At 36.4% G+C, this 144,179-nt stretch overlaps 1 long non-coding RNA gene and 1 other non-coding gene across 5 annotated transcripts; one reads left to right on the forward strand and one right to left on the reverse strand.

Annotated features, from left to right (window-relative positions):
• Nucleotides 1-18,138: 18,138 nt before the first annotated feature.
• On the reverse strand, nucleotides 18,139-82,947 carry LOC123617229 (uncharacterized). 4 transcript variants are annotated; one of them, XR_012505552.1, is made up of 5 exons: nucleotides 82,488-82,946; nucleotides 63,991-64,210; nucleotides 57,794-58,071; nucleotides 51,890-52,042; nucleotides 18,139-20,497 (listed from the first exon to the last, which is right to left on the reverse strand). It is a non-coding gene; the product is annotated as an uncharacterized LOC123617229 (long non-coding RNA). The 4 variants fall into 4 exon arrangements; XR_012505551.1 differs by lacking the exon at nucleotides 18,139-20,497 and adding an exon at nucleotides 24,751-27,722; XR_006725364.2 differs by lacking the exon at nucleotides 18,139-20,497 and having other exon boundaries at nucleotides 50,995-52,042; nucleotides 82,488-82,940.
• Nucleotides 51,882-52,045, forward strand: LOC123617231 (U1 spliceosomal RNA). Its single transcript, XR_006725366.2, has one exon. It is a non-coding gene; the product is annotated as a U1 spliceosomal RNA (small nuclear RNA).
• Nucleotides 82,948-144,179: the final 61,232 nt, after the last annotated feature.

Here is a 144,179-nt window from a genome sequence, read left to right on the forward strand (position 1 = left end):
TTAAGGAGAATTTTTTGCAGAGGAAGATGCTTTTATATTATCAAGGAAATGTGAATGACTTTAATTTCTTCTTACTCAATATGAAACTGAATATGACATATCAGTTCTGTTAAATCCAGTTTAACAAATAACTTACTGTTGCTACAATTCCAGAGGAGCTTTGTGAGGCGTTATGCAGAATGCAGAGATAACACATGATCTCTGAGTTTGAGGACAGTACCCTCTCCTCCCAAGTTAACTCAATAACTCCTTTTACTCTTTCAAAGTCTTTTTAGACCATAATCTTCTGTGGTTTGGTTAGACTTACCCTGGGGATTGTGTTGGCATCATTAAGTACCACTTCACTTGTGTATCTCTGAAGTGGGGTTACAGTGTTTTTAAGTATTTGAAAAACTTTTTTTTTTTTTTTAATGCCTCCTACCAGATTGCTAAGGGAAGAGGCTTTGGTGACAAGGGGTAGAAATAATCTTTCTTTTTTTTTTTTCTTTATGTTTAAATTTTTTTTTGTCCAACTATTTAATTTTATTTTTTTGGGGGGGTAATTAGGTTTGTTTGTTTGTTTCTTTCTTTCTTTAATGGAGGTACTGTATGCTAAGTACACAGTCTACTACTGAGCTATACGTACCCACCCCTGCCTGCCCCTGAAAAACATTTCTTTTTGATGCTGTGTCTAAGTTATTCTCTGCCTGGACATGTAGTCCATACAGAGAAGTGAAGATGCTGTTTGTTGCTAGGGGAACTTTAAGAGGGAAACACAGGTTGCAAAGTCAATTTCTGGCTTAAAAGTCATGCTAAATATTTTTACCACACACACACACACAGTCAGAGCAGTGTCCTGAGTTAGTGCCACGTGCTGAACTGTGGTTGAGCCAATCAAGCGGGACTTCAGGAAGGAAAAGAGAATTTAGATGCCACTTACGACATCTCCTTTAAGGAGTTTCCAGGGAATATTGCGAAGGGGATTGTGTAATTGAAGTACCCTGGGAGATGAGTGATGTAGTAGATAAAACTTTGTAAACGTCTTTACTAATAAGCCCGTTTCTCTGCTGCCATAAGGCTTTTCCATGTGGAACGAGCTGAGAAAAGAGAAATGACAACATAGATGAAATCACTGTTAGAGAAGAGGTAAGATAAAAGTCTGCTCCCCCTGGCCCCAGGGAATTATGGGAACCAAATGGAGCCGAGGTGAGACACAGTGCTTGAGGTGTGTGAGTCCCAGTGTGGTCCCTCTAAAATGAAATCCTGGCGCAGAAGGTACTTCAGATGTCAGAGGGGGACACTGAAGCAGGAGCCATTTTGGCTCCTCTTCCCATGCGGGACTCTTGTAGGGGCCACAGGGAGTAAGTTGTGGTCTGGAATTTGCCCTTGGCCGTCCTGTAGGAAACTAAGTGCGGCTGTCATTGGCGATTGCCTAGTCAGCATTCATGAGTGAGCCTCGGCTCTTTTTGGTTCAAAGGCACCAGAGTTTCCTCTTTGTCCCACATCGGGGGGAATATTAGAGGCAACTGAGGGTCTGTGGGCATGCCTTGGTCTCACTAAGGCCCAAGCAGATTGCTAGAGACATAAAAGACAAGCTACTCCAGGCAGAAGTTGAGCAGGAGGAACCCTCATGTTGCCCAAGGATGGAAAGTATTGCAGCGATGGCTCAGAAACCCTGACCAGCACAGGGAAGGATGTTTCCTTCCTACTAATGCTGTGAAGTCAAATAAACTACCTTTAACAAACTAGATGCCTTCTGAGAGTGGAGCAAATGTAGAATTTGGAGTATTATTTAGACAGACAAGAGGCTGTGTATTAAAAGAGACTGTTAGAAACATTTTACTATGTTGGACAAGTTTAATATTTATGTTTACTGCACTACTTAGAAAGTAGGATCAGTAACAGATAAAAGAAGATATATTTTCTGTGGACATTTAAGTGCAGTGTAAATAAATTTGTAACCCCATTAGAATTACATTATAGCTCTCTGTCATCAATTCTGTATATACTAATGGGATGTAAGTGACTTGAGGGCAGAAAGCTATCATATTCTTCTTTAGTATTTGTTGTGAAGAGAATAATGTTTGGCATACAGAGAAGGCTAAAACAATGTTTGTTAGATTAAAATGATTTTTTGTCACCAAGGGCATTTGCTTTGAAATCAAGGATCCCTTGTGCTTGGGCTGAATAACCCTAGGCTAGAATTCCATTATTTTCCAAGTGGTTCTGAATCCTAAAGGGTTGGTTCAAAGGCAGCCTAAGCAGAGGTATTAGCATGAGCAGAGACAGAGATAAGAAACACAAGTATGTTTGCAGAATGATGGGTTTGCCAATTTGGCTGATTAGGAATTATTGTCAGGATTAAATTCCATTAATAATATCAACAGTTACAATTTAGTGAGCACTTTTGCCATTAGCATGTTACCGTGCTTTGGAATTTATATCCCTCATTTCAATTAACACTCCTGTGGCAATTGGTAATACTCATGTATTAGTGGAGTTCCAATTAGAAGACAGAAATCACACAGTGATTTAAACAAGGGAAGCTAAATATAAAGAATTATTGACTATAACATGGGATTGGCTAGTAAAGGGAAGAGAAAACTAAAGAATTTTACAATAGCAAATACAGGGAGAAGCCTCTATTCCTAGCTAGGGCTGACACCCAAGAAAGAGGCAATTTTAGATGATTTCTTCCTGGGAGACTAGTGGACTAAAATCCAGACATTGTTGGAAAAGATGCATTCATGGTTCACTGGACAGCACAGCTGGCTGAGGTGTCACAAGCAGGAATAACTGGGAACTGTCCTTTGGGGTGATGTTGAAATTGTGCGTGGGGAAGGGCTGAGACTCTGAACTCCAAGTAAAGCCAAAGGGAAAGCTGTTTACGGGGGAGTGCGGGTGATCACACCTTCTGCAAAGCTGCTTGAGGAGGTGCCAAAGGAGTCTCCTCAGGGAGACGTGCTGAGTGCTGCTTACCAAAATGTGCTGCTGTCTGTCATACGAAGCAGGAACTGAGCATCCAAGCCCTGTGTGCTGCAGGAACCTGGGGGAGAGGAACATCAGAACCTGGAGAAAAACCTACCACCTCAAGTGTCCCTCTAGCGCCCCCACAGATTAAATTTGACATGCCTGCTGGCAAAGGTCCAGTAGCAGGCATTAAATTGATGACTAAAAGAAGCATCTTGTTTGCATTTCATAGATAAGGAAATTGAATGTCAGGTTTTTGTGACTTACCTAGTCACGTAAGTGATCAAAAAATCTTGGAATTTAAATAATTGTGCATTTAATTTTCACGACAGTTTGCTGTTCTAGAAGATTAATCTGGTGCCAGTGTATAGATAAATTTTTGTAGAAGTGAGGCAGGGGTAGGAATAACTGATAATTTGTTATAGTAAGCCATGTAGGAAAAAATCAGGCCTTCTGAAATCTCTAACTACATGGACATTTCTGGTGTAACCTCTGAATTTTTTTTAAAATCTCAGTTAAGCTGTTAATAAGTATAAGGATTCACAGTTGTTCAAGTGTCACATGGTGAAAGTAGTTGACCAGAAAATGCCCACAGACTCATGTAGAAGATATATTTGTGCATGTATACAAAGGATACAATGTACTATGTTTAGATAGTTTTGAAATGCAGAAGACTGGAGAATAATCTCTCTCTTAGAGAGACAAACTCCTCCTGGTTTTCAAAGTCCCCAAAGACTGCCTGGTCCAGATAATACCATCTGATGGGGTGAAGATCTCAACAGGGTTTTCAACATCCATTTACCTTGAGAGATTTTTGGATCCTTCTTACCTCTTCCTGATTGCTTGGGCGTCTCTGGCTGTGTGGCTGCCTGCTTCCTGGGAAGAAGTCCCTGTGGGCACCCCCAGCACTGTCCTGAGTACCAAACAGGCAGGTTCCCAAGATGAATATTTCAGGTGTGTCAAACCCTCATGAGCCCATATTCTAGATCTGTCTGAGATACATCTAAGCAACTGTACATTACCTTTGTCCATAAATTATATGGACTTATAAAGAGAACTCTTCTAGAATCCCGATTCTGACTTGGAAAAAATGTGCAAGGATTTACAGAATCTGTGTTATACTGGATTTAGTACTGCTCTATATCCTCTTTACTACACTCAATCTTAGTCGCAGGACTGCTCTTTCTGGTTCTTCTTCAACCTTTCCCTTTGCTTTGGACTAATGGATAGTATAGTGCAGTGTTCAAGGATACACTGGTGGTTCTGAGAAGCTGCCTTGCAGACCTGCAGCTGCAGGGAGCATAACTGACCGCGGCCGTAGATGCTGCGCTCTAAACCCAGAACCTGCTTGCTCTGAGGCACACTTCCCCTGGCTGCTCCTGGTCAGTGACTGAGCACAGCAGGGAGACAGGGGACTCCTCTGATGGCAACTTTGGCCTCAGACAGCCCTGCCAAGCCTTCCTTGGACTGTTCTGTGTCTACGTAAGTTCCACCTAACTCATTTCCTCTTTTTAGCACTTCTCTAATGGTCTGTACAGTGATCTGATAGCTTTCCCATCCTTTCCTGACTTTTTCTCCATTTCTCCCTAGGTATTTCCCCAATAAAATCTTTGCACTTTTAATCCTATTTTGGTTCTGCTTCTGGGAGCTCTTGAACTAACTCAGCTAAGGATTCAAAGAAGCTGGTTCAAACCCGGTCTTGGCCATTTACTGGGCTACATGGCCTGTGTCAGTTACTTAAGCACTACGTTCTGCAGTTGAGTCATACATAGTAAGGAATAATAATAGTTACTTACTACACAGGGTTATAAGTGTGAACCAAAATACTGCAATGTGAATGAAAATACTGCAACCATATCAGTAAGCAAAGAATGCTGAAACCAAGTCAGCAGCGGCTGCTGCCACCCCCCAGTGAGGACAGTCCTGCAGCCCAGCCTCTGCAGCCACTCACAACGGTGCACTCTGAGTGGACTCAGAATAAGAAAGGACAGGATACTGGCCCTAGATAGCTAGGTGCTTGTCAAAGGAATGAATTCAGTGAGCCCAAATGTTTGCTTCCTCTCATACATAGAAAAGCACTAAATTCTTTAACTTGAGATGCCTGTTTTTCTTTAGATAACAAGCAATCTTTTATTGTTCCAACTACCTGATCTTTGTTGTAAAGCTCCTATATATCCTAGCTCCTCCCCTACCTCTTAGGAGCAGTCCCTCAGAGCCATCTGAGAGGCTGTCATCCCGGCTCGAGTCCTCCTGCCAAATAAAACATAACTCTTAACTTTTAGGCTGTGCATTTGTAAAATAAAAATACGTGCTAGCTGACCATGCTCTTGTGTTCATCACACAGTTTACTCGGTGGAAATCTAGGTGAGAAAATTCTGTATGACCTGTCAAAGAGGTTGTTTAGCCCATCTGTTGAACTCAGACAATGTAAAAAAGTAAAAAAATTACTGTATCTAAGAAAGTTGAGGAGTGAAAGCAGAAAATAGGGGCAATATTCATGCTTTCCATAGATTGTCAACACAGTAATTAACATAGCAAAAAGGCCCACATGCACAATTTAAAAGACCTCATTTTGCTGTATTTAACCCCCTCACATGAATAACAAGAGGCAATAAATTACAGAAATTAATGGGACATCATTGGAGGCTGGGGATACCCTGCATGTAAATGATATATGTGAAGGGTGAGAGGAAACAATAAGCAGGTGTCTGATAAAGGGTAACCAGCTTCTTGTGCATCATCACTTTGGTAAGTGATATTCACCAAACGTATTTGCAAAAATTTAATTTTTAGAATTATTTTCTCAATGGAATTTTCATGTAGATGCAATATGTTGGAACAACTATCCTGGCATACTATCACATGATCCTACTCTATATTATACTCCATGCTTTTTTTTTTAAGCATTTTCTTACAAATTTTCTTAATTCTCACAATCACTTAGGAGGTAATAGAACAAATATTAACAATTCTGTTTTATATCAGGGTAAACAGACAGATGAGCCTATAATGACCCTGAGGGAGCAATTTCTTCATTCGTCATTTATAGTTTAGTGGGATTCTAGGTCTGGTTAAGAGTTGGGTAAGTTCAGTCTCATTCAGAATTTCTAGGTCCATTTCTAGCTCTTCAATACCACATCAATCAGATCTTATACAGAAATCTTTCTCTGAGACTTTCAAAGTTGTTGTGGAACAGAAATTACCTGGGCTTTTCCACCATAATTGGACTCTGTAAGCTGGGTGTTTTCTGGGGCATTTGTCTGAAGATATTTGATGCAGTAACAGATAGGGTTTCCAAGCAGTTACTCAGATCTCATTCAACCAGCCTTCCTCAAATCTATATAGTTGCTGGGTCTGTCACATGGTTCCCATCAGGAGTCTGTCCAAGAACAAGCAGTAAGTGAGTTGGATGGATTTTACTCTCCCAACCCGACCCCGAAGTCAGTGACAATGTGTTTGATTACGCAGCTGCGGGTTTCTGGAGAGGCAGGCTAGCACGTGTGTAACAACAGATGCGAGCTCCTGCTGGACCCTGCCTTGAAAATGGGATGCCCTGGGCGTTTATTTACGTAAGATCACCTGCTTCCCTGGTCTTTGTGACTCACAAGCAAAATTTCTCTAAGGCTTTTGAAGTAAACTCATGCTCTTTTTTAATCTTCCTATTCTGTGACTTTTGATGAAATAAAGAGATTAAATAAGATCAGGATTACTACCTGAGGGAAAAAAGAGGAACATCACTGAAGTACAAGCCATTTATTTGCTTTTTAATTATATTGTTTCATTTTCTGTTACACTTAACGATACCCATCTTCTACGCTGGCCGACCAGCTGTGGAGGGAAGCTATAAAGAAGAGTTAGCAGTTCAGAACCGAGTGGTATTTTCTTGAACTCACCCTGCAGATTGATAACTGTTGTTTACTCTTTCTGCTTCTGAAAGATACTGATCCAGTAGCTGATCAAAGAAAGCAGTTTAGGTAATTAACCTGGCCTGCCCCTAGGCTCTATTTCTCCTAACAGAAGAAACTTTAGGGTGTATAAGGAAGACAGAAGATTCTTGGAAAAATTCCCATTTTCAAAGATCCGAATGCCTAGGTCCCATCTCCAGAAAATTTGGTTTAGTGTGTTCTGGCAGCACGCAAAAATCTTCATGTATTAAGGATCATAGGTATCTCTGATGCCAGATATCTGGGTCACACTTTGAGAAAAACTGTTCTGACGGGTGGCTTTTGTTTGTTTGTTTGTTTGTTTGTTTTTTCTGATCACAATTGTGCAACTGAATCATCTCTCCCAAAGGCCTTGCTTTGGCTCTAGGTTTATAGCCAGTTGAAGGTTTGGTAAGAACAGCTGAGGCATCCTGAGTAGTGTTTAATTGCAGGAAAGCTAATTAGCCTCTCAGGACAGATCATAAATTATGAATTATGACTGACTTTAATCGCCACATGTCAAATGGACAGCACGATGAGGTGTGAGCATTTAACTTGAATAACATACTTCAGGACCCATCAAATCTCTCATTTTTCTTACCCATTCCATTCCTTCCTCCTTCATCTTGATTTTCTCTTTTTAAGGTTTTTAAATCTTTTTTTCAGTGGATTATCTCTGTATGTTTCTTCCTTATATTTTCTCTCATTTTATGTTGAACTCCCCAACCTTTCTTCCACTTCTGTGAAGTTACTTTTACACCCCATTCAAGACTATGCCTGTTTCCTTTTCTTCCCTCCTTCCTCCCCGTCCTTAGGTCTTACAACTCTATATCTACATTGTCTACTGAAACATCCTCTTCCTGATGACATTCCAACTGAGTAATTATTGATGATCAGATGAGCCAATTTCTATGGAAGTACTTTGAAAATTAGTGAATGTGTATTAAGCTAAAACGGAATTTATTTAGGGTTAAAAATGTAGCCAGAATGATATTTGGGAACACATTCAAGATTGCTTTTACAAAGAGTGAGAATGCCCATGTGATGAGGATATAATGAAGTGGGGTTCTCTGTGTTCCTTCTGGAGGAACATCAAAGTTGGAGAGTCAGCGTGCACATGTGGGGGATGAGGGAAGCAGTGGCCAGAGGAGCTGAGAGCTCTTACACTATCAAAAGGAGTTGGGAAGAACACATCAGTGCTCAGAAAAAATGAAGAAAATTTGTGATCGTATAAATTCTGCCTAAGAGATTGCAAGAAAATTCCTTTTCTTACATCTTTACATACTATTTGTATTCTATTTACTGCAACAATATTGGTTTACAGAAGCTCTGATCTAACTGAAGTCTCCATAGATTAGGCTGTTCTGTCTTGTACTGTCTGCTTACCCTAAAGATAATTCACGAAATAGAAGCTGGATAATGCTGAATTGTTCCCTCTACTGATTTTCAGAACAATGAGTGAGTATTCTAGTTACCTCCAAAGATAACCTATATGTTTTAAAATACCATTATGAATTTATGAAACTTCATTTGACATAGTTCTGTATATTATTATCATTATTTTTTTTCTTTTTTTTGCTAAGGTAACTCCATCTTTTAATAGTGAGAGCCTGTCTTCAGGTTGGTTCCTGTGTCTTTTGACAAAATAGTCTTTGTTTTCTGTCAAAATAGGATATTCCAGACACCTTTTATATATTACCTGATCCAGCTGAAGTCACTTAATTGCCTGAGAAGCCTTGGTTCCTTTCAGTAAGGAAAGTACACAAAGTCCATAATCTGGAGGTTTCCTGGGATCTTAACCTTTATTACAAGTCAAAAGAATAACTGAGAAAAGGGGGCAATATGATCAGAGGACAGTAGTTTGTGTAAATTCTTTAGGAAAGCAACAAAGCTTGAGACCTCAATTTTAAACAATTTATCTGTAAATTAACTTTAATCTTTTATTCTAACTTGACTTTTTTGCTTGTATTTTGATTTGACATTTCCCCTTGTTTTGCAGACATTAATCTACTTATTGTGTATTTTTCTTGTTAGATCTTCTAGGTATCAGCTTTATTAACTGAAAAATAAAATGACCAACATAAGTGAATTGGACACACATTCTCAACCTGTGTTTCCTTCTTGTTTATCATTTTGCTGAGCAACATGGGAACATATATTTAGGCTGAAGACCTGGCTCATTAATCATCAGATACTATAGTCTCCCTTCTAAGTAGTAAAGCTCTTGTTAATGAAACTGCTGGGTAGTGAAAAAACATCCAGTGAGTCCTTCAATTTTGCATTAGTGTGTTAGACGGCACAGAGGGGTGTAGAGAACTAGGTGTTTTAGAGCTATGAGACCTGAAAGAAATTCCTATCTTCTGTCTTAAAGAAATGGAAGTCCAAAGAGATCAGGTAATTTTTTCTCAGTGTCACATAGTGAGTAAGGAAAAATTGTTAAAAATCTGACCTTCAATGAAATGCATTTTCTCCCTTTTATAACAAAGTTTACTTTGGGGAAAAACATGAGTATTCAACTTTATTTTAAAATATGCTTAAGTAGAAGTAAAACAAGTATATAAGCATTTAGTTGAAGCAAGTAATGTTATCTGCAGGGAAACAAAACATACTTTAATTATGTAGTATTTTCATCAGGGAATTCCACTTTGGAGGAATATTTAGAGAAGGGCAATATAGTTGAAAAAGTGTTCATGTGATAGTAGAAAATATATCTATTCTCAAGTGAGAGTTTATAAGTCAGTTTTTCATTTTTTTGGAAGGTTTATTTTACATTATATATCCCGTCTGAAGGTGATTTATAAGTTTCCTTATAGTGCAATTCCATTTGTTGTACAAAATTCAAATTAGGAAAGAAAAAAAAAATCTAAATCATAGATTGTTTTAAAAGAAATTTAGCTATATTTTTTCCCAAGGACATATAACCCACATTGCTATTAGCATAAAGGAGACTGAGTGTGTTAGAAAGGCTTGTAATTTTCATACCTTGTGCTTAATCACCAATAGATGTTTCTCCAATTCTTAAAAACATGTTGCTGCCTTAAACATTTGCATAGACATCTCATTATTATCCTTTTACTAAGCGATAATACCAGGGTAATCCTTATATTTTGTAGAATAAATATTAAGTAAAAGATATCCAACAAGTACTGTGCCAAATAATGCAGAAGATACCATGGAAATAAAGTCATGACCTTGAAGACTGTTAAGAATAAAAGCATCTAATATGAGGTGTGTGGTAGAAATGGGGCCTCCCATTCTTTGCATTAATGTGGAGACTGTTTCTTCAATGATTGGAAACCGACCCTATGAATTTCTTGGACCAATAGAATGAGATGAAAGTGACATTATGCAGCTTCTGCCTTTGTGCTCTTGGAATGTTGCCCTGAGACCATCATGTGGAGAAGCTGTTACTACCCACTGGAGGATGAGATGCAGGGAACCAAGGTGCCCCAGCTGATGGGCAGCACAAACTGCCAGACATGAGCTGAAAATAAGTGCTACTGTAACAAAACCCTAAATGGGGTTTAGTTTTGGGGACCAGGTGGCAGATAGAGGCAAGGGGACTCTAGGTAGAGGCTAGGAAAATGGAGAAGGAACTGTTGGAAGCTATGTCACATGTGGCTGGACAGTTGTCAAAACACTGACCTGCTATAATTCAAAGATAGACATTGTACTAAATACCCATATGGGTCTGATGAAGAACATCTCTAGACAAACAGTGAAGGTGCCCATTAGCTTTTCCTGGCTGTGAATAATTTAGCATGGGGAACTAGTGGTGCACTAAAGAAGGAACTGTTTGATTTGAAAGGAAATTTTAGAAGAAGAATAGAAGATCCTAGCATTGCTAGATTAAAGAATGTTGGTATTAACTTGTAAAAAGACTACCAACTTGGACTTACCCTTTAGGGGCAGAGGCATTTAAAAAAGAAGAGAGGCCTCTGGACAGAAAGTAGGCTGTGAGAACTGCTTAAACACGGGCTATGGAAAAGACAAGCACCTTTGGGAGCAGACCCGGGGATTTACGAGACAGCGACTTAGGGAACCACTCTCAGCACATAAGGGCCAAGATCAGGAAACATCCTGTACCTGCAGAATTAGGTGCCTGGCCATAAGTTGCGAGCCAGATTTCAGAATGACTCTGAGACGCCACTTACTTCTGTGTGTTCCCATTCTTTCGTTGAGGTTTTGTGTTGACATTGCTTCTATTGAGATGATTCTGTCCCCGTCTTACCAATGTCTATTAGATGAGTGAATGGGTGTGTGTGGTGGTACATCACTTTCATTTTAGCATGATTAGATAGCAGATTTTGAGCACAATGCTACGTAGGGGTAAGACTTCTAGGGTCCTTGAAAAAAGGTAAATGTGTTTTGCTTGTGTTACGATTGTAAATAGTTATGATCAGACAATGGGTTGTGATAGATTTAATACAGCCTTAAGTTCTTTGTAGCTTCTCCCATCAATAAGTAGCATCTCTTGTACCACTCCTTGACTCACAGCTGGCTTTGTGACTCACTGAGCCTAGGAAAATGTAGATGGAATGACGTGTGATCTCCAAAGTCCAGGACTCAGGAGACCTTGCAGCTTCCTCCCTTGCCCTCTTAGAACTCTGCTCCCAGACCATGATATCACTAAGTCAGTCTTGCTACAGCAGGATGAAAGGACACATTGAAGAAAACAAAGGCACCCCAGCTGGCGGCAGCAGCACAAGCTGCCAGACGTGGGTGAGGCCGTGTGAGAACTTCCTGCCGAGGGCAGACCAGTAAGTGAGGACGGGAGAACTCAGCACAGGGACCTCCCCGCCGATGCTCAGAAACACGGGAAATAATAAATCGCTGTTGTTGCCGTTATCCACTAAGATCTGAGTGTTGTTTGTCACAAAGTGGTATTGAATGGGAATGAGACACAATGTTCCTTGAAAAAGAAGAGAGATTTTATGTAAGGAAAGACCACATTCAGTTAAGGAGAAAGAATTAAATGTTCATGAAGAATGTGTTATCGGAGACTTGAACTGAAAGACATGTCTGAGTGATGAATTGAGGATGTGTTGTAAACAAACTTGAGAGCGCAGATGTGGGAAACTCTGAAGGCATGAGAAGGCGGTGGTGTTTGCTGAGGTGAGTAGTACAAACCCATTGCCTTGCTAGTAACCGGAACTAGAACATGCAGTGACTGTTGAATGTATGACTAGAATTACTATTAAAAAAAATCTGTTGGATGTTACAATCCAGTGCCATCCCATTTAGTGTCAGTTTATTCTACTGTGAGAAAGTGTCAGATGGGTCAGGGAAAAAACACTTTCATGTGTCAAAGGGCCTGAGAACAGAAGTGAATAAAATGTCTTAATACAGTGCCGACTCTGTTGGCCTGCTGTGGACCTATGTGGACACCTACGGGTATGTTTTGGACAGATAAGGCTTTGGGAAAAGTCTGCAGTAAGAGTCAACAAAATGACCTTTCTGGCAAAGTCTGCCACTATTTTATGCATGGTCACAAGATCCTTTATGACACAAAGCGGACATGCAGAACACATCTGCCTTCCTTGGTCATTTGTATTAATTCATACCATAAACACAGCTTTTACCATCCTGTTCCCAGATTCATGGGGCTGATCCATGGCAGTGTTTAGGCCTTTATTTGTCCTCTTCACCTTCCCTGAGGGCATCTTCCTGTGTCAACCATACTGATTGACTGCCCCCTCCCAGTGACTGACCTTGCTGAGCGAGTGTGCGGACAGCTTTATGGCTCATGGAACTCTGGGAACATTTCCAACTGCTTTCACTTTGTTTCCCCTTGTTTTTTTGCTTGCTTTCAAAGAGAGAAGGTTGAACTTACTTTCTTGCTTTGACTTTGATAGAGTAACCACTCTTGAGTCTCGATTTCAGACGCTACATCCTTGTCTTGACTGTTTGACTGTGGCGGGCAGCAGGCACTTGGCGGGAGCTGACTGGTGCCGTTACCTGTCTGTTGGCTGTGTCTCCTGCCTCTGCCTGTGGGTCATTGTCTTAACTTCACCACACACTCGTGCGTATGAGAAAGGTTCAGTACGTTTTTGGTCTTGTTGATGGTACACTGTTATGAGTATATCAGTATTGTAATTTGTTGCTCTTGAGGCACATGCTGCGTGAATTTGCTGAAGTGTCCGTGATGATTTTCACCGTTTAGCTTACTCAATTCCTTGTGCTTGATTCTGTTCTCTAAGCTACTGCTGTTGGAAACTGCCCTGCTCATGCCTAGTGCCATGTCCCCTGCTAATCACAGACACAATAGGTGTTTTTCCCGTCACTAGGCTGGAAGTAGAGCACGTCAGTTAGGGGTAGCCTGGAACAAGGAGCAAAAGCTTCTGGCCTGAACTAAGTCCCAGCAGCGTAACTGCTGACATTCAAGTTTTTTTTTCCACTCTTCCCTCCCTCCCATTTGTCTTCCTTTCTTCCTTTTCCTCTTCCCTTTTTCTTTCTAAAATAATGTTGTTTAATTCTGGCTTGTCCACTGATGAACATTTAGAGAAATAATAAAAAGTATGGAGAAAAAAAGGTCGGGTCATTTTCCTATCCTGAGGGACCACCAAACTCTGCTTTTTTTTGTAGAGTCCCTCTGCCTGGAACCAAATAATGAGACAGTGTCTCTTGTTTAGTCAGGGTGCCCACCAGTTGGCTCTGCCCTATAAAGGTGATGATGACAGTGATGATGATGATGATGATGATAGTGGTGCCAATACTCACTGTGCTCTTATCATGGATAATCTTACTTAATCCTTATTTCCATCTGTGCTGGATAATTGCACAGCCACCACCTCCTTCTAAGGTCCTCTCTGCAGTACAGAAAAGCCAAAGGCTTCATTTTTCAGAATTCCTCTCCCTTGCAGGTTGTCCAGTGCCAACAAGAAGCATTTTGGTTTGGTTAGAAAGGCGGAAGGAATGATAGGTATTTTCAGCCAGATGTGCGGATGAGAGAGTCACACTGGCTTCCCTGGCATCTTGTAAGAAACACTCCCTTACCTGCTGAAATACAAACCACCTTTTACTCTCAGGGTCCTGCCCTAGGTCCTGAATTTGGGGGGTAAGAAGTGTCTCTTTTTACTGCATTCTGAAGATAAAGATGCTTCGCTCCTCTCTTCTGGCCCCTAAAGCTTTTACAGGGCGTGAAGACTCTGTCTTTTCTTGTAAGGGAGCTGCCTTTACCTCAAACCTCGTGATTGACGGTGGGGAACAGGGTGATTAGTTATTTCTACAATTGTCACATTTCCCTGTCTGCAGGATTCCTTGGCTTGGTATTCAGTACGTCAATTTCATCCTCCTGTTTCTGTGCCTTTTCCCCCTTTAAATAAAGGGTGAACATCTGAGACCAGTTTGTGTTTCTTATTTTACAGAGTCTTTTATGACTTCATTCTCTTCTGTGTCTCTTTACTAAAGCTCATTGATCTTCTGGACTGATGAGATACTTATGGAGATTTTTTTCCATATCTACATATGATAACAACTTCAAAATATAAGAATTTTTTTGGGGAATTTCATCTTGTGAATTTCTGTGTTACTAATTATTCATGGTAAGGAGTTGGAGCATTTACAATGAGCATTTTAACTATCACATAAATCTGGCATCATGTTAATTTTAGAAGTAAAACATCGAAGTTATCCAATTTTTCTTGTCAAAGATTTAAATTATATGTCAGTTAACTTAAAATTAATTGCAAAATATATCAGTAACTTCATTTTTCTTTAAAGATAAGTGATTTGTGAAAAACTGTGGAATAGGATTTCAGAATGTCTTTATTTCATGAAGATTTCCAATTAAATGAATGCTTTTGCTGTAACTTATTATGGGAAGATAAATTAAATCCTCTTAATTAAGCAGTCACTTCTGAAATTTTCAGGCCTAATTTTGACCCATCCTAATATCAATTTAGCATCTTTTCAAAGGGAGGTCAGTGATTCACCTAAGGATTTTTGTTCATCAGTGTGAATTAATGAACTCATTTGACTTACGTCAAGAAGAGCTAAGAGAGATTTTGAAATGCAAAAGTCATACGTTTTGATGGACTATGATAATCTTTAACTTATCTGTATTCTCTTTCTACTGCTACAGAAAGATACAAATGCTTTTGTCTATTGGCCTCTTTTGAATTCTGTTTTGACACCTGCCAAGGCAGCAAGTTATATATAGACTATAAGGAAAAACTGCACTCAATTTCATTCTATGGACGTACTGACTTTGAGTCACCCATCAGATTATCCTCTCTGTCTTCTCACCTCATTTATGCACTCATCCCAGACCCTGACTGAATCCGTTTTAGGTGCTAGGTCTGTCCCACCCATTGACAACAACAAGGATTTAAATATGATCCTTGACATCAGAGATTCAGAATCAAGAGCGGGACACACATGTAAAGTAGTAAATTCTAATCCAAAGTAGAAAACGTTGGAAAAGAAATATGACTAAATGGGGTTACTCTGGAAGAGGAGTTGACAGAATTTGTTTAAATTATCTAGAAAAGCCGCACCTGTAGACTGATGGCTGAGACCTAAGGTGTGTAAGCACGGGAGTTCTTCAGGCAAAAACGTTGGCGAGAGGAAAGATTGAGAATGTAGCAGAGAATCCCAAAGGAAGGAACAGTGTACGTATTTTCTCAGGGATAAGAATAATAACAGAAATATGACAGTTACCATTTTTGTATTTACTGCTTGTAGTTAGGTTTAATTTAAAACTCTATCCATTTTATGTCTCCTCTCTTATAATAGACACACGGTAATAGTTTGTCATGTACTCCATGGCACATAAGTGCAGCTTTGGCATTTTCTCAGTTGTTGCATGACCCCAAATGCTGTAATTTAAGCTCAAGTAAGGAAGGATTGCATTGAGAACCCAGTATTTTTAGTTACTATGGGTTAAATTTGGACACAATGTCCTCTCCAAACTGATCTTAATCAATGCTGCTTTCTAAGAGTTAGAAAGAACATGAAAACCTCTAGCTCAGGGTGATTCTAGAAGTTGTTACTCCTAAAAAATAATATTATCCTCAAAGATCGGACAGCCGGTTTATTTGATTTATGGGGTTGGAAGGGGGCCATATTACTTGAGAAGGGAGTGTGCATCGGTAAATTCTTCAGGTGCCTTGCTCCACTCTGACCTAGTCTTTCTGGTATACGAAGCCCCTGGGAGATCACGGGCTGAGGAAGCTTCCTTATCTAACGATAAACCCAGGAGGACTTAGAATTTGTAGGTTCCATGATTAATTGTGGCCCTTTGTAGCAACATGGTCCTGAATAATATACTTCACTTCTTGGATGTGCAGCAGTTTCCCTGCCTGTTAGAGTCCATCCTGTGGAGATGCAAAAATAAAATGATGTGTAGAGGAAAGAGTGGTATAAACTCCGAAGCATTTTTCAGCTCCTTAAACATCACCAGATACTCTTGACTCACAAGTAAGCGCAACGTGGGAGGTGCCCTTCCAGGGCGGGTGAAGGAACCGTGTGATGCATGGAGTTGTGCAGACCATGCCAGGGCAGGACAAGAATCCTGTCTGATGTCTCTTCAGGGTTTGTTCCGCTGTAGCGTACTGCATTTCTCTGTGGGTTTGTGTTGGAGAAACGGACTTAGAATATTGCTGTGTTAGCAGTTTTGCCACCAAAAATGACCACTTAGGAAAAGCACACTTGTGGTCCATCTGCTTGTGTTGAAGCGGCTGTAAATGGAGAAGGCACTACATGACTTCCCATTAATCTGTGCCTAAGAGTGCAGTTCTTTTAAAATTCCTCCAAGTACCCATCATTTCATACTTCATACTATACTAATTCACATTAATGACTTGAGAATTCCCAAGAGATGACTAAACTGTGCAAATGAGTAGCAGTGAACATTAAAAGGCAACGTTATAAAATCAGGAATGTAGAATCCTGAGATGTACTTGCTTTATTTATTTTGACAAGGGTAGTTTACTTTTAGTAATTCAGAATAAAGTACTCCTATAGAATAGTAAATGTACTCAGATTGTTTTATTAAAGTGATAAAGCCTGAATGGGAGCCCTTACCAATGCCCATGGCCATTAAATTGTTAGTAAATATTGAATTAAAGATGTCCGGTTATTGTGCTTTTTAATTTTCTGTATAAAATTCTCTTTCGAATGGTGGAACTTCCAGAAAACATAAGGAATTTGATGGCTGTTCTGCCTTCCCATACTTGTCTTTGGAAGGAAAACATTTTTCTGATTATCTGATCAATTCTAAGCATTCCTTCCCAATTATGTGGAACATGACCAGTAAGACTCTAACCACATTCATAGAAAAGCTCTGTGCTGAGGGAAAATGTGCTTGGCCATCACTGACCGCACTTTTGCAAACACAAAGCAGAGGCACAACAGTGAGGTGAGTGAGTGGCTTCAAGGAGGCACACCCAGACTGTATACACATGCTGGCCACTGAGCTCTTTCTGCTTGATCTTGCCCACTCATGGGGTTCACGGCCATTCACTCAGCTTTGGTGTGGTCATCGGTTTCTCAGAGTCAGACACCAAACCTTTTGCCTCTTCTGAGTCCTCTCAGGGTCCGTGATACATATAGATACTTAATGCATGTTGTTGACCGTAAGAAGCTTGATCGATTTTATTTATCATGGCTAAGGAGAAGGGGAACAATATTTTTTACTTCATTTGTAACTTTTTTTTTTTCATTCTGTAAATTTTAGCATCAGATAATTCCAGGAAGCCATAGTGAGAGAGAGAGAGGAAGAATCAATGGTAGTAGTACCTGGGGAAAACACATGGACTCAGCATTCTTGCTTATATTTTTAATAAAGCACCACATGAATGAGTTTGAAAGGCTTAGTAAAACCCATCACTACTTCTGGAAAAGTTACTTAAAGAGCTACCGACTGGCTGGTGTCTCCTTTGTTCTGGATGATCAATAACTCCCTTTGTTAATAGTGTGAAACTGGGGGCTATACGTCAGTGCTTTCTATGCTCTGTTCGTACACTAGTCTTCCTTAAATTCATGCTAAGCTTAATTCTGTTCTACCGTTTTTCACTGACTGAAAACCCAGTGTGTGTAAATAGGATTATTGGTAGTTATTCAAAACTTCTAATAGGCTATAACCCATAAAAACAAATGACGAAAATAGCAAGTTCATGATGTATTTTCTCCTTTTGTTCCATTTTCTTTGTTGGCATGGTGTGTGGTGAAATAGTAATATATGGTTTATGTATGGTACTTGTTTTGGTAGTAATTTTTATTTAATCTATTTTTATTAAATTGAATGTATTTACCAACTGCCACTTACGGTTCACCAGGTTACAAATAAATGAGTTTCTAACATAAAAGTACAACAAGGAAGCATGAAACAGAGTGAAATCATACTGTATTCTTCCTTCATCTTCTGCTTTCCCTTGGCTTCTCTCCTCTCTCTGGACCCCTCTGGCTCATTGTGTGTTATGAATTAAGGATGGCCAAGGTATTTCTAACATAAAAGCAGCATTTCAAGGTGAGCTCAGGGTTAAAATACAAAGGATAAGGATGGTGCATTCTTGCGGGTAGTAATTTTTTGGTTTCTCACAGTTCAGATTTGTCTGAAGTGTGCCAGGCTTTTCTCTCTGCAAATGTTCTGTTTCAAGGTTTCCACCCTTCGTTATCATAGGCATGCAGCTCCACGAATTCATATTTTAGCTTCATCAATTGCTAATTATATGACTTTGGATGTATTAATTAACCTTTTTGAGCCTCAGTTTCCAAATGACTTTCATGGAATTATAATTGTTCTTTCATCTTGGCAATGTAGTATGGTATAATTCTGGTGATGTTTGAAACTTAGATCCTGCCATATTTTAAGTGTTTATTAATAAATCCATATATTGAAGGGGAAATTTACTCTTCATTCATCTAGCCCCTTATCCAACTGATCAACCATCTTGGGAGAGTCTATGTTGTCGTCAGGTCATACAGTGGGTAAGAGAGAGAGAAATTTGGGCTGGTGCTTGTCACTGCCCTAGTGAAGCTTGATGGGTAACAGGGGAGACAGATGCGTAAACTACCTATTGTAATACAATGAATGATACAGGTGCTATGGGATGCATATGAAATGCTGGTGTGGCCACAGGGAGACGAAAATGTCAGCTGAAGTATAAATGAGGAATACAGAAAACCTTGGAAAGATGTTCCTGAGTCTAGACCATTGATAAGGAATAAATCAGGTGAACAGGGGGTTGGGTTACCCTGGTCATTCCTTGTAAATAACAAAATGTCAAATGCCCCGATACCTAAAATTGAATTGAGCTTGGAGAATGCTCAGCACTCTCCACATGGCTGCAAGGAACCTCTGTTGGACAGGAATAACTTTAAAAATAGAAAATGAGTGTTGTTTTCAATATTTAACAAGATTTAAGTAAACAGCAAAGAAATCATTGTATCTCAAATTTATAACCTGGGCCACTTCTTAGCTGGTATGGAGATGTTTATTCCTTCTGCCTGTGAAGAAGTGCACAGAGGTCGTACAAACTGCTGCAATTGTTTTATCTTGTTTTATGTAAATAAAAATGTGTACTGCTTGTCCCCCAGGGTGGGCGTGGTGTTTCAGTAAGCTAATATTTAGTGAATACATTCTGTCTTTGGCTATGGCAATAAAAAATTTGTTGGCAGAAGTCATGGTTTCTATCTCTGATCATAAACTTTACAGAATAAATTTCTTTTATTAACTTACTATGGAGTTTTCACAAAGGAATTTATATAAACTGTATTTTTAATTTAAAAAAAGTTATCTTGTATCCCACCCTGAGGAGGTAAGTCCAGTAAATCTATTAATTGCTGCATAAAGTGGTAAGGACTTTCCTATGTTTGTCTCTTTCAAATGTCAAGGGGGTGCCTCCTACTTAAAATTTTACTAAGGCTGTAATTAAATAAACAAGAAATAGGAATATGTTAAATCATATTGCTATCAGTGTGAATTTCTGGGCTCTGAGGATTTTATATCTTCATCTTGTGTTCCCTTTGTACTTGATGGACTTTCTCTAGCTTCTTTATCTGACATTTCAGATTAGTAACTCAGAACTGCCAGTGGAGTTTCTGAAAAGAGAGTACTTTGGTTTGGGACCTTGGAAAAAAATTATATTTCCTACTTTGTTCCAATAGCTTTTTAATGATATGCAGTGTTTCAATGGTAAATATTTGTTCAAGCTACATTTAATTTTAAAATATTTTCCTTGTGGAGTGGAGGTGGGTCTTTCTGGGACTAATTCTCTATCTTCAGGGGTTATAAAAAGGGGAGAAAGTAAGAGGTCCAAGATGGTCTCTTTCATGGAATTGATTAAATAAAACATACTTATGATAAAAAAAAAGAAACACTTTTCTTTAAAACCAGGTATGTGTGCTCTGAAGACTCTGCACTATAATTATGAGTTTATATCATACCATCACATATTTTCATGAAATTTCTTGTTGGAAGTGAATTTTCTCAATATTTCTTTAATAACTGTCAACATATTGAAACAAATGTTTTTTAGAAAACTAAATTTAAAAGGCATGTTTCCGTTTCATTGCAATTTTCACGCCCTATTTCACTAACATTTGAATTTATAAAATTAAAATACTCCAGATGATCTTGAGGTTCTCAAAGACAACTTCTCTTCTCTCTTCCATGTGTGTCTCTGTGTGAGCAAGAGAGGAAGTATTTTATCTCACTAACCTGTTTTTACAAAATTTAAACACTTTCTCATAAACATACACAACCAAAGATTCTCTTAAAAGTATACAATAAAAATTCCAGTTCTACGTGTTATTAAGAATTTAGAATTGAATAATCTAGTGTGACATATGAAGAACCACTATGTAAAATTGTAGCTGCTACTGATTCCCTGAGTAAAGCAAATGCAAATGATCCAAATTCTTAATTTTTTAAATTAGTCTTTGAAATAAGTTTTAACCTGATCTATCAGAACACCTTATGTAGAACAATTGTTTGGATTCTGTTAAGAAAGACATAGTCTAAATGAAACTTAAATTATGGTCCTTGGAACAGTAACGTCACCATCTCCTGAGAGTGTTTTAGAAATGTGAAACCATACGCATCGCACCTGAACTGCTTACATTCTGCTTTTTAACAAGATCCCCAGGTGATTCATTGTACATGAAAGTTTGAGAAGCACTGCTCTTACTGCACTATTATTAATGAAAGATTATATGTAGCAGATAGTTGAAATTTTCCTGATGAAATGCAGAGTCCTTTTACCAGTCTTTTGCTGATACATTAAAGTTTCAAAGGACTTTTAGAGAATTCCTTTGGTCTTTGAAACAGTTTATAAAATCTACAATGGTAAAGTAGTATTTTGAGATATTAAACCATTTCTTTTTTTTATTTTTTCCCCTGTATTTTCTCCTTTTTCATCACTCCCCTTCCAACAGTATGGACACTATGTTCCCTTCCTTAAGAGAGCAGTGTGATATGGTACAAAGCAGAAACTGTGTGCCCGATCATGGTTTTCCAAAGGCTAATTAAGCCCTTAGATCAGAAACCTCAAAATTATGATCTGCAAACTAGAATCACACCACAGATGTGTTTGATTTCTTAGTAAAGTGTTTGCCTACCTTAGTTATTAATTAAGAAGTATGTGGGCAAAGGGACCCACTATGCCTGTTTCCAGTACCATGGCATCAGGACTGAGGACTCCTTCAAAGGCCAAAGTTAAACTTCCCCACTAAACTAGTTGGATGGAAACCAAAATTAAAGTTAAGTTATTTTAAAAAATCAATAGTTAACACAAATATGCACTAGGCAAGGTTCTAAGTAGGCCTTGTTGAGGGAGTTAGCCATGCAGATGTCTGGGGAGGAGTGCTCTGGGTTGAGGGAAGGGCCACTTCAGAGCCAGTGGACAGCCTCCAACCTGGCAGCGTGCCTGCCCTGGGTCACCCAGTAGCCTTTGTGGCTGGGACAGAGTGTGCCAAGAGAGCAAAAGAAGATCATGATGAAGGGGTGACAAGGGCCTTCTTTACTTTAGGGCCTTGATGGCCGTTGTAAGGCCTTGAAGGCTGTAACTTTGAGCTGCAAGTGAAGCAGGAGCCATTTCTGGGCTGGCTTTTACATCCACACTGGGTTTGCTCCTTACATCATTCAGTTGTTAGGCCTGATTTCGTTTCTTCAGAAAGACCCCACCACTGCCAGTCCAACTGCCTTTCTATCCTGATCTCTACCCAGGTACCTCGGTTTGAATTTTTAATATGCTTGTTGCTAACTGAAATAGTTTTCTGTATTTGTTTACCCTTTCTCTGCCTCTTCTTTTTATGATTTCACTCACTAGAAGGAGAAAGCCAGCAGGACTTAGCTTTTGTCTTGTTCACTTTTTTATCTCCGAAGACTAGAGCAGTGTCTGGCATATAGTAGGCATTCAGTAAATATTTGCTAAATTGACAGATGTATTTAAATGGTAAATAACCAGTACATGCATGTTTTATTCAGCAACATTCAACTGCTCAGAATCAGTCTTGGAAGAGTAAGAAAATTGATCTCATGCAGGTTTGCAGTTTGTGTATGAAAGAGTGGAGGATATTTTAGAATGATTTTAATAGCATACATGTATGTGTGTGTATATAATACATGTGTGTGTTTATATATACAAATGTATGTAAATATATATATATATTGATTTATTCATGGCTTTGAGGAATCAAAGCATTGGCTGTAGGAATAATACTAAAGGAGGAAGTCAGGGAGCCCAGTTATGATATTCAAAGAGTGAGGAATTAGGAAATCAGAGACAGCCCAGTCATAAGTAAGTGCAGACCTTGGACTTGCATAGCTGAGGATACAAAATTTTGGAGATGAAGCGTTCAAAAGTCCAGAAGCTCAGGGTATTGTATGAATCATTTTCCTGATGCTGAGTTTCCCAAATTGAGCGGTGATGGAGAGGATGATAGTAAATCAGTGCCTAAATTCTATATGAGTGGGGGTTGGTGATCATATCCAAGGCTGTTGGTGCACTGCCTTAATTTATACCTTCGTCATTACTCTCTTGTTAACTGTAACGATTCTTTGAATGGTCTCCCTGCCTTACATCTTTCTCTCGCTCCGTTCTGTCCATTGTACCCCAGAGTGTTTTACCGTTCTAAAATGCAGCTGTGGTAACCATCAACCCCCTTTTGAATTCCTTTAATACGTCCTTGCTGTTAGATGCTTTGCGGTCTGCAGAGTGAATTTCCCTATTCCCTGTCCCACTTTTGCATCTCCTTTATTTTTCATTTATTTACCAGGCATATTGCTGTACTTGGTCTTCTTCCCCAATGAGACAGTAATCTTGGGAGAATCCTGACACATAACATGCCTTCCATAAATATTTCTTTACTGAATGAATGAGTGAATAAGGGGGTGACTGAATTAACAACCTTGTCAAGTCAGTTAATGATGATTGTTAAAGACGAATCTTTTATTTAAGCGTAGCCCAGAGGCAGTAGGTATCCCACCGTAAACTTGCTATTGATGGGGCTTTGTTGCTTCCTGCTGCCTAAACAAGAGCCTTTCTGACATTTCTTTGGAATGTACTGTAAAGGAATGTGACTATAAGCCATTGCCACAAAATGTCTTTTATCTTCCTGTCTTTGCTCATTTCTTTCAGCTAGAGTTATCCTAAAACCTCTGACACTAAAAAGAAACTTTGTTGGAACATAGTTTCATAGAATGGAAGCAAAAAGTTTGATCAAGGACAACGCATAATATAAATAACAAAACCATTTGAAACTGTTGAGTAGTCAGCTAAAAAGTTGCTTAAGAAACTAGGCATACTACAGAAAGGCAAGATTGGGAAGGCGTACCTTTTTAAAAAGTTTAAAATGATTAACACATGCAAGTTACATGGTAGAAGTTATGACTGATTAGTAAAGATTTTTTACATTTTGTGAAGGAGCTGCTTTAAAAGTGTTTAGTTTATATTTCATTAGTATTTTTTGATGTTAGATAGAATTAAAAGAATAAAGATATACTTCCAGAATGTCTGCTAAATTATGGCTGTGTGTTTATGTCAGAAAAAGACTGCAGGAAGATGTGTGTAAAAGCAAAGAAAACCTTTATATAATGTAACAAATCCGTATGTTTTAAACGATGCCAAAGGACTCAGGCAAGGAGGGCACGTTTTTGATACGATAGCAGGTGTTGGTGTCCATAAGATCACCTTGCTCAGCATATTTAAGTCATATTTCTCGTGGAGAAAACCGCACAAATAGTGCGAAAATAGTCTCTCTACTGAAGTGGAATTTCTCAGAAAATCTGTTTTTTGCTCAATGAGATGTGAACCACACTCTCTCTTTTTTTGTGGTTGTTTTGGTTTTGTTTTGCTTGTTTCTATTTTTTGGCAGTTTTTATGTATTTATGGGAGGAGGGAATTAGGCTTATGTATTTATTTATTTTAATGGACATACTGGGGATTGAACCCAGGACCTCGTGCATGCTAAGACGTGCTCTACCACTGAGCTATACCCTCCCCTCCCTCCCTGACATTCTCTCTTTCTTCCACGTCTCCTCCTCGTTTTCCTGCACTGGCGTTGAGGCTTTCTGTCAGGCACCATGGCCTGAGCCATCTAAGAAGAAAAACTTTTTAAAAAGTTTAACTAATGGAAATTAAAACAGGTTTACTCCTTTTTTTCTCTTGTAACAACTATTATGTTTTACTTTTACTTCTAAAGAGTAAAAGAGTTACCCAGCTTTCTTGAATAAAAATTGTTTTTGAATTGGGATACTGAAAGCTGAGACTCAATGTAGAAAGGAGTATAAAGTAATATACCACTTTCTTCAAGCTCAACTCTGGCCAACTCAATGAGAGAAGCACAGGTATTTATAATTTGTTAAAGATAATTTTATTTTCATAATTTTTAAATTATGAGAATGATTAACAACATTGGAAAAAAGATTGGCTCACAAATATACTCCATTTCTTATTCATCAAGATTGAGTATTAAGGTGCTCAATTCACTTTATAAGAGTGAACAAAAATTATAAAGGAGAATAAAGAAAACATAACGTAAGGAGGATAGGGAAATAGAACTTTAAGACCGTGGGTAAGTATGTTTTTTTCCCCCAGTTTAATGTTCCTGATAAATGACACAATGTATGCACTTTATCTTGTTAATGTTTATTCAAGTAAAATTATATTTAAGGGATTTACCATGCTTATTTATAAATTTTACTATAGTGTCATCAGAATACTAGAATTAACATTTTTTAAACAACAGTGCTGTAAGTAGTAAGGTAATATTTGCAATTACCCTAAGTTTCTTGAAAATCAACTTTTCAGGAGGAAGTTTTCTTTTACAGAATGGAGTTAGCGGTATCAAGTTGAGTATGCATGGGGTAGATATTGGCCAGTTTTTAATCTTTTTAAAATACTACTTGCATTGTAGAGCCGTGTACTAGACACTGTGTACTTGCCACACCAGCATCTCTTCCATGAGGAGAGCCTCTCTTTCCTACTCCAGGGTGGTTTTTCAATCTATCAGCCCCAGTGCTCCCACCCTCCAAGGATGAGAGGATAGCCTGTAATAGCATCAGCTCCACCCTCCAAAGGCAGCAATCTGAAGGGACGGTCTGAATTTCTGCTGCTGTATTTGCTCTGGTTCCTGCTTCCTGTGCCCTGATGTTTCAGCTCTTCTCTGATTCCGTGAATTAGTCTGTGTTCTTAAATATTCCTTCAGTTCCTCTAGTTTTTAAATCGTCCTACCCCTGGAAAATTAATGAGGTCCTGAATACCCCAAGGTAGCTACGGCTGATGGAGAAGGAGGCCAGGACTTGGGGGAGGAGGAGAGGTTGCCTAGGACACAGAAGCTCACATGTAACTTTGCTGAAGGCTCTTCCAAGCCATGTTGGGATTTGCTGTCTGAGCTGCTGGTGCCTAGTTTATAGAGCCATCAGGACATCTTGGCTTACTTGCTTCTGAGGACACACAAAGATAATTTTTTTTCTCCTTACAAAGAATTAGATTTCTATATTAAAGCATTGGGTTGTCATGCTGAAGGAACATTTTTACCCAAATATCTATAATTAGCTATCATGAGTTTTATAAAAATAGTGGATAAAGAAACCTACTCCAAGATCTAAAGTTTACAGTTTTGCTAGATACCATCCATGTCTTTGCTGGCTTTGCCTCCAGTGTATTTTAAGTGGGATTTAGAAATCAAACATCTTGAAGAAGAAAAACTTGGTTTAATGTCTCCCAATTCAACCATGGTTCAACTGTATCATGGACACTGTATCTTCTTGTATAAAAATCACCTAAGTATAGACTCTGTGGTTTTACCATCAGCTTTTGACTGTAAGAGGCAAGAATTGTTCATGGGTCAGGCTGTATAATTTCAATATTGATCCCTAACTCTTAAGGCTTTCTTCAGACCTTTTGTTAAGATACTTGTACAAGAGTTAGAATGGTCAGAAATTACTTTCTGAGAGCAAACATTTATTTTGAGTCCAAATTGAAGAAAAAAAAAAAAGACTGTGTCCTAACCACTCTCCTTTTTCACTTTTACTGGTGCAATTTATTATAGCTTTTAGAAATTTTCTTGTCTTGGTAAATACTAAGGTAAACATCTTTTTAGATGCTGTCCTCATGGGCACTGGGAATAAGTTGAAAAGAGAAAGGAAGCTATCTATAACCTGCTGTCAAGGACTATAATCTCAGATTTGACTGTCTAGACATGATCTGACTCCTCTGGGCTGGAATGCTGACACAGGAAACTTCAAAAAAAGAAAGCAGCTACACAGTGTGATTCTTAAATTTGTCATCTCTGGGTCAAGATAAGTAAACTCTTAGGAAGCCCACTGCTTTCTCTCTCTCCATTAATATCTACTGTGCTAAGAGAATTACAAACCTGTCCTTTACATATATATTTTTCAAATTCCTTTTTTGAAAAAATGAGGCTCCAGACCCTGGACTCAACAAGGCAGACATCCAAGGGCTACTGGCACGGGGACTGTGAGACTTCGAGGTGATACATAGGACAGGGAGCCTGTTCGGCAAGCAGCATTGGAAACTGAACTCATATTGAAAGCCAGGGAATAGTGCAGTTAAAGTATCTTTCTGAATGTCACAGACACTGATGTATATCCTGTGCTAAGGTAATGGAATCTGGAGAAACAATAACAGAACTATCGATGGGACACTGGAGGCAGAGAATGGGCAGATCCCCTGAAGCACTGGAGCCTAGACGTAGGTGATTGTCACAGGGAGCAGTACACTGGCTTTTGATCGGGGACGGAGTTGATAAAGAACATGTTCCACAGTCTTGTCTTGTAAGTTTAGAGCTTCATCATTTCAACTCTCAGATAATATGTTCAGGATCATTCTAGGGCTAGCAGTTAGATTACCATTACTGTTGACTGCTCCAGGCAAACCCTTCCTAGTGGACCAGGTGCTGGAACTGATCCTGCCATGTTATTACATGGCACTGCTACTCTGTGGTTTCAACTTTCCTTGTAAGATAATCTAGTTCCAATGCATGACATTAGGGCAGGGCTTTCAGAAACAGAGCAGAAGATAGGTTTTCAGTGGCCTAAGGATAGTAGAGAGGAATAAAATATGAACACCTGGATGGATTCATATGAATGGTGGCAATTAGAAACACAAATTCATCAGACTGAGGACTTCCACCACTTTTAAGGGCTTTGTATACTTAACCTCCAGCTTCTAGCATGAGTGAGTGATGCATATGTTAGAAGGGGAATTACCCGGTGTTCCTTGCTCATGTATCCTCTGCCTGGACTTGAGGTATACAAGGATCTCGATTCTTTCCAGCAGTAGTCTGTGAAGTCAGTCTGTGTGGTCCACGTCTGATTTTTAGAATAGTGTTGGGTAAGATGGGTAGGGTAAGCAGGTCATGAGAACGGGAACCATAGTTTCTCTTGGGGAAAAAAAAAAAACACAGTGAGATGTGCAACACTAATTCTGCTGTGGTATTGCACGAAAACTAGCTAGTCTGTCAATCAGACACAGATGTAGCCTATCTATAAAGAACTCACCACATTCTTTGAGGAGTATTATTTACCTAATTTTTCTCTTGTTGGGAAACAAACTGAACAATAATTTTTAGTTAAAGATACAAGATCTACCAGTTCCAGCTATTTTTATGGAAATGCTTGGATAGATTGGACATAGGAGCCAAATTGCTTTTTAAACTGATAGAAACTCTATCCCAGAAAAAGAACTTAAATATAAATATATAGACATAGTTAAATTTATCAGTCTAATTATAAATATATTCAGTTATCAACTTTAAATGTTCTGTCATGGATTTATGATATATACTTTATTCTTTCAATAAGGACATGGTGAGAAACTTCAGCCTTTCTGACTAAGAGATTTGGTTTCCTCTCTGCTTGGGTTTTTAATGAGTTCTAATGTGACTTATGGTCTTCACTGCATGTGATCTGATTGGGAAGTGTCAGTTTCAGCAGATGACAAATACTATGTGTCTAGCAGGCATGAGCACTGTGGAAGGTATTGGAAGCCTAAGTGAAGGGAAAAAAGTAACCACAGTCCCTGCCCTCGTGGAACTTGAAACTCAATTTGGAACATAAGACATCCTTCAAATCATCTTGAAACAAAGGTGAAATCGCTATCGTGAATGAAGGTGGGTGGGTCATGAGAGCTTAGAAAAAGATGATTTGGCTTCGGTAAAGGCATCAGGTTGAGGCCTCCTTGAGGAAATGGTCTGGTCCACTCATGTGTGAAAGAGGATCATCAGATGAGGGGAGAATATTCCAGGTCATGGGAACAAATGATCTGAAGAAATGAGAACGGCTGAGGTGGTGGCAGTGGAGTCAGCGAGGAGAATACAGTGAGGCAAGGCTGGAATGGGTGGTGATGGGTTAGGGCAGAACCGTTCTGGACCTTTTTGGCCATGGTCAAGAATGCTGTCTTTATTCCAAGAATATTGGATGTCCATCAAGAGAATTCAGAAGCAGAAAGATGAAATGATCGGATTGTTTCTTTTGAAAAGATGCTCTAGCTTCCGGTTGGAGAACTGTTTGGAAGTGGAGACCAAACTTGTCTTTTTTTATTTGAAGAAATACCTTAGTTTTTGTATTTACAACTATTGCAAGTTTCCCTTAGCACACTTTTTATTTGGGTTGTTTTGAAGATGTCTCTCCTTCAGTATTCTCTGCAAAATGTGTGGTCCTAACTACTCATTAGAGGAAAATGTTCTCTGTTTTTGTGATGCTATGGCTTTGAAACCGAGCCTGCTTACCTGCATGTGTGTTGAGTGTTGAAGTAAGCATTGTGCTCCCTACTGTGGTCAAAACAAAATAAACCTTTCCGCTGCTGCTGCTTGAGCAATTATAAAATAAACCATAAGATGAGGGTTGTGAGGGCCGATGTCCTGGAATCACTCCCCTGACATTTGGACAAATCTCCTAACCAGTTGGTTAAGCCAGATCCTGTCAATGTCCTCTCTATAATCATGTTGTGTTTTGAAAGTGAATTTGTAAACTTGTTCCTTAAAATCCGGAACTGATTTTTCTGTAGAAGTAAGCTTTCCAAACGGAAGTAACAGTTAACATAACAGGGTGGGCCACAAAGTTAAAGGGAAAAAAAGGAGGAAAAAATGTCCTCAAATGTTACGTGGCAGTGCTACTGTGTGTTTGACACATGGCTTTTTTCTCATTTAACCCCCGCAATCAGATGAGAAGTATTATTAGAATCCTTGTACTGTAGCTCAGAAGATGGATTTATTATTTTATGTATTTTCCACATTTCAGTGCTTTTTACAGCTTAATACCATCCAGATTCCATATAACAATCTAGGCATGCATCTTTCCTTCTTTAGCTGTAACAATGAGGTTAGTAGTAAGTGTTTATCTTTTAGAGAGAGAGGTTGGTGAGTCTTTTTTCTCCTAATAACTGGTGATGGCTGAACTAGGGAAGGGGGGTTCAGGCAGAATGGGTGTAGGGAACAGTTTTTCAAGAGATGAAAGCCATCATTATCACCTCACAACCACCACCTCTGCCATCACCATTACCTTCCCAGCTGCCACTGTAGTTGCCCTCATCATTGCAATTACAGCCACTCACTGTTGCTCATAACATCAACATAGCTATCATCACAGCTCTCACCAGAAGCACCACCACTGTTGCTGCTGCCTCACTCTTATTATCTCAGCCATCCTCCCGATAGTACCACCAATTCCTCTACTGTTTACCATCACCATCATCCTCTTGATGATGCTTCGTGTAGCTCAGCTTCTCATTTCTCTTAAAAATGTGCCTGGACTTAACCACAGAGGATTCTGATGACATTTTTATAGTTCTCTGCAGTTTACCTCCAGCCCCTCAAATTAGGGAAGAAAACCAAGGGTAGATGAAAAACCTATATTTCTAGGGTAAAGCACTTAACCATGGAAAGGATAAAGAGGCACGTATTAGAGAGATAATATGAACTGAAGGAGAACAGGCTGCCTCAGAAGAGAGTAAACACCAAGTCAGTTAAGACCATCAAAAGAGGCCGAGACTGAAAACTACAGAGACTGAAGGAGAACTTAATGAGAGCTTGGAGTTAACTGAAAGGGCAGGAAAGATGTAGACCATGACTCTATATTAAAAGCTCTTTCTCTCCACTGTAGGTAAATCATTACTTACCAAATATTGGGGAACAGAGAGCAGCAGAAGTCATCATTTCGTTTTTACCTGAGTAATAGGTACCTATGAGCTGATCTAGATAATGATCATTCAGAACAAAATATAAAATTAAAAATGAACAGGGACAGATATAAAAACTATAGTGGTAATAGATAATCTCATAGGATACTCTCCTCATTTTCTGTTGATTTATAACAATATTGGTCAAAACCCATAAATTTTGCCTATTTATTTTCCCTCCTGTAGCTGGTAGGGAAGAGAGGAAAAATTCCTAAATTCTTTGGATTGGTCATTTCTATTTGAAATGAAGCTTCAGCAGCTCACCCTTAATTGGGAAACAAAGTAGAACCTGAGGGCATCCACAGAAGGAGTGCACTCCAGCCAGTTCCCATAACAAAATAAGGGAAACAGAAATTTCAGACCGAATCCACAATCATGACTACTTAAACCCCTAGGCTCAACAGGGAAAAAAATCCTATCGAAACCTATAAAATGAAGCCTTGTGACTGCAGCTCTGAGGAAAATTTTCAAACAGGGTCCAAAGAAGTTAGAATCAGGGAGATTCTACCCACAACATACTTGTTCAAATTAAGGTCAGGATAGCTTTCTCTGCCAAAAAGATGTAAGATAAAATGAAAATGCTTGGTGACCTTGAAAAATTACAACAGAAATGTAAGCAGCCAAACAAAAATAATCATAGCAACAATAAACAAAATCAGATTTTCCTAATAGTCCAAATTATAAATGCAAATGTATTAAATTCTCCCTGAAATTACAAGATTTTTAATTACCAAAAAAAAAAGCCATCTGGCTTTGGGCTGCTTGCAAGTGATACAGCAAAAATGAAAATAAAAGAATACACAAAATGACACAAGGAGTATATTAAAAAAAGGAGTAGAAATTTTTAAATAGTAGAATTTAAACTAAAAAGCATTAATAGAAAATAGAGTACATGATTAAAGTTGAACTTTTCTGAAAACAATTTTTTTTTTTTGTGAGCATTTAACTTGCATTAACCTAGCCAGGAGATAAGTAAATCCATATACAAAGAGATCTCTGGGAAGATAAGATGTCTGATTCAGCCTACTTCTCACTGAATTGTAGGCAACTGTAGGACAGGGTCTACAGCCTGGCTAACATGAATCCTGGAGGCGTCAGGGAAACAGACCTCTGTTTCTACTACATAGCACTAAGCTCTAGGAGTACTTGGATCAGGCCATGATGGTCTGCAGAGGTTGAGTGTGAATAACAAAATATTTAATTTTTTGTTTTTGTTTTTGGGGAAGTTTTTTTTTTTTAAAGAAAATTAACTATTTATTTATTTTTGCTTAGTTTAGGGGTTACTATTTCCCAGCATCATAGAATGCATTTCTCATCTGTCTCTGAAATTCCTAAGATGTACTGGTTCAGGTGAGAGGTCAGCAAGCAGCACAGATCTGTGCTAAGGCAACATGTTGTGGAACTGCTCTGTTAGAGCTGGAGGGGAGACCGTTGCTCTCTCAGTGGTCTCACATGACACATACTCAGATGTTGCCTTGCTGGTGAGTGAGGAGCAGTAGACTGGTATTAATTGGATCCAAGGCTTGATTTCTTTGGTCGGTTTTGGAAAATTCCTTGCCATTATCCCTTTAAATATTACATTGACCCATTTTTCTTTTCTCTCATTCTGGGATGTCAATTACACATATGTTGAATTTTTTTATTACATCACATATATTTCTTGTATTATTTTACATATTTTTCTATCCTTGTCCTCTGTCTTTTGATATTTTAGTCCGGAAATTTAATTTGAACTATTTTCAAGATCAGTAGTTCCACTCTTCAGCCATGTCTCTTCTCTTAAACACATCTCCTGAGTTCTTAAGTTCTTCATTTCCACTTGATTTTTATTAAATATAGTTTTTAGTTGTCTGTCTTAATTCTACATTTTATTTTTATTCTTGAATAAAATAATTATAGTTAGTTTAAAGCCTGTGTCTGATCAACTTAATATCCAGCTCTCCTGTGAATCTGTTTTTATTATTTTTCTCTTGCTTTTTGAGTAATTCTTGTCCTTTTTTCATAACTGACCATTTCTTTATTTGAATACTGGACATTATAGATGAAAAACTATAAAGTTAATTTTGTGGCCCAGGATGATGTTATTCATTGGTGATTATTTATTTTTGCTTTTGTCAGGTAGTTAAAGAGTAAAGAGATCACCTTTATTTGGTTCAATTAGTCCTTGTAACAGTTGAACTGTTTCTGATTCACCACTCTCCTTCAAGTTTAGCTCTTCAGGATCCTTACTATCTCAAAAAAGAAAGCAAACGATAGACAAACACCTGCCAAGGTCCCCTTCTCCCTGGCAGGCTCCACGCTGTGGTGCTGGCCCACCACCCTGTTAAGACTGGCAGAAGTTATGCTCAGCTTATCACCCACCCCGCCTCCACCATCGCAGTCATCTCTAGTAAACCTTGCTAAATTTATTCTAGTGATAGCAGTCTCTGGTGTTCTCAACTATTTTTACCTGTAATACAGTTAACTTTTTTCACCTCTTTTTAAGATTTAAAATTCTCTTGTTTTCTTGGAGTTTTTAAATTTCATCAGAAATGTGTGTATTTTTAAGAAAAATAAATAGTCCTGATTGATTCTTGGAGGGCTCATTACATGAAAAATTTGGGAATTTTCTTGAGCAATGACAAATTTTGTTTTGTTATATTTGAGTATTCCATTCCTTTTATCCTTTCTAGAGGTTCTAATAAATAGATTTTAGATTTCTCTGTTTTCTGTTTCTTTTAAAAGAGGCAAAATAGTGAAGTAGTTAAAAAGGTAATCTTTGGAGTAGCAACATTGTTAAATTTCAAATCCTCATTTTACCACTTAGTTAAATGGGTGACTTTAGGTAAGTTTAACAAAATAACTATCTTTGCCTAAGTTTCTTATTTAGGATAGAGTATTAATAAATTATCCATTTCATAAATTATTGTGAGGAAAAAAATCAAATAAAACATGTAATTATGCGTTTGTCCAATAGTTCATTTTTCCTTTAACTTCCAGATTATTAAAGTATTCTTTACTCATGCCCATTTTATTGCATTTTTTTACCTTACGCAATCAGATTTAAAATATCCAATATCTCTAAGTTAGTTATATAATTATTCCTTTTTGGAGATTGCCTTACTGACAATACAGATTTGCATTTTATATTATTTCTGTTTCTTTTAAGTTTATCTCAGCCCCCTTTTATTATGTTGTTAGATCTGTACTCTAAATACTTGATAATTTTTGATTACTCATTTATATTTTTATGTAAAGGCTAGAGGGATGATTGTGGGCTGTTGGTTTGTCCTTTGTAATTCATCAGTTAGTTTCCACAATTAGCCTCTTTTGAACAAAAGAGCTGAGTGTGGGCTCTGGGTCAATGAAAAAGACATGTCAAGGTAGTTTTTTTATTTTATTTTTTTTAATTTTTAATTAAGGTAAAGTTGATGTATGCTATTACATAAGTTACAATATAGTGGGTCACAATTTTGAAGATTATACTGCATTTATAGTTATTATAAAATATTGGCTATACTCCCTGTATTATACACTATATACTTATAGCTTATTTTATACATAACAGTTTGTACCTCTAATTCCTTTCCCCCATATTGGCCCTCCCTCATACCCTCTCCCCAGTAGTAACCACTAATTTGTTCCCTATACCTGTGAATCTGTTTCTTTTTTGTTATATTCACTAGTTTGTTGTATTTTTTAGATTCCACATATAAGCAATACCATACATTGTTTGTCCAAATTATTGACTTAGCATAGTACCCTCCAAGACCATATATATTGTTGCAAATGGCATTATTTCATTCTTTTTTATGGCTGAGTAATATTCCATCACACATACACATATAGCATGTCTTTGCCCATTCATGTGTTGATGGACACTCAGGTTACTTTCATATCTTGCCTATTGCAAATAATACTTCTAGGAATATTGGGGTGCATATGTCTTTTCGAATTAGTGTCTTTGCTTCTTTCAGATATATATGCATAATAGAATTGCTGGGTCATATGGTAGTTTTATTTTTAGTTTTTTGAGAAACCTCCATGTTTTCCACAGTGGCTTCACCAATTTATGTTCCCACCAACATTGTACAAGGGTTCCCTTTTCTCCATATCCTCACCAACATTTGTTACTTGTGTTCTTTCTGATGACAGCCATTCTGACAGGTGTGAGGTGATAACTCATTGCAGTTGTGATCTGCTTTTCTCTGATACTTAATGATGTTGAGCATTTTTTCGTGTGGCCTTTGCCCATCTGTATGTCTTCTTTGGGAAAATTTCAATCCAGGTCTTCTGCCCATTTTTAAATCAGACAGTTGTTTTGTTGTTAGTTTTGACTTTTAGATGCAGTGGTGTAAAGCTGGCCCTCAATCTGGGATCACTGCCAAATGAAATTTGGGAATGTAGAGGAGTTAAGTGTATGTTCAAAGTGTGGCATTTTGAACTAAAAATCTTTTAACTTTTAAAATGTAATTAATAAGGATATTAGAAATGGATTTTAAAAAAACTCCTCTTGTCACCCGTTCCACATTATTAGGTTTTGAATTCTCTATTTAGAGATACCTGTCTATGAATTAAGATTCATATGTATTCAGGGAGTAATTTATCCTTTATGGGAACTATGGTAAGGTTATATTACACAACATATTTTCTTTTCCAATCAAAAATAAAACATTTTGTTACAGTTCTCGTTCAGGTGTGGCATCAAGCTGTTGGTGTGTGATTCCAGGAACTTCCTGGATGAAATTAGAAACCAGCCCCCATACACTGGAGGGCAAGGAGAGACTGCAGAAAGAGACAGGGTGCTCCAGATTGGTAAGTGGCAGGTTTAATAGGCCAAGGAACTTAGACATGAGGCTTGTCTTAAGTGACTGCAAGATGAGTACATCTTCTTGCTGCCCCTCAGAATCTCTAAAGTATCTATAGAGGCCTTACCTGGGTTCAGTCACATATCTCATCCAGATGGTCTCAACAACACATGACTCTCTCAAGGCAATGTCCTTGGGGCAGCTTCTAGCGTGGGGAGGCCAAGCAGAATGCACATTTCAAGGATGGGGTCGGGTGAGGAGCCTCTGACTGCCCGGGTCTAGCTCATGGGTCAGCCAGCAGTCACATCCTCCTGATGACCTCCTCCAGCACAGGCTCACTACTTTTCTCAAGTGCGTGTATTTTTTTCCTTCCACTTATAATTTATTCTCTGGCCGAATCTTTCTAATACTTTCTGTCAATTCATACATGTATAAAGGGAGGCTATGTCAGAATTCATTTAGCAAATTTCAGCTGTATTTTGAAAAGTTTTGAGGAAAAGAGTATGTATGGCTTGGAATACCAATGTCAAATCTACTACTTTCTGCAATTTTCATAGGTTTTAATGAACTTTTATTGGAAGATATAAAAAGACAGTAAAAGATAAAATTAAATTTTCTGCACTTCTTGAAATTTTCCCAAGCATATAGAACCTTCATACATTTTCTCAAAATGCTTATAAAAAAGTCAACACAACTTCTAAATAGTCATGATATATTCAGCATGTGAAACTAAGTTGATTATATCACAAACATCAGTTTATTTCTTTAATATTTGTCAGTTTGTGATAACAGATAGAACTATCATCTTCCCCTCACCACCCCAAAAAGATGAGGGATTTGTGAAATATTCACAGCTTAATCATTTCATGTTGTAGTAAAAAGATCAGGTGCTCAATAGAATAGTAACAATGATGATAATGATGATAGTAAGGTTTTCTTATAATTTATGTGCTGTTAATAGTGTATGATTCCCAGATAATTTTAAATGTTCTGTCGTATTAATATATTCATAGTAAATGTATATGCATGACTGTTTACAGACACCTAATTACAGTGCTTATAAAATTCTGTCTGTTAAAGTCTAATTGCATAGATTATATCCCATTTAATTCCCTGATTTTTCTTATTCTCTTCCTTTGAAAATGGGTGAGCCAAATAAGAAGCAGTCTAAGTGTGCAGGAAACCTCATTTTTCTTGAGGTAAAGTCTACTTGAATTTTGATTAAAAGGAATATATATATATATTTTTTCCAGTGGAGGTGTTTACTCAAATATGTATGTCAGGGCAGCAGAAAAACATATTTAAAATAAACCGTCACAAAAAAATGTGAGGGAGGGAAGAAGAGGGACAGGAAGGAAAGAAAAAGAAAACCTTGTCTTGGACAAAATCATCTTGTTATTTCACAGAATATTCCTATTTTACTTTACTGATGAGTGTATTAATATGGCAGGTCATTTAAAATTTTTTCCAGTCTTATTGGACTACCCTAAATATGTACAAAATAATTAAGATAAAGTTTATTATTTTTTTCTAGCTACTAAAAAGTTCAGTTTCTCAATTTAAATAAAGAAAAAAAAAGTCAGCTTCTCAAAAGTGGAGCAGAATTAAAGAAATGGAAAAATCGGTTAAAATTAATCATTTATCCACATACAAACAAATGCTGAGTGATATAACAAGTGTTGTGGAGTATCTATGACAACTCAGTATTTTTTCCCACATTAACATGCTCATCAGTTATTGGTGTTAAATATTAATATAGGATGCAAGATTGTAAGTACCTGCGTGAAAACAGAAAAATTAGCTGTCTGTGTGACACAACAAACCTGGAATTGTAGGTATAAATTCATCTGAACAACTGCCTTTTTAGCAGTTGCTACTTTTAATAGTATTGCTTTCAATGTTTTAATTTACATAAACCATTGAATTATACTCTTTTTTTTACTGTTGATATGTATAAACATATACACATATATGTATATAAACACATATATGTATTCATGTGCAAATTTTGCAGTTTCAGTTATCCCTGGATAACATTTATTGATGATTTTAATAGTCTTTTATGCTTTCCTCCCTAAATTTCAAGTATTCTGTAATTACCTTGAATTAAGAATCAAATATTATAAAACTGATTTTTTTAAAATGAGGGGATTTAGCGATCAAAGAATAATTTTTAAAAATTCAAAAGGAAAAAGACACATTTAAAAAGGTATAATAGCAAAGATGATAGGGAAGGTTTTATCTGATCACTCAGCCAGTATTTATTAAATACAACTCTGAGTCAAACATTGTGTTAAATGCTAAAAGACAGTGTGAAGTGTTCATAGAAATCAGCAAAGAAAAGGTGAAGAGCCCTGGGGATGCTGGGGCTTTGGTCTGCTTCACTTAACACATTTTGCCCAAGGCCTTACGAAGAGTAGCTATTTAACAAGGAAACCCAAGTGACTAGTGATAGACAAACGTACAATATTGCTGGTAATAAAAAATGCAAACTAAAGCCACATGATTTTTTATCTAGCAAGTGTTTGAAGATTTAAATGCAGCATTGTGCGAAGTATCTGCTTTTGCACTTTTGGGGAAATAGAAGTTTGTACAACCTTAATGGAAGGCAGTTTAGCTTTCCTAAAAAAAATTTTGAAAGCCTTCATCTGCTTTGAACTGCAGTTTTTGTTCTGATAGTGTATCTTCAAGAATGATGGAAAAAAAAATAAATTACTTATGCAGAAAAATTTTTATTCTAATGCTTTTCATAATAAAAGCATAGAATCAATCTAATTGTCCACTAATATGACATCAGTATAAGGTAACATTGAACAGTCACTTAAAACATTCACAAAAAGTTTTAATATTGTGGTAAAAGGAATATGTTTTGGTATTTAATTAATAGAATATATTGAACATGTACTAAGCGTGAAACACTGTTCCAAAGTTTTAAATGTGTTTATTTTTCTGATTCTCATATCAACAGAATATGGTGAATACTATTGTTATTCCTGTTTTACAGTGAATAACACTGAGACAGAGAGATGTTAGCTAAACTCCTTGAGCTTACATCGTTAGAATGTGACAGAATCAGAATTTGAACTCAGGCAGTTTGTACATCTTACATGCTTGTTAGTCTGTTTTTCAGTTTTAAAAAAGGACATAAAATATGCATATAAGAGCACACATGTTTTCCACACTAGCACACACATACATACATGAATTTAAAAGATGAATTCATATGTATAAATCTTTGAATGGTAGAATGATAGGTGACTGTTTTTTGTTTCTGTTTCTCTGTATTGAACATATTTTGCCACGATAAATTTGTTCCAGCTTTAAAATGAGATAAAAGTATATATTTGAGGACAAATGTCAAGCTTTGCCATTAGCTTTATCACTGACTTAAAGTTTGACTTTCCAATTTGCGTGTAAGGTCCACAAGCCCAGGGATTTGGTGTATTCACTACTGTGTCTCTGAAATGCAGGGTAGGAACTGCATATAATGGGGCCTCAAAAAGTAGTTGCTGAAAAATTGAATGAATGAGTGAAATGGCTAAGTCATATGACTTGGATTAAGTTAGGAAGCAACTTTGTTTGTTTGTGTGAACTTTGAAGTTGATTTATTGACGTTCACATACATGTACATATATAGGGATGAACTGGCTATTCCAGAAGTTTTTTAAAATTATATCACTCCAACAGCATTTTCAGTGTGTCCTATAGACTATCAGTGATGCAAGATGATAATTTAAAAGCAGGCCCTATTATCAAACACATTTTGGAAATGCTATATATCACATCTCCCTCTTATAGATTTAAAATGCTTGCTGCTCTATTGATATTTGAAGGAGGAAGTCTCATGGTAAATAAAAATTTTATTTCATTGTTTGATCATAAACTCCTTTTAAGAAGTAATTGTTAACATCCTGTGTTACTGGTACTCTGGAACACCATGGAGCACTTTTTGGTTAATGCTGCCATAGGTGATACTGGCGCCAGTTAAGATGCTTACCATGATAGAATCTCTCATCATTTTAGGGTATAGTTTGATTACACAGGAATGGCTTTTCAGGTAAAGTGTCCAGTAATTCAGGCATCTACTCTGACCATAGTTTCATATTTGAATTTTAGAGGTATATATAATTTATCAACAGTATAAAATGACGTAATTTATGTTCCTGGACAATAAGCCTATGTTTAGACAGCATTTGCGGCAAGAAATAAAGAGATATAAGAGTTTAGTCTTCTTTGTAATTCTATGGCTTTCTAAATATTCTTTCAAAATAATTTTACTGAATTTCTCTCCTATTTATGGTGCTGCTTACAGAAGATCATCTTTTTTTTTTTTTTGACTGTAAATTTTGTAGGAATATCTGTTCAGGCCAATGGTTTTGTTTGTGCTTCAATAGTGTTGTTATAAAAGTATGTATCTTCATTAGTTAAAAAAAAGTCAAGTAGCTCAAAAGAAGATATTATAAACCATCTAGAATTATACCCTCTAGAAATAACCACTAGTAAAATTTTGGTGAACAAGCTCCAAAATATATATGTACGTGTATAAATCCATATAGATACTGGTGTACTGTTTTCCATAAATGGTATTTTATCCTACATGATTGTTGTATAACCTATCTACCTCAGCAGCTCACACTTACACTCCCCTCTCTCTTGGCCATCTGCTCTAGCCATGACAGTTTTCTAGTGGTACCTTGTACAGCTATGTTATCTTACAAGAATATCTGCCTGGGGTGTTTTCCCCTGTATTCTTCCCCCAGTTAACACATAGGATACCTTCAGATCTCAGTTAAATTGTTATTTTCTCAGAGAAACCTTTCCAATTCTCCCTTTCTAGACAAATTCCCAGTACTATATGGTCTTACAGCACACTACCTTTCATTCATGGCAGCTGTAACAGATGTAATATTACATTTTTCTCAGATAAACTGGTCATCGTACTTTCCCCCCACCAGAAGAGTAAGCTTTCTATAAGGGCCTGGCTCAAAATCTTTTCTTGACATTTGTGGAATATTTATTAGTATCCCTATTCCATGCTCCTGTGTTGTCTTTACCACAAGGCTTGGAAATCTGAACATTACATTTTCTAAACTTTCTTGCAATTGAGTCTTTCATGGGCTCCACCAATAGGTGTCCTTGAACAGAGGTAAGATGTCTGGTGGGAGGGAGGTGCACTGTTGCCTCTGGCTCTGACATTAGCACTGATAGTAATCACAGGTGATTATGGGTCCCAGACAGCAGCTTTAGTAGTTTCAGTGATGGAAAGCCAAGCACTGCTTAGTGGAAGTAGCCCCCTGAAGAAGCACCAACAGTAGATTTGAACTCACGGGGTCCAGCCCAGGTGGTAGCAACTCCTGATCTCTGGATAATAGCATCTTCTTTCTCCCTTGTGCTCGTTCAGACGTTCCATCACCTTTGCAACGAATTTCTTGAATTGGAACCCTCCTTTCCTTTCATAGATTGGATTCTGATTTCCTAAGTGGATCCTGACCATTAAACCTAGTTCATACAGTTTTTCCGAATGAATGGCACCTGTTTTCCAACTCATTAATAGGCCATAGATATATTTTATGTAAATAAATACAGATCTACATAAGCATTGATTTTCCAAGTCTATTTAAATTACTTTCTCTTAGTTAAGCTGTAAAATGGGAGTAAGATCTGTTAAAAACCTTCTCTTAGTTGAAGCTAGATTGAATTTTTAACATTCTATTATTCCATCAGGCTTGAGCCTCAAATGATGAGGAGCTGTAAGTAGGACTCTGGAATCATGAATTTTTATAGCATGCATGAGGTTCTAATGAAGTGCAATTTTCACTAATAATTTAGAAACAAGAAAACTAGTTTGTTTATACTGATAAAAAAGTACCTTTCAAAAAGCACTTTAATATATTCTATTAAATGAAAAGATGATTAGAAAATAAACTGGTCATAAACAATAGCTGTACTTGACATTTTATTTGATTGAAATTTTCTTGAATTGTGACAGTACTAGGGAAAACAAGTCTTCCAGAGTTTTATATCGTCCTCATGACATTTCTAAAGCCTTAAGAGAGGAGGAGAAAGTTTCAGGCTTGAAGAACAATCACCATATAATTGAACAGATCTTTGTTCACTCTAACTTTAAATAATTTGGAAGCAGAATAATACATTGTTTGAAAAGAAAATAATAAATTAAAAATGTCAATCTCCCTTTCAATTTAAAAGTAGTTCTAATTAGAGGGAGACCATGGAACAATCTCTTTGTACTACAAAACCATTTGTTGTATTATAAAAATGTCTCGGTCTGTATGGAAAAGAAAACATTTGAACTAAACAAAGAGCTGATTAATTTTCAATTGATTAATCAAAATTGAATGAAGTGTCCTAGGAAGTTTGACTATCTCCTGTTCTCTAGTAAAAATGACAGATTTTTCTGTTGTGTGTTCTTACCACACAATATAAAGAATTAAGGACTCTTGTCAAATATTTTTCATGGCAGAGTCTGTTTCTACATATCTAAATTTTAAAATTTGTATTTGAATAGGAGTTAGTGAAGCATGTTTTAAATAATTGAAACATGACTTTGGAAGGAGATGAACTTATTTTTAAAGTAATTATTACTTAGACTGAGTTTTTAGAAATTCTTTCCCCATCACTCTGGGCCTGCAATTTCTAAGAATTATAAAAGGCTGGATTAGCTCTTAGTTTGTGGGATATATATTAAAATTTGATACTTCTAATCTGAAGACATTTATGACAAGCTGTCATTAAAAAAAAATTCTTCAGAGAATGTTTAAACTTAACTATAGACACTGAGGATCTTAGTTCACGTACTATTTCAGTATCTGGCCCATGGCTTAAGAGAAGCAGATGTTTCCTCTGTAGTTGTGAAATCTTACTATCATTTCTTTTTAAGTGTTGAAATTTTTCAAAAGATGAGAGTAACAGTACCCCCACCTCCTCCTCTCCAAGATTGTGTGCCATATAGAGGAAACAGTGAAAAGGATTAAAATATATCTGCAAGGCTCTCCCAATGGGCCATCCAGGAAGAGAAGAAAACAAGAATAAGGAGGAGAAAATATACAACAATAATTAGATAAGATTTCCCCTAAATTTTCCCTAGTTGCTGAGCAGGAACAATACACACAAACACACATTCAAAACACAGTTATACTTTGGCATTAAACATTTTTTGAGGTACTTATAAATTCACGGAAAGTCTCAAAAGTAGCACAGATTCTGTATATCAGGACCACACTGCTACAGTGCCTTCTGACGCCATAGTGGTACCCACACCCTGATGTAGTCTCTTTATACACTGACTCTGGGCTTGTTTTTGTGGCTTGCTTAGGTCAAATGAACATGAAAAACATGATTCAGCTAGAAGCCTGGTAACTTAGTCACCCTGTCAAGAAGTCTGGGACATTCTGCTGGAAAAGTTCTGTGGAAGAGAGCAGAAGCACCTGGGTCAAGAGTCCTAGTTGAGTTCACAAACAAGGAAAGCCCCTGGGGCTTGCTGACCCTGAATTAACTTACCAGCCGACAGTCAGTGCATGAGTAAGCCTGTCCGTAGCACACAGAACTGAGATGAGCCCTCGCACAGGACTGTCCAAATGGCCAACACGTAGAATTTGGGCAAAGAAATGGTGGTGGTTTTAAGGCAATACATTCTGAGGCAGTTAGTTTTACAGCATAGATAACTGAAACAACAGCTTTTAAAATTTTTCTGTAGCACCACTGACCACCCATCTGAGTGCTACCTCCAGTCACTGTAGATGTCTCATTTTGGAGAATGCCTATGCTTTCCTTAATGAAATATTTCAAGGGGCTATTCAGAAAGAGAAGGTAGAAAACAAAGGGTGCCGGAAACATACAACTCTCCACACGTTCATTCAAAGAACCCTGTATGTCTAACAGCTTGTGAAATGCTGTGGACCCAGTTGCCTGTTCATGTTCTTTAAGTAGGGAACACAATGTCTGCATTATCTCTGGGTGTGATTACCCGGATGTACTTTTGCCCTTCTTAGTCCCTCCACCTATATGATCATTTGGGAAGAAGTGGCAGGAACTCTTTCTGATTATCAAATTATGCATGCATATCCACCTGTATTTCTTCTTTCCCTTATGTGATACTGGGAAGAATGGCAAGTCATTAGGCATGTATGTCAGATAGGTTCATAGCAGCCCTCCTGTCCACTAAACTCTGCAAATACTAACAATGTTTGTCCTACATTGACAAGTAAGAGCTAAACAAAAATTTTCAATTAACCTGCAGCTCCTTTCACAGTATAGTTTGTCATTTTCATAGCCAAGTAACTGTCATTTTTAAGGAAGTCCATTTGTCTTTTTTTGTCATTAGCTTTTTATCTATGCTTGTTTTAATTTCATTCTAATATTGGGAAGTTCAGTTCTTACAGTGGATAAGTATTGAACTCATGTTTAAAATAACATTTCTGAGGCATGATTATATTAAAATAATAGGCTAGGCACCATGGGAGATACAAAAATATATAACAAATTATCCTTCACTGATACTGAATTAGAGTCAAGTTAATAAAATGTTTTATATATCCTATTTTGGCTGAGATATGTGAGAGGAGTTGGCATTTTAAGACTCTGAGAATAAAGGAATCGTTTTTTAAAAATCACTGTATTTTAGATTATTTACTTAGACTTTGTGTGTGTATAAATAAATCCATAGATTGCACAAAAGAGAGATGGAGGCCTATGAGAGTCATCAGAATGAGAGAGAAAGCAAAAACAGGGAGATGATCCACATCATAATATAAATCTATCTTGCTTACATCTCTACTTAAACTTAGATTCTAAACATTTGCCTGTGAATCCGATAGGCTTCAAAAATTTTATTTCTGGTGACTGGATAGCATTTTATTTTGTGGATACAACATAAAATATTTAACTATTCAGCTACTGTTAAATCCACTCCTGTGTTTTACGACATATCTAATGTTCTAGCATACTGAAATGCTTTTAGTTTCTTTAATGGAAAAAATTTTTTTGAATCATTGTAGGCCATTATAATATGCTGTTTTTAATTTCTTAAATACATTGCTTCTTCCATATGCCACACTCTATTTACTGAGTTAACTTTTACTGATTGAACTCCTGTCCAAGATCTAATATGTGCAATCAAGAACGTTGGTACCATTGGAGGCCCCATATAGTAGTCTCAATATTTAAAAGGTATAAACCAAGCTAACACATGGTAGATAGAACATGTTCTTTTTACTAACCCACACAGATATACTTTCAAAAATAAAAACTTTTTCAAAGCATGATTTTTCTACTATTGAATGATGGCAAGATATCAGGATCAAAGATAATTCAGTCCAATTAATATTGCCCTTGTCTGGCATTCTTTGATAAACCAATGCTATCTGGATGAAACACGTCCTTTATAAATTATTGATTTATACAATTTATTATATTTCCTTCATTTCAACAAGCTCACTGCTTGTGTTATTATAATGATATTCTCACATAATTTGTATTCCAAACTGATGAACTTCTCTTTGAATCTTAGGAATTTAAATTTGAATATAGTTATTTTGCCAAGGTAATAGCAAATTTCTTAAAGCAATACCTAGACTGTTAAAAAATATATTTTTTTGTATATTATGTTCAGATATAATAATGGGGTTACATCTGATAAATTATCAGAAAATAGTTCAACATATTTTAGCATCATATAAATGTGTTTAACAACATATTTAACATTGTATAAATTAGCATTATTTATAATCACAATGCCCTACTCTCTTTTAGCAACATGTAGATCTACATAGGGTTTCTACTTTCAAATATTTTAATGCTAAAATGTTTATAAAAACACCAACTTTAAAAAAAAGTACTATGTTTTTCAATTTGCTCATCTCTCTGTTTAATGAAAGCTATATGTTAGTCTATAATCACTAGAAAACAGAGTTTGTATTAAGTAGTTCACTGTATTCGTATGTGAATCTTTTTCTTCAGGGAAACGTTTTTATTTCTGTGTTGTGTTTTATTGGTTTGCCACCTTTTTGCAAGTGTCACATGCCATTTCTTTTAGTAGAAAAAATTATAAATATTTTAACCCTTTAAAAAATAAAATACTTTAAAATTTGTTTAGTTCTTTAAGGTTTTTTTTAACCATCATTAATTGCAGACAAAAACTTTCATCAAGTAGCTGTAGATGTACTCCAATTCAAAATTAATTTCTATGTTGCTAGGCTACACTTCATTCTTTACTGGAGGATATTTGGTTGTTTCCCTTAACTCTTCTGGTATATTATATCTCGGTTGAATTAGATCTGATTGCTTTAACAGCATGTTATATTCCCACTATGTGTTTGAGAGAGGTTGCTGGGTCAAATATTTATTATGTTTTTCATTTAATATGATATATTGGACAGACTGAGAAAATGTCATATATAATATCTAATTGTTCCAAAGAATGTCATCAGTCTTGGTGTGCTTGAGACCCCTTCTCCCAGTAATGTATACCAACACTGGCAAAAAATTCTTACGGATTTATCAGCCAAAATTCTGGCTCATCCACTTTTTTCTTCACCGTCTGTATCAGCAATATCATCAAAGACTTACTGTCACTATTTTATTTTATTTAAAACATTTTTATTGAAGTATAGTTCATTTGAGTTATACAACATAGTGATTCAGTATTTTTATAGATTACATTCAATTTAAAGTTATTACAAAATAATGGCTATATTTCCCTATGCTGTACAATACATCCTTGTTGCTTGTTTATTTTATATATTGCTGTTGGTATCTCTTAATTCCCTACTCCTATCTTACCCCTCCCCCTTTCCTTCTGCATACTGGTAACCACTAGTTTGTTCTCTGTATCTGTAAGTCTGTTTCTGTTTTATTATATACATTTGTTTCTTTTGTTTTTTAAATTCCACATGTAAGTGATAAAATAGAGTATTCGTCTCTCTCTGGTTGACTTATTTCACTAAGCATAATACCCTCTAGGTCCATCCACATTGTTGTAAATGGCACAGTTTCATTCTTTCTTATGACTTAGTAATATTCCAATGTCTGTATATGTACCATGACTTCTTTATCCAGTCATCTGTTGATGGACAGTTAGTTGCTTCCATATCTGGGCTATTGTAAATAATGCTGCTATGAACATTGGGGTGCATATATCTTTTCAAATTAGTGTTTTCATTTTCTTTGGATATATACACAGATGTGGAATTGCTGGATCATATAGTATTTCTATTTGTAGTTTTATGAGGATACTTCATACTGTTTTCCATAGTGGCTGCACCAACTTATATTCTCACCAATAGTAGATAAGGGTTCTCTTATCTCCACATCTTAGCAACATTTCTTATTTGTAGACTTTTTGATGATAACATCTCATCTGTCAGAATGTTTATCTAATTGTTGTTTTGATTTGCATTTTCCTGATAATTAGCAATGTTAAGCTTTTTTTCATGTGCCTTTTGGCCATCTGTATGTTTTCTTTGGACAAATGTCTATTCAGGTCTTCTCATTTTTTAATTGAGTTGTTGGTTTTTTTGATACTGAGTTGTATAGGCTGTTTTATATATTTTGAGCCAATTTAATGTAATAAGCATGCATGATAATATGTATTTTATTGTACTTCTTACTCCTCTACCCATTATATTTTTACTTTTTACCAATTTGATAGAAGAAGTATTTTAAATTGTAGTTTTAGTTGCATCCATTTGACATAAAGTTGAACATTTTCTACATGGCTATGCTACATATTTTACTTACATTTTTACATTCTCTATATTCTCTCTCTACTTCTGTTGTGCTGCTTTTCTTAGACATAATACATAAATAGCTTATGAGCATTCTTTATGTGCTACAGATAATAAGTAATGATTTCCTGTCAGAGACTGAAAATATTTTTCCTATCTTGCTTTTTCAAAATTTGCTTTTCAAAATTTTGCTTTTGAGCTTTTGATGACAAGAAATTTTAAAATATGAAAGAAAATACTACAGTATTTTCCTTCATGGTTTTAAATAGAGTGTTACATATAGATTTATGCAACTGAGTAATAGAAAAATAATCTATATTTTTTCCAGTATTTTGGGGGTATTTTTTGCTATGTTTAACTTTTAATTCCATATTGAATTTATTTTCTAGTACCCTGTGAGAAAATGGTCTAGTGTTTTCTGTTTTTCTTCAAAGAGTCATACAATTTCTCAGCACTGATTATGGACTAATTCTTCCTTTTAACCCTATATTTACCTACGAATGTGGCTTATAGGAAAGTTAGACTCAAACTCAGTGTTTTAAATTATGTATTTTCTAGGATTATTGTAACCTTTTAATAAATAATTTATTTTAATCTCATCCTGGAACATTTTTAAATGAAAGCATACACACATGGAGACAATTGAATTATACAGTGAATGTTTAGGAATGCACATGAGAGTAACCCAACACTCAAGTCAATGTAGACTATTCCTAGTGCTCTAGAAGAACTCCTTGCCTCATCTAGTCAATACTTCCTTCTCACAGGAAATAATTCTTCTTACCACAATCACCAGAGTTCAGCTTTCCATGTTTTAGAACTTTTTGGAACTACGCAGCGTACTATGTTGTGTCAGGGTTCTGCAGCCCAGTTTTACATCTATGAGATCCAAGGTTGTCTTTTTTCCATTGTTATTCCACTGTATGAATGTACCACAGTCTACGTAATTCATTTTATTCTTTATAGACTTTTAGGTTGCTTTGGGTTTTAAGGTCTTATAAATAACTCTGATACAAACTTACACATGCATGGCTTTTAGTCAATATGTGCCCTTAATTCCTTTGAGTGCATACCTATACCTAGCAGTAGCATTGCCAGTAACAGGGTACATATATGTTTAACTTCAGTAGAAGCTGCCGGATAGTTTCCCATAGCATTTGAACCAGTTTACACCCATACCAGCAGTATATGAGAATAACTGCTGTCTCTTCCCTTTGTGTGTATTTCTTTTAAGGTAAAAAGACAGTTTCTTTATAGCTTTCAGTTGGAGTCACCTATTCACTTTTTCTTTTTAATAGAATTTCAGGGAAGTTAAGGTTGGGCTTCTTAGGAGAAACTAAGGAAAATGGCTAAAACTCTTAACTTTGAAGTTACACGACACTCAGTTTCTAATTTGAGCTCTTTCACCTGCTTTGCATGTGACGTCGTATGAAATACTTAAATTACTGGTGTTAGTTTCCTCCACAGTTAGTGAGTATGCTAGAAAATATTCATTGAATAATATTTTTAAGTTCTAATGAAAAGTCAGATACCATAGTAGATTCATAGTACATCTTACTATTAGTGTTGTCCTTCCTTTTTAACCCTACAATTGAAATATTTAAGTATAATGTGGTCTCTAAAACCAATGGAATTTAAAATGAGTTTTCCTTGGTTCTAAGTTATTCAAACTGTTTACATAAGCATTTAAGTGCTATTTAGTTAGAGGAGACTCATGAAGAATTTATTACATTTAAAATAGTAGCCCAAGAGATCTTGAAAACACTGTTTGTAAACATTATCAATTTTGAGTATTTTATCTAAAAAGAAATGTGACTAAATGTTTAAATTTTGTCTAATTATTATGTTAAATCGAATAGAAAGTGTCAATAGAACTTCAGCACACAAAGGGGCTGTGAGTGGAGATGGATCTCAAGGGCAGAAGCAGAATACAAAACCAAGGCAGATGAAGCCAACCACAATATTGAATCAGGATTAGGTAAGGATGTTGTGCAAATCAAGGAAGGACATAGATTTCAGAGATCCCTCCAAAGCAAACTGCAGTAGTCAAGAACCAAAAAGCGTATTGAAGTCAGTTACCATGCCGTGAATTCAAAATCCAAGCAAGAAGTTAAGAGTCAAGGAGGATACTAAAGCTACTCGCAGGTGACAGAAAGGATAAGACAGAAATTTCTTGATTCCTGCAGGAACAAGATCCAAAAACTCTTGCCCAGGATCAGAGATTAAAAGAAAATAATAATAACAAGAGAGAGAGTTTATGGTGGGATATGTGCCTGACAATCAACGTAGACACACTTCACAAGAAAAATCGTACATGAGTCTTTCTTTCCTCTTCCCCTGCTCATTTTTGATGTACAGCTAAATCAAACCAAACTTTTCCTTGAAAATGTCCTCTTATGTAATACTGGTGAGTTTGATAGATATCATCAATGCATTTTATCCAACTAGTCAAAGTCCCCTTTATTTTGGCAAACATTTCTGGTTGGAGTAAGAGGAGTCGTATTTGACTCAGTTTCCTTAGGTACTAGGCACAAAATGAGAAGACAGTTTTTTAAATCAGTGATTCTGGAGTATGTCTCCCTTACTTTCATCAGTGTCTGATCTACCTCTGCATGGGTCTCTTTGAATTAGGGGGGAAAAAATGAACCCTTCCCCACAAATTACTAGAAGTTAATTTTAGAACTTTTAGAACTCACTTCTCCAGTTACACCTCCACTCCTACACCCTCCAATTCTTGTATTGTTTTCCTTCTTGTTAAGAGACAGACTTAATAAGTGAATAATGAAAGTAGTTCCCTCTAAAGAATAGTTAGTTTATATCAATATGCTTATTCACTTTGTTGCTAGACAACCAGCCAAGCTCTATGCTTCTGGTAAGCACGTCACAAATTTACTGTCACCGTTGGGTCTGAAATGTAACAAAATTGATTCCTTTATTTTTAACACCAAGGTTATCCATGTGAAGGCATACATAAAGATTAAATGACAGCAGGGGTAAGGCCGTTGTCTTTTGTATCTTGGTCTATTGCTCTGCTGGCTTTTTTTTTTTTTTTTTTTTGAGAAAATCTTATTACTTTGCAACATTAATTGATTCTTTTGAAGTTGATGCCTTATAAATAAGGGTCCTGGATGAATTTTATTTCTAATGTTACTGCAGTTTGAGCAGCAATATGCAGCCACTTTGTTCTTTGGAAAAAGAATAACATGGCAAAGTGAAATTATGGGCAGGGTGTATTGGGAAGAGCTGGAAACCAGGAAACCAGAAATCAATCCTACTGGTTAGAGAACCTTGGGTAAATCATTTAACCTCCCTGGGTTTCAGATTTGTTACTTATCAGAGAAGAAATTTGTGTTAGATGACCTCTGGACTCTTCAAAGTGGAAATTAAGTTCTTTTATTATTACTCGTTTACAAGTCTCTTCAATCAATACTTTCCTTAAGAATGGAAACAAAAAAATAATGGCATTTAGTTTTAAGTGATTGTTTTGTTTTCCCTACTTACTCCTTTATTGTGGCATAAATAAGCACTTTAATTCTCAACAGGTGAATAGCAGGGGAAACAGAGAAGTATGAAAGTGAATAATTCTTAAATTGGAAAATATGAACTTATTATAAGAAAATTGTTCTGTTTCTGGCCTCAGCTGATTTCATTCTAAAATAAACAGTGCAAAATTCATGTATAATACCTCTCTGTGTTTATAGCTGGAAGAGCATCTCTAAGATTTTGAAAAAATATTCACACAGAGAAATACATTTATTTTGTCTTCCTGCATTGTCTCCCTCTTCCAAATGGATCACATGCGTGACATCTGAAGGGTATTCATTCAAGCTACATTTTGGTGGTGTATGCTGGTTTTTGTTTATACCTTTTGACATTGTTTTGGGAGAAGAATAGATTATTTTTGTACTTATTTGCAAATCACTTACTGTAGTGGAAAAGGATAAAAATATAGCAGAAAGATGTATTTACAGTTATTTACCGTATTGAGATTTATTGTATCCTACTTTCAAAGTAATTAAAACTTCCTATGTATGACTTAAAAAGACCCACCACCAGTAATGTAGATAAATAATAAATGTGACAGAAATAAAAGAGGAATAAAGAAATCACAAATACATGCATTTTATCCCAGTGTAACATAGCAGTAATTTTGGAAGAGTAACTGTACCAGATGAACTTTGGGTGAGAGGAGTTGTCCACACAGGTCTGGGTGTTCTGGTCTCTGTCCCTTCCCAGGGCCATCTCACTGGCCTCTCCACCTGCCCCTTCCATTTGTGCAGCCCAGAGACATTCTAAGTCTCTTGAATATACATGATCCTTCCTACTTCAAACTTTCTCCCCACGCTTTATACTCTTCTTGTAATCATCTTCTGTTCACTGTTGGCACTAACAATTCCTTCTATGCTGTTAAAAGTTTTACAAGGAAATGTTTGTGCCCTCTTCTCTCCTATCCTCTCCTAAGTCTAAAGAAATTTCCCTCTACACAATCTCATATTCTCCTGGATCCATTTCTTTCAATTATGAAATGTGAGTAGTTAAGTAATCAATCATTTAGTATCTACTTTATCTGCTTGGCTGTAAGCTCTGAAAGGGCAGAGGCTTCCTCTTAGTTCTCTCTCAATTTCCAGTACCTAATACAGCAGCAGCATCTTATATCTAATAGATATTCAATAAATATTTACTGAATGAATGAAATCTTAACTCCCTACCATATTGAAAAAGTAATCATGAGCCCATGTATTTGAATTTATGAGGTGATTCTCATTTCAAGGGAAAAACAAAGCAGAACTGTATCTTAAAGTTCCAATATATAAGATCAATTTAAATTCAAGTCCCATACTTACCTGGCAGGGGAGATACCATGATCACAAAGGTGGTTTTCCCAGGGCAAGGCTTATCCATTGCACTCCGCATGTGCTGACTCCTGCAGTTTTCCCAAATGTGGGAAATTCGGCTGCACAATTCGTGGTAGTGGGGGACTGCGTCCATGCTTTCCCCTTAAAAAAAAAAAAAAAAAGAGTAAGTAAATAAATAAATTCATGTCCCTTACAGGGCCTTAACAATTCATTTCTAATTTAAAGGTGTATTTAAGTATTCTCTTTAAAAAATATTAAATTAGAAATTGTACAGTTCTTTGAATTCAACTTTTCACTTTCTGAATATCAGGCTAATATTTGTCATACAAAATTTATTCAAATTATCTACTTAAAATTTTCCTTGAGTTAAAGTATTTGTATTTAATTTTAATTATTAAAATTGGTGACACTTTTAGCTGAGTAAAGATGATCATGTCTCCAATTTTACATATTCTAATTTTATCATACCTTTATTTGTTATAATTTATCAACTCTGACATATGCCTTGAGCTCTAAATTAAAATATCACTAGGAAAGATTTTTTTAAAAGGCTTTTTAACCTCAAACAAGATGAATTAACACTTACTCTGAGCCCTATCTTATTTTCTAACTATTTATAAAGGACTTTTCAAATTCATTAGTTACAATGCTATAGACAGAAGAGTTAAAATGAAAAGTACAAAAGAGAACATAATTGGCACTAGAATTAAACGTAGTTCTATAATATCCACACCCATGAGACTGGATACAGAAGGAGTGTAGAGTATCTCAGATAAAGATAAGTATTTCATGGCAGGGAAAATACAGCTCAGTGGTAGAGTGTGTGCCTAGCATGCATGTCTGGATTCAATCCCCCGTACTTCCATTAGATAAACAAACAAACAAACAAACAAACCTAATTACCTCCCGCAATTAAAAACATTTTTTAAAAAAGATAAGTATTTCACTACCTGCTCAGGTATCTCCTTAGATTTGGGGGCATTCAATATTAGAGAGTTTACCTTGATAGAAAATACTTCATGTTATAACTTCCACACATAACTGTCTTTCATTTTGAATACACACAAAACATAACATGTTTAGTCTTTATTGAAAAGTTGGAAAACATATCTTCACTGTTTGACCAGGATCACCATTGGTAGCTCAGGAATCTCCTCTGAAGTTGATCTCAGTGCTCTAAAGGGAGTTAATTTAGACAAAGAAGCTTGATCTCATGGGTAAAGCTTAGATTTTCTCTTCCTGTTCTCTTCACTGTCTTTGTCTTCAGTTTGCTCTTGTCTTGGTTTGCCATGTAGGCTGCCATGTATAAAGATTATTCTCTTTGATAGAGAAAATTGAAGCAAAATGGAAAGACAAGTGATACCTCAGTGTTGTTTATTACTGTGGTGGTAGTGACGTAGTGGCTGTGCTCTGGGAGGAAGGAATATGTGAAAAAGTCCAGGCTGGCAGGCAGCATCCTTCTCAGGAAATAGTAGGTCTGTGTTACCCTCCCTCTCCTGTGTTAAATGTCCCTTTCTGTTGCCCTTATTATTAACCACCAGTCTAAGTTTACTAAAAATCATCCTTGATACTAGTGATGTACTTAAAAAAATCAGGCCACCTTTAAAATTTCTTCTCGATTATGCATCTTATTGAAAACTGACAGGAACAATTTGAACAAGCACAGCTATCAGATTCTCTTTGTGGGAAAAATAACTGAATTCCAATAATTGGAGGTAGAAGAGGCTATTGTTGTCATGCTTACAACCCAGATGAAACTGACACACATTCTGCTGTTCACTAGCACGTAGACACAGTGATGTGACCTTTGTGAGCTGGGTGACTTCTGATGCTCTTTGCTTTCAGTGCTCATATAACATCTGGCTTGTAGACTCCAGATTAATGGAACATCGTTTTAGCAGCAAGATTTGACTGTACAAACTCAGATAACAAATAATCTTCTGGATCAGCATAAAGACACAGGTACAGTTAAAAATCAAGGATAAAGTAAATGAATGGTGGGAACTATGTTTCTTACCATTGGAGTGGGAGGTTCTGGTTAATGAGGCAAAAGGATAGAATGACCCGTGTGGTACTGGATTAGCCTTGAAGACATCAACATGAACTAGTGTTTAACTTCATACCGATACTGACACATAAATAACTCTAGACATGTCTGTTTACACAGGTTAGGATGTACATAGGTTATTATTAGCCCTGTGTGCTGAGGGGGACCTGGAACCAATGATATTCCTGGAGCAGGGAGCACTCAGTGATCACGTCTTAGTTTCTGGTGACATTCTCTAATAAAAGAACCAATGCTTCTCAGAGAAATGACTGGTTTTAGGACTGAGGAAGAAAATATATAAATCAGCCTGGAGCAGCTTTTAGAGCTAGAAAGTATCCCAAAACCAAACAGTGGGGTATGTCACAGAGATGCAGGAGCCAACTCAAAGAACTTCCAATGGTCAAAGTTGGAACAGTTTGGGAAACAAAATGAATAACATAAAAATGGATTATAATTCAAAATTATATACTAAATACTCATGAGTCCTTAGTGACATAACTAACTAATTGTATAAAACCCAAAAGTGATGAGTAAGACACAAATTTCCCCTATAGAATAATTCCAAATAATTTATTTAGATAGACTCCCCTTCCAAAGGTGGTGGAGCATAACCCTCAACTCTTTAAGTGTGGATACACTTAGTGACTTGTTTCTAAAGTGTACACTATAAAAAGGGGAAAGTAACTTTATAGTGGAGAAATCTAGAAAATACTTTAGGCAGGTAACCAAGGTTAACGTCATTAGTGATAAATTGTGTTGATAGCATGTGTCTTTTACACGATGTGTTGAGAATGGCACTTTATCTCTGTGGTCTTCCACCCTAAAAGCCATTACCTCAACCTAACCATGAGAAAAATACCAGACAAAACACAATTGAGGGATCTAAAAGAATACTTGGCAATACTCTTCAAAGTTGTCAAGATCATCAAAAACAAACAAACAAAAAAAGTGAGAAACTGTCATAGCACAGAAGTGCTTAAGGAGACATATAATAATAAAACTGACTGTAATATGTAGTACCTTGGATGGGATCCTGGAACAGAAAAAGGTTGGCAGGCAAAAACAAATGAAGTCTGAATAAAGTGTATGTGTCTATTTATATCTGTATCTACGTCTGTATGTCCGTTAAACTTTTTAATGTCAGTATAAATATGTATGTATTTTACATTTACCAGATTTTAAAATATATCATCTATTCAAGAAAAGTCCTAACCATTTTTCCTAGTTAATCAACAAATCTTGAAAAACTAGTTTTAACCATGAAACTTCATATCTAATATACATCATGACAATTAATAAAAATTGTCATGATAATTAATAAAAAAATTAATCAAAGCACTTGTGTGTTAAAGTTATCTGTGGAGTAGTACACACCTTTGGAATAGGTATTTCCAATTATGTTTACTAACTGGTCCATGTTCAAAAAACAAAAAATTGGGTATGTCAAAGCCATGCAGCAGCCAGCTGAAAGAACTTCCAGACAGACAGACAGACACAGGTACACATACACAACTCATATCCATTGTTCATGCTGAAGAATTTTACAGTAAATTATAGACATCAGAATATTCTTTCTTCTCTCATCTTTTGAACCTCTCTTTTATATATGACTTTTCCATAGAGTTGACTGTGCAGCCTCATCTATTTCTTTAGACACATTTCTCTTGTTCTATTAAGTGCAATTACTCATGGTTCCCAGTAAGGACCTTGTTTTGGAGACTTTCCTAGCTTTGTTTTTCTGTTCTTCCAAATGCTCACTTTGCCCATATTAGCCACTTTGCTGACATTTACTATAAGAAAATAAGTTGTCTTTTACTCAAGTTTCCTGTAATGAGTTCTTCCCCCACTGAAACTTGATTTACATTCATGTTATATCCAGAGAAGCAGCTTTCTTTTTCTTAATTTTAAAAAATTGAGATATAATTGACATAGAACATCGTGTAAGCTTGAGGTTTACCGAGTGTTGATTTCCTACATTTATATATTGCAGTATGAGTACCAGTGTAGTGATAGCTAACACCTCTATCACGTTACATAATTATCTTTTGTTGTGTGGTGAGAACATGTAAGATCTTCTTTGTTATTTTCTCTATTTTCTGTCAGGTATAATTTTCAGCCTGACAACTTTTTCAGATGTTTGATTTTTATCCAAGTGAGATATTCTTCCTTGTTTTCTTTCATCAGCACTTTTGAGAGATTTATATATATACTAAGCATAAATAAGGTACATTCCTTGCCACATTCCTTTCCACCAAGCTTAATGTGTTAGAGGAGACAGACAGTAAACATGTAGTAATTATACTGTGTGACAAACTTTAGGACAAAGATGTGCATGGATGTTGATGAAAACTCATTGAAGGAGTTTTAAACCAGCCTTCCTGGGGTGATCTGTTAGAAGGCTTCTTAGAGGTGTCACTTGAAATGAGTCCTAAAGAATAAAGAGGCATGGATGGGGATGTAGGAAAAAGAGAAGGCAGCGTGAGCTGAACTTCAGTGGGGAAAGAAAAAATCATGTTCTCGGGGTGCAGTTAGTTCAGGAAATGAAGGTCGGTTGTAACTGAGGCGTAGCAAGAGCTGACACGGCACAGGTGAGCAGAAGGCATATTGTAACAGGTTTTCTGTGTTGCACCAAAGAGTTTCCATTGTCAGGGACTTGACACAATCAGATTTGTGTATTATAAAGATCATATTAGGAATATTAAACAGACAAGATTGAAAAGGGCGTAATCAGAATCCGACAGAGCACAGCTGCTACAGCTAAGGTTTAGTTGAAAAATGATAAGGTAATGAATTACAACAATGGAAATTCAAGTGGAGAGAAGATAGATAAATCTCCAGTGCCAATCATAGTATCCATCAAAGTCAGCACTTAAGTTTTTTTTCTTTTTTTTTAAATAAATGAATCAGTGAATAAAATGAAGAAATTTAGACTAGAGATTTGGGTGTGCCCAGCTTGGACAGTAGAATGGCTGTCTCTAACAGTGAGAGCTGCAGTGAAGAAAACTGACTCAAGCACAGGTAGAGCTAGTAAAGCCAGATGGCAGGGGACTAGGAGCAGGTTTCAAGTAAATAAGAACTTCTCCTTCTCCTCCTCCTCCTTCTTCTTTTTGTGCTAATATTGCCAGAAATAATTTTTAAGACATAAATCTTATATTTCTGATATCTGATGGGTCAATTTATAGTATGCTGCCACAAAAATATAAATTTGATGTTCTCTGTTGTCTCCACTAAAATGCTTACATCGTCTGATGTCTGGATTTCCATATAAAGGTTGTATCACAGCTTAGCATATGGTACTTCTCTGCTTTCTGCCTGGCTCCCCTCTACCTCTTTTTCACTCTCCCTTAAACCCATGTGTTCTACTGGTCTGTTACCAGTAGAAGTTGCAGGACTTTAATCTTTGCCCACAACCTATAACCTGTGGACTATGGTGGAAGAACCAAGTCACATGTTCAAGTCTGTTCTAATTTGCCAAGTCAGTTTAAGCATTTTGCAATATCAAAGATAAGAGCCACAGAGCCTGAGAACATACATGCCCACTAAGTACTACTCTGCTCCCGTGTTCCCAAGCATTCCCCAGAGAAAGGCACATTCACACAGGGAAAACCTAAAAGAATTCTAGTCCTACTTTGGCTGGTGGGAGGATCCAGGGTGGGTTTGTCATCAACTCATTTATTATGCCTCTATGAATGCAGCAGAGAATTCCTTTAGAATAGGGATTCAGAAGGAACGTTATGGAGAGAAATTCTTAGATTTATCTTGGTCTTCATGTACTTCACATTTCTACAAAATGCTTTCAGGCTGTCTGGCTTTATATCTGTCCTACTGTTATATTTGTGCCTTACTGATTCGGTTTCCTCCAAGGTTTTGTTTTCTGGCTTAGAGCTGGTCTTCTCCATCCTCTTTAGTTATGATCTGAACAGCCAGTCCCTCTTCTGATATCTTGGCTTGATCTTATTCCTCTGTGGATTAGCTCTTAAGTCTTTGGCTGGCTTGCATTTCTGCCGTTACTGCCTGGGGGACGATGTAGGACAAGAGCATCATGGGAGTGATGAAGGGAAGAGGTCTTTAACTTACAAGGATGATCTTTTCAAAAGTATTCCATTCAGATGCCAATCACTGTCTGAGGGAAAATAAAAGCTGATGAGATAAAAAAACAAAAAACACCTGTTTTTATACTCAGAAGATCAATCATCTTTGACTTGAGTGACCCCAAATTGAATAATCTATTTGGAATTGATAGCAGCTGATCCATAGATTAATTTGAAAAAAATTTCAAGCATATATTTATTGTCTCAACATAATCTTACCTGTATAGCTTGCATTGTTAAAATCTTCATTTATAGATAAGGAAATGAGTCATAAGATAATACACAACTTGATTAAGGTTACTCAGTATTTATATGGGTCAATCTCCCTGCTGCCCTCAAGTTAGGAATCTCTTGATGTGAGTTCAAATTTCAAATTCACAGACCATATTTCATCATGATACTTCAGATTGCATATATGATCAGACATAATGTTTACTGTCAAACTATTTTAAGATTTAATAAATAATTTTCTTGATTTCAGACTGATGTATATTTTGTACAAGTGAGTTATCCTTAGAAAGTAACATTAAATTTAGTTTAAAATCCTAAAATTGTGAATGAATTGTGAAATTACGGTGAGTGTTTCAAAGCAACAAAGGCATAACTACTAAAAATAGGGTGGGATTTGATTACCTAGATCAGTTTTGGGATTGTCATCTGCTATTTCTTCATTTAAAATTAGGAATAATAAAAGTATCTTTTTTATTGGGTTGTTGTAAATATCACATGAGTTGCAAATACCAAGCCACTAACTTAGAAAATGACATCTAGATGTATTTGTTAAATAACTAGAAAATGCTCTGCCAGCAAAATGTTATAACTTAATGATTAGAGATGGTCTGTAAGGAACAGTGGTAATTTCCTTCAACTTGAAATAATGCTTATGTTTCTAAGACTGGTAGGCAAGAAAACAAGGCATTCTGATGAAATTAGAACTTCAGTGTTACTTTCTTTTGCAATATATCAATTTTCTGCCTTAGATTAATACAAGTATTTGCAATATTTTTCATTATCTGTTTAAAAATGTATGTTGTTGAATTGCTCAAAAGACAAACAAAAATGTTAATGATATGGTCAGCAAAATCAACAAGACTCATCCGTATTGCATATTGATAAAGTTAGATTTATAGCAATTATCACCAGTGTTCAGTTTCCTATGTAGTGTCTTATCAACAAATAGTAAGACTCCTGAAGGTCAAAAAGTGAAATAAAAATATTTTGTGCATCTGCCAGTTCATTCTTTTTTGAATGGCAAAGTGATTGGCAATTGCTTCATTGAAAATTTAATTTCCCTTTCATATCCTTCATCCTCTGTGCTTATATAAATGACTGTATTTGAAACTGTGCTTCCCCACAGATAAAAGCTCTTTGGGTTCAGTCATTGGTTGAACTTTTAAAATAAATATTGATAAAAGAATCTCTGTGCTACATTTTCCCCATTTACTTATTTCTGTTACAGCCAAATTCTTTATGCTATTTTAAACTTAACCTTCTCTTGCAAATCCTTTAACATTGCTGCTCTTTGAGATTTTTTTTCCCAACTTCATTGCTGATTTTCCTTTCCTTATCATGGCCAAAGAACTGTATAGAAAATAAGTAGGAAATAAGGTGGCTTTATTTTGTAATAGTGAAGCAATTTTTATAATCTTTAAATATCTATTAATTGAGTTTTCTTGGCCCAAATGTATTCTGTGTGCTGCACAGTAATTGAGACAGACACATTTCTGCTTTTCAGGAATTACTCTGTCAGAAAAAAATAAAACATGCTCGAATACATATATATCACATTTCTGTTTTGTGTTAAAATGGCAGAGAAAAATGACATTTTCATAATTTATTATTTTTTGGTTGAATTAGCAATAATATGCACATATTCCATTTAAAATATTCTCCCTATTGTTAAAATGTGAAAAGATTTTGTCCAAAGCCTTTTGTTTTTTCATTATGATTACCCCAAATTCACTCAGATGATCTTTTTTTTTTTTCTTTTCATTTGAATGTTACCATAAAATGTGGTTTATCAAAACAGAAAAGGGTTGGTCTATACATGCTTCCATAATTGGTGCCCTTATCCAGTTTGTCCCCTCTCTCAGACACAGAGCTTCATGGCCATTTTAACTTCAGTTGATAAATCTAGTTGTGGTCAAATCAGACAAAGGCAGTGAGTGGTTGAACCCCCTCAAAAAAATGACCGTGGAAAACAGTATGGAGATTACTCAAAAACTAAAAATAGACTTAGCATATGATCCAGCAATCCCACTCCTATGCGTATGTCCAGAGGGAACTCTAATTCAAAAAGATACATGCACCCCGGTGTTCATAGCAGCACTGTTTACAATAGCCAAGACATGGAAACAACCTAAATGTCCATGAACAGATGACTGGATAACAAAGTTACTGTATATTTATACAGTGAAATACTACTCAGCCATAAAAAATGATAAAATAATGTCATTTGCAGCAACATGGATGGACCTGGAGATTGTCACTCTAAGTGAAGTAAGCCAGAAAGAGAAAGAAAAATACCATATGATATCACCCATATGTGGAATCTTAAAAAAAAAAAAAAAAGACATGAATGAACTTATTTATGAAACAGAAGTCGACTCACAGGCATAGAAAACAAACTTATGGTTACCATGGGGGAAAAGGAGTGGGGAGGGATAAATTGGGAGTTTGAGATTTGCAGATACTAACTACTTACATATAAAATAGATAAACAATAAATTTCTTCTGTATAGCACAGGGAACTATATATTCAATATCTTGTAGTAACCTACATTTAAAAAGAATATGAAAAGGAACATATGTGTGTATGTATATATATATATATATATATATGACTGAAACATTGTGCTGTACATAAGAAGTTGACACAAGATTGTAAACTGACTATACTTCAATAAAAAAATAAAAAGACATCTGAACACATACTATAGAACCATCTGCTGTCTGTTTACTAAATAGAAAAATATTTATATAAACAGACACATAGAGATCAATCTATACTGTATATATGAATATTTGTATGGTACATTTCTGGCCTTTCTTTTGACTAGAGAACTCCATAAAAGAAGTGTCTGTCCTCATTCTGTAGGGATAGCATAAAGACTCTCTTTGACATCTGGTTCTACAACATTTCTTTTTCATATCTTCATTTAATCCTGACAGGGCTCATTTTGAAATAAGAAATTTCCTATAACAAGGTTCACATGCTAATTGCATAGAGTTTTGAAACTGCAATTTGCCCAACTTCGAGCTTCAAAGTATAGAGCGACATTTTGTAAAGTCTGTTCAAGAGAGCATCAGGATCCCTCAGTTTGGGAGTTACAAGATATTTTATCTTACTTTCGGATATCTGTAATTTATATTACCATGTTAAAGGTTATAAAATATTATACTCTAAAGAAACCAGCTTAATTTTGCTTGCGCCAGTGTTTTCCCATTTTTAGCCCATGAAATCTCTGTATTGGAAAACGCTGTAATCTCTTTTGCTCTGTTAATGGCTTTCTTATTAATACTCCCAAGATCTTGTAACACTACAGCCTAATGGGTTGAGGTTCTTCACTGCTGCCCACTTTACAAAACATGCCTGCAGTTAGCTGCCTAAGAATGAAATGTCACTCCTTTCTTTTTGGCAGTGGTGGAAGTTATAGTGATCACCTTGACTGTCAAATAGAATTAATTTCTAGCTAAGTAATACTTCAGTGACTCTGTGTAATCAGAAGAATTATTTTGGTTACTTGAGTCCATACTTTCAATTAATCTTACATTATGAAAATGACAACTAGGATTTTGCTACTTAGTTAATGTCATGCTAAGCTTTTCTATTTGAAATGACTGAATTGACTGAGTGGTTGACAAAATTATACATCTGTTTATATCCGTTACATATTTATGTCTGTAGACACACACACACCCACACACAAATTATAATCTGCCAAGGGTCAGACAAGATAGGCAAAGAAGACTTAACTTCCCGAGGTTGAGGTCTAACATGTATATAGTATCTCTGCTTGCCTCTGTGTTATCTTAGAGTCACAAAACTCCACACTGTTTCTTTAAGTAGAGAAGAAATGGATGCTCCCTTAGATACTGAAGAAAGGTTCTAGGATCAACATTTTAACATAGGGATTAGCTGAGGGAAACTCAGTCAGGGAAACCGATAGCAAAAAAAGGGGTCAGACCTCTCTTTTTGATGCCAGCAGCTTGGGTGAGACAGGTGTCCCTCAAGTGCTCTGCCCGCGTTCTTGTTCGGGACTAGGGCTTGTGGCGCAGGGGTGCAGAGCAGAGGGGAACTTCGACAGAGTTCGATTCCCACCACTCTTCCTTTGGAGAGAGCCAGTTTTGCTTCCTGCTACCTACTTCCTTCTGGTTCCCACCTATTTCCTGACTAGCTGTTTATTCAATTCTGTCACTTGCCTCCTATCTTTCAGGTGATACATTTGCTTCTTATATTAGAATTATCTATGTAGCTTGATTGCTATACCTCTTGTGAAAAACCTAGGGTAGAGGGAAAGAGGAAGAAAATTCACATGTACAGACGGGAACCTCTCTCCTCTCACTAGTTTAATAGCATGTCCCCAGCTACCAAGGGAGGAAAACATCTGAAGTACAGTTTTGGAAATGAACAAAAACATTTTCCTTCCATAGGCTCTTTGAAGGACTGAAAGCCACGTATGCATCTATAATATGCATGCTCTCTATACCAGTTCCCTTAGAATTCTCTGACATTGCTAAGAACAAGGACATTTTGAAGTTTCATGTTTATAATGCTTGTTAGTTTCATTTTCACAACTATCTCTAATCAAATGAAGTGAAACTATTAAGAAAAGTATTGCATTTACTGTATGCTATACTTTTTGAAAAGGGACATTTTAAGTTTTTATCATCTCTAGGCTTAGCAGTATTCTGTGTGACCACTGTGTGTGGACAGCTCCGTTAGGTTGCACCAAATTTTCTTGCCTTGACTATTTTGTATGGGGAAATAAGCCTAAGGTATGGTATATAAGAGGGAAATTGTGATTTTGGAACTCATTCTGTCTCCTTTCCCTTCTCATCACTGCCTCTGGCATCCCCTCTCTTTTGCTTTCTTTGTTACTGTTGAGAAAGTCTTGGTTCTAAGCTGTGGTACTTAAGAAACTTAGATTCCTCTTGGAATCCTCCATCTCCTTGGTCTCTCCCTGTAGGCAGTTGCACAGTTGATAGAGATGCGAGTTTCCACTGGAGCTTGACTGATCTTCTCTTGTTCTAACTGGACCTTCATGACTTTTAAACTCTGCTCCTGTGATAATCACATGGCTGTCCCACTTCATTTCATGCAGCATTTCCGCTCTGCTACTTCCAGTCGTTGAGAATGACCTCTCCAGTCTGGCGTGCATGGTCTTTCATAATGTGGCTCACTCTGTGTTTCCAGGCTGATGACCCTCAGTAGTTCCCTTATGATTTTCCTGCCCTACGTTTAGAGTAGCCCACCTGTTGAAACACCATTTTTATTCCCACCTGCTGTCACTTTTGCTCATGCTGCTACCTCTGCCGGAGTTCGGAGCAACTAACGTGTGTTAAGTTTCTTACCATGTTCCCGGTTTTCCCTAAGCTTTTTACATGTTTTATCTCACATAATCCTCCTAACACCCGTGTGAAGTAGACACTATAATCACACTCACTGTGCAGTTACAGTAACTGAGACAAAATATAAAAGTAACATGTCCAGGGCTACACAGCTAAAGAGTGAACAAGCCACAATCAGACCCCAGAGAGTCTCAACCAGCAACATCACCTAATTGACAAAATATATGTGAAGTAGATAAAGATATTTGAGAGGCCAAGTGCTTTAGTCCGTCATGGTTACCATTCAAGATGGGTAGTAAAGTGTCATCTCCATTTTAAGACAATAATCAAGAAAAGAATGAAGAAGGTTTCCCTCGTCTCTATATCAAAACACTACTCACCCTTTGAGTCCACATCAAATGAGATTCCTTCAAGGAAGACTTTTCTTGTCTTCTTTCTTTCTGGATGAAACCCACCTCCTTTTCAAACCGCTGTAATTTCTTTCTCATATGTCAATTCGAGTTTATAGGTGAGGATTCTTCTAGTGGCTCACATTCCTGTATTACGTTTCCACCAGGCCGTCAGCTTCTGAAGTTCATGTCTTCTTCATCCTTTTGTGTCCTGAAAACAATGGGTGCTCAAAAATATTTGTTGTCAGTTTCAGGCTTTTATGGACACAATTACAGTCATAGCTGAGCTTAAATTGCTTTTGATACCTCTGATGTCTAAAATTGAAGCAATGTTCTTTTGTATTTCAGACAATTGTACACTTGGGAAATACACTTTAATGTTTTTCACATTTTGGAAATAAATATTCTGCATGTTTTTCTTTGACTTTTATGATTGAAATATGGAGTTTCCCTATCAGTTTTCAAAAAGAGCTCCTGTTTTTAGGTATCCAGCTACAACTGGAATCTGTTGCTTCAGTTATGAGCTGCAGGAAGATGTTAAAACCAGTTTCCATATGATCATATAATCAGGGAGAGTGCATAATTATCTCTGTGCAGGGGGCTGAGAAAACCTATGTAAATTTAGAAGAGAGTGCAGAATGTGTATGGGAAAATTCTTCCAAAAGTGATCTGATTTGATGGTTTCACTGGTGCTTGTTTTTCAAGCTGTACTACAGAATGAAAAAGAGCAATGCAGGTGAATAGGTGTTAATCCACTAGGGGCTGGAGGCAGGAAAGCAGCCCCCGCAGCTATAACTCTGTTTGGACAATTAGCATGCCAAGGTGAGGAGCGGGTAGCTGGGTGAATGCCTCTTATTTTTTCCTCTATGTGTGATCATTTGGTACAGAAGGGGGTCACCGTAGAGTTTAGCTTTGAAGTTAATTTCCCCTCTTTTTCTGATAATGTGTGGTTTATCCAGCTGACCTGAACTTTTATGTGAAGATGCATAGAAGAGGCAAAAGAAAGTGTATTTTCTTTACAGTGTTGTAGTAAGAAAACAGTTAACAACAGTAAATGTTATATACATATTGTTTCTATTGTTTAACCCCCTCACAGTCCCAGATCTGCCAGAGGGTAAAAATGCCCTGGACCGTTTCATTCTTTGATGTTCTAGTATGTCAGAAAAAAGAAAGAAAAAGAAATTGCTAACACAGGCTTCAACAATAGTTTTATTAAAGTTGTATAATATTGGCTTTTGCAAAGCCCCTGTTTTATCCACCCTCATATTCTCCCTAGTATTTACTCCAGGTTTATAAACTTTGTAATGGCTAGAAAATTCAGTGTTTTAAAAAGTAAGGTTTTAAACAAAATACTTAATTTTCTTCTTATATTCCATAGGTTTGGGTTAAGTTATTAATAACATTAAAGTTTTATAGAAAGAAATGGAATTATGAGAAGTAAAGGGGAGGTAAATAGAATTCAAAGAGGACTCCACAACTGAAGTAAAAGCATCTTGGCATTTCTGAAAAGTGTTGAGAATGATGCTCAACAAATAGGATGTATTCTGGGAAATGCTCTATCCAGCCACATCTTAGAATGATTGGAGCCCCTTTAGTGATCAGGCAATCAAGACTTATAGTCCTTTGGAAATTCTCCTCCTTTGTCAAAACTGGAGGAGCAGAGGTTCAGCCATGAAGCACACAGCACTGCTGTGGGAAACTGTGCTAAGATTAGTGTGAGTTTGTTAGTATGAGACAGACCAGAAGTGGCTGAGGGGTTGAAGTTCCAGCAGTAAAAGAAGATGATGAAGTTTGGATTGAAATGTTACTGCAATTTCCCTTGTTTTGCCTGAATGTCTCCAAAACTATGATGGCCTTGGCCAACAGGAATTTAAGCTCATTTTGATGTATTAAATTCTTTGTTTGAACATCTTCCCCAAACATGTCATCATCCTAGTTGATTAAGTAATTCAAGATTAGAGTTAGAGTATTAGAAAGTGAGGTTGTCATTGTTGTAAGAAAAATGAAAACTACAAATAGAGTGACCAGCTATCCTGGTTTCCCTACAACTGTTGGGGTTTGTGCACTGCAAATCCCACGTCCCAAGAAACACTGTGATCATGGGGAAATCAAGATGGTTGCTCACCCTAGATAAAGGTTTGAGGAATAAAACCTCTAGTTTCAGAGGGTTTTTGTTTTTTTTTTTTTTCCCCCTCAAGAAGACCTTTCTCCTAAGCCTCCTCTAACACAGGTAGTGTTTTTCTCACTTTCAAGACATCATCCCAGGTCCATCTGTTTAGACAGGCTTTCCTCCGTTGATGGTGGAGATAAACTACTGTTATTTCTCCTTTGCTTTTGTGAGGCTCTTTTTTCCGTTTGCATAAAATGCTTTCTAAATATCTCATTAATCCTCACAACATCCCTGTTGGTAGGAGAGCACGCATTAAAACTTCAGGTAGTGAAGCTTCTTGTCACTCCAATAATGGCATTTTATTACTTAGCTTAATGTGATTTTATTGCAGGTTCCTAGAAGTTTGAAATGGAGTGGCTTTTGCAAATGGACATAGTAAATAAAGAAAAACATCTTGAATATAGATGCTTAAGAATAAATGTTAAAGATGGACCGTGGGCTTTGTGATTGAAGAGCACATGGTGCTTTCTCTTCCATTCTTGGTTTGCATTCAGCTTTTCGACCTTGTTTGTTTAGTTAGCTGGTGGTTTTCTCTGTCAATGTTTAAGACTTCTCAAGCTTTTCCTATGTTTTGATGTAGAAATAGGCAGTTTTAGAGCTGGAGGGGATGCTTGAGATTAGCTAGTGGTCCATTAACAATTGAGCAGGCTCATTTCTTTTTTTGATGAGGAGGGGTGGTGTGGTATCGTGGCAAAAATTCTGGACTGAGTTTCCACCTGTTTAGGCCCCTGTCAGGCTCTGGGACTGTTGGCAAGTCCCTCGCTCTCTGAGACTCAGTTTCTACATCTTGAAAATGAGAATGTTGAACTGAGAAATTGTTGTGGTTCTCTCCTGTTCTGAGATGTTGGAGAGCAGCTGCTGAGGGAGTCTGTAGTTAAACTGGGGTCCTAGACCAGCACCTACAGCCAAGTCTCTGCATCCCTTTTCTAATGAGCCTCACACAGGCTAAGCAGTCTCCCCTGATGAACTCTTAAGTTACTTGGTTCAGAATCCTACTTCACCTCCCCTGAAATACAGCTATGTTGAATATATGTTTCCTTGTGTTTTCCTGCCTCTAGCTTCTGATACTGAAAATACAATGAAACTTGCTCAGGAGGCTACCTGAATTCATAGACCACCTGCCTGAATGAATTTGCCAAGCACTGATTCTATTTCCTTGAGATCTGATGCATCTGGTGACCACCTGCTTTGTGGGTATGTGGGCAGCTCATTGAGTGCATTAGGTGGTGAAGTCAGGATTTTTTTTTTTTTTTTTTTTTTTTGGTAGGAACATAAACACCACAACCCCCCAAATTTGTAGGAAAAGAAGCTTTTAAAACTACAAATACTTCTTGCTTCACAAAAATTCACTTAGCATAACTTGTACCTTTAGAAATTCACAAATCAAATTTCTATTCATCCTAATAAATAGTAATTCTGATCTGTTTATCATAGTTTTTTTCTTTTATTTGTACTGATTTGATCTTTTCTTTCCAAGGAGCAAAAATGGCTGCACGTTCTGATTGTCTTATTTTCATATTATCTCTCAGAAACTGAAAACAGTCACTTCTGTTTTGTAAACAAGGGAGTGTTGGCTTTGTGAGGAAATGGTGGAGACGGGTTAAACAGAAATAGTTTCTGGATTCCCAAGCTGCTGTTTTATCCATTAAAGTGCTTCTCACTTCACTATTTCATCTTACCCTGGGGCAGGTTTTACAGCAAGCATTCTGTCTTGGGCAGTGGTACCTTTTTCATTCTGCTGTATAATTAAGATAGAATGGTCATGCCGAGTGATTTGCAGTGGCTCTAGAAATGGTAATTGAGGTTGCTACCTTCACACTGTCAGGCATTTATTTTTTTTTCTTCAAACATTAGATGAAACAAACTCTTTAATGACCTGAACAGCTATACTTGTGTCTTGGGAATTAAAGTTTGCATCCAAATGAATGTAAAAGTAGCCATTTTAAACAAGTTTCTGATCGAGCAAAAATTTCACTGAGTAAAGATTGTGCCACTGACCATCTGGCTAACACATCCCAAATAATAGCTTCCTGGGTCTTGTAAGAATGTCTTCACTTTGTTCACACCCTATTAAAATTTCTCTTTGAGTCACAAATTCCGAGATCTGTTGAGGATTTATTGCTGGATAGAACACGTAGTCTCACTATATTTCATCATATCTAAGACACTGAATTCTGGGAATGACCAAGAAAGTTAAAAAAAAAAAAAAAAAAGATTTCAAAGCATCCAAGATACAATGCAATGTGGTTGTTTTAAAAAGTTTATTATCTGTTGCCCTAGGCTTGTGCCAGAATTGTGTGGACTTATAAATAAAGCTATTATCTTTTAGTTTTGACAAGGCCCAATATGAAGTACCATTATAAGGGACTGTTATTTCAGCAAGGAAGTGGGAGAAACAATGTCAGACAGAATGATTGTTTTTCTAATACTATGAACTAGAAAGAGCTGTTTTCTACATAGATAATTCAAATAGCTTCCAAGGGATTTACTTTCTCTTGAATAACTCATTTTAGATCTGAAAATACTTTATAATATTTCAAAGGCATTTTAGATCTGAAAATACTTTACAATATTCCAAGGAAGAAGACATCATTATCGCAAGCAGGCATTAAACAATGCCTGAAACCCAGTGCAAAAAATTCTCATTCTTCTTTTCTTCTGGTTCAGAAAGCTGTGGTTAGGGAATACACAAACCCAGGAGCAAAGCACTGCTGTGTCATTTGGTGCTGACATTTGTAGGTGAGTAACAGCATCATTTAATATTTTCTTCAACCATCAACCAAATGCTTTCTGACATTATACTCTAATTCTGCAAGAGGCAGAATTAGGTGTCATAAATGACAGAGGAGGTGAGCTGCAAGACTCAGTTTAATGCCTCATTTTTCTCATTTTCCAGGGGTTGAGATAGATAGAAACAGTCTGAAAAATTCACTTCTATACATATGAATCTTCATAAATGCAAATTCTTTTGACTTGAACATTCAATTTGCTAGTAAGCTTGAAAGGTTTGAAACTGCACTTGAAAATGCCTTCTCTTTGGCAGTCAACAATAAATATTTTCCAAGCAGTCAGTGTCATTAGGATTAAGTCACGGTAAAAGCACAATTTAGTGCATGAAGATTATATGTAGATTTCTATTTGTAGCTGGAAATGCTGTCATCTGTTTAATGTGGCAAACAGGGAAGCTCCAACGCCATTTTTGCTCATCACCCCTAGCCACACACATCATGACAACCACTTTCTACTTTCCAGTCTCCGTTCCTGTACTGTCCTCTTAACATTATTTTCTCACTGTAAAATAGGCTTGATTATCTTCACCTTGCCTGCTAGTACCTCATTTTCACTTGATTTCTCATTTTCAGGACCAAGTACTTTTCATCTATCTAGCTATTATTGTCAACACTGGCTTCTTCATCTGTCACACTGACCCATCTTTCCCTACCCGAAGCCCTTCATCAATTTTCCATTGCATTGAGCACCAAGTCTGCAATACTCTCATTATTCCTAAAGCCTTTCCCCAGAAAGATCAAAATACTTTGCCTTTTTGTCTTCACCTCTCCCAGTCCAGTTTGCTTCACATTTGCCTTCTTGAGTGTGTCTTATTTAAATTGTCAACCTTTTTTATCCCTTTACAAAGCAGTTTATCTTGGCATACCCTCAGATTTTAGCACACAAAACATGATTTAGGTAATTTAAACAGCTTCTGAAATTCCATTGTTTTCAGTAAACCTTCTTAGATTATTAAAATTAGTAATAGCTTATTGAAATTAGTAATAGCTTATAATCATCCTGACCAATCAAGAAAACAAGATTTCCTTTTATCATGACATGATTTTGTCTGTAGTAATGGAGACTACTCACCCCAAATGATGTTACATAGAATATCTTATATTTAATGCAGTTTTTGGTGTAGGAATTTATTCCATTGTCTATATATCTTACAGTTTTCCATGTCTGTGCTGTCTCTTTGAAGTCAGAGACTGCTGAAAGAAACTTCTCTGAAAAATGTTAATAAAGCATCCTATATATCTGACTAAGTGCTTAATTCTGACTGCCTCTGTTAGTTATTTATTAGTTATTCTTGGAACAAAAAGTATGATAACCAGACATTCAAACTGTTAATTGAAAAGAGCTCAGAAATTGATGTGGGAATACTTTATTTGAAAAAAGAGATAAAGGTTAAGTTTAATTTTTTTGGAGGGAGAGGGAGGGAGCTAATCATTTATACATAAACAGTAAAACTCTGTTGTAGTTGATAGTTTTCATTTTGCTTCTCTAAACTGTGGTTCCACTTCAATATGCATGAGAGAAGTATAGGAGAACTTACTAAAATTACATAGTTATAGACCCTAGCAGTAGCAATTTTAATTTACTTATCCTATAATTGACCCTAGGAATTCACAATTTTAGATTAAAAACTGAGCTTCTATGATGGACTGGATGCTTCTCCCTGCCTCAGTTCATATGTTGACACCTTCACACCTTTTGTAATGGTATTTGGAGGTGAGGCCTTCTGGAGGTAATTAGGTTTAGATGAAGTCATGAGGGTGGGGCCTCTGTGGTGCGATTAGTGGCCTTAAAAGAAGAGGAAGAGAGACCAGAACTCTGCCTCCATATGTCTGCACCCAGCAAGGGTCATGTGAGGACACAGCAAGAAGTCAGTGCTCCTCATGCCAGGAAGAGGGCTCTCTTCATAAGTCAAAATCTTCAGGACCTTGATCTTGGGCTTTGTAACCTCCAGAACTGTGAGAAAATAAATAGTTGTTGTTTAAGCCACCTAGTCCGTGGTATCTTTGTTACGGTAACTCTGGTAGACTGAGACAGCTTCTTACCATACTTTCTGAAAGTTTGATTTTTAAAGTATATTAGCCCATGTCAGCAGGTTGATTTATCCCATTATAGGCCTGCAAAGAACACTCACTGAAACTAGAATTGTTATACCTATTTCTTAGTGCTTTACATGACTATTGTCATTTGGATAGTAAATTCATATTATATCATTTTACCTTTTCATTAGAATTTTTGTCAAAAATATGAGACTTTTAAATTTTCTGTTTTATACGTGGGATATATTATGGAAACCTCATTCTCCTGTAATACTGTGCTTTATTTTGACCTTTTTTAAAACTGAAGTGAAATTGGCTGTTAATCGTTTTGTATCATTTTATAGATTCAAAACAGTCTTTGCAAAAGAGTTATCAGGGCCACTTGTGATGTGAAACCAATAGGAACTTCAGAAATAACTAGTTCTTGGTATTGCACAGGAGTGACAAGCAATGTAGAAATTAAATGTTTCAGTAGGAAGATAATGCTAAAGGAGGGACATTTTTTTCAAGTTTTGAACATAGTTTATAGAGACCCTTTTTTCTCCTACTCATATGCCTCCTTCTTTCATACCCAACAAAGGAGCTGATAGTGTCAGTCACTTGTCTATAAGGCACTATTCCTTCCTTAGCAACAAAGCTGTACCGTTGACTCCCACAACTTTCTATTTCAACTTCTTTCACTTTTTCCATCTCCTGTGGCTGGAGAATCATAGCTTAAACAAGTGGTTATCAGGATTTAAGAGACTTTAAGCCATATTTTCTATTTATTTTTTTTTACAGTGTATGTGAGCATTCATGATTTTATTTTTAGAAAGAAAATTTAACTGAATTCTTATTAGTTCTAAAGAATTTTATTTCTTCATAAAAATTTTTAGTGAGGACAGGTATGACCATACAACAATTATTTATACTGTTACCTTTGTTTAAATACCATCATATCTGTTTTGGAAGTATGTAGCTCACTCAAAAAGGCATAGCCTTGATAAGTCACAGATCTAGAATGCAGAGCTGGTTAGCATAGAACTGGGTTTTAGGAATTCTGTCATCAATAGTCATGTAGCGACGCTGACCGTGTATCTCTTGTAAGAACTTAAATGTTCTACAAGTGTTCTACTCCTGGTTTAAGAAAGAAAACACATGAATTCAGAAAAAAAATGAATGAACAGAAATTTATATAGAGAATTTCATAAAATTAACATATGCTAATTCTATATAACACATTATAAATATTTCATTGGAATTCTGATAGAAATTTTTAATTCCTCCTTAATACATACTGGTGAAAGTTCACTGTGTACTAATCCTTGGGAATTCATGTTAGTCTGGTTTGATCTCAATATTTTCTCTACACTTGTCTAAATTCTTCTGATGTTGTTTTATAGATAGTTACTATACTGGATGAAAATATCATCAAGTTTGGAGGCAGGGCTCCCTGGCTCTGGCTGTGTGTGGACTCTCATACTTGCAAACTCTTTGACTTTGGGTTATTCACCCCCTTTAGACATGGCTTATTTGTAAAGGGGTGCAGTCTATACAAAGCAGTGTCATGTGTATAAGGTACTGATTGGAATGCTCAGTATATAGCTGACTCATAGAGAATGGTAGTTGCTCCTATGGTGACGTGTATGATGATGGTTTGTAACTTTGTATTTTTCATATGTTTGTTTCTCTAAGTCCTGACATCAGAAAAGTGCTTTGCCCTCTAATTTTGAGGGTTTTAAAAAAAATCTTCAATTGGTTTAAAGAGTTTTTCTTTTCTCTATTATTCTCTGCTAAATGCCTACCACCTATCATCCAAGGTGTTATTTCTTTGCCAGTGATACGTCTGTGATCAACCTTTTGGCTCAATAGCTGGGGGAGGGGAATTGTACTGCTCTGGTTTTAATGAAAGAACTGTCTTCCACTGGCTGAAGGTAAGATGCAAAGCATCTTATATATAAGCCAACATGGCTCCCATCCCATTTCCTACATAGCTTGATTTAACACCCTCATGGGGACAGACACTAGGTACCAGCACCACTGCCACTATTAATAGGAGACAGTAGTAGGCGCAGGAGAGGGAAGCTCAGCTTGCTCTGTAGGAGATGTTAAACCTCAACTTTATAGTAAATGATTAAAAATATTAGAGTTTCTAGGGGATTGGTCTGATTGATTTTGGTGGGCCTAGTTCAGGGACAGGACTTCAGACTGTGAGTAACTTACATTTAAAAGGGTAATACAGAGTTTTCCTTTACTAAGAGTGTAAAAGCACCAAAATGTTATTCAAATGAAATAAGCCAGTCTTCTTTTAGTTCGGATAATTGGTTTTTAAATAATATTCTTCAATTCAGAGTTTCATTCCTCACTGGAAATATTGAATGCTTGTTCCCCAAAGTCCAAGTGCCTGTTAAAACTCACATTGCAATTTATAAACCAGGGCTCTAAGTGATGCAAGTCATTTTATATATTTATCTCTGTTTGGCAGTTATAACAGCTGAAGACTTAGTATCAGCTATGAATTTCATTACTGTAATTTTATTCCCATTCCAAATCATTAATATTGATGCAAAATAAATGATAGTGTTATCCAAGCTAAATAATATTATTCTAAACTGCTTAGGAAAGAAAGTATTCTCACAATTTTTCTCATTGCTTTTGCAAAATGAGGAGGAACTGGAATGTGACAGCAGAGGTTTAGCCAGCAATTGTAAAACTGCCATTCTGTTTTCTTTCCCCTAATATTGGTCACATTTATTAAAAAAACAAAAAAGACTAGGGTCTTATTACTGAAAAAATTTTATTTGTAAAGTTGCAAGGCAGAATACTCTTGATTATATTAAGTGTTCTATTACAGTATTTTAAAAACAAAATATAATATATACTACAGTCTCAAACTATTTTTTTAATGTATCCAGCTTCAAATTATAAAGTCTAATTAAAACCCCTAACCTGCCTCTTTCCCCAATACCATTTATCTTCAACTTACAGGTCCATTAATACTCACCTACATTTTAAAACACCTCTTTAGATGATCTACTATTGACTTTGAAGCACAGAGACAATATACGAAGAGATCCAGTTTGATAGGAGGATGACTTGCCAACACACACACACACACACACACACGTTTTTCATTTCTTCTTTGCTTTCTATGGTATTGTATGTATTCTAGTTCTTTACTCCTTGGCACACATTCTCTAGTGATTGGATTCTTGTTTTTTTTTTTTTTTTAAATCACTTCATTAAAATATGGTAGATACACAGAAGGCTGTAAGAATTTAATGTGTACAACTTGATGTGTTTGGAGAAAACTTTTCATCTGTGAAACCATCATTATTCTCAATGCTGTACACTTATCCATAACCTCCAAAGATGTCCTCCCACTACCCTGCCCTGTTTTTTACCTGTGGCAATAAGAGCACTTAACATAAATTCTACCCACTTAGCAAACAGTAGATCTCCGGGACTTACTTATCTCTTATAACTGAGCTTTGTACCCTTTGACCATCACTTCCTCATGTTCCTCTCCCTACTCAGCCCCTGGTAACCACTATTCTACTCTCTACTTATATGAGTTTTGACTATTTTAGATTCCATACTTGAGATCTTAGAGTACTTGCTTTCTGTATTGGATTTTTTTCCTTTAGCATGATGTCCTCCAGATCCACCCACATTGTTGCAAATGGCTGAATTTCCTTCTTTTTTAAGGCTGAATAGTATTTCACTTTCCTTATTCATGCATGCATTGATGGATATTTAGTTTGTTGGTATACTTCAGCTATTGTGAATAATGCCACAGTGAACATGGGAGTATAGTTATCTTTTTGGAGAATTCAGTTCCTTTGGATACATACTCAGAAGTGGTATGATATATGATGGAATATATGATAGTAGTATTTTTAACTTTTTGAGGAAATGCCATACTCTTTTCCAAGTGACTGTACTAATTTATATTCCCATCAATAGTGTACAAGTGTTTCCCTTTTTGCATATCCTCACCAACATTTTTAATCTTTTATTTTTGTAGTAGCCATCCTAACAATGTAAGGTGGTACTTCGTTGTGATTTTGACTTGAATTTCCCTGATTGTTAGTGATGTTGAGCACCTTTTCACATACCTATTGGCTACCTGTACATCTTTTTTGGAGAAATGTTTACTCAGGTCCTTTGCCTATTCTTTGAATTGGGCTATTTGATTTTCTTTGTTACAGAGTTCTAGGAGTTCCTTTTATACTATGGATGTTAACTCTTTATCAGATATATGCTCTACAAATATTTTCTCTCATTTCTTTGGGTGCGTTTTCATTTTGTTTATATTGTTGGCATATGTGCTTCCTGCTGGGTCCCTAGATGAGAGGTGCTGCCTCTGGAAGGTGGTCAAGTGGGGCTACAGCTGAGTCATAGGGCTACTTTCAGATCAGATCTGCAGTCAGACCTGCTTTCATCTGGCCTGACACCAGGGAGCTGGCTTGCCTTCAGAAAGCCACTGTCCATGGTCTTAGACTCCTCCAGAGTATTACAATCTCCCACCTGGATCCCAAAGCTCTTATAAAAGTTCTTCAGTCATTGGATGGCTGCCAAATCAGTGTTTTTATGAGGGATGAGGGCTGGGTACCTGCTATTCATCATCTTGGTGACATCACTCTCTGGCTTCTCCTTTTAACATTCTGGTTAATTTCCTTTGAGTGAGGGAATATAGAAAGAATTTAGACTTCTTGACAGTTACCCTTAGATTCTCCTCCTGATTCTGCAGTATACTAAGTATGAGAGATTGGACATTTGAAGGTTACTTGATTTCTTTTGACTTTATTTGTTTCATATACTAGGAGGAGATAATAATTCTTATGCCATGCAGTATGTTTGGCAAATCATGATTTGCTACAATATTCATTCACCCCCTCTTCTTTGCTTACTTTGTTCTTACTAGAATGTGAGTTCTTCATCTTACTTGTTTGTATATATTCATAATCTGTCCCAATGTTTGGGACATTGTAGCTCCTCATTAAATGTTTGTTGAATAAATAAGTGGCATGCTAGTCAATATTTTTATACTCCCAGATCCCAGGGATTTACTCTGGCAAGTTCCTATTCACTGCTGTTGGGTCTCCACTGAACAATGATAGGCCTGTCTAGATACTTAGGAATGCTGGAGATATAACTCACTTGCCTTAATAGGGTTACAGATATTAATATTGAAGTGATGAGGTTTCTAAGGGGAAAAAAGAGTAAAATTAATAAAAATTATGGATGTACTTTAAGAGGCCAAGGGAGAAAGTGTTACAATGAAAATCATGACTATTCAGTGTCTAAATGCTAAGAAATGAAAGACATTGTGAAGGAAAGAGTGGCCACTATTGCAAGAATGCCATGTGGACTGAAAAAACAAAAAGCCTTTAAATTTATTATTGTGGAGTTAATTATTAATGAGCAAGGTGCTGAATATTCTGTCTGTAGTAATTATGGTGTACATTAGAACATGTGCTTTAGATGGTAAGAAATGTTCAGAAGTCTTTATGAAGAGATACAGAGGAACAATATAGATTTAAATATCTAAATAAAGTATTGCTTGACATAACAATGTAGAATATTTTAATGTGAGGAAATTAATGAGAAAATATTTTTAAAATTTAGTCGTTTAGTGATCAATTATTTTTTAATGTTAAGAAACAAAAGGGGAACAGAATACACAAGTTTAAAACACAAGTTATTTGGGCTGTCTGAATACAAACTTCAGTCTTCAAAACTATTATTAAAAATTTCTTTAAAGAATCTTTAAGCAGGAGAGGCTATGTGTTTAAACTTTCCCAGTAACAGATTGCCATAACTAAGCACCTTTATTTCTTGAATTTTCCCCAAATTGAAGTTTATGCTCTAGTTAAAATAAATGTGATTGCTGTTCCCTAACACATCATTTCTTTCTCTGTCCAATCTCTTGATCTGTACTCTTTACTAATGTTCTCTGAACATTAGTTCTGTTCTAGTCTCATCTTCAAGATCCCTGCCATTGTAAGCCAAAGTAACTGGGTAATATCTAACTATATTTACAAACCATGCAGGCATGCACATGGGATAGAAATCTAAGACTTTCAAAGATACCTTACATTTAAGCAGGGACACAGATGCAATTTGAACTTGTATCTCTCATCCCTGACTGGTCATCTTCATAAACGTTATCATAACTAATAACTTTTTCAATCTTCGAAATATATGGATTTTTTTTCCTGTTGTCCAGTTTCTGTTGAACCTATAGGCTGTTGAAGAAGACTTGCTCTGTACAGATTTAAACAGGCAGGAAAGAATTTCTTTGAGACTTTTGCAATAGGGGAGATTGAACTCAACTCCACTGAAAGAAGAGGTGGGAAAGTTTCCGTTAGTTGGCGTGTACTTGTAGAAAAGTACTAGAGAATGTTAGGGGCGCCACCGGTCTGTGTGATTAAGCCATCTGTATTTGCTAATTGGTGTTTCTCTCTCAGGAGCCTGGGAGATGGGGGCTCTCTCTCATTAGATGATTACATTTCAAAGAGATGGTTTCATGGTCTTTGAAACAAATATTCCTAGATTGTAAAATTGACAAGAGGCTCAGAAAATATTTATCTACATTTCAAAGAGGCATAGAAAGAATTGGCAATTCCAGACTTCTTACATAAATGCTCTAAGAAAAGGGAGATCAGCTGCCGACAGTCAGAATGAAACCTGTCTAAAATTTAGTGAAGCTGAGGGGAAGAGTAAGATCCTTAAGGCCATGCTGATCAAGGCTGTGCCAATGTTCCACTGTAAAATTCCCCTAGTATAGTGACAATAATGCATTCCTGGCAGTGCCTTGCACAGTGCCTTTTACAAAAGGAAAAGCTGAATATATATCTGTCAAAGAGAATTGTTCATTATTGCTTTTTCTGTCTTATGAACTGATTGATTAAAAGCACCTCTTCTTCATTTCCCCAGGAATCATAAATTCTGGGGCAAGTTTTGGAAAATCGTTATTACTCATCAGGTAATGTGACATGGGATATTATTTCTCTGAAAGATTTAAAGCTGGTACCCATTAGTCTTATTTCCCCCATGAATACAATTTGAAGCATGGTGTGCACAGGTCAAAGGTTTAGACTCCAGTGGACCAAGTGTTCAGTTAGGATCTGTTTTCACCTCTTTTTTCCTTTGGTTTACTGTCACCTGGGACAATATGCTTAATGTCTCAGAATCTTGTTTCCATAACTTATGGCAGAGTAACACTTTTGCCTCTATTCCTGAAAGTAGTTTATTGAGTATTAGTTGATCATTAGAGAACACCTCAGGCTTTCAGGAGAAAAATGCCACATTAATGCTGTAGACTTCTTTGTTGTCAGGCTGTATTGACGTATCTGTACACTGTTGGGAGAGGAAAAATAATTTTTTCTTTCCCCTTTAGTATCTTGCCTGAAACCTACATGTAATAAAAGACAAATTAACAGGAGAAAGACAGAAGTTTAATAACATGGATACCTCCTATATATGTGGGAGATACCCAGGAAACCAGAGTCACTCTCCAAAATGGCCCAAGCCACCATCTTAAATACATCTCAAGCTAAAGACAGAAAAAGTAATAAAAGATGATGGGGAGGGAGTGCAAAGGCCACATATGGGAAGTTCACAGGAAAAGCACAGTGAACAAGGGTAAGGCTGTTTTGCAGATTTCAGTCTTTGCCTCCTCTATTGACAAGAGTTTCTAGAGATTTAGAGTCATCCTTCTATTCCTGGTTCAGAGAGGGAGACACTTTTACAAATCAAGATTTTCCCTTATAAATGTAACTGTCTTTTACAAAAGGGTAACTTTAGAGCTTCTCCAGTGTCTACTTTTTCTTACAAATAATTAGCCTAAAATAATCTTTATACTAAAGAGGCATATTTTGAGTGATGCATTCTTCTCCACATCAACACAAATCCTTTTTATGCACTACTGAAGTTCCACGTACTGTGTTTTTAGTCTCTTTATAGTCCTAATTTTAAACTAATTTGGAAAGGCCAACATTTCTATGACTCCTGCTTAGAAATATTATTTGATATCCTCCCTAAGTGATGTGGAGTGTGGGAGTGGGAGGGTTGGGGGAAAAACAAAAACAGGAACCCCCCCAAAATTTTTGTACCACTGTTGCAGGGTAAAATCTCAGAGTTTTAGAAAAATACATTTCAAAGCCTTTTCACCTTTAAACATTATTTAGTGGTTGAAGGCTATCCATAGAATCACTCTACAATTTCAGTGGCAACTGAAAAGTATATCGCAGACCTTGACTTTTGTTTTTCATGTGAAAACCCAGCTCTAGGCACAGCAAAGCAGGTCCCAAGGATGCAATTAAATCCAGTTGCTTTTTAATGCATTCTTCACCATTTCAAATTGTTATATTTCTAGTGTTAATGCATTACTTAAAGCAAGAATTATCCTATAATTTGGATTGTTTTACACAAAATGTTATAATGGAAAGAACATTATTTATATAGAAACTATAAGATATGACTATTCTAGAGAAAATTTCAGAAAAAATGAATTTAACTTTGGTTTTACTTTACAATTTTGGAAAGTAAACTTAGCTCTCAGCTTTTATATTGAAAGAAAATGACAGTTCTTTTCAAAGACATCATCCCAAGTGAAATAGGAAATGTACTATAGGGTTCTGCTACTTGAGAAGTTTATGAAAGGTTTTGTGGGGAGAGGGTTCTGGACTGTTCATCTCTGTACCTCTCTAGTGAGAAACTCCAAATATTTTTCTTTGTTTATAAATGAGTGAAGGATCAGGGACAATATTTACTTTTAGGTTTCTTCCACTTTAAGAACAGTCATACCTGTTATGCACATGGTGCAATGCACTAATGGTTTTATAATGTGCAAAGTTCAGCACAAGCTTGTTTGTTAGGGATATCAGTATCCACATTCTGTTTACATTTGTGGAAACCTAGTCACTAAGAGATAAGCAAATGGCCCAAGATCACACAGTTAATTTCCAGTCAGAAGTAAAATGCAGATCTATCTAGCTCCAAATCCCATGTTGTTAATATCTGCTCTCTATTGTCTGTCTTTAAAATCTGGACTACTTTTTCATGAAAATGCTTTCAGTGAGATGATTTTTTTTTTTTTTGTCAGCATCATAGGTCAGTTTGTTGTTTGCTTAAAAGAAATTCACTCTTTTCTCTCAGTTAAATATATAATTTAAAAGTTACATTTAAATGTAACTCTAATAGTAGCAAAATTAAATATGAGGGACAAATCAATAGTATGTATTTTGGAAAACATCTAATGGAGAATCCAATGGATTGAAGTAGATGGATTAATTTTTTTAATTTTTTTCTTAATAAGAAAACTAACAACCAATAGATTTTGGATATTGTCACATACCAGTTAAAACCCAGGGAGCTCTCCTAGGGCCCCGTTTTGCTCATGGGCTGTTCCATTCAGATGAACCCTAGCCCACTGGAGGGTTTGTTGAGAGTTGGCAAAGTTGCTTTATAGAGAAAAGTAACCTGAGTAGGTAAATCTCATCGGTAGAATCCTGTCCTTGTGAGGTTAAGGAATACAAATTAAAATCAGAGCAGCTCAGAGGAGTTGAATCCTGCTCCAGAAATGCAGAATCTCAGGTCTCATTCTAGATTTGCTGATATATCATCTGCGTTTAAGCAAGATCCCCAGCCATCTGTATGCAGATTAAGATTGAGAAGTGCTGTCCTAAAACAGGAGGTCCAGGGGAATTGCTGTTGAAAGGTTTGGACTATTGGCCTGTGGTACAAGTATTTGGAAGAAAATCAGTCACACCACCCTCAACACACACACACGCACACACGTATACGCACATATGTAAACACTGCTCCCAAGAGAAATACATTTTTTAAGATGTATATGGATGAATCTGATAAGACCAAAGTTTGAGAAAACTGAGTTGTCTACTTGATGCAGAACAAACCATCTTATATAAAATCCTCCTGAGAGAGGAGTGTTTTATCCTAACATTTACTCTGAAGTCATCGATTCTAAATTTATTAGTCCTTCAAAGTTTGGTAGAATGCTACATCACTCTTTAAGTCTTTTCTTAGTGGCCATTTCTTCCAAAGTAAACATATTCTTTTTCGTTACATCCCAATTCATCTTTATCTGTATCTCTCCTATGAAACACTTCATACCCTGTTTTGTACTATTATGTGTGTTGTTGATAGCACACATGCTTGATTATTATCATATTTTCCATAATATCTAGAAAATGATTTAGAATGTCACCTAATCAGCATTTATTTTGTTGAGAAATCAGATGAGTAAACAGATGACTACACAAAAAACCAGTGTAATGTAGTCAAATACTGGCTGATCCATGAGTCAGGAGACAGGTCAAGACCCTGCTCTGCTATTAAATCAAGTATGGTCTTGAGTTCACTGAAACTCTCCTTTGTACCAACTCATTTTATGGAAATATTGGGTAAGATTTTTAATTCTTTAAATGCATGTAAACTTTGCAACAAAATAGTCAAGTATTTTCTTGAACTAAATTCTGTTACCATACATTTAAAAAAAATACTGTTCTTTCTATGTTTCAAATTTATTTCTGCCTAATTAATCAAGTCATAACATTGTAGATAGTTCTTATTAATAATTACTGTGATTATAGCACAAAGATATCATAGGACATTCAAATTTCACATTCCCACAATGTGCCTGAATCATATTACATGACGCTACTAATTTTCTATGCTGTATAACAAATTACACAAACTTAGTAGCTTTGAACAGCATATACTTATTATCTGACAGTTACTATAGGAAAGGAGTCTGGACATAACAGTTTAGCTAGTTTCTCAGCTTTAGGGTACAAGCTGCAATCCAGTTGTCAGCTAGGGCTTCAGTCTCATCAGGGGCTTGACTGGGGAAAGACCTACTCCCATGTTCTCCAAGGTATTTTACATATAACTGAAGGAGACAATTTCACTAAGTTTTCTGCTTCTTTATGACTAGGGTCCCCATTCCTCAGTTTTCTAATAGCCTGCTCCTCCCTTCCTTCTGAGACATAAGTGACAGCAACCTTGAAATCCATATTTCTACCAGCAATCTGCTCAAGCTTTGTAGGCTCTTCTGTGCTCATCAGAATTCTTCGTTTCCTCCCACTTCCTGGTTCCAAAAGCACTACCACATTTTAGTTATTTGTTACATTATCACCTACATTATCACCAAAAATCTATATTGATTTTCTATTGTTGTGTAATAATTTAACACAACTTAGAAGTTTAAGACAACACACATTTATCATCTCATTGTTTCTGTGGGTCAGAATTGCGGACCTTAACCTTCCATCCCACGCCCACTCCTAGACCCTCTGGTGTCTATCCACTGGTGTCTCTTCCTGTCTCCATGGCATGGGGGCCAGTTTCTTGTCTTTTTCTTTTTTTTTTAAAGGGGCCAGTTTCTTGCCCTCTGCTGACAACCTTGTGCCTCATTCATGGCAGTCTACTCTACTCAGGTGGAAGGGCCAGCACAGTAGGGATGGACGGTGGGTATGACTTACCTGGGTCCTCTACTCTGGGGATCACAAGGCTGCAGTCAGTTCTTCAGTCAGGCTGCTTGCTTATCCAGAGACTCCACTAGGCAGTGATCCACTTCAAAGGGCATTCACGTTGTTGGCAGAATTCGTTTTCTTGCATCTGTATGACTGAAAGCCCTGGCTTTTTACTGACTGTGGATAGGACTAGGTAACAGAGGACTTTGGTCAGCCTTTAGGGACTGAGAGCCCCCAGATGATAGCCAGGAAGAAAATGGAGACTTCAGTCCTAGAGTGACAAGGAGAGGAGGTCTGCAAACAACATGAGGAAACCTGGACAGGGAACATTCCCCATTCAAGCTTCTGATGAGAACTTTGTTCTAGTAACACCTGGATTTCCGTCTAGTTTGGTAGAATGATGGGGTTTGTAGTCTTCATTTTAACATTACATCATCTCTAATTTACTGCATGAGCACAAACAAGTCATTTCGTTCTTCCTACTTAGTTTCCTCGTACATGGAACAAAGGAACATGATAATTAAGCACACAGACCCCGTGATCAGAATCCCTGGTTCACATTTTAGCTTTGCTTTGTGTTAGTTATTAACTTCTCTAAGTGTTGGTTTCTTTTCCTGTGTAATGCTGCCATACTGTAGGGTTGTTGTAAGGGTTAAATAAGATGCTTGTATAAGGCCTTCACCTGGGCATCTGGCACATGTAATATGTCTATATACCATTAAAATGGAGAAAATTTCATAGGCCTTCTTACTTAAATAAGATTCAGTAACTATCACTTTCCAGGAACCAGCATTTTGAATAAGAATATTTGATACATTACTAAGTTTCACAAAAACCTTTCCAACCTGAGCATACAGTTATGTTTAATATCAAGGGAACAGGTGATTTTTTCAATGTTTTGTACATTAATTTCAGAAAGTACATTAAATGAACAAACTGTGTTAACTCACAGGATCTCAGGTGTAATTACCCTGTGACAATGGCAACTTCTATATGAGTTTTAATTCACAGTCTGTTTTTTCTCTTCTCAGTTTTAAGTTCCCAAAATTGACACCTTCAAGAAGTGAGGGGAAAGAGGGCAGCCAGCAGGCTCTGCCATATGTAGGCATCCGTGAGAAGCATAAGTCCTGGCAGCATCTTGCTGACTGTCTTGTTTCCTCCTTTTCTGTTAATGTGATTTGTTTTCTAACCACCACAGTGTGCGTAGTTTCAGTTATGCTTTCCTGCTCATATTTCTTCTTTACTTTTCTGTCCACTTTACTTTTATAAGCATCTGTCTTAATCTGTTTCGGCTGTTACAACAGAATACTCCAGACCCAGTGGCTTAAAAACAACAGAATTTTTTTTTTCTCACACACCAAGATGCGGGTGTCAGCAGGTTCGGGTTCTGGCGAAGACCTTCTGGGTGGCAGGCTGCCCACTTCCCAGGGTGTCCTCACATGGTAGAAAGGGCAGGGAGCTCTGTGGGGCTCTTGTGTAAGGCCACTAGTCCCAGTTGGGAGGGCTTTTTCCTCATGACCGGATCTACTCTCACAGGCCCCACCTCCTGATACCACCATCTTGGGGATTAGGGTTTCAGTGTATAAATTTGGGGAGGACGAAACATTCAGACCATAGCAGCATCCCAACATTTGTCTGAGCCACCCATTTAAACTTTCAAGGAGACTGGGTGCAAATAAATAAAATCCCTGATATGGGTAGGTTTAAAGGAGCTAGATCCCTCAGTTTCATGGGGTAGAATAGACATGAAACTAGGAATTAGAAGATATTGGCTCTTCTAAAAATCACAATTATTTTCAAGGACATAATACCAAGTGAAAAAGGAAATATAAGATGGTTCTATCTCAAACGCTAACTTGCGTGTTAAGGAATATTTAAGACCTTCAATTCTTGTGTCATGTGTGGGGACTGAACTAGATACTAAATCCCTTTCGACTACCAAATCTATATTTTTTGGAGTGTATTTAATTAGAAATGATTGAGCCAGAAATGAAGATCAGAAAAGAAAGCCCTTTTGAGTGACACTGAATAACTTTATTATCTGAAGGCCCTTGAGACTTCATGAAGAGCAGGGAATAGATTTCTTCCAAGTGGTAAAGACTCTCCTCCTCTCCCTCACTCTCCAGCCCTGCTTGGGAGTTAACATCACGTTGTTGATCCAGGAAGGGGAAGTAATGCTCGATAGAAAGGCTTTAAAGAAAAAAAGTATTAAAGCTATTTTTATTTGCTTAGTCTTTATTCAAGGCATGTATGGTATATTTTTAAGGCTGCATTGTGTGATGATTATTAAAGTTAATTACTACCTACTCTCGATAGACTTAAGAAAAGAAAGTGCATTTGGGCCTTTTATATTTAAACAATGATTTTAAAAATGCATAAACACGTAAGATGTAGTTCGGTACGGCTTCATATTATATACCACTTTCAATGTAAAACAATCAAATGGTCCAGACGTAGAATGTGATATAACTTTTCATTATTATGGGTAAAGAAAGAACTAAAATCCAAGAGTGAGAGTGAGGCGAGACAGAAGGAACATTCATTTAGAAGTTTTCCTACCTCCTGATAAATTATAGTGCTCAAGGCAGAATCCATTTCCAGAATGTGTACATCCAAAGAGGATTTATACAACTTCAGAACCAAAACGCCAGCTGCCAATGAAAGAACAATTTCAGTTAGGAGAAGAATATATAATTGGAATTTTTCCCCCTCTATAATTTTTAAAGACTTGAGAAAGAAGATTTAGAGTTAAGGAAAGGGAGTTGTATTTATTTGTTCTCTTAGAAAACAGGGGTATCAGAGTTTGATAATTATGGTAGCCACTTGAAGCTCGAATATCGGATCAATTACCTGTAACAATTCTGAGATCTCAGTATTATTTTCCAGTGCTAGAGTTAAGATATGTTTAAAATGTTTTCAAACTGTTAGATAAAAAGGGATAAAAATTTTTTGAATTTCTTTCTTTTTTTTATTGAGTTTTACTTGTCATTTTTAATGAGTACACAGATGATTTATGTATACTCATTCATGATATTTATTAGTTTGCTGGAAATCTGCTTTATATGCATATGTATAGTACAAAAGCTATTTTTGCCTGTTATTCTTACTAAAATAATTATACTTAACTAAGCAGGTGAGATTATGTGAGACTTTTTTTTTTTTTTTTTTTTTTTTTTTTTACTGTTACTGAAATTTGATAGTGGAGCATAAAAAAATTGGCAGTGAAGTATACTGAATATAAAATACATATATACACATACAATACTGAATATAAAAAAAGGTATTAATGTTAGGCCCTACCACAAACAAATACCTCTTCCCGAAATTGGGAATTTGACAAGTCATATTTATTATATGCTGTATAATTAGGGTAGATTTTTAAATGTAACTTTCAGAACCAATGTAGTTAATTTTTATGTCTACCCATCTTCATGTCCTAAAATGTGCTAAAACCTAATTGTTCCTGATTTATTTCAGGGTTGATATCTACTTTACATTTTAGTAGTGAAAGTAACATACTTTTTATGATTTCTGTTCTTTAATTTAGTTGATGTTTGTTTTACAGCCCAGAATATGGTCTGTCTTGGTCAATCTGCCATGTCCACTTGAAAAAAAAAAAAAGTGTGCTGTGCTGTTATTGGGCAGGAGGTGCTATAAATTTCAATTTGGTCAAGCTAGTTGACAGCTCAGGTCTTGAAAATCCTTAGTGATTTTCTATCTTCTTCTTAAATTGATTCCTGAGGGAGAGGTGAGAAGTCTCCAAGTATACCTGTATATTTTCTGTTTCTTCTTTTACTTAATAATACTTGCTTTGTGTAATTTGAAACGCCCTCGGTAGGTAATGCATATTTAGGATTGTTCATTTTCTTGATGAACTGACTAGTTTAAAATTACTTGATATTCCTCTATATCCTTAGCAATTTCCTTATTCTAAAATACAATTTTTTCTGGTGTTCCAGTCATGCTAGCTTTGACTAATGTTGCAGGGTGTATTTTTTTCCCAGTATTTCACATTTTACTTATCTATGCATTTATGTTTAAAGTTGGTTTCCTATCCACATGCCATAATTTGGTCTTTTAAAAATTTAATCTGATAGTCTGCCTTAAATTGCAGTGCTTTAATCATTCATATTTAATGCAATTATTTATGTAGTTTGATGTAAGTATTTCATCTTGTTAGATATGTTCTCTGTGCCCCATGCAGTCTTTGTTTGTGATTTTTGCCCTTTTTTCTACCTTCATTTAGATTATTTTTTATTTCAATTTTTTTCTACTGGTCAATCAGTTACATCTTTTTTTATTAATTGTTCTAGAGTTAATGAAATACATCTTTAACTTACCATAGTCTACTTTAAAAAAATTATTTACATAGTCAACTGAAAATATTATTAGTTTCAGATTTGCATCATAATGATTCAATGTTGTCTTACTTTACAAATTATATAAAATTATTATAAATTATTGGCTATATTCCCTGTGGTGTACATTACATTCTTGTGACTTATTTACTTTATAACTGATAGTTTGTACCTCCTAATCCCCGTCATCTGTTTTGTCCCTCCCCCACCCCTCTCCCCTCTGGTAACCACTAGTTCTCTATATCTGTAAGTCTGTTTCTGTTTTGTTATATTTGTTTGTTGTTTTCGTTTTTATTGATTATACCACTCTGCATAAACTTTATGAAATTTGAAACAGTATTATCTCAAATCTTCCATCTTTTGTGCTGTTTTAAAAGTACATTTTGTCTTAATGTATCTTACCAATCTCAAACTATGTTGTTAGTGCTTTTGCCCTCATAATCAGTTATCTTACAAAGTAATGTAAAATAAGACAGTGTCTTTTATATTTACTTTCATTTTTGTAGTTTCTATTTTCTCCATTCCATTCATATTTCCATAAAATGACAAACTTTTACTGACGTAGAACTTCCTGTAGTATTTATTGTAGATCACGTCTCCTGGCAATATATTCTCAGCTTTTATTTTTCTGAAAGGGTGTTTATTTTTGCTTTATTTTTGAAATGTATTTCACTGGATATAGAATTCTGGGTTTATTTTTCCCCCCAGTATTTTGAATTGTTTCTCAGAAGAAGTGTGCTGAAATTACTTTTGTTTCTCTTCATGTGTTTTTTCTGGCTGCCTTCAAACTTTTCTAACTTTTAGTTTCTGATTATAATAAGTGTTTTTATTGTTTAATATCCTGCTAGAGTTTCTCTGTGCTACTGGTATCTGTATTTTTGTTGTCTTTTTTTTGGAGGGGGGGGGAGTTCTCAGCTCTCATCTCTTCAATATTTCTTCTCTCTCTTCTCATTCTAGCACTTCAGTTGTATGTAATTTAGGTCACTTGTTTAGCTCCACAATTCCTGGTTGCTTTCTTCTATTTAGTTCTTTTTCAATCATTTTCCAATTTATGCTTGAGTTTGGATGATTTCTACTGACTGTTGAATCCATCAGAAGAATTCTTTATCACTGATGTTTTAATTTCCAACAATCCCACTTTATTCTTTTTTATAGATTACACCTCTCCACTAAAATTCCCTATCTGTCCATGTATGTTAATCAGCCACTTCCACTCAGATGTTTTACATATTAATTATTGCTGGTTTCCATTTCCTGTTTAATGGCTACAATATCTGGGTCACTTCTGAGTCTGGTTCTGTTTATTGCTTAATCTCTTAAAAATGGGATATTCCCCCTTGTTTTTTTTTATGTGCCTTGTAACTTGATTGAATGGCAGCTATCATGTATAGAATAATAATAGAAATGGAGAAGAATTCTACTTTCCTCAAGGAATGGTCATGCCTCTTTTTCTATCAGGCCTGAGTGCAGGTGATCAACCTATTCAAGATTTGAACTCGTTTTGGATTTTATTGCTGCTGTTATCTTCTCAGCAATGTATTCTTCGTACTTCTCTAGAATAGGGCTCTAGATACCTTGTGCTTTAATGTAGCGCTCAGGAAGCTAGAGGATTTTTCTCAGTGTTTTTACTCCTCCCTAAGCTTTCTGCTATCCTTCCTCACTTGTTCCACAAGGGGGTGGCGGGTGGGCTCTATCCATGCTCTCTTTGCTCCCCTGACAGTAGACCACTTCTGCTTGTTGCTTATTCCTAGACTTAAGATAAAAGTGGAGGCAGATCTCTGTTGTCCTTGTCCACCTAAATCTTCTTACACAGGCCTTGTGTTCCTGGCATTGGGCTGAGGCTTTTTCAGAAACCTGCCCTTCTTCCTTGGGTAGAAGGGAGTTTACTAACTCTTATCCTGCGGTTGTAAACCTCTGCCTGCAATCAGTGTAAGAGTCTATGCCCAGGATGTTTTCCTGTTTCTCTCCCAGGGCAGAGAGTTTTGGTTTCTACTCCTTCCCCAGCATCAATGTGTTACTGCTTTTGTCTAGGACATGAGTAGTTTCTCTATACCTTCCCCAGAAGTATATTTTATTTTCTCTACTTCTCCTCCAGAAGAAGTTATCCTTGCCTGAGTCCTTGAACAAGAGAATTTGTTACCCCTTCCCAAAAGCTTTTTTCTTGTTTTCATCATTTTTTTTTTGCTATGGAATTATTGGTATAAACAGAATAAGAATTAAAAATAAAATAAGAATTAGAAATCCCACCATATATGTGCATATATTTACACATATATTATATATGAAGAATAGAATCCAAAATGATTGTGAAGGAAGAAGTAAAATTCTTTATCAGTAAATGATATTGTTGTTACCCAGAAACCGCTGCTAGAATTAGTAAGTAAATTGAACAAGATTGCAGAATAGAAAATCAGTATGCAGAAATAAATTACATTTTTATACTAGTAATGGAATATTGGACATCGAGATAGAAAGATACCTTTATCATAGCATCAGAATATTAATATCAAACAGTAACATGTCTACTAAAAATTATGCAAGACATTTACATTGAAAATGACAAAACCATGCAGAAAGACATCAAAGATTTAAATAAATAGAAAAATACACAATTTTCATTGACTAAAAGACTCAATATTTTCTTTACCAGTTCTTCTAAATTAATCTATAGATTTGACAAAAATCATAATGAATACATTTTTTTAAGAAATTGATAAGCTGGTTCTGAAAAATTTGTGTGGAAATTCAAAAGATTTAAGGGAGCCAAAACAATCTTGAGTGCTCCTATGGACTGAATTTTTGTGTCCCTTGCCCCCAAATTTATATGGCAGAACCCTAGTCCCCAGTGTGATGTATTTGGAGGTGGGCCTCCAGGAGAGAATTAGGGTTGGGCCCTCATGACGGGATCAATGTCCTTGTGAAAAAGAAGAAGAGACCCAACATCTCTCTCTCTCTCTCTGCCATGTGCAGATACCAAGAGAATACAGCTGTCTGTAAACCAGGAAGAGAGCTCTCACCAGGAACTTGACCATACTGGCATCCTGATGTGAGACTGAACCTCCAGAACTGGGATAAATGTTTGTGATTTTAACCATGGTATTTTATTATAACAGTTCAAACTAAGATAAATAAGGACAAAGTTGGAGAATCTATATTATCTGATACTGAGACATATAATAAACCTATAGTAATTAGAACAATATGTAATTGGTATAAGTATCAATAATAATATATATACAATAATGTATCAATAAAATATAGTAAAGACTCTTAACAAACACAATATTATAAAATAATTTTTGACAAAGTTGTTAAGTTAAACCAATGGAAAAGTCTTTAACACATCACAGTGAAACAACTAGATATTCATAAACATGTAAAATAAGTAACAAATAAAAAAAGTCAGCAAAAATTAAAGGTCATTCTTAGACCTAAACATAAAAGTTAGGACAATAATATTTCTACAAGAAAACATGTGAGAATCTTTTTTGCAACTTGTAGTATGGATTTTGTAGACAGGATATGACATCACTATCCGTAAAAGAATAGATAAATTGGATTTCATCTAACTTAAAATTCTTCTCATTAAGGAAAATTAGAAAGAAAGAAAAAAAAAGGCAAGCCCCAGAAAAGGACGTATTTTTGCAGTACATGCATTTCATAGATGTTACAGGGAGTTACATCCCAATGCTTCACAAATCAAGAGGGAAGATATAGCTCAAGTGGTAGAGCACGTGCCCTAGCACCCACAAGGTCCTGGGTTCAATCCCCAGCACCTCCTCTAAAAATAAATAAATGAACCTAATTACCTACCCCCAAAAATAAAACTAAAAATTAAAAAAAAGAAGTCCAATGCTTTACAAATCAAAATAAAAAGATAAATTGAAAATTAAAAATGGGTAAAAAAATTTGAGTATTTCACAAAAGAAATTATACAAATAGAAAGTGACTTATAGTGTGTTCAACATTCTTAGTCATCAAGATAATGCAAACTAAAGTTGCAGTAGGATACAATTTTATACCCAGCAGAGTGAATAAATTAAAAAATACTAACTATTTTTCAACAATACCAAATATTGGTGATATTTTGGAGCAACTTAGAATTCTGAGACATGGCTGATGGGAATGTAAAATGGTGCAATCCATTTGAAAAACGGGTCTCCTATAAAGTTTATTGTGCAACTATTCTATGACTCAGAAGTTCCACTTCTAAGTAATTATGTAAGAGATATAAAAACATAATTCTACAAGAAGACTTTTATAAGAGTATTTACACAAGCCTTATTCATAAAATTTCTTTACTGAAGATACTAGAAATATTCACTAAAAGCAGAAATGGGTGAGCAAATTATATGTTCATACAATGAAATATTCAAAAATAAAGAGAAATGAGCTACTGACACACCCAAGCATGCATGACTCAAAAAGTATTATGTTGAGCAAGAGAATGTACACTCTATGATCTCATTTTTTGAAGTCCAAGTATAAGCAGAATCAACTTAGTATTGAAAATCAGAAAGTAGTACCTCTGGTAAGGTTGGGCTTGATTGAAGAAAGTCATAAGGGAACCTTCTAAAGAGATGAAAATTTTCTATATCTTTCTTATTTACTTACTTACTTTGAATGGTTATTACATGGCCACATGTAATTATCAAAACTCATCAAACTAAACATCTAAGCTTTGTATTACAATGCTTATAAATTTTATCTCAATTTTTAAAAAATAGTAAGATGAAACATTTTGTGAAAATATATCTATAATTTATTACATAAAACAGATTAAAATTTAGTAAATCTATTGTATTTCCACATTTGTAAATAAAAAATATATTTGCACATAGTGAAGAGTAAAGGAATAAACTCCAAATGGAGGTGTGAATTATCTCGGGATAATGAGATTAACAGTAAATTTTATAATACCTTTTATGGCTTGTCTATATTTTTAGTGTTTTCTATAATATATGAGTATTGATTTTTATTTACTCTGCTTTTTCTCCTTACTTTGTGGGAATTTTGAGTACGTAGAGTGAAGATGGTTTCCTTCAGGAGAAATTTGCATTTGCTGCTGCCTACATGAAAATGGGCCTACTAAACAGTACTTTAGCGCCTTTCTATAGCCTGGTTTTGTGGAGAAGTCTTTGAGTATCTCCATCTGCTACTGACCCAGATATTTTATCCCAGACTGACTCACTTAGTAATGGAGTAGAAAAAGAGAGAGTTTTCCAATGGTTTATACACCTGTGCTAACAGTCTGATGATTCAGCAAATGATCAAGTATCTTAACCCTGTATTACAAACTTTCTCTGGAGCAAAGATAGTGGCCAACAATAATCTCTACTTACAGCCTCCCCATGGTCTTCGTCTGTACAGTCCTCACAGTGGCAGAGTCCCACTGCACAGGAGACACATTAGAAGTATCCTAAATAGATTAGGAGGGCCAACCTACTGGAGGAGTTCCAGAAGGGTTTCTAGAAAGTAGAACTTTATTCCTGAGCTTTATGTACACTATGCATTTTTTTCAATTGTAATATGTGGCCAATCATAAAGGAAAATGGTGCACTGATTTTGGCTGCTTTTGATTAAAAACAAGGGTCATAATCTGTAAGTCTCACCTATTCTGACAAAAAGGAAAAATACTTACTGCAATGTCAGGTTGCATTTGCAAATTTTTCAAATATTCCCTTACCAGATTTGTAGGCCTGAATGCACACATCCCTCTCAATAGCTTTATCATAAAAATTGCACAAGTAATAAATACATGAATAAATTTTTCCTATGAGACGTTAAAAAAAAATACAGATATTTCTTACCTCTATTTCTTGCCTATTATCCCATCTCACTCTTCTACTCAGGAAGGGCCACTGTTTTGAATTTAAAATCAAACCTCAGCCACTGCTTTTTACCTCCTCCCTTTATATTTACTATAATTTTCTTGAGTTAGGCTTACCTTGCTGTTTACTATAGTTTCCTTGTTTAATTTTCCTTCTTTAATAGAAGTGATATTGTACTGAACTTTTTGTTCTCAAAATTGCGTGTGTACTAACATTTTTCTTTGCCTCTCTCTTCTGTCTCACCAACTTATTTTACAGTGGCAACTTTTCTGTTATATTGTTTAGTTCTTTAGAGTTGTTCATTTCAATAATATTTGTAAATTCTCTATTATAGACATTATCTCTATTTTTTTACTAGAACATCACTTTTATTTTTTATTGAAGTGTAGTCAGTTTACAATGTTGTGTCAATCTCTGTTGTACAGCATAATAGTTCAGTCATACATATACATAGACATATTTGTTTTTGTTTCTTTTTCATTATAGATTACTATGAGATGTTAAATATACTTCCCTGTGCTATACAGCATAAGCTTGTTGTTTATTTTATATAGTAGTTAGTATCTGCAAATCTCTGACTCCCAATTCAATTTTCTGTTTTCTATAGACCAATATGCTTCTGCTCAGTATTTGTGTGAAGACTTTTATATACGTACAGGCCTGTCTGTACTAGTGACACATTATTGGTCATTACAGATTCTGTGGTAGACTTGGTCTACTTGCAGGTCATCTCCTTTAGACATTTCTTTCCATTCTATAGATAGGCATAAAAAAGAGACACATTTAATTATCTTCTATAGATAAAGGGGAACTAGGTGCTGTAATCATTGTAAAAATAAAAATAGACTTAGTAAAATCAGATTTTCATTCAAAATGTATTTGTCAATTACCTATTATGGTTGATCATTGTATTAGGCATACATATAATAGTATAGTATTAAAATAAATGCCATTCATTCAAAAAATCATCAATTTATTCATTTATCAAATATTTACTGAAAGCTACAATGTCACAAAACTAACCTCCATGTCAAGATTAGACCTTGAAGTTGATCACAACATCAGTAAGATCACTATGAGTAATTATACAATGATTTTTTAAATATCAGGCCTTGTAAAGTAATGGAAATAACACAGGTCAGGTAACTGAGCAATACTGGGTGGCTGAATTAGATAGTGAAGTCTGAACAACATAAAGGAGCCAATCAGTCAATGACTTGGGGAAATAACACTTCATTCAGAGGAATATTTAAGGAAAGTCATTCTGGGAAAAATGAGTCTCGGGTGCTTGAGAAAGGGAATTAGATGATGAAAATAGAGAGATGTGATTAAAATAAAAGTGAGCAAGGGGGAGATGTGAAATTATGCCTAAGTGATAGGCAGGAATTAGTTCACGTATATATGGTGGATTATGGTAGCAAGTTTTTCTTTCTAAGTTCAACAGAAAGCCTTTGTGCTGTGTTCAGTAGGAAACCTGCTGAGAATCACAGCAAATGGTCTGATCTTATTTATATATTTGGAAGCTCACTGTCTGCTATGTGGAAAATGGATTGTAGAACAGCAGAAAGAGAAAACAGGGAGAATATTGGGGTATTCCTGGTGAGAAGTGATGGTCGCCTGGAGGATGGAGATGAAGAATAGATGAATAGGTTTGGATGTATTTTAAAGTTAGAATCAAAAGGACTGCAGCTAATTTGGACATGAGGGCAGTGAAGAAATAGAAGCCTCAAAGGTGAGATCACCATAGCGAAGATACCTAATCCATATAAGATTGTTGTAGGAAGATCTATTTAAGCTGAGTACAGGATGGTGAAGAGTTAGTCCCATAGAAGCATATCAAGAGCCATGTCAAAGAAGTTTTACTATTATTTTAGGGAGAATGGTAAACAAATGAAATTTTTGACTGGGAGATGAGATAATCATATTTTTCAGATCAGAGTGATGGATCATCAGAATCATCGGCTCCTATCTTTGTAAAATCAGATCTATTCTGGGACAGATACAATTTAGCTTATTCCTAATTTGGATGACAATTAACACAGGTTTTCAATTTCTTGAAATTCTAGCAGTGTATAAGGCACTAAGGAAGATTTTATGCATGGATGGGAGGACTGCTAAAATCTCAGAAATCTGACATGAATAAAAATTGATAGTCTACATTGTCCAGCACTGAAGTTCCTCCTTAAGGTTCCCGTTCAACCTTTGAGTAAAGCCACCTAATCCGAGATCCAGGCAGGGGTGGCAGGAGTGGGTAAGAGCACGAGGATACCTGGGGAAGCTGGCACGGAGGTGCCTGGCCTTTCTCTGCAGAGAAGCACTTTTTCACTGAACCATGTTTTTAAGAACAGGGAGGATCAAACAAAACCCCAAGATATTTCTGCCCTCCCCAGAGCCGGCCCTACAACAGTCAATTTTACCTCCCCCTTCCTTCCATTCCTCTTTTTGGTATTCTTTCTCCTTTAAGCATTTACATGGGTTGGAGTTCTGGTGAGAGTCTTGGGGTGTACCTTGCTTCTCAGAATTGCCACTCTCCACCACCTCCAAGCCCTCACCTCTCCCTCCAGTTTTCCCATCTTACACCCCATAAAACTCTTTGTCTCTCTCCTTTTGTTTGCTATTGGTTCTTTTGGGGCTTTGATTTTTTGTTTTTAGGATTTGAGGTCTTTTGTGTTCAAGGAGAAGCTATTATACCAAGAGGTGCCTTTATAAAAAAACAAAATAAAGTTTGTACTTTTTTTGTTTTTATTTTTTAAAAACAACCATTTTGCAAAGATACCTTGCAGCAGCTGTAATAAGTATAGGTACCTGTGAGGATGCAGAGTGGAAGAAGACTCTTCCAACCATATGTACAGATTATTTACATGATTTGGGAACCACTGCAACTCACTTTATGAAGTAACAAAATCCTCAACGCTCTACTGAATGTTTGATACGTGAGGAAACATGAAATGATATTAAAAGTGCTGCATTCTTTATTTTTCAAAAAAAGTATTTCTTATAGTTCTTAATACTGAAAGGATTTTTATTGTTAAGGATTTTTAAAGAATTTCCAATAGGTAGAGGCGAAGATCTAGATATCCATTAAGAAATGAAGCCACCATGTGTGTAGTGAACAGATCTGGAGTTTTACACTCTTTGGCGGCACATATGGTTCAACAACTACTACAGCTACTGATAGTCTTTTCAGTTTTTTCTTTCTGGGCATGTTATGGCAAGTACAGTATTAGCAGGTGCCTTGCAACTTAATTACAATGACGAGGATGTGTTCGGTGTAGTATGTCAGGAAAGCAGAATTTTGCAAAGTTGGATGTTTATTTGGGGAGATTTTTTAAAAAAATGTTATTTTCAGGTTTTAAAATGTTTCAGGTTTTTTTTTTTAACATTTTTTACTGATTTATAAAAATTTTACAATGTTGTGTCAAATTCCAGTGTTCAGCACAATTTTTCATTATACATGAACATATATATATTCATTGTCACATTCCTTTCTCTGTGAGCTACCATAAGATCTTGTATATATTTCCCTGTGCTATACAGTATAATCTTGTTTATCTATTCTACAATTTTGAAATCCCATTCTATCTCTTCCCACCCCTCCACACCCTTGGCAACCACAAGTCTGTATTCTGTGTCTATGAGTCTATTCCTGTTCTGTATTTATACTTTGTTTGTTTGTTTGTTTTGTTTTTTTTTTAGATTCCACATATGAGTGATCTCATATGGTGTTTTTCTTTCTCTTTCTGGCTTACTTCACTTAGAATGACATTCTCCAGGAGCATCCATGTTGCTGCAAATGGCATTACGTTGCCGGTTTTTATGGCTGAGTAGTATTCCATTGTATAAATATACCACCTCTTCTTTATCCAGTCAGCTGTTGACGGATATTTAGGCTGTTTCCATGTCTTTACTATTGTAAATAGTGCTGCTATGAACATTGGGGTGCAGGTGTCATCCTGAAGTAGGGTTGCTTCTGGATATAAGCCCAGGAGCGGGATTCCTGGGTCATATCGTATGTCTATTCCTAGTCTTTTGAGGAATCTCCATACTGTTTTCCACAGTGGCTGTACCAAACTGCATTCCCACCAGCAGTGTAGGTTTTGCGTTTTATTATTACATTTTCTGTTCCTTCTCTGCCAACCAGTTTCCTAGAAATGAAAGAAAAATGAAGATAGTTGGCAAGGCAGGTGACAAGGCACGTTTTGGTTCCTGATGTTATTCTGTTGTGTCAGACATCATGTGAAATAAGTACTCAGCTTATTCCTCATGCAAATTATTAGTGTCAGCTATTATTTGTCCAAATATTATTTGTATCAACAAATTATTCATATCAGTCAATACTGTATCAACTGCTACAAGGAGAGAAACTGTCCTTCTAGGGTCTGGTTTAATTTCTTCATTCTTTAATTGTTGATCTCATTTTAAATTTTAGCAAAATCTCTTTAATGTCAAACTTCAAAGCTACATAATTATGGAATGGAATCATGAGGATTAAACGAATTCTATCAGGTGGACACAGAATTTAAGGGAATTTGTGCTCATGATTCTTGGGTTGCTTTCTTCCTTATTACCAACTGTTTCTGTTATATTTGAACCAGTGTCCTTATATTGGACTTACGTCTACTCACATGGACGAGTGGTGCTTGTAAATTGTATCTTTAATACCTCACACCTTCACTCTTAGTGATTTTATGTTATTCGTACTTTCAGTGCTCATTGGACTTGGCCTTTCTATTCAGACTCCCATTCCTGGTATTTCTTATCTGTCCTTTTCTGTCAATATGCAAAGGTGAAATTAGAGAAACAGCTAGGACAAAAAGGAAAACAACAGAAGCAAGATTTGGAACTCACAAGATGGAGACGATGGACTGCCGTTTGTTGTTCTACTTGAACACAAAGGCTTACTTTCCAGGGAAATCTTATCCCGAGTTAAGCCAGGGCCAAAGAAGACAGCAGAGTGTTTCTCAAATAACTTTTTGTCTGAGCAATTAAGATCTGAAAAGAAAAATTTCCACAGATTTTTTGAAAGTTAATAATACTGCCCCAGAATATTACCTTGGAACTATCATGAGATGATTGGCTATGTTCAACCATCTGGTTGGGCTTCCCCAAAGTCAGACCCCGAAACAGCAATTTGGATGTAAGTGCTTACTGGGTGGAGCTCTCGGGAAGCACTGTGAGAGGCGGACAGCACAGCTGATGAAGGGTGTCTTACTGAGCGGGCAGCTTACAGCCAGTGTTGTCTGCGGTCTGTGACAGAATGCATGGAAAACAGCTCAGAAGTGTCCCCGTGAGAGATGACTAACTTATACACAGACTTAGCTCCCTCACTGCATGAGGGTTACTTTTGGTATGTCTGGCCTGTTTCTTGGCAGAGAATACTACTAAATCCAGAGAACAAGAGATTGTCTCTGTGTGACATTTGGGGGTAGGTGAGGGGATAGGTGAGGAGATGGGACACCAGTAGCGTTTGTTTCACAGGATAGATGCAAAACATTTTTATTATGCATCTAAGGCTCCCCTTCTCTTCTATGGAAAACAAAGTTGAAATTTTTAAAAATCAGTAAACAAAATTAAACATTTTTTTTTTCAACAAGTGTTCCTTCTAAAATCATTCTAGCTGGCTTATCAAGGCACTTTCTGTCTTTGATATTACTGCTTTGCACAGCTATGTTCCAGTATCTTTTTTTCAGAGGAAAAGGCGTGAAAAGTTCACTCTTCTAGTGTGATGCCTGTTATGGAAAGTGTTTTGAGACATCCCTTTCACAGTGTGCAAGCCGTGATCAGCACTGACTGACTAGACGTAAAAGGCCTTTTAACATATTGTCAACGGAAAAGGATCAGTGCAGTCCAGCATTAGCATTCCTAACCCTAGAGTCAGTGTGTAGTATTTGGAGTACTTGTAAACAAATTGACATTGTTTTTCCACATCAGTATACAGTCTTACTGCTACAGCCAAATGATGGGAAGACTTGGACCTACCTAGGGAAAAATCATCTTTGTTGATGCAGTATGCCTGATAGGCTGTTTGATTCTTGTCATATCAAAATGTACCTGAAACCCCCTTTCCTTTTCAGCTTTTGCTGTTAGTCACAGAAAGGAAACATAGCCTTCCCAGCAGTTTCCTCTGAGTTACGGACAGGTTTGGTATGAAAAATCCCTCATCGGCCATTTGTGAGTCATTGGTGAGACTGCAAATAGCACAGGATTCTCTGATTGGGCTCGTCACTTCAGTATTTATGGAAACAGAGATAGGGTCATGTGTAAGTAGAACAAAACCCCAGTTGCTTCTTCTGCCTTTGCTCTCAGAGTCATTTTTGGGAAAAAATCCAAACTTCTACCATCTGTGGTTCTTTAGCAAGATGGAAAAGAAAAGGGTCTGGTTATTAATTGAGCTAAAGTGAGCTGTCCCCCTGAGATGTGCATTCTCACAAACCCCTGCTGGACCACTTGGCTTCCTTGTTTGATCTCTGATGAAGGAGCAGCCGGAATTGTTCAACCATTTCAGAATGATTGTGCCTCCTCCAAAAATCATGTCGGTGGCTTGAAACTCAGCACAGCACAGAATCTTACTATAATGCAGTTTGACATGATAAGATGTTTCTTGTTTGTTGGTATTTTTGCATACAGGTAACTTAGAGTTGAGCATCTCAAGAGAAGAAAACTTGAACTTGCATTACACTCTGTACTCAGACAATTACATTAAGAATGTTTTACAGTAATTGATCTAGAGCCATTAAGAAGGAAAAATTTATAGATAAATATAATATGATCCATTTGTAGGAAACTATGTAGGACCTAAACTGGTTGTTTTCTCCAGTGTCCTCTGAACATAAGTAATTCTTTGAATTCTTCTTTTTGAATAATGTATTTGAAAATTTGAGATCTCAAATAATTCTATTTTTTGAGATCAACCCCTATTTTATACCTGTTCATGATGTATTTTTTATTGCATTTTTTGTGAGTTTGTATTTTCTCTTTATTTATCAAATTTTTCATAAGATGTTTATCTACAACACTTTCTATTGCCCATAAGAGGTTAAAATAAGAGAGGTAAGACTAGTTATTAAAGACAACTTCATCATAGTGAAGGTTTTGAAATAGGAGATAGAACTAAAACCTTGTAAATATTTTTGTCAGGCTATATATAGTGTGTATAATACAATTCTATTAATTTTACTTCATATCATGTTGACCTACAAGTATGGCTTTTATGCTTTCCTGTGTGTGATATATTTTTATAGATTGCAAATTACTTTTTGGAAAGTATTCTCTTATCTCTGACGTACTGCAAAGGTACTCTTACCTCTTTCCTCATCTTTCTTTGTCTCCCATTTGCTTGAGGACCTTCATGCTCTTATCTTGGCATCATCTCCAGACCTGCTCTTCCCTTTTGTACTGACTGCTAGAATGTCTTACAGAGCTGCTTGATTTTTTTTTTTTTTTTTTCCCGGCTGCTGGGATTTTCACTCTTTCCAAAATGCTCCTTCCCTGTCATTGTCTGGTTAAATGTTGCTAATTGTGTAAGTTCTATCACGAACATACTCTCTGAGGTCCTCCCTGTCTCTTTAAAGTAAATTAAATTGCCTCACTCTACACTCCCATAGCACTGCATTCCTCTCCTTTGCTTGTTTGTTTTCCATGCTGATCATGCTGGTAATACTGCACTTGTTTCTTGTCTTTTCCTACTGCATGGCAAGTTTCACAGGGCAGAGATAATGTCTGTCTTATTTACTAACAAATCTTGAGTATCTATCACAAAATCTCTGGCACATAGTAAGTGCTGAATAAAATTCATTGAATATTTATTGTATGACTTTAACTGATAATAGGAGGAATTTTATCCTAGGAGAAGACTGATGGACAGTGGGAACAATGAGAAAAAAAAGAACTGTCCCGTATCTACAGTACAGTGGAATACAAGCATGCACTCACTACTTTGTGGGTAGGCTCATATAAACAAATGGACACATACGTACACAGTGTCCGGCTGTGAGTTCTATCTGATCACTCTTCTGGCTATCCACTGAAATGTGGAAGTGGGCTGAGTGAGTGTGGTGTTTCTTGGTAGAGAGGAGGCTAAAAATAATTTACTTTCATACAATTGTGATTACTATACACAGTGTCAATTATTTTCCAGATTCAGTAGAGCCCATCTGTCAGATGTAGCTTAAATTCAAGTCATTTTAATATGAAGTATAATTTGAGTGTTTTGTAGAAATTTACACATTTGGAAATGCCTGTGTTTTGTATTCTTAAAAAATTTTTTCAGCATTTTCTGATGGCCTCTAAATTTTGAAGTTCCCATTTTCTATCAGACATTTCTTTCAGACATATAAAATTCTTTGAATGTTTAAGAGCTTAATGAAATGAATGGAATTTTCTTTTTTTCTAGTTACTACCGTCATTTATTAGTTGATAAAATTACTTAAAAATCAGTTTCTTTCATACTGTCAAAGGAGAGCATGTGAAAGAAAGTAAAAATTGATATGAATAAAGGAAACTGAGTGACCTTTAGGCAATTAGAGGATTTGAAATCATGGCAAATACATTAACTTATTATATAAAAATATATCACTGTGATTAATTTGATAAACATTATCAAACATATATTGGGAAACTATTTAAACAAGTTTAATTGCCACAGTATATAAACTGCTCCCAGAGTAAATTACATGCATCTACAAGTACACTCACTCTTGAAGATTACATACAAGGCACTGAAGCAGTTATTCATCAATGTTCCTCTAGTGTTAAAAAGAAAAAAAATGACTTTTAAGCATTTCCTCAAAGTATATTTCAAAATCAGAGCCCAGAAACAGCATATTTGTTTGTTTGCAAGTTTTCCTTAGACATTTAGTGATGGGCAAAACATCTTAAAGATTTTTTAAATGATAGCTTACTGACTTTTTAATTTTTACTAATTTTTCTGGACAGATTGTTCCTACAATGCAAACTCATGTGACCTCAGTTTTCTTTCATCCTTTGTCATCACGTATATTTAATGGATGGTGATAAGAACACATCAGCGCCCTAGTCCAAGGGCTGTTTCCCACCCACTGGAGAGCAAGCTTGCTATTTATTAGAACAATCAGTCCTATGCGCAAGTTACTCTCTCTCCTTGAGTCTTAAGAGTGTTCATGTCCAAAGGCAAACTGTGAATTTAATCTTGTCATTCGACTAATTGAAAGTAAAAAATAATTCTGGGCTTTGTTTAATGAGTTACATAGCTCTGCAGAGTTACTGAAAGAATCAGAAATGGAACCCAGTCTTTTGGATTTAGTCTGTTTTACTTCTTTTGCACTATCCTGGCTCTGGAATATTCACTGACTCTTTTCACAAGTATTTGGTGAGCATCTATAATGTGAAAGCCCTAGGAATATAGTAGAAGCAGGTCATAAGATACTTTGTGCCTTCATGCATATTAAATTCTAGTTGGAAATGTATCTGATCTCCTTTCCCACTCGCTTCTTTCTCTGTATTTTGCATATTTATTTTTACAAAGAATAATATAATTATTATAACATATAGTTTATATATTTTGATTATATTAAAATGATAGTGCTCATCATAAATAATTCACACATTTCAGAAAAGTTGAAGCCATTGTTTCTGGCTTAGCTGTGGTGATGACCATCCTCCCATATAGCTCATGTATCTCTGGGCACACTTTCCATAAACACAATGACACTACTTTGTTAATATTTTTCTCCTTAAGGATAAACTTTTAAAAGACATTGCTTAAGATATACTTACCCTGGATATTTTACATCAAAATCTTGCTATGCTATCATTTTCTAATAAATCTATAACATTATCCTCCAACTGTTCATTATAAATTGATGAATTGCAGGGGAAATCGGTAATATTACAATTAGAATAACTCAGGATATCTTCTCTATGGAGGGGTGGAAAAGCATGATACAGCAAACTCAGGTCAAGGGACCAGTCAGGTGACAGCCGTGACACGAAGCGAGAAGAGGGCTGAATATGAGTGAATTAGCTTCCTCGGGCTCCCATAACAAAAGGCCACAGATTGGATGGCTTAGACAACAAACATTTATTTTCTCACAGTTCTGGAGGCTGGAAGTTCAAGATCAAGATGCTGGCAGAGGTTCTAGTGAAGCTTCCCTTTCTGGCTTGCGGATAGTTTGTGTGGATAGCTCTCTGCACGGCCTCTCCTCTGTGTGCAGAGAGCTCACTCTGGTGTCTCTTCCTCTTCTTACGTGGACACTGCTTCTACCATATTAGGGCCCCACTCTTATGACCTCATTTAATTTTAATTACCTCCTTAAAGGGCCTCTCTTCAAGTACAGTCATATTGGGGGTTAGGGATTCAACCTAAGAGTTGTGGGGCGGTGGGGCGCAGTCCAGTCTATAACAGTAAGTAAAGAAGCCCTGCAAGCATGTATCTTTCAACATTGGTGAAAGGAATTATGTGTCTCTGGTGAAGCCGTGTCCAAACCAAGGAGTACAGGCACTGTTGGCAAGAATGTATGCCAGCTCCTTCAGTTTTTATGTAAAAATCTGCTTTTTAAAAATGTGGCAAATAATTATAAGTTGTTCCAAATTATTACACAGATCAAACAATACAGTCTGTGGACCGTATTTGGCCCTCAGGCTGACAAACTATGATCTCCAGTTGAGTCAGAAAAGCATGTTTTTGACACTATATAGAGCTGGGTCCACATGTTGGTTCAGCCACTTATTTACAGTGTAACATAGTAAGTGCACCCCCATCCCACTACTTGCTCCTTAGTTTCCATATGTTCAAAATGAGCATGATAAAATGCCTATTTTAATGGCTGGTATAATTAAATATAATGAAAATTTAAAAATTCTTGGAACATGATGTTACATATCCCTTACTCCGAAGATGCCATGGGTTCTCTGAAAGGAATTTTCTAATTGAACAATTCAGGGGTCCATAGATAGGAACAGAATCGCCTACTTTCCCCTTTTCTGAAACATTATGAATTATCTGCGTAAATATGTGAAACACAGTCACCCTCTCTTAAGTCAACTGGCACTGAGCATAGCTCAATGCTTCTGTCCTTGCAAGCTAAGCAGCAAATAGTACCCCTTCTCCCAAATTCTGCAGCACCTTTGTTGTCTTGCTAGCAAAGGCTTATAACAAGCCAGTATTGGCAGTTGCAAAAGTTTTTGTCTTTTCTCAAGCAAGGCCAAGTTGAAAAAAAATAAAATCTTGTAAAACACTTTCCCCCACAGAGCCCCTTCAGAGCTCCAAGAAAGGGAAACAAGCTTGTCAGGAATCCAAGGACTCTTGATATTTACTTTTCCATCTCCTTTCAGGGCCGTCCTGGTTTTTATGGAGACTACGAATTCATGCTATGCTTGAGCAGCTGAAAAACTTCTCTTTGGCATAGACCTTCAGTTTGATGAAAGCCCAGTAGCATTTGGCTGAAAGTGTCTATCATGTGTTTTAATTCTCACGTGAAACCTGCATGCACATATATACAAGTGAGAGTCTGTGTGGGCCCACTGCTGTATCACTGCACATTGTCTAAGAGCTGTCTTGCCTACTCAAAACTCAAGACAAACCCATCTGAGGGCAATGATGTTTCATTCTTAGAACTGCTCATGTAGAGGCCAATCTTTCTGCTTTCCAGAAATAATTCAGTAAAACTCTGTCATACATAGTCTAAATTTGAATTTCTGTGCCAAAATTATTGAGTTAACATAGTTGCTAAGGTCATGGTGATAGATTTTCTTTTTGTAGTAAAATTAAGTCAGTTTGTTATGAGAAAACAAAGTAAATTCAGAGAGAATTTACTTTAAAAACAGACCAAAATTTTGTGCATGTATATTATCAGTAATGCATTTCATTTGGTTAATGTGGTCTCATTGCCTTTATATTCAAAGTAGAGTTAATTTTGCAGAAATAAATGTGTTTTTTTTTTATTTTTGAAAATACTGATAAGGAGAAACTTAGATTAAAGGAGGGCTATGTACCTTTCAAAATTGATAAAGATTCTGATTTTAAAATCTAGTCTTAATACAGTGCTATAATGCTGGCAAGTATTTAATATCATTCAAAATAGACTTGAATATTTATAAGATAGGATGCACTAGGTGCATAAAATAAATACGTTCACTTACAAGTTTCGTTATGCAGTTGATAATATATTAAAGTGTTTTTCTACTTTATGGGTAAATGAAACTCCTCTTTAATAGGTAAATGGATCTTGTTATTCTCATTTAACCTTTGCTTTTCTAGAATTCAACTTATCAAAATAGAAATATAAATTTCAAATAATTTTAGTATACATTTATAACTTTTTGCTGTTATTGAGGGCACCAAAAGACAATTTTATCTTCAAAATAGAAATTGAACATTAGCAAGTATAAGTTGAAAAAGAATGTGAACCTGTTAGGAACTTTGGGACACAAGGAATGATGTGGCAGTGAGTTCCTTGGGGTTTTTTGTTTGTTTTGTGGGTGTTCTGTTTTGTCTTTTTTGCTGCTGTTGTTGTTTTGTTTTGCCTCATATATTCTGCATTGAGTTCTGGAAATGCCAGCAACCCAAAACCACCAACAGATGCAAACAAAAAAATGTCCAAAGACTGTTCTCTCTAGCCAGAGGACCAGAGAAGGAACAGTGTAACAAGTCAGAAAAGTTTTAGACAGTATCTGCCCTACTCTAGCCAAGTTCTACAAAAAAATCTTCAGCCCTAACTCACACCTCTGTCAAAGGAGGCCCAGACCCTAAACTTCTACCTGATTTGTCTGTAAAGAGATGCCCATCACCCTCCCACCCCCAATGCCTTACTGCCCCCACACCAGGTGGAGTCAGAAGTCTGAGTGGAGAGCTGAGCCTTACATCCCCCTTCCCCCTGTGCTGGCCCCAATAATGGAGGCCATGTGTGGAACCTCGACTTTTGCCGCCATGCAACAACTTAGTGAATCTCAAGTGCGTTATGTGATGTTAAAAATCCATTTTAAAGGGTTATATTCTGTATGATTCCATTTATATTACATATTAAAAATGACACAATTAGATGAAGAAGAGTTTAGTGATTGCCAACAGTTAGGAATGGTGCAGGGAGGAGGTTGGTGTGACAGTAAGGGGTAGCACAAAGGAGATCTTGATGATGATGGAGTAATTTTTTATTTTGATTGTGATATTAATTAAACTAATTTATGCACATAGTAAAATGGAATAGAACTTTGCACACATAGTGTACTAATGTCACTTTCTTGGTTTTGGAATTGTACTACATGATTCTGTAAGGTGTGCTCACTGGGGAGAAGTGGATGTAGCATACATGGGACTTCTCTGTGCTACTTTCATTTATATTTATTTCAAAATTTTAGAAGTCTCCAAACAATTGAATTGAGTGAAAGAATTAAGGAGTAGGATTAATAGAACAGCTGAAGATTTTAGTCTAAAAAAAAATGTCTAAGGGATCAGTGGGGCATGTGAAGCCTGTTTTGTTTGTTTTTCTCAGTTGAAGGAGACTGGGAGCTTTCTCTTCACTTAACGATTTAACTGAGGAAAAGGAGTTCAAGTTACATTTAACAAGATTTGGGCAAACAATTGGGAGACATTCTGAGCTAAAAGGTAATAACAGATGAGAAGAGACAGTCAGTAGTAAAAGGTTATAATTTTTGTACCTAAAGATCTTACAAAATTAAAATTTCAAGGACATATTGGAGACAGGAGCTAGCATAATAGTATAATGGATAACACTATAATAGGTTATTTGTACTTCTGTGATATGAACCTCTAAAATTATTCAATCCAAGGGCAAATTCTTTTCGAAGATTTGGCTTATGAATCAACCTATAATTGTTTTCCACTGTTTTTTTTGTTCTCTCTACTTTTTTTTTTTATATATATATACCCATGGAAGTACTTCTTGACTACCATTTTTCTTTTCTTTACCCACACAATAACATTTTTTTTTAATGAAAAAAAGAAACCTGAAAAGGATAAGAGTCATTCATCCTAACATTTTATGTCTAAAATATTGCTTGGACTTAGGACATTCATAAATACAGCCTCTTTTTTTTATTGCACTGAATATTAAAAGCATAGCTGTAGTGAAGAAAAATAGCTCATTCATTGGCCCCTCAGTTAATGTGATCATCAATTTGCTATTAGAAACTTGTACTGCTTCATTGTTTAAGAACTACTAGTCTGCCACAGATGTGACAACCAAACATTACTTTTAATATTTGAGGAGTTCATAAAGGTGACAGTAGAATCCAATAGGAAGAACACTGTCAAAGAATATGAACAGTTCACAGAAGGTGAACTGCAAGTGAATTCTCTAAATATGCAAAATTAAAATCAAAATAAATGAAAGTTAAAACACATATTTCACACTGATTTCTCACCTCTTATATAAGCAGAGAAAGAGTTAGAGGGTCTTTTGTCTATTTTAGCTAAGCCAGAACCTCATGGTTATGCTGAGTTCTAGGAAGAGTGACTTAAAGATCCAGAGATCTGGCTGTGAGTACAGGATTGATGACCCACTCACCCTTTGGCTTTCTGACAACTTATGGTGAGATTGAGAGTTAAGAATTCTTTCACAGTGGTCATGGGCACTCTAATCAAGGTCAGTGTCAGGGAAAGATAATAAGGATTCAAAATGAAGTGACCATTAAAAATAGGAAAGATATGCCCAATACTCTAGTCCTAGTCTTGAGTCAGAAGGGAAGAATGAGAGAGGAGAGTGTTTTGAGGACCTGAAACTGATAGTAAAACTGGTCTTGATTCAGCCCTTCTACTCCTAGCATCTTTGTTTTCTACTGGAAACAGTGTGCATGTTACTGCCACTCAACATGGCCTTGTCTCACGAGACAAATTTAATTTAAGAGCATGGGCCTTCTCTACTGCAGTCCACATATCCTCTACATCCACCACCTTAAGAGGTTCTGGATCTTATCTTTAGGTTGCCACTTTTGGGGAAGTTGACCACAGTGTACAGATGGCTGAGAGGAAAATCAAAGAATTTTGACCTGCTGTTCTCTGTTAATAGTTTGCCGGAGAACTTTTGTAAACAAACATTAGGAAGTGAACCATCTTACCCCCCAAAGTTACTACCAAAGAGGCAAGAGTTCAGCTAAACCTTCATAGTAACTTTTGAAACATGTAATTTATTCTAAACACTGTGCTTCAGACATTAGATATAGTGACAAGCTCTTTGCCGTACTATTGTAGACTTAGTAACAAACTATTTATGAGACTGAACCAAACAAGATTGAATCCTTTTTCTCCCTGACCCAAGTGAGCACAGGGGAATCTGTAATCTTAAGCAGAGGTCAAGCCTTGAGTCCTTGAATAGGCAAAACAATCTCAAAAAAGAATAAAATTAGACACCTCAAACTCCCCGATTTGAAAACATATAAAGCTATAGTAATTTAAAGTGTGGTACTGATGTAGAGACAGGCATACAGACCAGTGGAACAGAGTTCAGAAATAAACCTTCATGCATCCTGTCAAGTGGTCTCTGGAAAGACTGCCAAGAGAGCACAGTGGGAAAAGGACTGTCTCTTTAACAAATGATGTTGGGAAAACTGGACTTCCACATTCTAAAGAATGAAGATGGACCCTTATCCACAGTACATAAAAACTTAACTCAAAATGGATTAACGACGTAAATATATGACCTGAAACTGTTAAACTCTTAGAAGAAAACATAAGAAAAGCTTCATGATATTTGATTTGATGAGTTCTTGGATATGACATAGAAAACAAAAGCGTAAGTAGATAAGTGGGATTCTATAAAACTTTAAGACTTCTGCTCATCAAAAGAGACAATCAACAGAGTGGAAATACAGTGTATGGAGTGGGAGAAAATATTTGCAAGGCACATATCTGATAAAAGATTAAGATGCAGAATATATAAAGAATTCCTATAACTCAACAACAAAAATGAATAACCTGATTAAAAACTGGGCAAAGGACTTGGATAGACATTTCTCCAAAGGAGATATACAAATGGCCAACAACCATATGAAAGAATGCTCAACATCACCAATGACTAGAGAAATGTAAATCAAAACCATAATGAGAAATTACCTCATATCCATTAAGATGGCCTTCATCAAAGAAATAAAAACTAACAAGTGTCGATGAGGATATGGAGAAATGAAAACCCTTGTGTACTGTTAGGGGAAATATAAAATCATGAAGTCTCTATGGAAAACAGTAAGGCATTGTTCAAAAAAATCAAAAAAGGGAATTACCATATTATCTGGCAGCTCCAATCCTAGGTGTATATCCAAAAGAATTGAAAGCAGGATCTCAGAGAGATATATGTACACCTATATTTATCACAGCATTATTCACAATAGCCAAACACTGGAAGCAACCTAAGTGTCCATTGGACAGATGAATTTATATATATTCAGTGGACTATTCCTCAGTCTTTAAAAAGAAGAAAATCTCATCACTTGCTACAGCACAGATGTACCGTACCTGGAAGACATCGTCCTAAGTGAAATAAGCCAGTTACAAAGAGACAAATACTTTATGAATCTACGTATACTGAGTTATCTACAGTAGTCAAATTCATAGAAACAGACGGTAGAATGGTTGCTGCCAGGGGCTGAGGAGAAGGGGGAAATGAGGAATTGTTGCTCAGTGGGCTTAGAGTTTCAATTTGGCAAGATACAAAAATAGTAGAGATCTGTTTGCACAATCGTGAATAGTTGACACTACTGAAATGTGCAGTAATAGTTAAGATGGTACAGTTCATGTTACATGTTTTTGTAATCACAATTGAAAAAAAAAGAAAGATTTTGTCTGAGTGTATGGGCAAGAGTAGACACAAATTTACTGAGTTGATACTAAAATATAATTTCAACTTTATGTTTAAACATTTTTTTTTCTGAGAATCTAGTTAACTTATTTAGAAAGAAAGGAAAGGAGGTAGAGAAGACAGGATTGAGAGATGTAGGGGAGGTGGAAATTAAACTAAGTTCCTTTTTATTTATGCTTTCTAGTCCAGGTTATGAGTCAAGAAAAAGATTTGGCTTAAAATTAGAAACTATGCATTTTGTTAAATGGATTCTGTTATAAAGTCTAGTCAAATCAGTTTATAAAAATGGAAAATGAAAACCTTAACTGATCAGATTTAACTAGGGGAAAAAAAAACCACATGGCAAAATAGCTGACACTAAACAAGTACACATCGCCCTTGAAGAATGAGAAATTTAGAGCTTTTGCTCAGATGTTCCTGTTTTGAGCCCAGAAAAAAATTTCTGGGAGTAGTTCAAAGCCATCTTCAGCAGAAGGTTTTAATTAACCAGCTATAAAAAGAAATAGCCAGCATAAAAATAGTTCAATTGCTTTGAGTTGGGCTATTTACAGTACTGACCTTAAAATGTTCAGTTAACTAAAGTGATTGCATGCCAATTTACATAAAATCCTTTGTAATAAACACAATGTGAGTCTGAATTTTTCCTTGATCTCTGCTAGGAAATGGCTACTGTGTGGTTGTCATGGACCAGGGAGGGGACTTACAGTGGTGAGGGCAAACTCACTGGCAGCATCCTGTACTTTTCCAAAAATGAGCCCAGCTCAGTTTAGGGGTCAGAAACCAGAGTGATGATCTCATAATATATTATGTACATTTATTATTTATTTCGCTATTTTAAATATCTTTTGTTAGTGGGAATCCTCTTGTGACACCTAGAATTAGTTATGTTACCTTCTTCAGTGAATTTCAACATCCAAGTATTTCTCACTAGAGTTAAACCAGAGTATTATACTAACCTCTATGGATCTGAGCTTCCGTGAGCAGCACGCATGATCCTTGTCAGACAGTGGGTATATTTTGTTTCTAGTTCTGTGATTGCCTGTTTTGAAGATAATAGATATCAGGACATGTACTTCATAGGGTGTCAAAACAGTATGAAACAAAACAGTGCTGGTCCAGCACATCAAATAGTTCTTATGTATGGTGGGGTTTATGTCATCAAGGTAAAGTAACTGTTCTATGAGTCTGTGGTTATTTGGAATAGTGGGAGTGTGGCAGCCATAAAAGAGAGCCAAAAGGCAGCTCTTGGGGTGATTGTGGGAGGAATGGGTGAGCAGCTCTCCTGGAGGTCCCTCATACTTGCAGAGTTTTATAAAATCAGGTCATTAAAAATGTAACAGAAAAAAAAGACTCTAGATGTTTAGTGAGTCTGAAAGCAAAAATTCACATAAAATGAAAGTTACTAAGATGATACAGGAGAAATTGTTTTAAGTATACAAAAGGCACTACTAAAAACTGTATTTTAGAATGAGAGATGATGAAAGAAATTTCAAAACAAAAATACTGAGTTTAAGGATGAGAAAAAATATTCCATATTTAAAGTATGGAAGATAAGAAAAAGAAAAGAGCCTTTGCAACTAACATTTGTAATACAAGATTTAAATTAAAAAATAGCATACATCACCTGGCAACTTATTAGAAATATAAATTTCGGGACCACAGGCTTACTAAATCAGAAACTCTGAAGATGCAGCCATCTGTATGTCTTCCTTATTCATTGATATTTTTTCTTTTTTTGTGTTGGGGTAATTAGGTTTATTTATTCATTTATTTTTTTAAATGGAGGTACTGGGGATTGAACCCAGGACCTCCTGCATACTAAGCTCTACCACTGAGCTATACCTTGCCTCCCATCTGTATTTTAATAAGCCTGTAGAATGACATTCTGATGTCAAAGTGTGAGAATCACTGAATTATCTAAGGATGAGCAGCATGCATATCTTGCTTGCTGGTTGCACGGTACCCAGTGTTGCCTGGTGGATAGCAAAGGTTCAATAAATGTTTGCTAAATAAATGAAGATGCAAATAAATAAAGCATAAAATTAGGGGCCACTAAAAATAAAAAGTAAGGCCTAGTTAAACAGATTTAAAGTGTGCTAATTGATAAATATATGCTTAAGTAAACAAAATATCAAAAGAAAATATGTTAGTAGTTAAGAATTAAAGGCCCCTAGGGAACTTCCAGAGGCAAGTCTTTAAGTCCCTGTAAATACTGCATTGCTGAGCAAGCAGAAATTTCTTTGTTAACTGGAAAAAAGCCAGGACGCAAAAAGGGATAAACAGTCCTTTGTTTTCCCACTTAGTTTGAGACCTGAAGCTCACACCATTTTGGAGGCATCATTTTTGCTCCACTGTAGTAGAAAACAAAAGGTGCAGGATTCTTATTCCTCTTTTCCCATCAGACTACTACAAACAGGGGTGACAACCCTGGTTTTTTAACTCATTCTTGGGAATCTTTCTTTGGTTCCATAACAAGTATTATTATGTTTTGAAATACCAAAGTTTCATAAATGTTATGAGAAGTTTTAAACATAGAGACAAGTACAGAAAAAATAATATAATGAATACCATGAATGCCCATGTAACACTAACCAGCTTTATCTCCTCTTCATGCTCTACCATGTTTGCTAGTTAAAATACCTATTCCCTAGGCTTTTTCCAAGAAAATCGTCCACTTATCTAAATGAACAAGACACTGGAAAAATATTGCTAATAGTGTTTTTAAATCTCTGCTATAGCTGTACCTCTGTGCCCCCTTTTCTCTTCCTTATCTTTAAGTATTTCTCTTTTCTTCTATTGGTTTTGCTGGAGATTTGTCTTTTTCCAGTTTTCTGAAAGGACCAGCTTTTGGTTTTAATCACTTGAAAATAATTTGTTTTCTAAAGTATTTTGAACATTTTCACTCATCTTTTTTATTGCCTTTCTTGGTTTTTTCTATATTGTTACATGGTGAATTAAGTTCTCCCAAATTCATGTTTCAGTCCTAATCCACAGATCCTCAGAATGTGCCTATATTTGGAGACAGGCTCTTTAAAGAGGTAATTAAGGTGAAACAAGGTTATTAGAGTAGGCTCTACCCTAGTACGACTTATGTCTCAATCAGCAATGATTTGGACATTGACTCAAACAGAGGCAAGATCAGATGAAAACACGTGGATAATGGCCATCTCCCAGCCATGGATAGAGGCCACAGAAGAAATCAACCCTCCCAACGTCATGATCTTGAACTTGTAGCCTCCAGAATTGTGATGAAATAAGTTCCTGTTGTTGCAGCTACCCAGTTTGTGGTACTCTGCTATGGAAGTCCTAGCAAACTACTACATATTTTTTTAACTTGTTAATGCTTGTTATACAAGGTGACAGATGCTGGTAGGAGAAGTGTATCTAATGTCACGGACAGGTGTGGGGAGGAGGGGTGGTGAGGGTTAATATTAGGCGAAGTGCTCTGTGTGGAACCCTCCAGGCAGTCTGAGAGATGCTGAATGACTGTTGCAGAAGCATCGTGATGACAGAGCCAGGCAGACAGGGAAGATCCCAGGATGAAGAAGAAAAGATGGATCAGAGACAGCAAGAGAAGAAGTTGGAACGAGAGAGTAGGAGATAGGATGCACAACTTAATTTTTAGCACTAGTAGAGTATGACTTCTGTATGGCTTGTTTTGGTATCTTCTGTTTGCTATACAGGTAGGAAAGAAGCCTACCAAGGAAATTTGGGATTGCTTTATTATTTTTTTTTTTAATTTTACCATTTTTAAGAAAAATTGTTTTGTTGGAGGAGGTAATTAGGTTTGTTTGTTTTTTGGTTTGTTTATGGAGGTACTGGGGATTGAATTCATACCCTCCCCCTGGGATTTCTAAATGAACATTCCAGGTACATGGTTCAGGAAGGCCATGCCCTGAGAAGAAGAAATGAGAACTCAAACCCCTGGAAAGATCGAGTCAGCAATAAATGTACATTCTTGTTTACATACTGTTCCTTGGTCATTTTGACTAGCCTGATTTAACCACCGGAGAGCTTAGTAGAAATGGATGTAGATATTATATTGAAATACTGGACCATAAAATCTGAGGGTCAGGCTATGAATGTATCAATCTTTCCAAGTGTAGACGATCTTGTGACTCTTCATCTGGCTGTGTCTTGAGGGTGAGGTTGGGAGTCATTTATTCTCCTTTTGTAGTGCTTGTTATGCTATCATTCTTTAACTGCACAAGCCTATGGGCTGAGAGACAGCTATTATTTGCAGCTTGACTGCTTTAATCACATCCTACATCTAGAAAAGCAAGAATTAATGTAAGTATAGATATCCAAACTGTGTGTGAAGGTGCTTAATGTGCACACATAGGCTTAATTTAACGCTGTGTTGTAAGTTAATATGAGCTGATTCTCACAGTATAGATATTTTGAGCATTTTTTCAATGTTAGCTAATATAATCATGTTGTAACTATTTATGAACAGCTGCCTCATTACAAAAATGCTGACATACCCTTTACTGTATTGATGCTGATTAGTGAGTGGAAGCTAGCTCACTGTGTTCCAGAGACAGGAAGTTTGTCCTTCTTAGGGGTATTTTTATACTCCACGAAAACTTGACATTCTCTTCAGTGAGGGCTTCAGCTACTAATATATCCTCCTTATCAGATTTTGTAATTTTTCCTCTCAAGCCTTCAGAATTGAGAATAGACTTTGAACCTGTTCTCAAGCATGAGTCTCACATTGGAAAATGACTCTTAATTTCAAAGCAGTATTTGCAAATGCATATATCAGTTCTTCTATTTCATACACAAACTAAGCATTAGGCATTATTCTGTTCCAGGCCCTTTGCTGTAAGTTGAAGAAATAAAGATGAAATACATAATATTTTTCCTTAATTCATACCAAGGAAACATACTCATAAACAGATACTTGAGTTTTAAATACACAATAAGTACAAGTCGTAGAACTAGTGAAGAAGAGAAAGTGATCATTATTTCATGTATTTGGAGGAAGGAATGGTGGACTTTCAAGCGGAGGTGCCACGTGAACAAAATTTCAGGGAATAAATAGCAGTTTGTCAAATAGACAAGGAAGGAAAAACATTTGAACCATTGTATATTGCCCCTGCATTCCAGTTCTACAGAAGTGCTGTGAATATGGGCAGCTCAACAGGATTCAATAGGGCTGGATGAGAAATCTAGAGAAAAAGCGGTGAGACTGGAAATACAAGAAGTGACCAGCTTATGAAGGATGCTTTATGCCTTGCTGAGGAAGTTGGACTTTACCTTATAATTAATAGGAAATCACTAACTGGTTTGAAGCAGAGCAATGATGTCTTTATGTTGTGGCAAAATCACTATCATGGCAGATCTAGGGGTGGATGAGGGACACAAATCTTGGAGTCAGGAAGCAGTAGTCCAAGCATGCCATGATGAGGGTGTCTGTTTAGACAGCAGCAGTGGGGAAGAAGATAATTTAAATTGGAAGTTAGTTCTGAGGTAAAAATATAGGACGCCATGGGCATGGATAAAACAGCCAAGGCTGAATGGACATTGGATTGTGAAAGAAAAAGTGCTATGAGCAGAAATGCAAAGAAGAGGCATTGTAAGAGTATGGATGTAAAAAGCAAACCAGCTTAAGAGACTGACAAAGCACAGCAGTAAGAAAAGTAGGAAGAGAAACCGAGGTGTATGGGGCGATGGATCCTTTATATATTTGCCTGTCATGTTTTCCTCTAAATGGGGCTAACTCTCTTGATCTGAAGTCATTTCTAATTAGCCTTGTTTCAGCACAGTCTCATGTCATGTCATATTGGGGAAATCTATTTTCTGTCACTTGTACATTAGCCTGGACTTAGTCTTACTGAGTTTTTTTCTTGATGCTTTTTTCTTTTTTGACACGTTAGGGGTAATATTTTGTTAAGGGTTTATGGGAGAATCTGACAAGATATAAAACCTTTTAATAAAATATTTTCTCTTTGAATCATTAATAACATGAATCATATTTACATGCAGAAGAATGGTTTTGATGGAATTGCTTTCTGTAATTAAATATTAAATATCAATTTTTCATAATTAGCACAAACCAAGAAGTCTGACAAAATGAAGTTCTGATTCCAGCCAACACTGGTGAGGATGTAAATCAAGAAGGAACTATTAAAGTGTTGGTGAGAGTGCAGATTTCTATTAAAATTTTAATTTTTTTAATTGCAAAAAAATAGAGGGAAATTGAGTAAAACATTAGGCTATAACAATAAAAGATAAAACTTTAAAAACATGAACTAAATTGTATGCTTGGTCATATTTCTGTGTTTTATATTCATTAGAAAAAGAATGATTTTAATGAAGAGCCTACATAAGTCAAATCAGTAATTGGTTCACAGCTCAAAGACAAACTTCCCAATTTTTATGTTTCTTGTCTTTTGTCCTTGAATTACCAGGGCAATTATAATCTTCAAACATCTGGTTTGCAAGAATGAAAAAATTTGCCTTTGTTTAGCTGAGAGGGCTGTCAGAAGAGGCTTAATTTTCCTTAAATATAATATTGGTAATTTTCTATCAGTTTTCTTAACTCAATTTGTTGTTCCTTTGTTACGGGCTTCTTGCAGTAAAGTCCTGATGAGTTATTACACACCTGATGTGTAGAGGAGTGTCATCTGTAGGGCACTAAGGTATTAACCATTCATAAATACTCGTTACTCAGATTAACAGGAAGCATCTTGAGCTAATGATGAAAGAACTAGTTTCCTTACGAGTAGCCAGTTCTCCATCATTCATAATAGAAGCCTGCAAAGTCCCTTCCAGCAGTGACAGGTTTTATTTCTAGATGATTTTTCTCCTGGCTTGGCAGGAAATACTTCATAGATATTGGAGACTGTTGGTCCCGCTCCATATCAATGTGTTCTTATTTGTGTTTGTTTGTTTTCATTTTTTATTGGCTTATATTATAATTAATGTTATTTCTTCATCATTTTATGGGAATGAGATCCCCACGTCCAGGCATGAAGGTCACAATGTGTAGTGTTACAGATTCACAGATTAACTCTTCTTTCTTGTGCTGTTTCTCTTCTTAAAGTGTATTCTGAAGAATTTAAGGGGTGAAATTAGGTTTAAAAGTTCAACTGCTCATAGCTGACATACCTATGTTAGTAATATTTGTTAAATTCTAGTAGATATGATCAATTTCTATAAAGAAAACGATATTTATAGTGCAGTAAAGAAAGCATGTCAAAATAATTTGTATTATTTTAGCTGAAATAGATATTAGATGTTAACTTTAGTGGGAAGAATTTTGTAGATTATGTACATTATTGACTTTAGACAAACATTTTTTTCATTTTTGCATCCCCACTACGTTAGAATGCAGCATATAATAGATGACATCTTACAGTAGGTGTAAGCCACATATTAGACATGGCTTAATCATCTGAAAATTTTCTCTTAAAACCTTTTAGTCAGTATCCAAGTGGCTTCAATTTCATTAGCTACACTGTTAGACAGAAACAATTTAATACCAGCTGTTTAGCAGCACAAAAAGCTGATTTGCCACTAAATTTTAATTTAATTCGTGTATATTTTATATTAAAGATAAATTCTTGTAGGGACTGTTCTCTCTGATGTTGATTCTCTCCCATAACTAACTTTCAGTCAAGCTCTCCTGTCAAGAGTGGAGAATTCAGATGGATTCAATCATATCACTTAGATCCTGTGTGGTGGATGGTGTGATTTTAGGAATCACAGTTTTGACTTGATATCTACCTTTACAGACTTATCTCACAGCTGTGCTTCAAACATGGTGAGGAGGCATTTTTTACATAAGGGTATAGCCTTCACCCATTTTTGTTAAGGATATAATCTAAGTGCACGTCATTGTGGTAGGCAGACTTTTAAGATGGCCTCGGGATCCACCTAGTACTGACTCTCACCTTTGTGCAGTCCCATTCCCTTGGTGTGGCAGGACCCGTTGCTTGTTTCTAACTAATTAAAAATGCCAAATGAAAGGTGATGGATTGATGGTGATGAAGGTGTATGATTATACAAGAGTGTACAACTGATCTTGGTAGAGTCTTTGTGGCAGGCTTAAAAGAAGGAAATTTTTTGAAATCTACAGCAGTAAGGAAGTGAATTCTCCAAATTTAAGTGAAATTGAAAGCAGATCCTTCCTCAGTCCAGCCTCTGAATGAGAACCCAACCCTGGCTGATTGGATTGTAATCTACAGCCTTTGTAATTTGGATTTGCAGCCTTATAATACTTTAGAAGAACCCAGCTAGCTTTGCCTGGACTCCTGACCTACAGAAACTGTGGTATAATAAAGTTATGTTACATTAAGCCTCTAAATATGGTGTAATTTTGTTACATGGCAATAGAAAACTAATATAATCTTATTCCCTCATGTGGACATTGTGGTTGTTTTACTGTCTTGGTTTTTTTTTTTTTTTAATTGAGGAATAACTTACAGTATTTTGAGTCTCAGTGGATTTTGACATGTACATTCCTTTTGATGGAGATATAAATTATTTTGCAGAACAGTTTTGATAATATTGGCAATATTGTTATATTAGAAATATTGATTCTTCCTTAATTGGAAGAATTTATGATTGAAGTCAATTGGAATTGAGTTTTCTTTGTGGGAAATTTTAAATTATGAATTCATTTTATTAAACAAAAGACTATTTAGTTTTTCTAATTATTATTTTGATAGTTATGGTATCCTGTGTTTATCAACAATTTTTTCATCTGAATTAAAAGTTTTTTGGAGTAAAATAGTTCATAATATCTTTTCATTAAGAGAATATCTTGTGATTTGTACCTAAGCCCCCTTTTCACTTTAATATTTATAATTTGTATTTTCTCCTTTTTTGTTTCTTCATCTGTCTTGATAAATATTTATCACTTCTAATAATCTTTATAGAGAACAAACTACGCCTTTGTGGATTTCTTTTTCTATTAGGTTATGTTTTCAATTTCATTAATTTTTGCTCTTACATTATAATTTCCTTTCTTGCTGTTATTTTTTTTAATTGAAATATAGTTGATTTACAATGTTGTGTTAGTTTCTGGTGCACAGCATAGCAATTCAGTTATGCATTATTTTATATATATATATTCCTTTTCATATTATTTTTCACTATAGGTTAGTACAAGGTATTGAATATGGTTCCCTGTGCTATATAGTAGGACCTTTTCTTGTAGTTATTTTCTATTGATTTTTGAGATGGAGGCTTAGATAACTGACACTCAAAATTTTGCCTTATCTAATATATGTATTTAAAGTTAAATTTCCTTCTAGTCATTCTAATTTCATTGAGCCCTGCTGTTAGACTGCTGTTGGGGTAGGTTCCATGTTAATTTTGTCTTGCTCCTGCAGTATAATAACCCTTTTACATGTGGCATTGTCCCTTATTTTAGGTATAGCCTTTTCAAGGTATTGGCTGGGCTACAATAATTGGAATGGCTCAACTGGGCTTAGCACCCAGGGTGACACTCTTGTTGCTGGCAGTTGATGCTAGCCATTAGCTGGGTGTCCTTCTGAAGCTGGAAGACATGGTATTTTCACAGCATGGCATCTGGATTTGAAGAGGAAGCAGTCCAAGTATGAACAATCAAAGAGTTGCAAGGCAAAGTATGCATACCTTCTCATGACTTTCCCTTGAAACTTCAGACTGTCACTTAAGTCATGTTCTCATCAAGCCAGTTACAAAGGCCAGCCCAGAATGAAGGGGAGATGAATTTACAGTTACTTTATTCCCACTTGTGAAATACACTCTTACTTCTCAAGAACCTGAATGTATTTATGCATTAAAGATGTCACACTCAGGCTTCAGGCTCAAGATGGTGTTACCTAAGTGAGGTGCAGGTACAGAGGAGGCTCCTTAGGTCCAGTTGTGCTACCGAGTCCAAACTTGTTCTGCTCGCCACATGACAGGCCAATAAGTCAGGAGACGAAGAATTGGGGCAAGGAATAACAACTTTATTTGAAAAGTCAATAGACTGTAGACTGAGAAGATGGAGAAGTAAAGTCCTAGAGAACCATCTTACCCAAGTCAGAATTTAGGCTTTTTTTTAATACTAAAAAGGGGAGGGGCTATGGTTGGTTGTCGCAAACTTCTTGGTGTCCAAATCCTTTGTTCTTGCAGTTGTCCAGGTAGGTCAGGTCACCATGTTCCTGCAAATCTCCAATATGACAAATGTTATTCTCTGTTCTGCAACTTTTTATCTCTGTGAATGGAAAAGTGTTATACCCTTAAAAGTCAGAGACTTGAAAATGGGCTATCCTGTGTGTTTCAGGCTAGAGGCAATCTTTTACAAAAGGTATGGAACCAGCATGACTAAGCACAGGAAACAGGACACAGAGCTAAAAGAACAGAGTCAGAGTCAGATTTGTTCTTTCCTATTACAGTTGCTTGAATAGATCTTTGAAGCTGAAGACTTGAGCCTTAAAAAATAAACATGTGTGTTTCCCAAAAACCCAGTATGCATGGTGAAAAAGAGATAGCATGCTCACAGTATTCATTCCCAATTGAAAAGGGAAGAATGAGGTTCAGAGCTGTCACTGGTTCATAGCAATTTGAAATCTGACCGTGCATCTATCACCAGTTCCTTGATGAAAACGTAGTTCTACTGCCTTGGACTTACTCCTTATGGCATTTAACTGAAGTTTGCAACTAGGAAGCCTTCCTAGTCTTTTGCCTGACAGGTAGAAGTTTAGGGCCTAAGGCATCTTTTAATTTTGTATTGATGTGTCACTTTAAGTTCACATTGTTACAATTCCATTAAAACCATTGTGAGCATCAGTGTACCAAAGTAAAATTAACTATATTTGACAAAATCCATATTCATATTTCCTTTTTAAAACAGATCTTTCTTGAGCACGGTGCTAAGGAACAGTGTCACTCAGAATTTTGGGAACATTTTGTGAAGGAGAACTGTCTATAAGGCATGCCTTTAAGATTCTTAGAAATTCTCTTGAATAACTGAGCAGGTCCCAGATCTTTTTTTTTTTTTTTTTTTTTTTTTTTGAAGCCTTTTAGATTCTCTGTTAATTCTTTATGAAGATTTACAAAGGATCGTATAGTCATACTCTTGTGATCTATACCTTGGAAATGTACTTTTCTGGTGTCATGCTGGATTTCATGTTTGTTCTGAGACCACTTCGTTCTTTAAGTCTTTTGCTGGAAGAGACTACAGTGGAGAAGTTGCTTTATTTTTGAAATGAGAAGATCCTGGCTCTTTCCTATTTCCTCCAAATACTGCTCAAAAACTAAACCGTTCTTTCTTTAGTTTATCTCTATCATCTGATATTTTTCATAAACAGCCAGGCAATTGGCGCTTTCAACATCTGCCTGGAAATCTCTGTGTCCAGATCATGGAGATCACTAGGTGCTCATAGTTTTCTTACTACCCAAAGCAGCAGTTTCACCGACTCTCTTGTCAGTACAGAACGTGGGTGTCCTTTTCTGCAGCTATAGACAACCTTTTCTTTTCTGACTTTCTGTCCTCACCAGTAATATCCTCAGTGCCTTTCTAACTTCCACCCATCATGTGATCCCACAGCCAATGTAAGCCGAAGACCCGGGTTGAAGCTGCAAGGTTTATGGCACAACCTCAAAAGTATCTTCTGACATCCTCTTGGTAAAACAATTCACAGAGGACAGTCCAGGTTCAGAGAGAAGGCAATTAGACCTAACTTGAATGAGAGTGTCAAAGAATTTGTGGTCATTTTAGTCTACTACTCCAATGAAATTCTAAGCTTTCAGAAATGTATATGATAATTTTTAAAACTCTGTTATATAAACCCTTTACTTGTACCTAACACTCAAATATGTATAATCTTTTATTAGAATCATTAGAATCACCTAGAAATCAATTTATCATAAACTTTAAAGGACAATTATGACCAGGAGTGAAGAAAAACAAATAATATATTTAGAATATTTCCCTTTATATAAAATGAATAAAAAATGATGAAGTAAAAATACTTTAAGAATTAAAGTTGAATTAAAGTTAATTTTGAATTAACTGTTGAATCAAATTATTTGATAAAATTATTTTGGATTTGTTGGAGTGTTTTTCCTCTGAATATTGCCCAGCTTAACATTTTCATTTTCCTTTCAAACACTTAGTACATATCATCTTCCATGTATGGAAGGCTGTCATGCTCTCTCTGAATCCTATACATTGAATATCCAAATTATGGTACTTAATTTATTGCATTAAAACAGATGGAAATGTGACTTAAAATAGACTTTCCTTCTGGCAGTATGAACATTAAATATATGTAGTTAATTTTTTTTTAATGTCAGTTAAAATATAGAAAAAAAAAATCCAAGCATGTTACAACTCATATAACAGTAAGGAATTTCCAGAATTCCTAATGAGGTAAACTATGGGAGGTAAGAGAGGACCAAAGCTGGATTTTGGTTCTAAAGTATGAATGAAAGAATAGGAAACTTCCTGCTTTGATCATGGTGTCCAGTATAAGGGGCAGGGTGGAAAAAATAATAGAAAATAAAATTCCTTAGAATTTTCCAAAATTTTTGATACACAAAAACTTGATATTCTGGAAGATCAGTGACACTTAAGTAGGACATACAAAAACAAATCTTTACTGAAACATGTCACAGTTAAACTGCAGGACAACAAATCAAAAGAGAAATATTTTAAAAGCTGCCAGAGAAGAAAACAGATCAATTATAAAAGAACAGTGATTGATAATCAATTTATATTCAGCAACAGTATTAGGAGACAGAGGACAATGGAATTATTTCTTCAATGTGCTGAGATAATGTAGCTGTCAACCTAGAATTCAATACTTAGAATGAATAATTTCAATTGTGAAGGAGAAATAAAAATGTCTTCAGGAAAATAAAAACCTGGAGTTTACTACCAATAAACACAGGCTAAAAGAAATTCTAAAGAATATACTTAGATAAAAAAGGTAGAAAAATAGTATCACATAGAAGGCTTATAATGGAAGAAAGGGTAAAAAGAGATACTGATAAATATATGCATAAGCATGAAACATTGGGAAAAAATTAACTAATTGTGGCATAAAAAGTGCTAGAATTAAACTATTAGACAAAATAGCCTATGTATCAGGAAGAGATTATTCAGAGGCCCTTTAATGTTTTTGAAAAATTATTTAACTTTTGATCAATTTAATACTTTGTTCAGTTAAATAAGCATATGGAAATAGAAAATATAACCAGCAGCAGAATAAGTTTAAATGTTATAATATGGAAATAGTAGAGAAAAAATATGAAATGAAGAAAAAATAACCCTCAATAATTCTTAAAAAAGGAGAGGGGAACAAAAAAAGGACAAGGAGAAAGCTGAAAGTACTGTTTTAGAAATAAATCACTTTAATATCACTTTAATATCAATAATCTACTTAATCTTTCCTTTAAAGAAGTTAGAATGTCTGACTAGTATTCTTCTCTTTTTAAAATCTTTTATTTTGAAGTAAACTTAGATTCATAGGGATTTGAAAAGATAGTATAGAGAGGTTCTGTGTCCCCCTCACCCAGTTTCAACAAACAACTATAGCTTATCTAATTACAGCACAAAATCAAAACTATAAAATTGATATTGACATAATCATATAATATGTATATGTGGTTCTGTGTCATTTGTCACATCATGTGGATTCATGTCACTCACTACTAAAACTGAAAACCTATCACCACAAAATAGCCCCACGAAATACCTCCAGTGTTACCTCTTCATATTCATACCTATGAATATAGCCGCTTTTGAGTCTCTCTGGATTTTTTTCTCAGTCTCATTTCCCTTCATTGTTCAGATTGGCTACTGTCCTATTTTCAAGTTGGCAGGTTTTGTTTTTCCCTCTGTGTTCTCCTTTCTGCTCTTGAGCCCATGCACTGGGAGTTGTATTATTTTGAGCGCTGTATTCTTCAGTTCCAAAATTTGGGGGTTATCTATGTGTTCTGGTTTTTTACTGATTCTTCCTATTTTTTTATTCATTTGTTTGAATTAAATGTATTTGCAGCCACTTATTGAAGAATTGTTATTATGGCTGATTTCATATTTTTGTTAGATAATTTTAACATTGATTTGCCATTGAAACCTGGAACATTTGGGGCATTATATGATGAGACTGGGTCTTACTTAAATTGTGTTGGAGCAGGCCTCTGACCCAGCCCTGGTGGGGAAAGCAGATGTTGCTCTGCTATGACCAGGCAGGGATGGAAGTCCAGGTTCTGACAAGAGGAAGGGGAGGGGCTCTTCATTCATACTGAGTTGGAGTGGCAGGATGAGAATCCAGGATTCCTCCTGGGCCCCTGCTGGTAACACCTGGCTGGGAGAGGGAGGAAGAATGCCTGATACTGTGGGGAGCTGTGTGAGAGGGTGGGCGGCCTCTTACTGCTGAGCAGTGTGGAAAGTCCTGGGCCTGCTCTGACACCACTTCCGTGGGGAGGGTGAGTGGCTCTGGGTTCTGGCTGGGGTTGAAAGTGTAGATTCAACCTGTGGTTTCCACTGACCGGGATGGGGACAGGTGGAAGTAATCATACGTTAGAGGGGAAGAAATCTCCCCATTTGGTCCTCTGTGATCCCAGAGCAGTAGGGAAATTGGGATACCTTGGTACAGCTTGGCAGGGTGGAGGTTTAGGCTCTCCATTCAGTCTTTACTGCTGCGGAGGGAGGTGGGGCTTCAGTTTTACTCAGTGGCATTTGGCTGGAGTAGAACAGTTTTTATCTAAAAGTTTTTCATCTGGGCTGCCTATTTCCTGTTTTTTTGGTTGAAAAGACCAAGCTTTTCTTGGGGCTTGTTTTCATCTGTGTCCATCAATGTTTCCAAGGTGCTTCTGCCATTACAGCTTCCATAGTGCAGAGAAACTGACCTCAGTTTATCTCTGTCACTTGGATGGTGTCCTCTGAAGCTCTGCTATGGAGCAGTGGTTTACCCTGATGATTCTAGGTTGGGCTGGGCCTTTCTGTGTCTTCTACTCATCAGCTCCTGAGGAAGGAACAAGACCTGGAGATTCTTTAGCCTATCCTGGAAGACTGGTGCTAACCACAGGGGAAATTTCTTATTTGATGCCAGTTGGTGTCAACCACAACTATGGCTTAAATTGCCACTTTTATGCTGATATTCTTAACATGATTAGTAGGAATAACATTCTACTGATGTGTGTCAGTGAGGATGAACAATGTGACAAATTATTGAATTGTTCTTGCATTGGCTGCAAAACAGTCCCTCCCTGTGTCACTCCTGACCCTGCTCCCCGCTCCCCACTCCCAACACTGCGTTCGCTGCCTTCCCCTATCCCAAGGACCCTCATGGGCCCCGGCAGTTTATTCTCTAAGGGATTATTTTCTTGAACAGTGGGGAGCCTCTGGGACCCTGCTCTGGTGCTGAGGTGAGGATCTGTTCTGATTGGGGATGCCATACATTCGTATACTCATCTCAGATTTGTCTCTGTAGCTTCAGCTCCATTTATCCAACTGCCTACTGGACATACCTCTTTGAATATCCTGTGTGTTATATACACAGACGCATTGTCTTTCAATGAAGTCAGCTTCTCCTTTGTAGACATGGTACAGGATACCAATGGATGGCCCTGATTTTTGTTTGTGTAAGCTAAGAACTTGCAGGTAATCTTTGACCCTGTCTTCTTCAGTGCTGACTTCTAATCACTGGTAAAATATCCCTTGTTCCTCCACTTGAGGAGCCCCCAAACTCACCCATTTCTCTTTATCTTTACTTTGCTTAGGTTATTATTGTTACCAAAAAAACTGGCCTCTGAACCCTGATAGCTAAATTGAGACTTGAAAGCAGAGTTTTGGGAGAATTAGAAAAGAGCAGCTTTATTGCTTTGCCAGGCATGGGGAGTCACAGCAGGCGAATGCCGCAGAGACTGTGAATCCATCTTGGGGTTGATGTCCTGAGGTTTTATAGAAAAACTGGATGGAACAGAAAGGCGACAATAATGTGGGTGTTTGGGGGGTGCTGTATTCTTCTCAGTTTTGATTAATCCACCTGGCATCACAGAGAAACTCTGGGGGGTCTGTTCATTCTTCTGAGGCTATCAGCCTGTTACCATCTTCCTGGAATACAGCTTCTGGGTTAAAGGATAAGCTATTCTGGGCAAAGAGTATATAGGGACTGGCGAGTGTAATGGAAAGGTTATGGTTAGCACAAATGCAGTTGAGCAAGTGAAGAGATGGAGATTTGTCAGAGAAAAGAGAAAAACAAGTTGTAAGAATTTAAGTCAGAATGACTCAGCAAACAGCTTTAGCATCAGGGAAGTCGTTTTGTTAGTTTCCCACTGTTACTTCTCACCTGGATTCCTGCAGCACCCTCTTGATAGGGAGTCCTGTCTCCTGTCATCTTCCCACCTGTCTCTCATAGTGTGTTTCATTCTTTAAACAATAAATCATTCTCCAAATCGCAAGTGATCTAAGATACAACCATCCTACTGGTCTGGTCACCATTGCTTCCACCTTTGACCCCTTGCTGCTCAGCAGACAGTAGTCTTGATCATTTTGAGAATAAATCAAAGCATGATAAACCTTCATTTAAAACTGTTCAGTGGCTTTTCATTTGTAGTAAGATGACATCCTAACTCATTTTCTTACTGATGATATTTTATACCATCTTGACTTTGCCTCCATCTGTGGCCTCTTCTCATATCTTCTGCTTCCTCATTTACTGTGCTTTTTGTATGTTGGCATTGTTTGTCTTCTTTATATAACTATGCTCTTTCCAGCCTCCACTGTTTTTCTTTTGCTGTTTAAGATTTGCTGAGTTGGTCTTCTCCTAGTTCTTTGAATGTTCAACGTGCTCTTTAATATTCACACTTCAGGTTTTAGCTCAGTAGCGTTGCCTCAAAGAAGTCTTTCCTAGCTCTCCTATTTATAAACTTGTCATCTCCAACTTTGCTATAGCTCAGAGTCATGTTCACTTTCTTCATAGCATGTTTCACTCTCTGAGTTTTTTGGGGCATATTTACTTTTGACATGTATTTATTTTTTTAACATGTTTGTTTGTTGTTGTCCCCAATAAAATGTCAACTCCCAGAGGGCAATGCCCAAATCAGTTTTGTTCATTCTGCATCTTCTGGTATGAGAACTGTGTCTGACATGTAGTGATGATGATGATGATGATGATGATGATGATGATACAGGAGAAATGGGGGGTGCAAGAGGATGGCCATATCACAGGTCTCAGATGAGTCGCTGGGATGTGCCCAGCCAAATAAGGGTACTTGGCTTCATGCAGGAAAGAATTCAAGAGTGAGCCATAGTACAGTGAAGGTAGATTTATTCAGAGAGATACACACTCCATAGACAGAGTGCAGTCTGTCTTAGAAGGCCAGAGAAGCCATGAGGTATTGTGGGTGGGGGGGTTAAAGTAAGTTAAAGTAGATACACACTCCACAGACAGAGTATAGGCCTTCTTAAAAGGCAAGAGAAAGGCCTAGAAAATACACATTCCAAAGGCAGAATGCAGGCCTTCTTACTCAGAAGGGAGAGTGGCCTCAGAGCTTGGGGTCGTATAGGAAAGGGAAAGTGAGACTGGCCACGAGGTGTGAGGGTTGTTAGTTTTTATGGGTTGTTAGTTTTTACTGGCCACGAGGTGTGGGGGTTGTTAGTTTTTATGGGTTGTTAGTTTTTACTGGCCACGAGGTGTGGGGGTTGCTAGTTTTTATGGGCTTCATATGCTAACAAGTGGGAGGATTATTCCAACTACTTTGGGGAAGGGGCTGGGATTCCCAGGAACTGGGCCATCACCTACTTTTTGACCTTTTATGGCCAGCTTGAAACTGTCATGGCACCTTTGGGAGTGCCATTTAGCATGCTATTATATTTCAGTGAGTGTATATTGAATCTCAAGGTCTCCTGGGAGCTGAATCTTCCACCATCTTGGTGTTAATTGCTGTGTCATTCTTTTAATGGTTGTGCCCTGCCCCCTTCCCTCCTGCCTCAATGGTCGTAATAATGACAGTGATGATGGGTAACTTGTGTTTACTACTCACAAAAAGCCAGGCTCTGGGCTAAACATGTTATGTGTATCATCCTATTTAACTCACACACTAACTCCTAGAGTGAAATATAAGTATTAATCCTATGGCTTTAAGAATAAAATCCTTTATATAAGCTACATCCACTTGAGCTCCAGTTATGTTCACTTAAGAATTACTGGAAGAAAAAGAACCTACAGCAAAACTTGGAGAAAGAAGCTTTAGGGAAATATTAACACTGCCTCATATCATCAGAAAGTAAAAGGAAGTGAATATGATCCATATTCTGGGAAGTCAAGACTGGAGTGTGTGCACTGCCCGGGTGAACTCCTGGGGTCCAGGCTGATTTCCTGGTTAACTATGACCATCAGTATCAATGATGCATCTTGCTTTTTAAGAATAAAAATTATAATCAGTTTTCAAAGACCTACTCCATCTGTCTTTGCTTTTCGTTGATGATAGGTTGACATTTTAATTCTCTTAGTAAGACAAGCTATAGGTTTCATGGTAGGACAGTACATTTTTAAAATTCCACAAATAAATCAGCAAAATATCTTTCTCTCATTTCTAGATGTAAGTAATTGTTGATGTCTTATGTTCAGAATCTGCAATTATGCATAAGCTCAAAGCCTCTTACTAACATATCAGGCTTCATATCTACCTTCACAGAGTGTGTGCTGTGTTCCTTACCCATCTCAACACATGGCTCATGCAAGTGCTGGACATTTATACTGTGACTCAGGGTGAGTCGTCATGTGGTTTCCAAAGCAATTGCCTGCCTCTGGAACATGGAGGATTTTCAGCTGTCCTCCACCATGCCCATCTGAGGTTTGAGAAAAACAAGGCATAATATGATTACTTAACTTGTCCATTACTACAAACTAGTGAATCACAAAGCCGGAATTTGATTCCAAATATTCTGTTGAAAGCCCATGCTCTGAAGCATGAATCTCTATTTTAATTCTGTGATATTTAACCAAGATAACATATGTTCTATATAATTGAAAATTTTTTCATTTATTAGTTTATTAAATCTCAATATTTATCTCAAGAACACTTTCATTTTGTTTATTTTCAGCCTGTGTTAATTGTGAGCATTTATTAAAATGCTAAGGATTTTTAGGTTTGATAATGAAATGGCAAACCTGACATATACCTAAATATTAATTAAGAATGATTTTGGCACATTGTGTATAGAGGGCGTACACATTCAGTGTGCTCCAACATGTTTTATTTTTCATTAAAAAACCCCCAAAATCTCCGACTTAGCTCCATATACTTCACTGAGAGCTGAGTTTGGTCAGCTAATAGCTTGAGCGTTGGAACTGATAAATCAGAATCACAATTACTGGAGACAGATAAAAACCAAGCAGAGAAAAGAATGTATAAAGTTACCATCTCCTGAGAGATCAGTGGCAGTTTTCCTTGGAAAAGTCAAGCTCCATCTGTGAGGGAAACGATCATAGAAGTTTCTTTAATTAGAAAGTTCACATGCACAAAGCAAGGAAAGTCATCTTCCCTCAGTTGGATGTTTCAAAGAGTAAAGAATCAGGTCGTTAATTCAGCACCTCTTAAACGTTGCTCCAGAGTCGAGGCTGTCACCCGTTTGATGGGTGGCGCTTACAGCTCATCACTTGGTGTGCCGGTCCTCTGTGTAGTGAGGAGACGTAGGCATAAATCCTAATAGAGAGGGTGGATGGTAGATGGGTTCTTAAAGCAGTCAGTAGCTAACAAATTACCATCCCTGGATGAAAAATGAGGTCGTGAAGATTTAAATGTGGCAAGAAAGAAGGTGCTGTCTGCGCAGGAGAGATACTTAGTGTGAAGCCATCTGTGGTAATAGATTAATTGCCTTCATTAGTGAAGATGTATATCTTCCACCAACCATCAATAAATGTTTCAGACCTGCTCAGGAGTGATGGCTCTGTTGATACAAGAGATGAAACTTACTCCAGAACGGAAGTAAAAGTAAATATATTTCTAAATTTTTCCATAATGTGATACATAGATCCATAATGAAGAATAATTATATATCAAATAAAAAAATGAGAATGAGAAAAGAATTGCTCTAAAAAGCCAAATTACCTCTCATGAATAGTTCTTATAAAGCTCTACAATAGTCTGAGAGGAATCTCTGGCTGTAGGAAACTGTCTTTACTAGGCTTGTCTTTCTTTGGCCTTTAAGATAATCAGACTATTTTTTTAACTATTTAGTTTAATTATGTCCTATCTTGGCTCATAGATTTTTCTCCCCTCCTTAGTTCAAAAAGATGACTCCTGCACTTCATTCTTCCATTAGTCTATCATTATTATATGTGATGGGCAAGTGGAGAAAAATACCTTAGTTAGAAAAAATTCATAATTCCTAAATTTTTTAAAACAATGCCAGAGTAAATGTTAGTGTATTAAGAAATTAATCCAGGAACAATATCAACATAGGAGCTATCTCTTCTGTAGATTGAGTGTTAACTACAACAGAATAAGAAAATAGATGTGTGAGGTACCATCCTAAATCATGGCATACAGGATGTTCTATAATTCGTTCATTTATCCATTCACTCGAAAATATAGCACCCATTATATCACAGGCAAGGCACAGTTTCTGGAAACAAATCAATTAACAAGAGAGATAAAACATTCGTTCTTGAGTAGAATTTAGATTCTACTCAGAGAAAAAATTAGAATTTAGAAAGTAAGCTATAAAAAATACTGGAAAGTGATGTGTTAGAGAAAAAAAAATTGACCAGTGTTAAAGGGATGGAGCAGATGGTGGTAGAGCACAGGAATTTAAATGGGTTGGCCTCTGTGAATCCCCCCAAAAAGGCAAGGCTCAGATAAAGACTTGGTAGAGGTGGGGAAGTGTGTCTTATGAGTATGTGAGGGAAGACCATTCTAAACAGAAAGAACAGCCAATGCAAAGACCAGGAGGTGGGAATACATTAGTCATGGCCAGTAAATAAGAAGAAAGCCACTCTAGGTAGAGCAAAGTTAATGTTAGTGTACTAGAGACAGAGATATGATCTGGCCTTACACTTCTTGTTACTTATTTGTGCTACTGTCTTACTTGTAAACAGGTTTTCTTATAAATACATGGACACATACACATTGATAGCTTTTAACTTACAGTTAAATAATAACCTAACTATTATGTAAAATAACATTAAAGCAGAACTTATTCATTCTGTCCTTGTTGGAAAAAAGGATCTATGACTCTGTTTCTGTTTTATTATGTTTGTTGATTCATTTTTTAGATTCCACATATAAGTGAAATTATGTGGTATTTGTCTTTCTCTGACTTAATTCACTAAGCATAATACCCTCTAGGTCCCTCCATGTTGTCACAACTGGCAAGATTTAATTATTTTTCTTGGCTGAGTAATATTCCACTGTGTATATATACCACATTTTCTGTATCCATTCGTCTATTGATGGACACTTAAATTGCCCCCGTATCTTGGCTGTTGTTTATGCACCACATTGAACATAGTGGTGCATGTATCTTTTCAAATTAGTGTTTTTGTTCCCTTTGGTGGAATACCCAGGTGTGGAACTGCTGGATGGTATGGTAGTTCTATTTTTAATTTCTTAAGGAACCTCCATACTGTTTTCATAGTGGCTATACCAATTTACATTCCCACCAAGAGTATCTAAATGCTCCCTTTTCTCCACACCCTCACCAATATTTATTATTTGTGGGGTTTTTTGATGATAGCCTTTCTGACAGGTGTGAGGTGACATCTCTTTTTGGTTTTGATTTGCATTTCCCTGATGATTAGTGATGTTGAGCATCTTTTCATGTGTCTGTTCGCCATCTGTATGTCCTCTTTGGAAAAATGTCTCATGAGGTCCTCTGTCCACTTTTTAATTGGGTTCTTTGTCTTTTTGATGCTGAGTTGTATAAGTTCTGTATACTTTGATTATTAACCCTTCGTTGATACAGAGAAAAAACAGGTAGTTGCCAGAGGGGAATGGGGTGTGGGGATAAGTGAAATAGGTGAGACAGATTGAGGTCCAAACTTCTAGTTACAAAATAAGTGAATCACGTGGATGAAACGTACACAGTGGGGGATAAAGGCAGTAATAATGCAATACCTTTGTATGGTGACTATAACTGGATCTATCATGGGGATCATTTTGTAATGTACATAAATATCAAATCACTATGTTGTGCATCAGTAATTAACATAGTATTAAGGGTCAAAGATCAGATTTGTGGTTACTGGCTGGGTTTGATCTCTCTCCCCTATTGCAAAATCTTGAATAAAGTCTTCTTTGCCTGTTTAACTCCATCTGGTACAATTTTGCTTTGACACAACCCAGGAGAAAGGTTACTACACAGAAAACAGTATGCTGTTCTGTGTGTTTATCTAAAAGCACCAAGACATGAAATTATTTTGGGCAGTATGATAGGGACCAGAAGACGGAAGCTATGTGTGCTTGTAGGTACCAGAAACAAACTTTGTGTGGATCACAATATTCTGCGGACCCAGTATTAGCATCAGAAAAGAGCCTTATTTTGTTAACAGGTACTCATAATAGTTTTGATTTTATCTAATACTGTTTTTTAATTCAGAAATTGTCTTAGAAATCATACTACTTAAAAGTTATTTTACTGTAAAATTTTACATTTTGGAAGGAAGTTTATTCTGGTGTCAAAACTAACTCAATTTCCTCACTTCTGAGCAATATTGATTCAATAAAATGTTGAACTGAAATTGACATAACACAAAATAAGAGATTATCTAAATTAAAATTCTTTCACATGAGACTAAATCAGTGGTCCTGTATCCATGTATCCCAATGGAAAGATTTTTTTTAAAGAGATAGGCTTTTTTGGAATTCTCCTCCCATAGAACTTAAGTTCAGTGCAGCCAGTTTTCTCACCTGAAAAATGAAGATAATAGATACCTCATCTTGACATGATTAAGATGGTAGCACCATGATTTATAATAAGTGTATTTTTTGGTACTTGTCCCATTCCTGGCACGTTGCTTCTAAAACTCTTGTAATTTCTTAAGTAATAAGAGTACTGGGAACATCTTTTGTTAAAATACTTGGTCTCTTGTCCCCAGTTCTTAAAATAGCTCCAGAGCGATAAGGTGAAAGGAATGTCTTATTGGTCATAACAAGCTCTTTCAACCACAACCAATTTTATATTAATGAGGTGATTTTTTTTCAAAAGCCCCTAAATAACCACAAGATCAGGACTGGTTGCCAGAAGAAACAACCTTTGGTTAGAGGACTTTGGGCCCAACCCCCTTAGCTCCAGAAAGGGGAGATGGAATGGGGGCTAAATTAATCACCAGTGGCCACCGGTTTAATCAATCATGCCCATGTAATGAAGCCTCCATAAAAATCCCTGAACTCTGAGGTTAAGAGAGATTCTGGGTTAATGAACACCTAGAGGTGCCAGGAGGGTGGCACACCTGGAGAGGACATGGAAGGTCCATGTCCCTTTCCACATACCTTGCCCTATATTTTTCTTAATGTTGCTGGGTTGTGTCCTTTTATGATAAACTGGCAGTCTAGTCAGTAAACTGTTTTCCTGAGTTCTGTGAGCTCCTCTAGAAAATTATCAAACCTACGGAGGGATCATGGGAGTCTAGTTTATAGTCAGTTAGCAGGTTGACTGACAGGTGACAATCGGGATTTGTGGTTGGCAACTGAAGTGGAGGGGGACACTCTTACGAGACTGAGACCTTAATCTTGTGAGTCTGTGCTAATTCCAGGTAGATCATATCAAAATTAAATTGAATTGTAGGACACCCAGAAGTGTTAGCAATTTGGTCAGTGCTGGACAAATCACACACATTTGACAATTAGAAGTGAAATGTTGAGAGCAGAATTGAGGGGAGGAAAAGGAGAGTTTTTCTTCTTCATGATTAAATAAGGTAGCATATTTAAACTGCCTACTATAATTTTGGGCCCATGATAGGAATTTAGTAAAAGATAGAGAGGTACCTTTTAAATTTCCTTTTCCTATTAATAGCTGATTCCAGCATCTTTTCTTCAAAATACAGATGATTAAATTAGCCAGAATCAAGCCTGCAGTTATAACAATATGTTGCATTATGAAGGTCAATATTTCAGAACAGGACGAAATAATTTAATATACAATGCTGTAATTCACCAGAGTTGTTGAATGTGCCATCAATTAGCAATGAATTTTATTAAATTTCTCCCAACTGTATTTTTAATTTCAGTTAAGAATATACAGTTCAGTATGTAAATTAGAGAACACATTTGGGACTTTTCCTTATGAGAGTAAAGACTTTAACAAAAAAGTCCTCTAAACTTAAAATATTATGGAAACATTTTGAACTAGCGTCTCTGAAGAAATTAAACAAATTCAAACTTGTTCAGAAGTTGAAATACTGTTTTTTTTTTCTAAAAAAAAAAGGTAACTCTTTTTTCTTTATCCTTTACAATGCTAAAAGACATTTTTAAAAAGTGCTTTAAATAAAAGATGCTTTGGAAACAAAATTAACTGTTTCAAGAGACAAGGGTGGTTTTCATCAGTTATTAATCATACTTGTTTTATTTCCTAAACAGTACTCTGATGAGGTGCAGAAGTTGATGCATCTTCCAAAAGTCTTTTGTAAACTCCTAGGGAATAAAAACAACCATAAGTTGATCGGGTCTAGTTCATTCTTCCATATTAAAAATGAAGTGGTATTGATGACATTGTTGAATATTTACAAGCCACAATTTATGATTCCAGAGCAGGTGATTTATAGCCTTCTTGCCATGAAATAATGAATTTTACTGAATTGTGACCATGTTTATAGCTGTGGAATAATGAAGCCCTTTTATTAGAGTATTGTGTAGAAGTTAAGAGATAAAAATCTGAAATTCACCAGTAGGAATTTTAGAGAATAAATTAAGATAAAATGTCCCACTATTATGTAGGTAATAATTATTAAAAACCCTAAGGAAGTAAATAAGCTGAACCACGCAGGTGTCTGGGGAGGGAACTTCCCCAGCAAAGGGAAGAACCAGTGTGACGTCTTGAAGCAGGCCCGAGCTTGCTTGGACTTTCTGTGATCAAGGAGCCAGGAGGACCAGTGTGGTGGCACAGAATGGTTAAGGAGGGGCGTATTCAAAGTTGAGGGACACTTGTGCTTGCTCTTTTCTTTCCATTCACAGGCAGGTGGTGTCTTCTCTGACCACAAATATTTAAAATCTTGTCTGTTAATCTTTATCACAGGACCCTGATTGTTGCTTATTTATTACCCTCAGCAATAACCCATTCACTTGTCTTGGTCTCTCTCTTTAACTGGATTACAAATGCCGTGAGATCAGAGGCTGGGATGTCTTATTTACAACACTAGTGTCATCTCAATTACTTAGCATAGCGCCAGGTACCTAGTAGGCACTCAGCTATCTGTTGAATGAATGAATGACTGCTCTGTGAGATGGTAACTGGGATATGTTGACTTGCCAAAAATTTAAGAAGTGAAGATTTAGGATTTGTAAAAATTTTCTGTATGTACATTGTATTTCAAGAAAAGTTAATCCTTCCAAAAGTGGCATAATGACAAAGCATACAGTTAAAAATTTAACATGATTTTAATAACTGAGAGGTAGTGATAAAAAAATATAATGAAACAAAACAGAAACAAAAGGCCACCGGACCAGACCAGAATGCTGCTTCCCATCAGTGTTTGGGTAGCCATGGACCTCCCTTCTTGGTGATGATTTTGAAGCGCCCAGGAACTTCCCACTTTCCCTGGACCCTCTCTGTTTCTTCTGAAGAGTGAAAATTTTACTGCTCCTGTGTCCCAAGGAAGCAGTTGACAGAGAGTTCTGCTTCCTATCAACCAAAGCTGAAAAACTATCCCTTGGAAAGCTTTTCTCCGAAAAAGCAAATATAACTTTGATTGGGATATCTAGCACTTTATGGTTCAGTTATGTTTTCAATTAAATCATCTTTTGTTAGCATTTGGGGAATTAATACCATTTAATTCACTGGAAAAAGTAAAATCAGAAGGCATAATTTCACTTGAATGTGTCTAAGTCCAACTATTGCATATGATAAATGTTTAAAATAACTAACTTAAAATAAGGTATTTTTATTACTTTGTTGAATATCAAGTATGGGTGAGAATGCAAATGTGCTTTCTGATACCAGCTGAAGTTACGTGCATATTCCAGATTCTTCTTGCTTGTGTTCAACTCATACACAGCAGACTTTGGTAAAATAATAGTAAACAACATAAGGAAGAACTCAGTACCTTCAAAATAAAGAAAACAATAATTAGGTTGCCTGTTCCAAGGGATGAACCAAAATTTGATTTAAGAATATACAGGTTACCAACATACAACTTTTTCATCTTGCACAATGGCAGTTACTTGATAAGTAGACTTCTTGTTCTAATCAATACGAATAATTTAAAATTTTATTTAAAATTAAATATTAAACAATATCCTTCTCCAAGTTGGCTCCTAAGTGCTTAGTTTAAAAACATTTGCAGTGGAGGTTTGTTCATCTGGAAACCATTGTGACTCTTGGGAAATACATAAAACGTTCTTCTCCCCTTTATCCCACTCTCCAGTAGCCTGTCGTGGAGAATCCTTAGAATGGGATAACCTTAGTGATTGCCAAAGGCAGGTAGATCAATGCATTGCCACCTTTCTTTCTATAGGATTCCATTAATTTTTTAAAAAGCTAATTATCTGGAAGGGAATGTGGAAATTTTTCATATACCTCAGCCCTTCTTATTACCTGATGGCTTGAACCCAGTTATTGCTGTGTATATTTCATATCCTATATGAGTAGACACAGAACTTGAATTAACATGTTTAATTCCTTGTTTACTGTGGGAGAGAATCGCTTGTGTTCCAGTGGCTGAGTTTTTATCTTGAAGAGCTTCAGTGCCTATTGCCATTTGTTGATTAATTTGCAAGACTGACTTATCTTTTGTACAGATCTTCTCAATCATTAAAGGTTTAATTGACTTATTGCTTGTAAATGGACCTGCCGTCTCAGTCACAGCCTGAAGCTAGAATGATGGAGTCTTCTTTGTAGCCAACTCCCACTCTACACAGGATATGACTGTAAAACAGCAAGTTACGGAGTTTTAGATGGAATTCTGAGATTTCACAAATGAATCTTCCTTACAAAGTCATATTTTCAGCATTTAAATATGTTAGTGGTAATAACTTATTGATCATGGTGTCTACTTTAGTAATGTGATAGGACAATCATTTTAGTGGCTTTTCTAAAGTATTCTGATCCTAAAATGGTCAATTAAGATAGATATAAAAGTGTATGCCCACGAACTGCATATATTTATTCATTTACGTACTTATTTTTTTGTTTATTCATTCAACTAATATTTATTGACTATTGACTTGTGTTTAAGGTAAGGGGCCAGGGCTTGAAAATGCAGCCACAAAAACAAGACTTCCAGGAGCTTATTATTTAGCTGGAGATGATGCAGGAAAACGGATGTGGAGAGTGAGGAGGGCTGAGTCCCAGGTCTTGGCTGAGCCCCTGGGACGTGCCCCGCCAAGTGTGGGTCCTTGGCTTCGCTCAGGAAAGAATTCAAGTGCGAGCTACCGTTGAGTAAAGGTAGATTTGTTTAGAGAGATACATACTGCATAGAGTGTAAGGCAAGAGAAAGGCAAGGAAAGAGATATGGGAATTGGGTGCTCAGGTTAAAGAAAAGTAAGTGCACACTCCATAGAGTGCAGCCCGTCTCCCAAGAGGAGAGAGCACCAAGGGCCACTAGGCATGATGTTGTCACTTTTTATGGTCTCAGAAGCTTCACACGCCTACAGGTGAGACCATTCCAACTGCCCTGCGGAAGGGGCTGAGATTCCCAGGAATTGGGCCACCGCCCATCCTTCGGCCTTTAGCGGTTAACCTCGGGGCTGTCATGGTGCCTGCGCGTGCACACTTTACAATAAGCATATAATGAAGCTCAAGGTCTGCTAGAAGTCAAACCTCTTAATCCTTAAGGCCAACTAGGAGGTGAATCTTCCACCATTTTGCTGTCATTCCTTGAGTGGCTGTGCCCTGCCCCCTTCCATCCTGTCTCAGAAAGAAATATCCATGCAAAATACAGGTCACAGGGCTGTGAAAACAGCCCCTAAGTTCATGGGAAAATATTAATGTTAGAGATTTATAACTTTGGTAAAAATTCAACCTAATGTGAGTCTGATAGATTTCATGTTATTTTATTATAAAAATGTTACCTTCTGAATTCTTTTTACTTCAAGTCTGGGAGTCCTCCCTAAATCAACCATGTTTTATTTAAAACACATTTGAAAAAAATGTAAGCAGTACAAATGTGTAAATAATCTTTATCCTGTTAAAGCTCTGTGCTCTTTTGACTGCAATAGTAAGAAAGTTCTTTCATCTGACTATCCTCAGTCCTTTGCAGAATGATTTGTTTCTGAAAAAGTATAACAAGGAGGAAGGAGATAGGGGAGGTCATTTCTTGACCTTCACATCAGCTGATGCTATGGTTTTGCCTCTGCAACGAGCCAAGAGAAAAGTGCTGTTGGAAACACACATCCATGCTAATGAGCTGGGGCAGAATAAGAGTTTTACTGATCTTCTATCTTCATATTTTTACGTAGGAAGGAGGTGGTTATAACATTTTTATTCAGAGTATTTTACTTTCTGTTTTTTATATCAAAACAAATCTTATGTTAAATTCATTAATTTATTCAGATTAGAAATGCAGTATGAATAGATAGAGAACTGAATTTTTAGTGTTAGGAAGAAACATGATTTTACTGACTTCATTTTCATAGAAAAAAAAATGTTTCCAGTGGTCTAATAAGTAAAATCTCCCCTTAAAGAGAAATTTTATGTGGAAACTCCATGTAAGACTGAAAAATCAGGAGATTCCTACTCTTATATCCCTCTTGTACAAATCCCCTCAATCTCACAAATGTAGTCTCTGCAGAAGTACTGAACTCCACAGCTTAGAAGAAACAGAACATTGTTTTTATGAAAGTGTTGATTCCCCCTAATGGCTGCAATAGGAGGCTGAAACACATAGGATAGTGGAACCACGAAACATAAGGTGGGCAACACAATGAGTCTTTGGCCAGTTGAGTAAAAAATTCAGTGAGTACATCCATGGCAGAGGACAGAAGTTACATGGCTAAACAGCCATTGAAAGGGACTTGTCCTCTGTGCTCTATTCAAAGGATATTGCTTCACCAGTAGTCTGATGGCTTAGATGGCACCAGAACTAAGTGCCCAGTTTTCCATAGAAACCCCATCCGAAGTCCTGCAGTCTCAAGGGTCCTATGTGGGCTGGTGTCCCAGCTTTATGCCACTCCTGAAATTCTATAAACGTTCCTGCTCCTCATGAATAAGCCCAGCTCTCAAAGCTACCACCCTCCTTACCTGGGATCATGGGTCTCTGTCATCTCTCTCTTTTTGCAAAGTCTCAGTCCTTCCAAATCAAAGGCTTATAAATTGCATGATTTTCAGGCAGCCCATTCTTTAATTGGAGAATGGCTTATTCAGACAGAAAGAATGTTACCTCCTTTTCCTCTTTATTAAAGGGATACCAGAATCTACAAATTAGAAAGGCCTGGATAATTATACCTTCCCACAAGATGATGTCATTGTTAAATATACACGTGTATATATATATATATATATATTTTTCCTCTGAATATTATAGCCAAAGCATCTGAACAAATTAAGATACTATACCTTTAGTTGCAGTCCCAGCTGATCTGCCTCCCCATATCTCTTGCATAAACCTACAGGCCCTTGGGCTTACAGACTCTCAAGCTGCTGTGCTTTGAGCCAGACCTATGCTACTAAGGGCCCTGAAATCACGGCAAATGCCCAGGATAACCTGTCCTTGAAGAGCAGACCTAATTTTCCATAATTCCTGAGGAGTGTGCTTCTCCCAGGCTGGGCTGCCAAAGGCCCTGCAAGTCACTTGGCAACAAGAGTTACTCATCCTCTCAAATCCAAGAAATGCTATAATTCTTGAAAAATTATGTGAGTTTTCAGGGCTTTTAGCCAGCTTGTTGCCCAGTTCTCACGAAAGTGAACATACAGGCAATTCCCTAAGAAATTCTGATGAACCTCAGAATTAGTGAGCTTCCTTTTCCAGGCCCAGTCTTTGCATAACTGAGAACAGAAGACAGAGGCTTTCTCTAAGGCAGAGCTAGATATGGGCACTCACTGAGTGACATGGAGGACCCTACAAGAAAAGAGCCTATCGCCAGATAATCATTAAATATTAAGGAGCTAGGTTTTGTCTTACTTGGGGTTGTGGCTAACCTTTGACTTTTATCTCGGTTCTAGAAACTAAGCCCATGTCTTAATTTGTCGGGTACCCATTTTCATCTTGTTTTCTGCCTGGTTTCCTGGGTCTCTAAAGTAGGGTTTTCTTTTGTTCATGGACTTTGTTAATGTTACTCTCTGTGTAGACTAGAGTATACTCCCTGAACTTCGTTTCCTGTGGCTGGGATAACGCTTGACTTTCCAGACAGTAATTTTTTTGGCTTCCTGAACTGACTGACAGATTTTGCTTGATAGAGACCTATACCATCTTGTATTTGCTGCCTTTCATGGAATGTTTATCTCAGTTCTCAGTTTTCCCTGGTCTAGCCAGTTCTTACATCAGCCAGGTGCCCTTTCTGATGATATAGAAGTAACGTAAGACTGATGCTTTTCGGTTGGCAGGAACCTCAATTTAAAGATTTAGGTTCTTATGAATGGAGGATAAAAAAACAGAAAGGGGCTAGTATAGTGAGCTCTTTTTATGTACTAGGTTTATGCTAGGCAACTGTGGGTGTACATTATTCCTGGGACACTAAATTCTTTGGGAGCTGGAAACACATCTTTTTAAAAAAAAAAAAAACAAACCAGAGTCTAACAGAGTGTCTGGCACATTGTGAAAAAATGTAATAAATTATCACATTATCTTTTCACATACAACTTATAAGGGAGATAGTGCAACCATATGATAGATAATAAAATTGGCAGTCAGATAAACGAGGCAATTTGCCTAATGACATTTTAAATGACGGCCCAGCATTCATATACAAGATCTAACTCTAAAATCTATACTTTTTACTCTATTTGTCTATTTTCATCTGTTTTCACTTTGTATATAAATTATAAAAACTTTCAAGAAAGAATTGAAGTAACTTAAATATTAACAGGTACATAACAAAATAGATTTTTTAAATTTCAGGAACTTCTTACAATAAAGGAAATAATTAATTATATGTATATATATTTTAAAACTTGAAATGAGCTATTTGTTTCTACCAAGTGATCCAATAAGATGTGAGCTCTTTAGAAGGCAAGGCAAGGCAAAGGAACAGACAGCAGACTATATACATAGTTTAATTTTCTAACAAATGGAAAATTCAAGTCCTTTTTGCTCACACAATGTTTCCTTATGTTAAATATAAAGAGGAAACAATACTAAACTCTCCCTGGAACTAACAAGGATTCTAGAACTAACGAAATGATTAGATAATTAATAGTAAGAAAATGTTGTGTTAGTTTTAGGTTATGATTCCATTGATACGCCAGTGGAATCATCCAAGTGACAGTAACGATGCTGAGGGCTCTTTTAATTGCTGAATCTGTACATTTTTTGATACATATTCAGTGATGCTTTTGAGTGGGAGTTCTTCATACGGGAATCTGTGAATATAAAGCAGTCATCAAGGGAGGTCTCTGCACCCTTGAACGTATGTGGTCATTTGTCTCAAGATACTGTTTTCTGATGTTGGTGTAAGTCCCTCAGATTCACAAATGAGACTGAGATCCCAAAATGTTATGAACAACTGTTTAAAATAATAGCAGTTATGAAAATTACCCAATAAAGTAATAATTATTGCAGAAACATGAGTGTTTACTAACTGCAAAATGCATATTCAATACTTCACAGGAAATACATTCTCTGAACCTCACAATGACCTGATGAAGTAAGTACTGTCATTATCCCCACTTTACTGATGAGTAAGCTTAGAGAAAACAAGATTAAGCAATTGTCCCAAGGTCACCCAGTATTAAGTAGTAGGACTAGGATTTGAATCCAGGGAGTGCAGCAAGGAGTTTACACACCTAACCACCAAACCATCTTGAAAGAATGGAAACTTTTTAGGTCCAGAAATCCTGATTTTATTCCCTTACTTATTCTAAATGCTTGACCAGTGCTTGACTCATCATAGATGTCCCATAAAGGTTTGCAAAATTATTGCTTCTTCTTTCTTCTCTTCAAACAGATACCATTACATCTGTGGGCTTTGTTTTTTCCAAAATTCAATTCCTTAATATAGTGTATTGATTATTATTTATAATTCTCATATAACCTTATTGGTCACTTTTTACTAAGTGATCGGACATAACTCTAAGACAGTATATAATATTTCCTCTCCCTAAACTTTCAGAGCTATGTTTCTGAAAACCTTCAGAGTAAGATAATTTGCACTTGAAGAACATAAAGCCTTATGAGAAAAAGTAAGTTAAACTGTTAAAGGTCACAAATGAATTGTAAAACCATGTATAAATATTTTATGTTTATTAAATTAAAACAAAAATCAGTCCAATTAATTTCCATTTATAATCTCTCAAGATAGCTGTCCTCCACAGGGTTAATAAGATGCTTGAAATCTGTTTCGCTTTGTTGTAGATAATACGCCTAAGAGGCCTTTATCCCCCAAGCCTAATCCTCATCAATTCAATTCCAATTTTATGGCTTAGAATTTTTCACTCTGATCTCAGAAAACCCAGCTGAGGATCTTGGGGTTCCGAATACCTTCGTATCATAGCTAAATAACAATATTCAGAAAACTTTAATATTTGCTTAAATCAACATAGCCAAGAAATTATGTTGAAACTCTCTTCCGCTATGTGCAGTTACAGAGCCTTGGTTCTGTAGTTCTTAGGTCATGATAACTTAATTCCAACACCGGTGGGCATAAGGATTAAAACACTCTGACTTGACTTCTCAAATAACTTATTTCATGCATATATATCAAACTAAATGCCCTCGATTTAAAAGGTACCCAGATGGAGAAACGGAGCAGAAGCAGCACTGTGGAACTCTCCCTCCCCTTGCTACCTTCCAATCACTCCCACCTATACCCTTTACAAGAGTAACCAGTATCCAGATTTCTTACACTATAAATGAGTCTTTGTTGTCTTGATAGTTTATGTAAATGGAATCATAGAATACACTTCTTTTTCTGACTTCTTTCTCTCATCATTATGCTTCTGAGACCGACACACGACGTGAGTAGCCGGGGAATGTTCAGTCTCATCCCCGTGCGCGTGCCTGATCAGCACGTGTATATATTTTTAGGTACATGCCTGTGAGTAACGGGGCTGCATCATAAGCATACTCAGTGTTAACAGATTTTGCCACACGTTTTTCTAAAGTGACTGTAGTAATTGTCGATTCCAAGAGTAGTTTATGAAACTTCCTGCTGTACCACATCCTCACAACCACTTTTTATCTTTTGTCTTTTTCCTTTTAGCAATTCTGAAGATTAGTGATATAAAATTGTGATATATTTCTTCTGCAATATGTATTTCTCTGAGGACTAAGTTACTCATTTGTTACATGATTATTGACAAATGGCATGTTCTTTTGTGTTGGGTGTTGCACTCTTTTGCCAATTCTTACATTTTTAGGACTGTGTTCTGAACATGAGTCCTTTCTCATATATGTATTGCAAATACCTTCTCTCACTCTGTTAATTGCCTTTTCATTATTTTGATGTCATCTTTTAATAAGCAAAAGCACAAAGTTTTAATATATTCCAATTTATTTACTTTATTTTTATGGCTTATGTTTCATTTGTGGCTTGTTTAAGAAAACTTAGCCTTGCTGAAGGTCATTCTCCTTTATTATCTTCCAAAAGCTTTATTGTTTTGCCTGTCACACATTTAGATCTTCAATTCAACTGGAATTGATTTTTATACCTGGTATAAGCAGAGGTCAAAATACAATTTTGTTTTCTTTATAGATACCAAACTGACCCAGCACCATTTATTGAAATACTGTCCTTTCCCCACTGACACTGACTTAACTTTCTCTTATCGCTTTTCTTCCTGACAGACATACTTTCCATTTTAAATACATATTCTTTTCTCAGCACCTTCCTTTATTTCTTTCATTACAGATATATGTGATTTAAAACCAATATAGGTTATTTTAAGGAAAAGATATCCACGGATACATTTTGCATAGCTATTTTTTAAATGGACCTTCCTTGACAGAGAGGGCAGAAACCTGTAATAATTACTATAATTATTAGTTGGCTCAATGACTCTCAGCATGGGTGGGTCTATAAGATGGGGCAGCGGGCAGTGATGGTGAATCACCATCTGTTCCATCTTCCTCCTCACATGCCTTCCTGTTCTGTGGTGCTCGGAAGTGTAAAAACTACATGAAACAACGACCACTAACATCAATTTTTTTTTATTAGTTCCCCATAGAGTCAGGCTTTATATGCTAATTAACCATGTTCATAGACAGTTTGAAGGACTGAAAACAGCAGAGGACATCTTCCTGTACTTTAAGCTATTTCTGTTCTCAAGTTCCAGTGTGGACAAGCTCACGATTCCACAGCAGTGCTTACCATCCTGTTTCAGTTTGGGGTACTGAGTAGTAGTTACGTCTGCTTTATGATTCCGAGACCAAAGCTCCATCAGGCGTCCTTGTAGATTGACATCCTATTTTCATCTTTCTATTTGTGACGGAAGTTAATAGTTTCTCCAAACAGCCTTACCTGTTGTTCATTCTGGGAGGTTTGTCT

The sequence above is a fragment of the Camelus bactrianus genome, chromosome 3 (assembly GCF_048773025.1).
Source record: "Camelus bactrianus isolate YW-2024 breed Bactrian camel chromosome 3, ASM4877302v1, whole genome shotgun sequence".
NCBI classification, from domain to species: Eukaryota; Metazoa; Chordata; class Mammalia; order Artiodactyla; family Camelidae; genus Camelus; species Camelus bactrianus.